We start from the raw sequence: 144,179 nt of genomic DNA, 5'->3' as shown, positions 1-144,179 counted from the left end.
TTGTAGATTAAAGATATTAACATATTGTCTGTAATATACGTTGTAAATATTTCCCAATAGGTTTATTGTTCCATAATTTTATTAGGGAAGAAATTTTATTAATATTTTACTTTGTCTTGCGTATAGTATTCTTGAAAATGTTTATTATAATAAATCAGTTTTCTTTTGTCATTTATTCTACCTTGTGATGATTGTGGCATAAATTTCTATTAACAAATTTAATTAAAATAATATATTACCATATTATATCTGTAGCTAGCATATGAAGTTGGCAAGATCTTTTCACTACTCTGCCAAATTCCTGATCTGTTACATGCCTTCTATTTTATTTATGATAGCTAAAAACAAGAGGTATCATTCTACTACAACTGCATTACCTCTGGAGAACAGATTCTTGACATTCAAATACTTGTCTCTTTAGTCATGTAACTTATCTACTTCTTGCTTTTCTGAGACTACTGAGGTAAGTTATCCAAAGGCTTTCCTTAATTACCCAGAAATACATAGATTAAATATAGAGCACCCAGATAATTTTAAAAGATACCTTAACTACTTTATCTAAAGGTTGCCACCTTTCTTTTTTGCTCCAGATGTTATCTCTGTCCCACCACTTGACTTTTTTTGTTGGAAGATCATTTCTGACCACTTTTGATACTTTCAACTTCTCATGAATCTGTAGACTCTTTTCTCTACCTCATATCGCATACTTACATTGTATAATAGATTGCTGGGTCAAACTAGTTTATTGTCATTTAACAGAGGCAACCACAGCTTTAATTTCTACCACCATAGATTGCTTTTACCTGTTTTTTGACTTTGCATAAATGTAATCATAGGGTATGCCCCCTCTTGTGTCTGGTTTATTTTGCTCAAAATAATATTTACTGTATTATTTCATGTTGCTTTGTGTCATTCATTTCTCTTTATTCTTGATGAGTGATCTGTAACAAGAATAAACTGTAATTGTTACACATGTTCCCATATAATTAGATTTTGGTTAGTTTTAGTTTTTGGTTATTATGAATAAGATGCTATGAATATTCTTACATAAACCTTCTATTTTTGTACATATATTTTTTTAGATATAAACCTAAAAGTAGAATTGGTAGTTATATGTTTACCTTATGTAAATTACTAGTTATTTTTCCAAAGTGGTTGTACCATTTTATACACCAACCAGCAATGTCTGACAGTTCCTGTTGCTTTATATCTTACCATTGGTTAGAATCTTATCTTTTCTCACAAAACTTTTTCTAAGCAAATATCTTTCTTTTTAGGAAAAAGAGATGCAAAAGTATAACTAAACAAATTCTATTTATTCTTGTTACCGAAACTTTGAGAGTTGACATGGGTAATTTTTCTCTCTTGTTCTATGGAATTTAAGCATTCCAAGTTAATGTTATGACTTGGTCATTTCTTCTACATTAATACTTTTTTTCTCACTTTTTCATCTTCTTTGTGAGACTATAAAACAAAGAGTATTACATTTAAGCTAATTTTATTCTAAATATGCTTAGATGCAAGATCCATGTATAACTTTAAGCTCAGCTAATGGCATAACATTATACCTATCTTAAGAGAAAGCTATGTGTAAAGTAAAGACTGACCATTGACAATCCATATTTTTTGAAATTTTCTTTTCTTATTTTATTTTATTTTTATTATTATTGTTTTTTACAGAGACAGAGCAAGAGTCAGAGAGAGGGATAGATAGGGACAGACAGACAGGAATGCAGAGAGATAAAAAGCATCAATCATCAGTTTTTCATCGTGGCACTTTCATTGTTCATTGATTGCTTTCTCATATATGCCTTGACTGTGGGGCTACAGCAGACCGAGTAACCCATCTCAAGCCAGCGACCTTGGGTCCAAGCTGGTGAGCTTTGCTCAAACGAGATGAGCCCGCACTCAAGCTGGCAACCTCGGGGTCTCGAACCTGGGTCCTCCGCATCCCAGTCTGACGCTGCACCCGCTGCACCACTACCCGGTGAGGCAGAAACTTTCTTTTCTATTTCCTTGTTTTTCAGAGTTCCTATGGAATAATAAAATATTATTTACTTGGTAATAAATCTAAAGAGGATCATTTGGGTCATTCAACTTTAATGATAATATAAATATTTGTTGGCCATCTATGCTCTAGTTATAAGAAAATAGTAACCTTAATGTTCACTAAAAACTATGATGATTATTTCAACAAAAGAAATTAATGGATGAATAAGCATGTTAGATTTGGAACCTTTGGGTGGGAAAAAGAAAGTTTCTTCTGGGGTTAAATATATTATACACATATCCAAGAGTTTTTGCTATAATGCTTCTTTGGAAATATTATCCCAATTCATGTGTTCATAAAAATAATGGTACTATACAAATCATGCACTAAAAGTACAGGGCTTATGGGAAAATAAGAATACTCACACAGAAGTTAAGAACTTTATGGTAATCCTATTTTTCCAATGAGCCTTGCAGTTTTAATTGCAAAATTTATGTAATACAGTGATTTTTAGGAACCACACACCATGTCATAACATTATAGCAGAACTGAGATTACATAGACTATAGATTATATATATAACATTTATATGTAATATTTATATTAGTTTAAGGAAAATCAATGCTTTTAAATCAACAGAACAAATCTGGATTAAAAAAAACAGCAAAACTATAACAGTAGAAATATTGACAATTGACTATAAGTTTTTGACTTGTCCCTATTAATTTATCAAAAATATATTGAAGTAGAAAAGATTTGAATAACACTTTTCAAACAAAATATACCTTGGGTTGCATTTGATAATAAGTATAGAATTGGTTTTCAACATTTTTACTCTTGGTATCCAGAGAAAATAGAATTTTTGGGGAGACTATTAAAGCAAAAATCACCCAGAGCATAAGCAAATTTATCAAAGATCATTAGGTCTATGATCTTCATATAATATCAAAATGGTTGATAACTTCTTCCCAAAACAGCACAAAAAATTTGACCAACTGATCTGTGGAACTGGCAATTGAAAAACACTGGTTTAGAGATTCCAAGATGGCAACAGAGTAGGTGGATGTTGTAAATGCCAACTCCGAAGACCAAATTGGATTACAACTTAATTTAAGAACAATCATCTTAAAAACCCAACTTTGGACTAAACAAAGAGGAGTCTATAACCAAGGATCATAGTAGAAGCCACAATGAGACTGTTAGGAAGGGCAGAGATGTGAAAGAGCTGCTTGCTCCCAGGAGCAAGCACTGGCTGATGGTCTGGAAAGACTCTCACTGTGGGGAGAGTCGCCCTGAGTGGTGTGGATCCTCACCTCTGGGCCTTGTCCCCAGCCTACAGCCCCAGAACCTAGAAGAGGTACCTACACAGCATTTTTAGGTAAAAAGAGCCAGGTTCCTGTCTGCAAGAAAGAGATGGAGCTCTCGGAGATGCAGGTTCAGTCTTGAAGGACCCTCGCAGAAAATGTTGTTCATAGCAACTTACCTGGGGCTCTGGTGGAGGGAGAGTTCAGAGGACTAAAGTTACATGAGGAGAGTGTAAAGTTGGAGGACCAGAGAGACACTGTGAGGGACAGCCACTGGAACCCCTGTGCTGAATCATTCTCTAATACTGCAGTCGCCATATTTCTTGGGTGGAGCAGTCCCCCTCTGAGTGGCACTATCATGGCAAAAAGCAACTGCTCTTTCCTTGGGAGTCTCTCCTGCCCCAATCATGGTGACTGTGTCATTCAGAGAGGCCAGGATGCAGGGAATACATCAGTGACTTAGTTTCATGGTGTTGAAGATGAAGCTTTCCACCACACACTCCTGAGTCTAAGACTGATAATTCTGCCTCATAAGAGACTCAGTAGAAACTGTCCAGAGTGAAGGCAGATCACACCTCTGAGTCTCAGAGGCCACACCCTACTGAGGTCTGTGAAAAAAGTATACTGACTGACAGCTGGGGCTGAGGAGCTGAGCCACACCCACCACCCTTCTTAATCCCTTAATTGCCGCATACTTTACACTCTAACAGAAGATGTTTCAGTGGCCAAGACCAACGAGCAGCCAGCAGACAGAGGATACAGGAGCCAGAATTTAGGGAACCTTGGCTTTTTAAGCGGACCTTCCCTGAGGCTCAGAGTGAGTAAAAGCCAGCCTAAGTGTGCAGTTTGATAATCCATGGGCACCTGGTCCAATCAGAGGCAGCCACAAACTCTGGATTGCTTGTAGCACCAAGAAGGTTGCTGATGGCCAGTAATGGGCAGTGTCTCCCACTGGTCTGCTCTGGGTTTCTGACAAAAAGGCCCAGGGCTGGCACATCCAGTGGCCAGCTGTGGAGAGCATCAGTTATGGACATAACAACCCTTACTAGAGTGGCATCCTAAGGAAGGGCTCCTCACAACTGACCCAGCTGAGGTGATTTCTGCTCTCTGTGATCAGCATTGGCACAATGGCTCATGTGCATTGGATAAGCTGGAGTTTCATTGTCAGCCACCTTGGGTGCTGGATATCCTGCCCTGCTGGGCTGCATTTCCCAGGAAAAGGCAGAGAGACTTGGAACATGAATATTTAATGTGTGGGTCCCTGTGAACTTATTGTTACATCTGATTGAGGGGCTTATCCACCTTCTGGCAGGGCACAGTTGACCCAGAAGAGGACTCTCTCAGTCTTCATCCCTGAGACCAGCCTTCATTCGGTGTAAGAACTTCATGACCACACTGAGTCTGAACTTGCTGCTCATCTTGTTGGGGAGAAATAAAATTTGAGTATCCAGAAGTAGCTAAGAGATTATACTCTGGAGTAGAGGCCACATTCCCCAAACTAAGCACCTGACCAAGAGACCCCTGAAGTAAGGGGTCCCATTAATATTATATTCTCAACCTCAGCTGCCCTAAACCACCAAGCATGCAACCTGTAGAAGGGTTGGTTGTGTGAGGCCAGTTTGAGCCCATGCTACAGTCTTTCTACCGAAGACTCTGTGAGAAGACCAGGCAACTACAAGAGGAGGAGGAGCAGCTGAAAAGTGAATAAAAATCTTACAGGGCTTGGGGATTTTACGGAGCTGCTTTTATCTTTAAGCAAGAGGAAGCTCATCCTTATACATAGGTTGGCAACTTCCACACTACCCAGGCACAGAAAAGACAGACACAAACAGCAAACAGAGCAGTACCTGCAGACAGGTAGCCAACAGCAGGTTACAAACAACAGCTGACACCAACCCAAGAAGATCTAGAGCCAACAAAACTGGTAGTGGGTGGCAGATAGCACCAACCTTAGCTTAGCTAGCTACACAAGCAGCATGCCCAAAGAAGGGGTCTAGCAGACACCAGACACAATGGAGAATAAATGCACCCAACAAGACAGACATTTCACTATGTGTAATCTATATGATCAAGGTTACCTACAGAGGATCCCCCATAAGTATGACATTTGACTTCTCAACAGAAACACTTAAGGCCAGAAGAGATTGGCAAGAAATATTCAGTGATACAAAACAAGAACCTACAATGAAGACTACTTTATTCAGCAAGTTTATTGTTTAAAATTGAAGGAGAAATAAAAAGCTTCCCAGACCAAAAAAAAAAAAAAAAAAAAAAGACTCAAGAAATTCATTACAGCTAAACCAGTACTACAAGAAATGTTAAGGGGCATAACCAGGCAGTGGCACAATGGATAAAGCATCGGACTGGGATGAGGAGGACCCAGGTTTGAGATCCCAAGGTTGCCAGCTTGAATGTGGGCTCATCTGGTTTGAGCAAAGCTCACCAGTTTGGACCCAAGGTCACTGGCTCGAGCAAGGGGTTACTCGATGTGCTTAGCCCCATGGTCAAGGCACATATGAGAAAGCAATCAATGAACAACTAAGGTGTCACAATGAAAAACTAATGATTTATGCTTTTCATCTCTCTCTGTTCCTGTCTGTTTGTCCCTATCTATCCCTCTCTCTGACTCTCTCTCTCTGTCTCTGTTTAAAAAAGAAGAAAGAAATGTTAAGGGGCCTGCTGTAAAAAGAGCAAAGAAAAAAATAAGAAAGAGAGAAAAAGAGGAATGTAGATGTAAAGAATAAAATGGCGATAAATAAGTACATGTTGAAACTAACCTTAAATGCAAATGGATTAAACGATCCAATCAAAAGACATAAAGTAGCTGCATGAATAAGAAAACAAGACCTGTTCATATGCTGTCTACAAAAGACCAACCTCAGAACTAAAGATACACATAGACTGAAAGTGAAGTGATGGAAAAAAGTATTTCATGCAAATAGAAATTTTAAAAAAAAGCTTGGGTAGCAATACTTATATTTGACAAAATAGCCTTTAAAACAAAAGCTATAGTAAGAGATAAAGAAGGTCACCACACAATGATAAAGGGAGCAAGCCAACAGGAGAATATAACCATTGTAAATATTTATGCATCTAATATAAGAGCACTTAAATATATAACAGATTTTGATGAACATAAAGGGTGAAATCTACATCAATACTATAATAGTAGGGGATTTTAATATTCCACTTACATCAATGAATAGATTCTCCAGACAGAAAAATTAACAAAGAAACAACAGCCTTAAATGACACACTAGATCAACTATATTTAATAGATATTTTCAGAACCTTTCACCCCAAAGCAGCAGGATATACATTTCTTTTTCAAGTGCTCATGGTACATTCTCTAGGATAATCCACATGTTAGGGCACAAAACAAGTCTCAATAAATTTAAAAAGACTGAAATCACATCAAGCGTCTGCTCTGATCACAATGGCATGAAACTAGAAATGAAATACAATAGAAATTCTGAAAAACATTCAAACACTTGGAGGCTAAACACTTGGAGGATAAACAAGATGTTATTAAATAACAAATGTTGTTAAAAACAAGATCAAGGAAGAAATCAAAAACTTTCTTAAGTCTGATCAGGTGGTGGCACAGTGGATAGAGCATCAGACTGGGATGTGGAAGACCCATGTTCGAAACCCCGAGATCAGTGGCTTGAGTGTGAGCTCATCTGGTTTTAGTAAGGCTCAAAAGCTTGAGCCCAAGGTTGATGGTTTGAACAAGGGGTCACTCTGTCTGTTATAGCTCCCCAATCAAGGCACATATGAGAAAGCAATCAATGAAAACTAGGGTACCACAAAAAAATAATTGATGTTTGTCATCGCTCTCCCTTCATATTTGTCTGTCTCTATCTGTCTCTCTCTATGTCTCTCTCTGGCACAGTCACACAAAAAAATAATTTCCTTGAAACAAATGAAAATGAACATACAACACCTCAAAATTTATGGGATGCAGCAAAAGCAATCTTGAGAGGGAAATTCATAGCATTACAGGCATACCTTAAGAAGCAAGAAAAGCTTAAATAAACTATTTAACCTTACATTTAAAAGAAATAGGAAAAGGACAACAAATAAAACCCAAAGGAAGTAGACAGGAGGAAATAATAAAGATGAGAATGGAAATAAATTGCATACATCCTAAAAAAAAAAATACAAAAGATCAATGAAGCCAAGAGGTGGTTCTTTGAAAAAGTAAACAAGTTTGGAAACCTTTAACCCAACTCATCAAGACAAAAAAAAAGAGAATTTAAATAAACAAAATTAGAAATGAAAGTGTAGAAGTAACAACTGACATAGCAGAAATACTATGAAGATCTATATGCTGCCGCGGACCAGCACAGCTCCAAATAACGGTGCGGAATTAAGGAAACACACTTTGTCAGAACAAAACCGATGGGACCAGGAGGACTCCTCAAACTGCCTGGCAGCATCTGAGTGTCTCACAGCCCCAGTTTGCTTTATTATATAGACCTATGCAAATCAAGGACCCTGATACAAAGTTGCACATCAAAGGCTAAGACAGATACTCTCCCAAGGCAAAAACAGGATACATTAGTGAAATTTACAAACATCTGAAACAAACAAAGAGTCAGAGGAAGGGCATGTATATTGCTTCCTGCAACCCAAGGAAGGAAGTGGAGTGGGTGCAAACACTCAGCATCAAAGCCAAAAATGGAGATGGAGGGGGTAGAACTTAGCCCCCTGCCAAGCCTCGAATCTATAATGGCTTTTTGCCATTAACGGTCCACAACATATCCCCCTTTTCTTTTTAATTTGTGTGCTGAGATTTGCACTGATCTGATTTTCTAATTTGGAGGGAGATGGAAAAAATACAGAACAAACACAAAATTAGTATAGCCAATGCTAACAGATACACAAAACAAGTATACTAATACATCACAGTGATTAAAGCCTTTAAGCAAACTCCTTAAGCTAATAATACAACAAGAATCTATAAAAGAGTAATATCCTTAAAGTGTTCACCAAGTCCAAGTTGGCACCAACACCATTCCAAATCTCTGCAAATGCAACCCAACCCCAGTTCAGTCCATCAAAAACTGTCACAGGAGCAGGAGTCCAGGAAAAGTCCACATTCAGGAGAAGTCCACATGGCACTGGAATTGCTGTCACACTTCCACATTCTGCAGTTAGCATCAAAGTCCCAATGACCGCTGCTCCCAGCTGGCAATGATCCAGGTAGACTGGAAAAGCCATCTGCAGCACGCATGAAGACGGAGCTTCCGTTTTCTTTAAACTGGAAAGATGAACCCAGGGGTCCTATACTGGAGCTTTACAGCCATGGGGTGGTGAGGAGAACCTTGGGATACACTAAGCTGGGTGGCAGAGGTAAATTTGTAAGTTGGCAAAAAAGGAAAAAAGGAGCTCTGAATTAGGAGTAGGTCCTAGCCTAAAATATGAGTGGGGCATTAAGGCAGGAGGAATAAAGGAAAGACTATATATTAATCAAAGCAGCAGAAAACAGGACTATCAATACCCACAACAGAGATCTTCGAGGGAAGAATAAAAAACCTGAATATTCAGGCAAGACATAGTTAAGTGGTTCTTGTGTAAATGAGACCAGTCTACCGGCTACTTGGAAGAAATACCCCAGGCTCTTCCACAATGTTGTAGATGGGGCCAATGGCCCTGGGCACCTTTTAGCCTTCAGTGGCAAATCCCAGTATTCTGGGCAAGGTTAGGTCACAGGTGGCTGGAGCAGGGCTGGAAGAGACTGAACCCTCCCTTAGAGGAGTGAGGGGGAAGCCTACCTTCCAGTGTGTCCCTTCTTTCTCACAGCAAAGGCATGTAAGCCTGGCAGGCTTTGGCTCAAATGACCATCCTTTCTACTATTGAAGCAGGACCCTGATGAAGTTCCAGTTGGAGCATTGGAGCCTCTGAGGGCGTATGCCAAGAGCTAGTATTTTACCTGATCTCCTTTGGGCTTTTTTGGCCTCTTGGTACCTTAAAAGTCATGCTCAGAAGATCTCGCTGAGGGGCTTGAGAGTCCCTATCTGCCTATATCTGGAGCTATTCAGAAAAGGACAAAACACTGTTAGCAGCTGGAATCAAATAAAAATAAAAAAGGGGTAGTAGTTTGCAGGACAAAAATTTTGGCATCTCTTGTATATCAGCATTCAAAAGAAACTGTTTGAAGTAAAAAGCATGACAGGGTAGACCTGCAGGGGCTCCAGGACATAACTCCCCCCCCTTTCTTATTATTTACAATTGAATCTTCAAGCAAATGTTAAGCACACTTTACAATATTTTGACTTCAAATATTGCAAGAAATTCTTGACTTTGTTAACTTTTAACAAAAATAGAGTAAATGCACCTTCAAGCAACATTCCCACACTTATCAAAACACCCCCTTAATATTAATTAACAGGCACCTTAAAGAGTACATATCAAAACTGAAAAATCCCAGTGTGATCTTCATTATTCTCCTATAGTAACAAAAAATCTTTACACTTTTATTATGTAAATTTATGCTGCCCCAAGCCTTCAACTTGCGGCCTGGAGCAGCCTGGCCAAACCAGCAAGTCTTTTGGATCCAAAATGAGCGTGCTTTATTTATTCCAAACAAAATTATATTTATATAGGGAAAGGAAATTATCCCCATTTTGTTTTCAATACTAGAGCCGGCACTTCCAAAACTATTATCATCATTACTTTTCATGTAAGGACTTAATTCAGGCCTTATAAACAAAAACACTTAGACATTATACAAAGACTTCACATACAATTACACAAATCAAGAGTGAAACCCGGGGTTTTAGAGATTAAACTATGGCCTGCTTGATCTTAAGTAGGGCTACCTTAATAGGAACGTAATAAGGATATATACTAAACAGAGATCTCTCTCAAAAAATCTCAAGATGGCCGTATGAGATTTCTGTTCAGCAATACCCAAATCAGGCCCCCCTTTCACCCTCATTTCAGGCAATGGAGCAGGAAAGAAATAAAATGATCTAAAACATTAAAAAAATTAGATAATAATAATTGAGAAAGGGAAGAGAGCATAGTAAGTCTTATGCAATTGCTCTTGTGAAGTGAGTCTCTCATCTAGAATCATGGTGTCTCACCAGTCATTCAGGGATCCACTGAGGAGCTTCAGCAGACCTAGAAAAAACACACACATATCCTCGACCCCATAAGAGAACAGGGTCTGGCCCTTGCCAGATTCCTGTGAGCGGGTCCCTCCATCACACTTCAGGGAAGGCTTTCCTTGCAGGGTTCCAGAGTCTCTCTGCTGCTGAATGACCCTGTAAATCAGTATTCAAAAAATTTAAAGTAAAAAGAGCATGACAAAGAAGATTTACAGGAGTTTCCTAATACTTAAGTTGCTATTTGGCTCCTAACTCTGAACACACCTCACAATGCACTAACCAAATCAGTAAGTCTTAAGGATATACATTCTATTCTATTTAAATTTAAATGAGCGCTCCTTACAAGTTCTAAAAACACCCCATTTTTTCTAAATATTAGAGCCAGCATTTCCAATTTTTGCATGCAAAAAAACCTTAATTCTGGCCTTAAAAACAGACACATTTTGACAACATTAAACAAAGACTAAACAGAAACAAGAATCAGATGAACCAGACAAACCAAAGAGAAACCCGGGATTTCAGAGCACATCCAGATTAGAAAGATGCCTGCCTGATATTAGTCAGGGCATTTTCAGACACAGGGACTGAAGGGTGTGACTAAACAAAACCTCCCCGAGAAAATTTGCTCTCGGCAGCTGCTGGGATATTTTCCATAGTCAGATCCAACACAGGTCCCCTGCCTCAACCTCCAGGCAAAGAACAAGAAAGAAACAAAATGATAGCTCAGAAGATTGTAGCCAAAACATTAAAGAAAATCAGACCATGACAGGAAAAGCTGTAACTTTCCTAATACCTGAATCTCCTATCCATTCTCAAATTCTATAGTTGCTGTAACTGGTGGCTCAGGTTGACTATGCTGAGATTTTTCTCCTACCTCAACAGCCCCTTCATGAAAGTCCAACTTCCACAGCAAATAATTACCCCCAGAGAGCCAAGCACAAGCAATCACCTTCCAGTCATTTGGGGGAAGAGCCTTTGCCCTAATAGTATCTAATAAACCAAGTGAAAAGGGGGCAGTAGGCCCATACTGAACACAAGCAAGTTTAAGCTCTTTCAGAGTTCTAAAAGGTACAGGTTCATGTTCTCGCACTAGTCTCCCTGTATCATCCTGTCTTTCTACAACAGGAAAATGGGTAAAGCCATCATTTATTGTTTCCCCTACATTTCGAGCCTGGTAATCAGCCTGATAAGGGAACGAAGGAGCAGAGGGTTGAATTTAGGAAGGAGCTGAGGGCAGCGGAGGCCCCGCAGCTAAGGCAGCCATAGCCACGGATTTTTCATCCCCCCTGTAATCCTCAGACTCCAAGTTATCCTTGTATTCACATCCCTCTGTTTCCAGCTCACCCTGATACTCTTCAGACAATGATTTGTCTTCATACGGAAACATTTCTACATAAAGGTCCCTTACTTTTGACCTTATCTGTCCCATAATCTTTTACTCCCAACTACACTTTCCCCAAAAACTTTCTTTACTCACTGTGTGCACTCACTTTGGGGAGTTCCATCACCTTTCTTCAGTTTTAGTTTCCTCCTACTCATACTCAAGTCCCTGTTCAGGCGCCACTTGCCGCGGACCAGCACAGCTCCAAATAACGGTGCGGAATTAAGGAAACACACTTTGTCAGAACAAAACCGATGGGACCAGGAGGACTCCTCAAACTGCCTGGCAGCATCTGAGTGTCTCACAGCCCCAGTTCACTTTATTATATAGACTTATGCAAATCAAGGACCCTGATACAAAGTTGCACATCAAAGGCTAAGACAGGAACTCTCCCAAGGCAAAAACAGGATACATTAGTGAAATTTATAAACATCTGAAACAAAGAAAGAGTCAGAGGAAGGGCATATATATTGCTTCCTGCAACCCAAGGAAGGAAGTGGAGTGGGTGCAAACACTCAGCATCAAAGCTAAATATGGAGATGGAGGGAGTAGAACTTAGCCCCCTGCCAAGCCTCGAATCTATAATGGCTTTTTGCCATTAACAGTCCACAACAATATGCCAAAAAATTAGAAAACTTAGGTGAACTAGATGAATTTCTATAAGCATACTATCTTCCAAAACTCAATCTGGAAGAAAGAGAAAACCTAAACAGACCAATTAAAACATATGAAATTGAAACAGTTATCAAAAATCTCCCAGCAAACAAAAGTCTTGGACCAGATGACTTCACAGACAAATTTTACCAAACATTCCAAGAAGAACTAAAACCTTCCCTTCTCAAGCTATTTCAAAAAATTCAAAAGGAGAAATCTTCCAAGCTCCTTTTATGAGGCAAGAATTATCCTCATTCCAAAACCAGGTAAAGACAATACAAAGAAAGAAAACTAAAGGCCAATATCTCTGATGAACATTGATGCTAAAATTTACAACAAAAGTTTAGCAAACCAGATCTAGAAATACATCAAAAAAATCATTCATCATGATCAAGTAGGATTTATGCCAGAGAGGCAAGGCTGGTATAATATTTGCAAATCAATCAAAGTGAATCATTACATAAACAAAAAGAAGGATAAAAATCATATGATTATATCAATAGATGCAGAAAAAGCATTTGATAAAATCTAGCAGCCATTTATGATCAAAACCCTCAGCAAAGTGGGAATACAGGGAACATACCTCAACATGATAAAGGCCATCTATGACAAACTTACAGCCAAAGTCATACTCAACGGACAAAAATTAAAAGCAATCCCTTTAAGATCAGGAACAAGGCAGAGGTGCCCCCTTATACCACTCTATTCAACACAGTTCTGGAAGTCCTAGCTATAGCAATCAGACAAGAAGAAATAAAAGGCATACAAATTGGAAAAGAAGAAGTAAAATTATCATTATTTTCTGATGACATGATACTGTACATAGAAAACCCTAAAGTCATGGTTTAAAAAGTACTAGACCTGATAAATGAATTTGGCAAGGTGGCAGGATATAAAATTAATATTCAGAAATCAGTGGCATTTTTATATACCAACAATAAACTGTCTGAAAGAGAAACAAGGAAACAGTCCCTTTCAATATTGCAACAACAATAAAAATAATGTACCTTGGAATAATTTTAAAAAGGACGTAAAACACTTGTACTTGGAAAATTAGAAAACATTGAAAAAAGAAATCAAGGAAGAAACAAGTGGAAGCATATACTGTGTTCATGAATGGGAAGAATAAACAACATTAAAATGTCTATATTACCCAAAGCAATCTATAAATTCAATGCAATTCTTATTAAATTAGCAATGGTATACTTCAAAGATATAGAGCAAATATTCCAAAAAAATTAATATGGAACCAAAAAAGAACAGAAATAGCCTTAGCAATCTGAAATAAAGAACAAAGTGGAAGGTATCACACTTACTGATATTAAGTTATACTCCAAGGCTACCATAATCAAAACAGCTGATACTGGCATAAGAACAGATATACAGATCAATGGAACAGAACAGAGAACCCAGAAATAAACCCACACCTTTATGTCAATTGATATTTAACAAAGGAGGTAAGAGCATACAATGGAGAAAAGACAGTCTCTTTAATAAATGCTGTTGGGAAAATTGGACAAGTACATGCAAAAAAAGGGGGGGACTTAATCACCAACTTACACTATTCACAAAAATAAACTCAAAATGGATAAAAAAACTTAAATGTAAGTTGCAAAACCGTAAACCTCTTGGAAGAAAATATAAGCAGTAAACTCTGCAATATTTCTCATAGCAATATTTTTGCTGATTTATCTCTACAGGCAAGTGAAATAAAGGACAAAATAAACAAATGGGACTATATCAAACTGAAAAACTTTTCCACAGCAAAAGACACAATTAACAAAATAAAAAGACAACCCACACAATGGGAGAACATATTTGCCTATACATCTGATAAGGGGTTAATAACCAAAATTTATAAAGAACTTTTGAAACTCAAAACCAGGAAGGTAAAAAATCCAACTAAAAAATGGGCAAAAGGACTGAATAGACACTTCTCCAAAGAGGACATACAGATGGCCAATAGGCATATGAAAAAATGATCAATGTCATTAATCATCAGAGAAATGCAAATTAAAACCACATGAGATATCACCTCACACCTGTCAGAATGGCACTCATAAACAAATCAAAACACAATAAGTGCTGGCGAGGGTGTGGAGAAAAGGGAACCTTCCTGCACTGCTGGTGGGAATGCAGACTGGTGCAGCCACTGTGGAAAACAGTATGGAGTTTCTTCAAAAGAATTAAAAATGGAAGTGCCTTTTGACCCAGCTATCCCACTTTTAGGAATATATTGTAAGAATACCAAATCACTGATTCAAAAGAATATATGCATTCCCATATTTTTTGAAAGATCTGGAAACAGCTTAAGTGTCCATCAGTGGACTAGTGAAATAGAAAGCAGTGGTACACACAATGGAATACTATGTGGCCATGAAAAAGAAGAAAATCTTACCTTTTGCCGTGGTATGGATGGACGTGGAGATTATTATGCTAAGTGAAATAAACCATGCAGGAAAGCCAAATATCATATGGCTTCACGTATATGTGGAATCTAACGAACAAAGTGTACTGAGGTACAGTATAGAGGCAGAGGCGAGGTCACAGGGAGCAGAGGGACAGCAGTCAGAGAGAACAGGGCTGAGGGGATGGAATCAGAGAAGGTAAAGGGATTAGTGAAATTATATATACATAACACATAGATACAGATAACAGGACAGCAAATCCCAGAGAGAAGTGAGAGGGTGTTAGTGGGAGAGGGACAAAGGGAGTATAATTGGGGACACAGGGGTGAGGGTGAGGGTGTTATATCCAGTGGGGCACTTGAATCCATGTTAATATAATAAATTAAAAATTAATAAATATTAAAAAAATAAAAAAAAATGTTTCAAAAAAAAAAAAAAAGCACTGGTTTAGAAGGTACAAAGCCTGAAATCAGATGACTGAAAAGATTATTGCAGCAGTGCAGACGAGAAACAGCGAATACCAACACTAGGGCAGCCACAGGGAGGATGCTCCAGGCAGAGTCAGCATACACTTGGAATACAACAGATATGGGGGGTGAGGAAGAAGAAGATACCAAGTCATGCCTTAACCAAAACAGAATATGAGAGGAAGTTGGGAAAAGATGTAATGATTCTACTATGAATATGCTGAGCTTGAGACAGTTGTAAGAAATCTAGTTTGAGGAATCCAACAAACAATAAACTTGACTCTAGCGCTGAAGAATAAAATCACAGCTCAGGAAAAAATAGACATGTAGGACCAAGGGTAGACCCTTGGTTATGTTCACATTAAAGATAGAAGAATCAGATCCAAGGAAACAGACTGAAGAGAGATTTCTACAGAAAATAAAAACCCAGAGATCCTGACCCCATTATGACAAAGGACTGTTCTACTGATGGGTCTTTGTGTATCACACTATAGGCAGACTGGGGGGAAATCTGGAATATAAAGCATCTATTGTGTTCCTAATATACAGGCACTGCATGTCTTTCTCTCCGGGGATGTATGACTGAGATCAGGACTCTAGGCTGAGCACCACGAGGCTTTCTTGCACTGAGGCTTGGCTCCATCCCTGCAGCCTTCCAACCCAACATGTTAAAAGAGTGCACTGTGTCTGCTTCAGGGACAATGTAAAAAGAAGGGTATGTCACATTGAAAGAAAGGGGAAATCGGCCCTGGCCAGTTGGCTCAGTGGTAGAGCATTGACCTGGCATGTGGGAGTCCCAGGTTTGATTCCCGGCCAGGGAACACAGGAGAAGCACCCATCTGCTTCTCCACCCCTCCCACTCTCCTTCCTCTCTGTCTCTCTCTTCCCCTCCCACAGCCGAGGCTCCATTGGAGTAAAGTTTGCCCAGGTGCTGAGGATGGCTCTGTGGCCTCCGCCTCAGGCACTAGAATGGCTCTGGTTGCGGCAGAGTGATGCCCCAGATGGGCAGAGCATCGCCCCCTGGTGGGCATGCCAGGTGGATCCCGGTCGGGCACATGCAGGTGTCTCTGTGACTGCCTCCCCGTTTCCAACTTAAGCAAAATACAAAAAATTAAAAAAAAAAAAAAAGAAAGAAAGAAAGGGGAAATCAACAGCCAAGATGACATTGCATCTCTCCCAATGAAACTCTAAATCCCCATCATCTCAAATGCTATACTGTCTTTAAAAAAGTACTGCATCTGACAATTAAAAAGCAAGGGAATACATTTGTCTTTTGTGATCTCCCAGGAGAATTTCTGTTTGCAACCCTTGCACGCATGCTCTATGTTAAAGGTCTGCAAGGTCTTCTCTCACTGTAAAGGGCCAGATAGCAAATATTTTAGTCTGTGTGTCATATGGACTCTGTCTCAGCGACTCAGCACCGCTATTTCAGTGTGGAAGCAGCACAGACAATACATAAATAGTGGGCAGCTCTGTGTGCCAATACAGCTTCTTTACAAAGGCAGAGGGAAGGCTGGGTCTGGCCCTGGGTCAAGATGGCTGATCTCTGACCTTTACCACGGGGAGGCCATGACCAGAGGACACCCATCTGAAAAGCACAGATCATAAAGCTGGATTGTGAGACCACAATAGTCAGGTCAAGTTGTGGAATGACCTTGATGGGAAAATAGAAGATCCTAGACCAGGAAGACTGGGCAGCAACGCACATGCTGCTCTTCCGGAGGCACAAGACAGGCTGCCTCAGCAGAGGGGAACCCTTTCTGACAACCTGAACCCTATTCTCCTCTACTTTCCAAACAGAGAGAAGCTGATGCCCTACACCGTTCACTCCTCCACACGTGACCAGAGACCAAAGATGAACTAACTACCTTTGTGACATCACATGACAGTGATGTAAGCTGCTGGTTGCCCCCCGACTGAGATTCTTGAATTTTGAGGACAGTATATATATATAGGGCACCTGCTGTGACTGAAGGCATTTCTGAGCCTAGCCAACGCTACTCAGTGTACCTGTGAGATGGACGAAGACGTGCTGCACCCATCAGGGCATGGAGAGCCAACAAGAGGGCTCCCATCTGTGAAATACCTGGATGCAGCTGTGTATCCATGGACGCTGTTTGGGGGACGTGAAGACCCAGATGGCCGCGGCCGCGGAGGTGTGCGCCCCAGAGACAACCCACAAGCGCAGCTGCCAACCAGAGGCTCCAGCGAAATGGGAAGAAAGATCTTGGCCGCCATTCTTTCCCGAGAAAGCTTTGGAAGACAGTGGAGGACGACACCTTTACCTCCGTACACTGGAGTGACAACGGAGACTCGGTGATCATAGATCAAGATCTCTTCCAGAGGGAGGTGCTTTGCCGGAAGGGCGCTCAGACGGGGTCATCCTGGCTGACCACTTTCACCCGTTGGCTGAGCCTCTACAGCTTCAAGAAAATACACCCAACTGACGCTTCAGGTTATTTTTCAGAGAAAAAGAGGATCCTGGTAAAGTAGAAAGTCCCCCTGTTTCCCATCTTCTCTTTCACTTGGCCGTCTTTTTAGTGGAACAAGAGAATGATATACTAAAAGGGTTTCATTTCAGGGGGAACTCTATATCACATGGGGCAGTATTTATGGAAAGATGGGGGGTATAGATTTTATATGAAACTAAAACCCCTTAGAACACTGTAGGGATGGCTACAGACTCCAAGAGGTCAGGTAATGTCAAATAGATGTATTTTCTCTCAGAATGACTAACATGATTAATTTTTTTCCAGATGTATCGTAATTCTAACTTCCGAAAAGAAAAGCCGTTGCTCATGGAGAACATGACGAGGCAAGACAACCAGATGACTCCTGTAAGCACAGCATCTCCAGAGAGAGGGGAGCCTGCATCCCCACAAATTCACTGCGTGGACGCCACCGAAGCTGCCAATCAAAAGGCCCAGGAGAGCACCTCTGATGCTCAGGGACCCAGTGCCACAGGGTCATTCCAGCTTACAGGTCTGGGGTCCCCCAGCCATGCCACGGGAGTCCATGTTCCAATTGACCTAGGTGTCCCAAATAAGGAGGTCACATCTGGGAATGGCTCTCTTGTTCCCATCTTCACTGCTGAGACCAACAGCACAGGGGAGGGGCCCAGCAGTGCCCTTGATTACACAGTCCCTGGTTCCCTGATGCTTTACTTCTACATCTATCAACCTATCCGCATTGCTGCCATTCCTGTTGTGATCCCACTCAAGGCCTGTCCAGCACACTGACCAGGAGGAGTAGGAGGGTTCCTCAGAGTTCAGTTCTGCTCTCTGAGCAGTACAGGGACAATGTGGTACCTAAGATCACTTATAACAGAAAAATATCACCACTCTGCAACCACAAACCTATTTTGGCTTTAATAAAGAAAAGCAAAAATGTAATAGTAAATAAAGAATTCAATGAAAAAAAAGAGAGAGAGAGAATGGATGGTTTTCCCCCGAAATATTCCCTCTACCAGCTAGCCATGTGGCAAGAAGTTCCTATCAGTAGTAGCATTGCTTTGCTGGAGTAAGGCATCGTCCTGAATTTAAAGGGCATGTACCTAGAACAGAATGAGTGACACATTAGTACTGATTCGTTTATCAGATCAACTAGATCAGTAGTTTTCAATATTTTTATACTTGGGGAAAAGCGAAAATAAGAGAATTATTTCAGGAGACTGCTAAGGCATAAGCAAATTTCACTAACGTCATTGGGTCTATAATCTTCATAGAACATTCGAATGGTTAAGTCTTTGTGGACCAGCATGAAATTTCTAGGAACTGGTCTGTGAACCAATGGCTGAAAAGCACTGGGTTAGAGGGTTCAAAGCCTGAAGTAAGAGGATTAAAGAGATTATTGCAGCAGTGCAGGCGAGAATCAGCAAATACCACCACTAAGGCAGCTACAGAGAGGATGTTTCAGGCAGAGTCAGCATACACTTGGAATGGAACAGATGTGAAGGCTGAGGAAGAGGAAGATACTAAGTCATGCTATTAACCAGAACAGAATATAGGAAGAAGTTGGGAAAATATGTAATGATTCCATTTGGAGTATGGTGAGCTTGAGACAGATGTGGGAAATACAGTTAGAGGCATTCCACAAACAACAAACTTGAGTCTAGAACTGAAGAATAAAATCACAACTAAGGAAAGAGTAAATATGTAGGACCAAGGGTAAACCTTGGTTATGTTCACATTAAAGATAGAATAATCAGATCCAAGGAAACAGACTGAGGAGAGATTTCTACAGAAAATAAAAACCCAGAAATCCTGGCCTCCTTATGACAAAGGACTGTTCTACTGATGGGTCTCTGTGTATATCACACTATAGGTAGAGTGGGGGAAAATTTGGAATATGAATCATCTACTGTGTTCCTAATATAATACAGGCACTGCATGTCTTTCCTCTCCAGGGATGTATGTGTGAGATTAGGACTCTGGGCTGAGCACCACGAGGCTTTCTTGCACTGAGGCTGGGCTCCATCCCTGCAGCCTTCCAGCCCAGCACACAGAGGAGTGTTCTGTGTCTGCCTTAGGGACAATGTATACAGAAGGGAATGTCATCTGTAAAGGAAGAGGTAAGTCAACAGCCAATATGATACCACATCTCTCACAATGAAACTCCAAATTCCCAACTTCTCTAAAGCTATACCATCTTAGGAAAGGACTGCATTTGACAGTTAAAAAGCAAGGGACTGTTCTGTCTTCTATCATCTCTCAGAGAGATCTGTTTTTACTACCCTTGTCTGCATGCTCTATGTTAAAGTTCCACAAGCTCTTTTTATACAGAGATAGACAACATATATTTTTAACCTGTGGGTCATATGGACTCTGTCTCAATGACTCACCACCGCTATTGCAGTGTGAAAGCAATCACAGATAATAAACAAATATTCAGCAAAGGTGTGTGTCAATATAGTTTCTTTACAAAGGCAGAGGGCGGGCTGGATCTGGCCCCTGGGGTCAAGATAGCTGATCCTTCACCTTTACCATGGGGAAGGCCATTACCAGAGGATACCTATCTAAGAAGCAAAAATCATAAATATTGATTATGAGACCACAACTACAGGTCAGTTGTAGAATGGCCTTGATGGGAAAATAGAAGATCCTAGACCAGAAAGACTGGGCAGCCACGTACATGCTGCTCTTCTGGAGGCACAAGACAGGTTGTCTCAGCAGAGAGGAGTTCTTCCTGGCAACCTGAAACTTATTTTCCTATACCCTCCAGAAAGAGATAATTTGGGGTCCTACACCTGTCTACTTCCCCATAATTGACCAGGACTCACTCCAGAGCAATTGTGAGTCACCTCTGTGACATCACATGAAAAATAAAGAGGATAGTAATTTATGGAGCTGGTTGCTTCTCAAAGAAGACTCTAAAATTTTAAGGACAGTACATAGTGAGCACCCCTGCTGTGCCCAAAGGCATTTCTGACTCTAGCATTCTCTGATATGATCTTTGGTACCAAATGGTTTTGATCTAGAGCTGTTCCTTGTCTAGACAAAGTACTGATGATGAGATAGATGACAAACTGGCTCCATCACAGGATAGAGAGCCAACATTAAGGTCCAGTCTGTTTCATTCCTGGATCCAGATGTAGATCCAAGAGAAAATTTGGAAAGGCATGGGGACCAAGCTGGCAGCCAATATCCAAATCCCCATGAGCGTCCGTAACCACCAGACCCAAACCAAGGTGTGAAGAATGTGAAAAGAACCAAAGGTCTTCACAGGCTTTTCTTCTCAAGAAAGCTTTGGGGGATAGTGGAGGATGACGCCTTCACATCCGTGCAGTGGAATCACGACAGAGTCTTTTTGATTATTGACAAAGATCTTTTCCAGATTCAGGTTCTTTGTTAGAGGGGCACAGACAGACTCTTTGAATCGGACAGCCTGAAGAATTTCATCCTCCAACTGAACGTCTATGGATTTAGCAAAAAATGCCTAAGCAACTCTTCAGATTGCACTCTAGGTAACAACAGGATGATGGTAAAGTAAAACAATGGTAAAGTAAAAAGTCCTCTGGTTTCCCACCTTCTCTGTCAGTTGAAATCTTTTTAGCAGAGCAAGGAGAATGATATACTGAAAGAATTTCATTTCAGGGGGTAACTCTATTTCACAGAAGACAGTATTTATGGAAAAAAATTGAAAGTATAGATTTTTAGACTCTGAGAAGTCAGTTAATGTCAAATAGATATATTTTCTCTCAGAATGACTAAAATGATTCATTTTGTTTCAAATATACCACAACTTCAACTTTCAAAGAAACAAGCCTTGGTTCATTGAGAACAGTAAAAGAAATGGCAACTAGATAACTTCTGGTTGGCCAAGGTCCAGTGCAACACCCCCAAAGAGGTGGAAGCTAGTAGCTCCACAAGAACTTCCCTACAAATTCACCAGAGAAAATACCAAAGAAGCCACCCAAAAGGCCCAGGATAAAGCCCCAAATCCTCATGAACTTAATGGCATCCAGTCATCCACTTCTCGGGTCTGTGGTCCAAGAGCAATCCCAGGGAAGTCTATGACTCAAATGAGCCAGGTGGCATAAGTGGGATGGGCACATCCAGGAATGTCATGTTTGCACCCATGCTTACTTCTTTTCTTATTTCCGCTCTCTCTTCTTTTCAAATTTTCTCCTTCCCTCCCTCTCTTTCCTTCTTTCTCTCTTTCTGTCTGTTTATTCCTTCATCTTTCTTTCTTCCTTCCATCATTCCTTCATTTAAAAATTTGCAACTTGCATTTTTCTATTTATTGCTTTATAAGATATTTTATAACTTTGATTGTAACTTTTAAATTCAGTCTGTATCTAATAAGTAGGCAGTTGTAATCAATTTTAGAATGTTAGCAGTACAACTTGAGATGATCTCTTTCCAATTTTTGGAATACCACAATTCAAATAATCTTGTTCCCCACAGGAGACAGTTTATTGTCAAATGTATAGTGAGTAGGGGGTGTTTATGATTTTAAACATGTTTCCATCATGGCTCCTTCCCTGCTGTTTTTCTGACAGCCTCGGTTGTTGATTCTATCTTTCTTGTGCAGATAATAAACCTTGCATGGTGAGAAATCTGTGCCGCTTTGGTAGCCCACTGAGGAGTAGGGATTACTTTAGCTATAACCCCAGATTTCTTCCAGTAAAAGAAATATTTTCCAAAATTTGCAGACTGGACCAAAGTTGTAAACAAACCATTTGTAGCTTGTCATTGGAAACATCAATTTATCAGAATATTTGGCTTCATTCCACTAAAATCTATCCATCTACAAGATATATTGTTTAGAACTAAATCTTCTATATAATAACTTTATATATCTTAGTTTTCTTCCATCAAAGCACATGATATATTATTATGTCGTTGTACTATCAACAGATGAAGGTGTTTGCAGTAACTCCCTATAGCGATAATGATATTGAGAGCTGTAAACTGAAAGCTCTTCTTTATGAATAACAGCTTAACTTCCACGCATAAATATATGTTCTTTTATATTTTACCTAAGACTCAAATACCCTTATGAGTCATGCAGATAATATCAAGCAGACTATTGCTCAGGAAACAGACAGAGGGGAAGATTAATGTCTAATCCCTTTCAAAATCACTAATGAGATCTGGGTATTGTTACTGAATCTGTTTATCTTACCAGATGTGCAAGAGAGTAGTCTGAAATGGCTCATTGACTACCTTTAGGCTTTTGAAACAATCTCTCTTTCCTGAATTCTTCTCTATTGTTTCCTTGCCTTGTGACAGACAGAACAACAAACAATCCATTTCTATCTCTGTCTCTGTGTCTCTTACCATCTGGCATTTATACCTGGATATATCTTAATTGATACTAATGTCAGGAGTATAAATTACCCCTGTTGTTATTTACAATAATTTATGTGTTATACTCAACTAGTTATTAAATAAATCTCATTTTGATTTTAGATTTATTTTTTCTGTTTAAATTTGTATTCTTTTTGTCCATCGTTCATATTTTGATATCACTTTTTATTCTATAACATTAACCTGTTATTTATATTTTAAAGATGTCATTTTATGTAGCTATTTATATTTAAAACCACTCCCGCATTCAACAGGAACTGAATTGTATAGTTGCTTTCCCACAGATATTATCCTTTTTAGAAGACATTCTTTTTAGAGCAGTTTTAGGTTTCCAATACAATTGAGAGGGAAGGACAGAGCTTTATAATCACTAAAGTCTATAGTTTACATTAAGGTTCACTTTTGGTAACGTACATTCTTGGAAGCAGCTAAGATGTCCTTCAGTAGGTAAATGGACAAAAAATCTGTGATACATCCAGACAGAAGAATATTATTCAACACACACACACACACACACACACACACACTCACACACACACAAAGAGCTATCAAATTGTGGGGAAAAAATGTGCATTACTAAGAGAAGGAAGCCAATCTAAAAACAATATACACTTTATGATTCCAACAATATAACATCATAGAAAAGGCAAACAAGTCAGAGTTCAGAGAATTTTTATAGCTGTTAAAACATTCTGTATGATATAATAATAATAAATATATATAATAATACTTTTTAAAGCCTATAACATATTATCATTTTTTATATTCTCTAGATGTACTTTTTATTAAGAAAAAAAGGGTCAAAGTGCATTATACGTCCATAGTAGAAAAAGTGGATGATGTGATAGTTTGGATGTAAAGGTTTGCTATTAGAGTCGTAATCAGCATAAAGATTCTTAGATTTAATTTGGCCTTTGAAAAGTTTATAACTATGTTTGGATTCATTTTTTTTAACTCAAACAAAAAAAAGCCACATTTTTTTTCCAGGAAAAATAATATTTATATAAAGTGTTTTGTGTTCTGTGGATTTTTTTATTGTTTTTTGTTTTGTTTTGTTTTGTTTTTGAGGAGATGAGAGAGGGGTGGGGAACACACATAAACACACACTCCTATATATGTAGACTCTATATAGCCTGTCTTATTGACTTATAATTAGTTTTGGAAAAAAAACTTATAAATAATGGATTGAGAGCACAATTCTGATTCCAAAACCAGGCAAAGACAACACAAAAAAAGAAAATTATAGGCCAATATCCCTGATGAGTATATATGCTAAAATCCTCAACAAAATATTAGCAAACTGGATCCAAAAATATATGGAAAAAATCTTACATCATGATGAAGTGGGATTTATTCTGGGGAGGCAAGGCTGGTACAATATTTGCAAATCAATCAATGTGATCCATCACATAAAAAAAAAGAAGGAGAAAAACCACATGATAATTTCAATAGATGCAGAAAAAGCTTTTGATAAAATCCAGCACCCATTCATGATAAAAACTCTCAGCAAAGTGGGAATACAGGGAACATACCTCAACATGATAAAAGCCATCTATGACAAACCCACAGCCAACATCATACTCAATGGGTAAAATTTAAAAGCAATCCCCTTAAGATCAGGAATAAGGCAGGGGTGCCCCCTTTCACCACTCTTATTCAACATAGTCCTGGAAGTCCTAGCCACAGCATTCAGACAAGAAAAAGAAATAAAAGGCATTCAAGTTGGAAAAGAAGAAGTAAAACTATCATTATTTGCAGATGATATGATATTGTATATAGAAAACCCCCAAGTCTCAGTCAAAAACCTACTGGACCTGATAAATGAATTCAGCAAAGTGGCAGGATATAAAATTAATACTCAGAAATCAGAGGCATTTTTATATAACAACAATGAACAGTCAGAAAGAGAAATTAAGAAAACAATCCCCTTCACTATTACAACCAAAAAAATAAAGTATCTAGGAGTAAATTTAACCAAGGAGACTAAAGATTTGTACTCGGAAAATTATAAAACATTAATAAAAGAAATCAAGAAAGATACAAACAAGTGGAAGCATATACCATGCTCATGGCTAGGAAGAATAAATATCATTAAAATGTCTATATTACCCAAAGCAATCTATAAATTCAATGCAATACCAATTAAAATACCAATGACATACTTTAAAGATATAAATCACATATTCCAAAAATTTATATGGAACCAAAAAAGAAAACGAATACTCTCAGCAATCTTAAAAAAGAAGAATAAAGTGGGAGGTATTACACTTCCTGATATCAGGTTATACTACATGGTCATTGTACTCAAAACAGCCTGGTACTGGTATAAGAACAGGTATATAGATCACTGAAACAGAACAGAGAACCCAGAAATAAACCCACAGCTCTATGGACAACTGATATTTGACAAAGGAGATAAGAGCTTACATTGGAGTAAAGACAGCCTCTTTTACAAATGGTGTTGGGAAAATTGGACAGCTTCCTGCAAAAAAATGAAACTGGACCACCAACTTTCACCATTCACAAAAATAAACTCAAAATGTATAAAAGACTTAAATTAAGCCGTGAAACCATAAGCATATTAGAAGAAAACATAGGCAGTAAGCTCTCCAACGTCTCTCGCAGTGATATATTTGCTGATTTATCTCCACGGGCAAGTGAAATAAAAGACAGGATAAACAAATGGGACTATATCAAACTAAAAAGGTTTTGCACAGCTAAGGACAATAAGAACAGAATAAAAAGACAAACTACACAATGAGAGAACATATTTGACAATCTGACAAGGGGTTAATAACCAAAATTTATAAAGAACTTTTAAATCTCAACACCAGAAAGACAAAAAATCCAATCAAAAAATGGGCAAAAGAAATGAATAGACACTTCTCCAAAGAGGACATACAGATGGCCAATAGGCATATGAAAAAATGCTCAATATCACTAATCATTAGAGAAATGCAAATTAAAAGCACAATGAGATGTCACCTCACACCAGTCAGAATGGTGCTCATCAACAAAACAACACAGAATAAGTGCTGGTGAGGATGTTGAGAAAAGGGAACGCTTCTGCGCTGCTGGTGGGAATGCAGACTGGTGCAGCCTCTGTGGAAAACAGTATGAAGATTCCTCAAAAAATTGAAAATCGAACTGCCTTTTTTTTTTTTTTTTTCTGGTATTTTTCTGAAGCTAGAAACGGGGAGGCAGTCAGTCAGACTCCCGCATGTGAACGACCGGGATCCACCCGGCATGCCCACCAGCGGGCAATGCTCTGCCCATCTGGGGCATCGCTCTGTTGCGACCAGAACCAGTCTAGCACCTGAGGCAGAGGCATAGAGCCATCCTCAGCGCTTGGGCCATCTTTGCTCCAATGGAGCCTTGGCTGCGGGAGGGGAAGAGAGAGACAGAGGGGAAGGAGAGGGGGAAGGATGGAGAAGCAGATGGGAGCTTCTCCTGTGTGCCCTGGCCGGGAATCGAACCCAGGACTTCTGCACGCCAGGCCAACACTCTACCACTGAGCCAACTGGCTAGGGCCTTGAACTGCCTTTTGACTCAGCTATCCCACTTTTAGGAATATACCCCATGCCTGACCTGTGGTGGCACAGTGGATAAAGCATTGACCTGGAACACTGAGGTCGCCGGTTCGAAACCCTGGGCTTGCCCAGTCAAGGCACATATGGAAATTGATGCTTCCTGCTCCTCCCCTCCCTCTCTCCCCCCTTCTCTAAAATTAATAAATAAAATCTTAAAAAAAAAAGAAATATACCCCAGGAACACCATAGAACTGCTCCAAAAGGAGAAATGCACCCATGTTTCTGGCAGCATTGTTCATAATAGCGAAGATCTGGAAAAAGCCCAAGTGTCCATCAGAGGACGAGTGGATTAAAAAGCTTTGGTACATATATACTATGGAATACTACTCAGCCATAAGAAATGATGACATCGGATCATTTACAATAACATGGATGGACCTTGATAACATTACACGGAGTGAAATAAGTAAATCAGAAAAAACTAAGAACTATATGAACCCATACATAGATGGGACATAAAAATGAGACTCAGAGACATGGACAAGAATGTGATGGTAACGGGGGTGGGGGTGGGGGTGAGGGGTGAGGAGGGGATGAGGAAGGAGAAAGAGGGAGTGGGGGGAGGGGAGAGGCACAAAGAATACCAGTTAGAATGTGATGGAAGACAATTTGACTTTGGGTGAGGGGTATGCAGCATAATCAAATGTCAAAATAATCTGGAGATGTTTTCTCTCAACATATGTACCCTGATTTATCAATGTCACTGCATTAAATTTAATAATAATAATAAAAATAATGGATTAAAGCTGAAAACAAAATTTTGATTAGAAAAAGAGCTATTTCAGTAAGAAAATACCAACAGTTGATCAGTTTGAGGCATTTTAAGTATTTCTGTTTGTGTGTGTATGTGAGGAAAACTAACTAAAATGTCAATGGGTCTGCAATGTACTCTGAGATCTCAGCCATATTTTTCAAATTTCTCTATATCACCATTACTCATTCAAATGAAAATAGTACAGCCAATAATTGAATTATGGTTCTGCTCCTTATTAGGGTACAGGACTTTGCACAAGTTTTTTAACTTCCAGAGACTTCAGCTTTGACTTCTGTAGAATAGTAATAAAAATTAAATATTCAAAGTATCTATCTAACAGTGTTTTTCTTCTTATAATACAAAAATAAACAGCCAATAACATTATTATGACTTTAGTTGAATCTCAAAAGCAGAAGATTTTCAAGGACCAAAAGAGGTTAAGTTGAAGGGACTGTTCTTATTTTTCCATTTTTTTCTCAATATTCCCAGAAAGTAGTCGTCAGTGAGAAAGAAACAAGTGAAAAATCAAAATCTGTAAGTGTTCCTCTAATATTTGTAGGTAGCTGGTTTTGACCTTCCCCTTTATCTTAAATGGTCCTTCACAACCAAAGTAGAAGAGCATTGATCTTCTTAAGATAATATATTAAGAACTTCTCTGCTTTTCTGAACATCTCATTTCTAAATTTTCTGTCATGCAGATTATATTTTCTTGGTATTTTTGACAGTGAGACTAAATTTTGACAGCTGTTAATGGATAAATACCAAAAAAACTAAATGTCAGAACAAAATCGTGGGTGTTAGAATAAAAGGCAAATTCATGGCTATGAAAAGAGAAATAGCAATAAAAATGATCCGGAAGCTTGCAAGAGAAGATAAGCAATGAAAATGATAATTGAGTAAGTAGCATTCTTGCTAGCAAATTAAACAGATAACACTGTTTTCAAAAAGAAAATTTAAGGAAATTTTACTCCTCAAATAAAAATAAAGATACCTCCCACTTTATTCTTCATTTTCAAGATTGTTGAGGCTATTCATGTTCTTTTTCTGTTCCATATAAATATTTGTTCTATATGTTTGCAGTATGCCATTGGTATTTTATTAGGAATTGCATTGAGTTTATAAATTGCTTTGGGTAATATAGACATTTTAATGTTTTTTCTTCCTATCTATGAACACAGTATATGTTTCCACTTGTTTGTATCTTTCTTGATTTCTTTTTTAATTATCTTATAATTTTCTGAGTACAAGTCTTTTACCTCCTTGGTTAAATTTAGTCCAAAGCACTTTATTTTTTTTGTTGCAATAGTGAAGAAAATTGTTTCCTTAATTTCTCTTTCAGACAGTTATTGTTGGTGTATAAAAATGCCACTGATTTCTGAATAATAATTTTATATCCTGCCAACTTGCCAAACTCATTTATCAGGTCTAGTAGTTTTTTGACTGAGATTTTAGGGTTTTCTATGTACAGTATCATGTCATCAGCAAATAATGATAGTTTTACTTCTTCCTTTCCAATTTGGATGCCTTTTATTTCTTCTTATTGACTGATTACTGTGACTAGGACATCCAGAACTATGTTGTATAAGAGTGGTTAAAGGGGGCACCCTTGCCTTGTTCCTGATCTTAAAGGAATTGCTTTTAATTTTTACCCATTGAGTATGATGTTGGCTGTAGGATTGTCATAGATGGCCTTTATCATGTTGAGGTATGTTTCCTATATTCTCACTTTGCTGAGAGTTTTGAACATAAATGGGTGCTGGATTTTATCAAATGCTTTTTCTGCATCTATTGAAATTATCATGTGGTTTTTCTCCTTTCTTTTGTTTGTGTGATAAATCACATTGATTGATTTAGTGTGGACAAGTCCTGCCGGGGGTGAGGATCCCAGAGATTCAGAGACCCGACTCTGGGGACCAGGTTCAATGATGCAGATCCACTTTATTCAGGAAGTAAGCTAGCTTATATACACAGGTTCAGCCTATAGGGTGTTACAGAGTGTTCTTCAAAGCCAATGGCTGAAAAGATCAGGGAGCTGTGTGGTTGGCGCTGAGTCACTTCCTTATTGTTGGCAAGCTCTCTTCCTAGGTGTTCCTAGGAGGGTTTCAGGTGCTGGAGTGTTCTCACAGCATTGCATCAGCCACAGCTGTTAGGAATGTGCTCTGAGCTCCACCCCCATCTCCCCCTTCTCTTTTAATTAAAGCTAATTGGACTTGATGAATGACAGCTTGCTGTTGTTGTAGCTTCTGACAAAGGTAGTAACATCATACAGTGGAATAAAGACAGTCTCTTTAATAAATGGTGTTGGGAAAATTGGACAGGTACATGCAAAAAAATGAAACTAGACCATCAACTTATACCATTCACAAAAATAAACTCAAAATGAATAAAAGACTTAAATGTGACTCGTGAATCCATAAAAATCCTGGAAGAAAACATAGGCAATAACCTCTCTAATATCTCTTCATGGCAATATTTTTGCTGATTTATCTCTATGGGCAAGTGACATAAAGGACAAAATAAAACTATATCAAATTAAAAAGCTTTTGCAAAGCAAAAGATACCATGAACAAAATAAAAAGATAACCCACACAATGGGAGAAATTATGCACCAATACATCTAATAAGGGGTTAATAACCAAAATTTATAAAGAACTTTTGAAACTCAAGACCAGGAAGGTAAATAATCCAATCAAAAATGGTCAAAAGGACTCAACAGACACTTCTCCAAAGAAGACATACAGATGGCCAATAGGCATATGAAACAATGATTGTCATTAATCATCAGAGAAATGCAAAATTTTTTTTATTCTTTTTTTTTTACAGAGAGAGAGAGAGAGTCAGAGAGAGGGATAGACAGGGACAGACAGACAGGAACGGAGAGAGATGAGAAGCATCAATCATTAGTTTTTCATTGTGCTTTGCGACACCTTAGTTGTTCATTGATTGCTTTCTTATATGTGCCTTGACTGCGGGCCTTCAGCAGACCGAGTAACCCCTTGCTCGAGCCAGTGACCTTGGGTCCAAGCTGGTGAGCTTTTGCTCAAACCAGATGAGCCCGTGCTCAAGCTGGTGACCTTGGGGTCTTGAACCTGGGTCCTTCCGCATCCCAGTCCGATGCTCTATCCACTGTGCCACTGCCTGGTCAGGTGAGAAATGCAAATTTAAACCACAATGAGATACCACCTCACACCTGTTAGAACGGCGCTCATTAACAAATCAAAACACAATAAGTGCTGGAGAGGATGTGGAGAAAAGAGAACCCTTCTGCACTGCTGGTGGGAATGCCGACTTGTGCAGCCACTGTGGAAAACAGTATGGAGTTCCCTCAAAAAATTAAAAATCTAACTGCCTTTTGACCCAAATATTTTATTTTTAAGAATATATCTTAAGAATACCAAGTCATTGAATCAAAAGAAGATATACACTCCCATGTTTACTGCAGCATTGTTTACAATAGCCAAGATCTGGAAACAGCCCAAGTGTCCATCTGTGGACGAGTGGATTAAAAAGTGGTACATATATACAATGTAATACTACACAGCCATGAAAAAGAAGGAAATCTCACCTTTTGCAACAGCATGAATGGAGCTGGAATTTATTTTGCTAAATGAAATAAGCCAGGGAGAGAAAGACAAATATCATATAATCTCACTTATATGTGGAATCTAATGATCAAATTGAACTGAGGAACAAAATAGAGGCAGAGGTGGGGTTACAGGGACCAGAAGGACAGCTGTCAGAGGTAAGGGAGATGAGGGAATAGGATCAGAGAAGGTGAAGGAATTAGTGAAATTATATATACATAACACAGAGGTACAGATAATAGTATATTAAATCCCAAAAGGAATGAGGGAGCGAGTTAAGGAGAGGGGGACAAAGGAGGGTCAGTAGGGGACAAGGGAGTTGGGTTGAGGGAGTGATATTGAGTGGGACACCTGAATCCACGTTAACACACTAAATTAAAATTAATTAAAAAATAGATTAAAGAACAAACTCCCAGACCTTGTTGTTCATTCTGACTTATAAATAAATCAAATAACAAAACAAACAAACAAAAAACCCCCACAAAAACACAAACTATCAAAATTATAAAAAAAAACAAACACATCTAACATGATTCTGTTCTAGATACTCCTGAACTCGAGAATTCAGTGTTTCTTTAAGAAAATTCCAGGAACTAAGAGTGTAATTTAGAGAGTATACCCAGTGACAATACTTAAAATAGCACTTATTCTGTGCAATATTATGCTAAAAAGCTTTATGCTTACTGACTCATTTAGTCTTCATTTAACAACCAAAGAAACAGGTAAGATTATTAACTTTATTTTAAAGATGTGTATATTGAAGAAAGAAAGAGTTAAATAACTTCTTCGAGGTCAGACATCGAAGCAGCAAATCTGTGATTCAATCCCAGGTAATCTGGCTTCAATACCCATTCTCTTAACTTTTAGAAGAGGATGACTCTTTTGTAAACTGAAAAAGTTATAGGTTTCATAATTTGAGATTCAATAGACTGTGAAAAGCACAGTTCAACCTGAGCTAACTTTTATAAATACCTTTCTGAATTAAAAACATGAAATATACATATTGAGAATATAGCTAATCATATTCCTTGGATCAGTGAAAATCTGTAGGATGAAGTTTTTAACTGTCCTTTCTACAAAATAAATTACTTTAGCATACAAGATTTTTAGGCCTTGCAGGTATGTTTAAATCTTGCTTCACAACAATGGAGTGATAGATAATTCATCATTACAAATTATCTAAATTCTATCAAATTATCCATCTAATCACAAATAATGTTAAACATTTGTTACTTTAAGCTACCATCAGGCACCCAAACTTTATTTCTGAACAAGATTATCTGAATTGAATAGAACATATCATAGTTGAGAAAGTTTAAGAGTAAATTCACTCATTAGATTCTTTGTCTTCTTTGAAAACTTTAAATAAAAAGAAGAAACAGGCTGTTTAATCTTTGAATGCTGAAGTTAAGGGTAAAATCATTCTTTTTTCCTATTCTTGTAAGTCTAATGATGCTTTTTTTAAAAAAAAAAATTGGTTAATAAGGAAGTAATACTTTCTTATTTAAAAATCTTCACATCTTATGACATCTTTTTCAGTTATTTCAAATGGACCCAACAATGCTCAGGATGCTTCTGTGAGAATGATCAGCCTGATCAGTACTTCTTCTATTACTTGATATGAGAAGCCAGGTACATATAGGTATGGTGTGAGAGAGATGATGCTGTGTGTGAGAAAAAAAATCTCAACAAGAATTGAGTGTGTGTCTTGGCCAGATAGATGGCTCAGTTCATTAGAGCATTGTCCCAAAGTACAGAGGTTGCTGGTTTGGTCCCCAGTCAGGGCACATACAGGAACAGATAGATTTTCCTTCCCTTTCTCCCCCCTGCGTTTCTCTCTAAGAATCCATAAAATAAACATTTTTAAAAAAGAATTGAGTGTGCTATTGGGCCTTGAAACTAACATCATATTTAATGGTTATACAGTATTTCATCACATGGAAGCACTGCTTCTTATTTAACAAATCTCCCATTGTAGTCTATTTCACTTTTCTGAATTTTAAGCAACACTATATGAAGGTTGAAACTATACCTTAGAATATTTCTTAAATCTTTCCTATGTCAAGGTAGTATGAATAAAATTACCATGTCAAAGGATTTAGTCAGCATTGAGGTATTCATATCTTTCAGGCTTTGCCAACTTGACAGGTGAACAATCTTGTTTTAATTTGCATTTCTTTGGTACTAGTCCTTGAGCTTGATCAGAATGCAAAGAGGAATTAGACATTGTCTCTGTTTGGGAGGAGCTTACCCAGATAACTCGGATGCAAGTTAGGAATGTTCAGATAAACATAGAACTTCAATATAGAAAGGGTCTCAAAAATGCAGTAAGACAGACCCACCCCAATCTGACAGTGAAACAGTAATTGAAAATCCATTTACTAAAGAATTGCAAGAGATGTGCAAATATTAAACAGGGCCCATTAACATTTCAAAATGCCTTTGTTTCACTGTTTGTTTGTTTTTAATTCCCTTGGTTGTTGTTTTTCTGATGCATCCTTATCAACCCCTGGGGAAAGGTGGTTTGTGGGGGGACTGTGAATAGCAGTTGGGTGGGAAACACCAGAGAGTGAGAGTAAGGCTTGGGATCAGGCATTAACCACCCTGGACTGGACAAGGGAACAAGCAATGGGCAGTGACAGGGGCAGTTTCAGCAGCTATAGGCTTAACAGACTTTTGAAATGTTGGTCACTAGAACAGTCTCTAATACCAGCTGCTTTGTATTGAACAACCTATGATAGCATTGTCTCTATACTCATTGCCACATTTCACTCACACAGCTCTGTGATGTGGTGTGTATCCCCATTATTAGACATGAGAAAATAAAAGCTCAGAGGGCTTACGTATTTTGCCTATGCTGCCAAGTAAGCGATTTATAAAGTGAAGATTTTAAAGGACATTTGTCTGACTACAAAACCTCTTCTTGCCATGTAGTATGCACTAGTAGTACAATAGATAACCTAAGTAAATCAAACTGTCATCTTAGCCCAAACTATAGAAATAGAATTTTCCTTCCTGTCAGATCTGATTTTTGAATTTCGTTTTTAATGGCTTTAAAGATTCATACCTTAAGTTTTCACAAGATTTTCTGACTTACTCTGACTTCCAAAGTGTTTTATTTTTGTGGTGTCCATGAAGTTAAAACTGAAGTGATAAGATCTGAGTTCATCACAGTAGGTCTCTCCTTATTAACTCAATCATTGTTCATAGAATCTGCATTTCTCCTTCTTACATTAAAGCCATGCCTGTTTATCTTTTTCACCCAGCCCCTGATATCCTTTTCTTCTGACAGCTATCAGTCTGTTCTCTTTATCCATGAGTCTGTTTCTATTTTGCTCATTAGTTTTAGATTCCACATATGAGTAAAATCATATAGTACTTCTCTTTCTCTGACTGTCTTATTGTATTTAGCATAATACTGTCAAAGTCCACTCATGCTGTAAGGTAAGGGATTAAGAAGAAAAAGAAACTTTATAGATACAGACAATAGTATGGTGATGACCACAGGGGAAATGGGGAAGGGGGCAGTTAAGGAAGGTAGAGGAGGGGATAAATGGTGATAGAAAAAGACATGGGGTGGTGAACACACAGCACAGTGCAATGTACAGGCGATGTGTTTTAGAATTGTACACCTGAAACCTATATAATTTTATTACCCAATGTCACCCCAATAAATTCAATTAAAAATAAAAGCAATTAAGGTTTATTGTAAAGAAAAAAAAAAGCCCTGTCTGTGTCATTGAGCTGAAGTGACAGTTTGCAACTGGACTCTGCTACAGGTTGCCTAGCAATAATTCATTAGAGATAATAATAAAACAGCATTGTCCCTTTAAAAAATATTCAAGTTTCCAAATAAGAATAAACATAATGAAAGGTAGGCTGATATAGGCAGCTTAATCTCAAATATTGGGCTGACTAAAATGAAGAGTAATAGAAAGATGATTTAAGCAGCTCCCTCAATATAAGGTTTCCTGAAACGATTTCATCAGGGATGATAAAATAACGATTTATCTCACTCATACAAATGTGAAATCCTCAAACGCCTAAGCACAGTTTTCTAATATCCTGAGGCTGCGTTGCATGGTGTTTTACCCATGACAGCCTCACTGAGGGAGATTCTAAAATATATTCATTCTGGCCCCATCCTAAAACAATCTCTGGGCATCATTATTTGTTTTTTGGGTGTTTTTTTTAAATCACCCTAGGTGATGTCAATGCAGAGTCAGAGTTGAGAACTGCTGCAACAACGCACATGGCATTATGCAAGTTTTAGACGTCAGCAAATGGTGCCTAATTTCTGGGCTGTAGGACCGTGCAGACTCACTTGCAATGCGGAAAAATCTGAGCTGTTGCCTGAAAAAACCTTCACTTTCTGAGGCTTTGAATGGGAAAGAAGACGCAGTGAGGACTGGACATAGTGCCCCCTCGTGGTAAATATTAAAGTAACAGCAGAAAGTGGTACAGCTGGTCTAATCATTTTGGGGGAAGATTTAGTTTTAAAAGAATACCACTTTTTAAATAATTTTTTACGGTGACATTGGTTCACAAAAGCATACAGGTTTCAAGTGTACAACCCAATAAGACATTTACACAGTGCCATTATCAAGTGTTCGTTACCCCTAAGCAAAGTCCCTTTCCATCCATATTCCCCTCTCTTTGCTCCCCACCTCTACCTACCCCTACCTCTCCCTTTCACTCTATCACCACACTGTTGTCTATGATATATATATATATATATATGTTTGGGTTTATTTTTTTCTGCTTAATTCCTTCACCTTCTTTCATTCAGTTCCCCTACCTCTCTGGCTTTCAATAGCTGTGAATGTGTTCCATGTATCCATGCCTCTGATTTTATTGTTTGTCCATTTATTTTGTTCATTAGACTCCACATATGAGTAGAGTCATATGGTACCTATATTTTTCTGACTGGCTAATTTCACTTAGTATAATAACCTTCAAGTCCTTCCATTCTGTCACAAAAGATAGGATTTCTTTCTTTTTATGGCTGCATAGTATTCCATTATGTAAATATACCACAACTCTTTTATCCATTCATCTACTGACAGGCACTAGGGCGGTTTTCGGTTTTTGTTTATTATAAATAATGCTGCAAGGATCATAGGGGTGCATATATATATTTTTTCAAATTAGTGTTTTGGGTTTCTTTGAATAGATTCCCAGAAGTGAGATTGCTAGGTTAAAAGGCATTTCAGCCTGACCAGGCAGTAATGCAGTGGATAGAACGTTGGACTCGGACATGGAGGACCTAGGTTCAAAACCTTGAGGTCACCAACTTGAGCGTGGGCTCATCCAGCTTGAGTACAGCCTCACCAACTTGAGCGCAGGGTCACCGGCTTGAGCATTGGATTGCTGGCTTGAGTGTGAGATAATAGACACGATCCCATGGTCTCTGGCTTGAGACCAAGGTGACTGACTGTCTTGAACAAGGTTTCACTCACTCTGCTGTAGCCCCCTGGTCAATGCACATATGAGAAAGCAATCAATGAACAATTAAGGTGCCACAATGAAGGACTGATGCTTCTCATCTTTCTCCCTTCCTGTCTGTCTATCCCTATCTGTCCCTCTCTCTGACTCTCTCTCTGTCAAAATAAAAAGTAGTGAACTTTTTCTGTTTAACTATTTTGTCACATAGACCTGGCCAGTATCTCAATTTCCAAAATTTCCAAACAGAAACAGATACATACAAGTGCAGGTTTCTGGTTCATTACATTTTCTGCAGATTCAAGATAATGAAACAATTACAAACATTCTTATTTGATGGTGATATTACTGTTCTCAACATAATCTAAGGACATAGCTGAAATAGACATTTCAGTTACTTTGAAATTACTTTTCTAGTGAGTGAACATCTGGCAGATTTCTCCTCTTATTCAGGCTACTGTGGACCAACATAGACAAAGGTGGAAAATATGCATTGGGATCCAAAAGTTACCTCATTTTTATTATTTTGTTAATATAGTTTATCTGCCTTGACTTTTCCATTGCTTCAGCTAAAATCTTTACACACTTCATATTCATTTCTTTTATCCTTAAAATTTGTGATATTGATAGATATTGTTGATCAACTGCTGTATTCTGCATTTGAGATGAGGTTGTTTAAAAGCACGTGTTAACCACAGATTCAACATACAAAAAGATGTCTACAGTATCGGTAGGGTGATGGAAACAGAGTTAGCTATACAGCAGGCCCAGGGAACAACCAAAATTCCTGGAGGAGATCATAAGGTCTAGTAGAGAAGCCTTTGAGATAGTGATAATAAAATATAAAATGTATTGAAATGTGTTGAGGCAATATTTATATGATCAAGAAAGGAGCTGGTAAAGCTAAAGAAAAGTGTGATATGTAGAAATCAATACAATCAATATCTCAAAAAAAAAAAGCCCTAATCAGGGAAGAACGAATAAACCATAAAGTTAGGTTGAAACTAGCTTTTAGTATAGTCACAATAATAAACATTAGACCAATGTATGATGCAGTTGTGATAGAATGTATTTAATGTTGTGGTATAAGGAGGATTAGATGTGTGTGTAAGAGATATGGCACAAAGTTGGTGAAATAAATTTGAATCCTCATAATTGAATGGAAAAAGTCATTAGATAATATTGTCATCAGTCAGGGTCCAGTCAAAAGAGAAACACCATTTATTTGAACAGAGAAAATTTAAAATAATTATTTTTAAAATTAGGTATAAATTTGTTAACCAGGTAATTGACTTTAAGCATCAAAAGAGAATTCTGAGGTATCATGGAAATAGCAAATAAGGGAAGGAGCTCCACCCTTAGGGATGGGAAGGAAAGAGGCCAAATGATTAAAACTTAAAGCTTAGAACAGGCTTACCCATCCCCACTTCAAACTAAAACTCAGACCTTTGAGGAAGAGGTATTTTTCTGCTAGTGGTGGTGTCTCTAAACTTTAAGTTGTAGTCTTCATGGGACCTGTGTAAGTGGACTAATCAAATGTCCCTTTATGAGGAAACTTGCTTTATGAACACATCTGACTGACAAGCTGCCTTCAATAGAAAGTGGCCTTAGACTGGAGTGCAGCTCTGAGAAAGTTCTCGGCCAACCTCAAGGGGAGCTCTAGTGCAGAGGTTGCCCACAGGGGGGACTTGCACTGTCAGAAATGATGAGTTTCTTGTACCACTTTCATGTTCCATCATTGTCTGGGCCTGTATGGAAAGCCCATATGCTATAGCACTACATTATGATGCCCTTCCAGGTAGTCAATAGGCAAGTAGATTTATGAATAAGGTGTTCGTATAAAGTTGCATTGGAGATACAAATTTGGAGTTGTTAAGATGCTGATGATGTTTAGCATCATGGAAGTACAATTAGCTATACAGAAAGAATATTGAGCTCTGAAATAAAACAAGCATTTAAATAGGAGGAAAATAAGGACAGTGTGATGTCAGAAAGCCAGGGAAGGATGGAATCAGTTCAGAAGAGATTGGAGGAAAATATAGTCTGCTCTTTAAAGAAACTTTTCTGTAAAGATAATTGGGAGGTATCTGGAGAAGAATTTAGGCCAAAGTGTTTTTATTTTTTTAATTTAAGAAGAAATATCCTACAACATGAGAACAAGTTTGTTGATGAGAATTGTTCAGTAGGAGGGAGAAATAAGTAATATAGGAAAAAAAAGGATAACTATATTACCAGAGCCTTTCAGAAACCACCAGAGGCTCAGGATCCAGAGCACAAATGGAATGGTTGATCTTATTTTGGACTTATATATTTCACTATAATAAGAAAGAAGTCAGAGTGTATGAACACAGATGAAGGCAGAAGAGATGTGGTTTTGGAAGCTTGTGGATGTTTTCTTATAATTGTTGTTGTCTTCTTAGTAAAATGAGAAGTAAAGAAGAGGTGTTAGAGATTTGAGTAGAAAGGAGAGAGGAATAATGACTTGGCAGAGCCATTCAGATGCACCTATTTTATACTCAAATATTTCATAGTCTTTGGAGAATCATTTTAATAATTGAAATTAAAGCTTGAAAGATCAAATGACTTATTCAGTTTTAAACATCTAGGTAGTTGCTGTGTTTGAACTCAGTTCAGGTCCCTTGACTCTTATTCTAGTACTCTTTGGATCAAACATTTCTGTGTGTTTCATTTGGTGTGTTCATAATGGTATTTCCTTTCCAGATGCCCAAGTATTCTGCTTAGAATATAACTTTTGACATAGAAGAAGCCTACTCCCCATGCACTGGTTTGAAACACAGGCAGTTTGGCAATAAAACAAAAAGCTTCCTCAAGGGGTGGCTCAATAAGCAGAAACTCCACAATAACTTACTCCTCAAATGCATTACAAGCACCAAGTAAGCAATAGACATCAGAATTGGACAGAGTTTGTTTAGGGGTGGTCAATTTGACAGTTACTGACTAAGTATCAAATTATGTATGAGGTCAACAGGATGCAAGATAAAAGGTTAAATACATAAGAGAATATAAACATTCACAGTCTCAGAGTTATTTTGTGTTTTGGAAGGACGTGTTCTAAAAATGCCAGCTAATGCATACAATATAGTTTATTGTGGACTGATTAACAAGAGTAGAGAAACTGAAAGTATTAGGGTGACAAGAGAGCTAGAACTCACATCACACCACACTCTTATTTAATAGATGAGAAATATCAAGCCCAGAAAATTTAGGAATGTTCACAAAGGTCACAAAATCTAATTAGGAGGAGAACTAGAGTTAAAAACCTGAGTCTAGAACTCATTTCAGTGTTCTATCCACTACAATATATGCTATTTGGGAAAAATATAAAAACATGTTTAGTAGTGTTTGCATCCATGTGTATGTACTTCAGCAGCTACAACTACCAGGATGTTGTCCTGTATCTAGGTCAATGACAACAATGTTTGATTCTCTGCTCTGCTTTTCATTAACTATGCTATTATGAGTTGATCCCTTCTTCCCTTTGAGCATTGATTTCTTCACCCATAAATTGGGGTTGCTCATATTTATTTTGTAGGCTTCTTAAAATTTCAAATGATATTATGCAAAAGAGTCTAGTTCATAATATAAAAAAACCAGTTCTTCATGTGAATTTTGTGGTTTCCAAATTAATTTTCTGTTGTGCAAACAAGATAGAGATTTGTATATTGGATGTTTAGTCACCAAGAATCTTCCCTTACCCTCATCGCAATATCTTGGTCATGCCAAATTGCTCAGAGAGATGACACAACCAGTATTTAGCAGAGAGAATCTCATGAGGTATTTACTGGAAGTTATATTTCCTTCCATTTTTGGAAGTACATTTAGAAGTACAGTACATGATTTTCAGTAATTCTGAAGGAAGTCTGCCTTTTATGCAGCAAATAAGCATGCAAATATGCTTATTGAAAGTCAACTGTGGTTGAGTAAGGACTGTTGAATTCAATTGTTTTCACAAGCTGTAGGGTTTTCAGAATTATGGAGAGCAAATTAGAAATCCTTTGTCTTCTTTCTCATGTTCAGACCAAAGTACTTTATCAAATGGCACACTGTTATTTTTTCTTATTTTCAAGAAAGCACAGTGTGTTCTTTTCAAGGCAAACTACTGACTAATTAACATGTTCCCTAAAAATTGCATTCAGATGAATGACATTTTCATCATAATATGCTATCTTGAATACATTTAGTAAGTCATTAATTCTTCAAGTGTAATGTGTATCTTTTAAAAAAAATCTTTTTTTTTTTTAGGAATTCTTGTACAGTGTCAAACACATACATTAAATTAACCGCTGTTTCTGCAATTAAAGTAATAGTTAATAAATAATGAACAGTTTAGATTTAGAAGGAAGGTTTGTTTATTTTTTCACCAGCATTTGTATTCAGGACGTGTCTGAAAAGTCAAGGTACATGTTTATTAGTCTAGTTCCTTAATTCTTTTCCCCTTCCCCAATTTTAGTCTAGTGTATCAGCCAATCAATGGCTTCATTTCTATCTGGACCGCTTGTATGACTGCTCTACAAATATCCTCTGAAACTCCTTTAATTTCTTATCTTTTTGCCCTGTTGTTCACCTTCTGGAAGAGTCCAAGATGTTGATTAAATAAATTCGACTACTTATTCACCAAACCTGATTAAATGTGTTCAGGTATTTTTATCTCTTTTTTTTTTGAAACTCATATATCCATGAATTATTCGATAATTTCTATATTAAAAAGCACCCTTAAATTTAATGTCTTGCAACAATGACCTTTTATTTAGTTCATGAGTCTGAGGGTTGGTAATTAATCCAGGCTCAGCTGAGAGCTTCTTCTGTCCCTGTCTGAATTTTCTCATGCATCTATATTCAGCTTCAGGTCAGTGAAATGCTCCTACTTTGGGGAATTGGCTGGCTCTCAGCTGAAGTAATGAAGGGTCAAGGACAACTAGACCTCAATCTCTCATTATCTATCAGAATAGCTCGGCAGCAAGAGGAAGAGTTGAAGTCTTCAAGGTCTCTTCAAGTAGAGAAATAGACTCAACCAAGGGGAGTGGATATAGACAAGAGTGGAGCAGTGGTGGGATTCAAATAATTTAACAACCAGTTCTCTGCCCTAATGACCTTTTACAAGTATAAAAAACAATATACCGAAAGGTAGTTTATTATTTCATTCATTTTATATTTTAAAAAAAAACTATATGTTATACGAGTTTTATATATTTAACGTTATTATTTTTTTATTAAAGATTTGTCTGCAAGCCAGATGCGTCCATCAAAAGAGCCACATCTGGCTCTTGAGCCATAGGTTTCCAACCCCTGCTTTAGCTTATTCATAGATGTAAGGCCAGGGTCCACCGCCAAGCACAGGCAAGTTCTCATTGGATTCAGACAGATGGTAAAGGAACTGTGGAGCTGGAAAATGGTGGATTGTTGGGTAGATAAAATACATTATGCTCACTTTGTTAAAGATGGCGCTGTCCACATGAAAGCCTATTGCTCAGGTGATTATATTAGTTGCCCTTCTTGCTTGGGATGGGCATGATTATATTAATGTATGTTGGGGCGGACTATGGGCAGGCAGGATCTTTGTAGCCTGGGGCTTGGTTTTAGGACTAAGCTTTTCCCACCCTTTTTGAGGTGGGGTGGTGCACTCTCATGAGGAATCCCATTATGCCTCAGATAAGTGACTTTGTATCAGAGACTTCCTTGTTTGTATATTGGATTAAAGGTTTTGAATCTACACTGTAAAGTGGGGCAGACCTGGAGCTTGCTCTCTTGGTTCCTGAGATTAGCATTAGAGAAGAGAGCAGAGAATGGAGAGCAGAGAAAGGCCATGCAGAGGAGACCAGAAGAAGCAGCCAAGATGGTGGAGTGCTGAGGGAGAAGCCAGTTTGTGCAGAGTTTGTGCAGGGAGAAGGAAGGAGATGGGGAACAGAGGTGAATAAGGCTGGTGAGCTAGAAACCTTTGATTATAGGAAACTTGAATAAGTCAGTAGCTTTGTGAGCATTGAATGAGTAGGTTTTGGAGCCCAGTGTGTGGTTTTACTTGCCTGCCGGGTGCAAGCTAGGATTAAAGTTAGTGGCCCACCAGTTCTTGGCTCCGTTGTTTCATTACCAACTGTTTGAATCCAATGCGAACCTGCGACGGTGATGATGGCCGCAGTTACTGGCTTTACATTTGGCATAGTCTGTGGCAGGATTCAACACAGATCAGTATGCAGCTGCCATCACTTTTGAGCAGTGGATTAGAGGACTGGCTGCTGTTATGGTTCCCCATGGCTGTCTTTTTGGGGGCTGTAGGCTGGCTGGCTTTTACAGCCATGCGTGAGGAAACCAAGAGCTCTGTGGACGAGGCTTCCCAGGACCTGCAAACCGAGCAGTGGAAGGAGCTGGAGCCAATGTGGGAGAAACAGATGCTGACCGTGGAGCTAGAGGAAGCGCTGGAGGAGGAGGCCAACCAGGTTTGCGAGATTTGCCTGGAAATGGAGCAGCTGCTGGAGGAGGATTCACAGGTTCATGAATTGCAGATTGCCCTGGACGTTGTGGAGAGCCAGCAGCGGCAGGATGCCAGGGCTGAGGCCAGGGCCACAGCTGCAAGGCCCGTGGTGCAGAAGGCAGAAGCGACCCAGAGCTCAAGCCCGGCAGTGCTAGCTGGTGTTTTCAGTTCCTCCTTGGAGGATGAGGAGAATCGGGCTGGAGTTGCAATCCACAGTCTCCAGAAGATGAGAGACCACCTGGAAAGAGTAACTGCTACACTCCTGGTAGGTCTGCAGTTTTGGGACATAGGGGTGAGTGACATCATGCTCTCTGGAACAGAGATGGAAATACTAATTGCCATTGCCATATGCTCTTCCTTGGGACAGTGTAAGACCTGTTAGGATGGCAGGGATGAGGGGGGAGGCTGAGGCCCCATGTGCGCAGACTGATTCCTGGACTACGACCAGAGTGGGCACTGGCTCCTTTGTTGGATGGACTTAAGGATTTTGGACAATGTGAATACTCTGATAGGAGTGGGGGGCAGTGTTGGGCAGATAAAATATATTATGCTCACTTTGTTAAAGATGGTGCAGCCCACTTGGAAGCTCATCGCCCAGGTGATATTAATGTGTGTTGGAGGCGGGCTGTGGGCAGGCAGGATCCTTGTAGCCTGGGGCTTGGTGTTAGGACTAAGCCTTTCCCACCCTTTTTCATGTGGGGTGATGCAATCCCTTCATGCCCCAGATAAGTGACTTTGTATTAGAGACTTCCCTATTTTGTATATTGAATTAAAGGTTTTGATTTCTGCACTATAAAGTGGGGCAGCCATAAACGATTTGACTTTGAGTGAGGGGTATGCAACATAATCAAATGTCAAAATAATCTGGAGATGTTTTCTCTGAACATATGTACCCTGATTTATCAATGTCACCACATTAAAATTAATTTTTTAAAAAAAGTAGGGCAGATCGGGAGCTTGCTCTCTTGGTTCCTGAGATTAGCATTAGAGAGCACAGAGCAGAGAGAGGCCACATGGAGGAGAGGAGAGGCAGCCAAGATGGCAGAGTGCTGAAGAAAAAGACAGTTTGTGCAGAGTTTGTGCAGGGAGAGGAAGGAGTTGGGGAACAGAGATGAATAAGGCTGGTGAGGCTAGAAACATTTAGTTCTAGGAAACTCGGATAAGTCAGTAGCTTTGTGAGCACTGAATGGGTGGGTTTTGTAGCTTAGTTGTGTTTTTACTTGCCCGCCAGGAGCAAGCTAGGATTAAAGATGATGGCCCATCAGCTTTTGTTTCTGTTGTTTCTTTACAAACTGTCCGAATCCAATGAGAACCTGCAAAGGTCAGGTGGCTGTGATGGTGACCATGGATACTGGCTTTACAGGTGGCTTTGATAGAGGCCCTTCCCCTGCCCTGGGAAGCTTTTCCTATGGCTAGAAAGAAGGCCAAGGACATTTAACTGTTTTGGCAAAGTGCTCAGAAACTGGTGAAGTGTACCTTTGTAATTGCTGAAATTGTATAATTTGTCATGTTGTTATAATTTGTGTAATGTGCCTAATTTCCTTGCATAGGGATGCTGGTGGTGTAGAATGTGGGTAGTAAAGTGAGCATAGGGCTGGATTGTTGGGCAGATAAAATATATTATGCTCACTTTGTTAAAGATGGCGCTGCCCACGTGGAAGCCCATCGCCCAGGTGATTATATTATTTGCCCTTCTTGCTTGGGATGGGCATGATTATATTAATGTGTTTTGGGGGCAGGCTGTGGGCAGGCAGGATCCATGTAGCCTGGGGCTTGGTTTTAGGACTAAGCCTTTTCCACCCTTTTTGATATGGGGTGGACTTTGTATCAGAGACTTCCCTATTTTGATGTAGGTTAGTGCACTCTCATGAGGAGTCCCATTATGCCTCAGATAAGTGACTTTGTATCAGAGACTTCCTTGTTTGTATATTGGATTAAAGGTTTTGAATCTACACTATAAAGTGGGGCAGACCTGGAGCTTGCTCTCTTGGTTCCTGAGATTAGCATTAGAGTAGAGAGCAGAGAAAGGAGAGCAGAGAAAGGCCAGCTGGAAGAGGCCAGGAGAAGCAGCCAAGATGGTGGAGTGCTGAGGGAGAAGCCAGTTTGTGCAGGGAGAAGGAAGGAGATGAGGAACAGAGATGAATAAGGCTGGTGAGCTAGAAACCTTTGATTCTAGGAAACTCAGATAATTCAGTAGCTTTGTGAGCACTGAATGAGTAGGTTTTGGAGCCCAGTGTGTGTTTTCACTTGCCCGCCGGGTGCAAGCTAGGATTAAAGCTAATAGCCCACCAGTTCTTGGCTCCATTGTTTCATTTCCGACTGTCTGAATCAAATGCAAACCTGAATGGGGCAGGCAGCTATGATGGTGGCCGTGGCTACTGGCTTTACATGGACCATTCTGTTTAGTAGTATCTCGTAATGGCAGATGAGCAAACAGGCAGGAAAGACCACTTTCTTTTCTCTCTCTGGACTCTCCTGGACTCATAGGCCACCCCAACAGCCTCAGCACTCCCCAGCCAAATATCCGTGCCAAAACCTCAGGGCTCCCAAGCACCTCAGCACTCCTTCTCTCTTTCTAGACTCTTCAGCCCAAACAGGCTGGGGGGAAAAAACCCTTCTACAGCAAATAATGACCCCTCCCAAGCAGGAAGGCAATTCACAGTTTGCAATCTGTTTCCTTGAGGACAAGCACTGCAGTCTTTCACAGACTATACACACACATGATGCTGCCCCAACACAGGCAAGGAAACTTAAAAAGCACTTCTTTACCCAACAATAGACAGCTTCCAACCTCCTTTCCCATGGCCTAACGGCCTAGTGTTCAAAGCTTTATCATTCTCCCTTAAAGTCTATGTGTTTCAAGGAGTCTGTAGAAGCAAACACCCTATATCAGAGAGATAGTAAAGGTGGGTGGGCAGTTGTGAATCCTATCAACTTCCTTCTAAATTTAATTATAATACAGTCACACTATTTAATTATGATATAGTCATTTCTCTCTGGCCTCATAGAAAAAGAATGTATTCTTTTGTCTGAAAATAAGTCAGATTGTGACCTATATCACAAAGCTTCCTGCATTCTCCATCAATAATCTTATTCCTGGCCTGGCCTGTGGTGGCGCAGTGGATAAAGCCTCAACCTGAAAAACTGAAGCTGCCAGTTTGAATCCCTGGGCTTCCCTGGTCAAGGCATATATGGGAGTTGATGATTCCTTCTTCTCTCTCTCTCTCTCTCTCTCTCTCTCTTTCTCTCTCTCTCTCTCTCTCCCTCTAAAACAAATAAATAAAATCTTTTTTAAAAATCTTATTCTTCTGTATTCAGTTAGATCCACTGTTTCTTTCTCCCTAATTTACCAATATGCTTAATTTCCTTCATCTTTTTTTTTTTTTTTTTTTGTACTTTTCTGACGTTGCAAATAGGGAGGCAGTCAGACAGACTCTGGCATGCGCCCGACCAGGATCCACCCAGCACGCCCACCAGGGGGCGATGCTCTGCCCATCTGGGGTGTCACTCTGTTGCAACCAGAGCCATTCTAGCGCCTAAGGCAGAGGCCACAGAACCATCCTCAGTGCCCGGTCCAACTTTGCTCCAATGGAGCCTTGGCTGTGGGAGGGGAAGAGAGAGACAGAGAAGAAGGAGAGGGGGAGGGGTAGAGAAGCAGATGGGTGCTACTCCTGTGAGCCCTGGCCCGGAATTGAACCTGGGACTCCTGCACGCCAGGCCAATGCTCTACCACTGAGCCAACCAGCCAGGGTCAATTTCCTTCATCTTAAACTTTCCCATCAGCTAATATTTCTTTCAAACTATTACTTTTCCCATCTCAGCGCCAGTACAAAAGATATTGAAAAAGTCATTTACCAGAAACACAATGTGCCAAAATAGAAAGAGAATAATTTTTTATACCAGTAAGAGAAAATGGGAGAGAAATTATGTATTTATTCCTTATACCTCTACCAGAACCGTAGAAATAGACTGATGTTTGAGAATGCAAGCAAGGCTTTCTTTCCTTTTTTTTTTTTTTCATTAGTTACTCATATTGCATTTTGTTAGTTTAATTGAAGTACAGTTAATTTTTTTTAATTTTAGTGAGAGATGGGTTGTGTACAGTCAGTGACAGACATACAGGAAAGGAGAGAGATGAGAAGCATCAATTCTTCATTGCAGCACCTTAGTTGTTCATTGACTGCTTTTTCCTTTGTTCTTTGACCCTTTGCTCAAGCCAGCAACCTTGGGCTCCAGCCAGTGACCTTGGGCTTCTAGCCAGGGACCTTTGGGGTCATGTCTATGATCCCACACAAGCCAGCAACCCCATGCTCAAGATGGTGAACCTGCGCACAAGTCAGGCCAAAGGTTCCCAAACTGAATGGTTTCTTGTGCCTTTTTTAAGCTCTCTGGGACTGATTTTCGATATCTGTGATGTGCTGTTAGTAATATAACACACGTATCTGTTATGAACAGTTGTAGGGTTAAGCTGGTTCGTAGCGGTTCAGCAGAACTAATACCTAACTTTTTGCTGAGTTCCGCAAGCCAGCTGTTAAAATGACACTTGTCATCAGGGTTCTTTCTAAGGTGGGTACGTGGGCAGCTGCCCAATGTGGAAATCACAAATTTATATTCCTTACCTTTTTTTTTTAACATTCATTTGCACAACAATGTATTCTAAGCACCCATAATAATGTTTATTACATCCATAGGTGAAAAAAAAATGCAAGGATGCCAATCAAGAAGCAATGTGAAAATATCTTTTTTTTTTAATATATTTTTCCAAAGTTAGAAGTGGGGAGGAAGTCAGACAGACTCCTGCATGCGCCCAACTGGGTTCCACTCGGCATGCCCACTAGAGGGCAATGCTCTGCCCATCTGGGGCATTGCTCTGTGACAACAAGAACCATTCTAGCACCTGAGGCAGATGCCATGGAGCAATCCTCAGCACCCGGGCCAACTTTTGCTCCAATGGAGCCTTGGCTGCAGGAGGGGAAGAGAGAGATAGAGAGAAAGGAGGGGAGAAGGGTGGAAAAGCAGATGGGCGCTTATCCTGTGTGCCCTGACCAGGAATCAAACCCAGGCCTTTTACACACTGGGCTGATGCTCTACCACTAAGCCAACTGGCCAGGTTCATGAAAATATCTTAAATAATAGTTTTATTCTTTTTTTCTCAGCTTTATTTAATATTTTTTCATTAATATTTTAAAACTTTTTATAGCATAATGTGGTTTTGTGTACCTGTTTTATTGTTCTTTTTTTTTTAAGTATTAAATGCATTAAATAATAACCTACCTTTTGGTATATCATTTTTTCATACTTAAAATGGTCATTAGGGCAGAGAACCAATTGTTAAGTTATTTAAATCCCGCCACTGGTATGAATGTATATTTCATATACATGTCAGGCACATGATACATAAGACTTAACAGTATTAACATCTGCATGATGATTAGATTTTTGCTTCTTTTTAAACTACTGTATGTAAACTGTGCTTAAAAAAAACATTGATACCTATAAGTTGTCAAAGCTAGTGATTCATTTTTATTTCTCATTCAACTTGACCTCTGTACAACATTTGACACTGTTTGATTCCCTTTATATTGAAGAAATTATACCGTTCTTTTTCATATATGGTGCTATTTTTTTTTTCTTTTAATCATTCTAACCATATATTTGAATTAACTTTGCTTGTTACTTTTCATTGCTAATTCCTAAATTTTTAGAGTTCTCAAGATTCATAACTGGGTTCTCTGATCACACATAATATAGACTCCAGCCAGAGTATCCAAATTGTTCTCATGGCTTTAGCTATCATCAATAAGTTGACAACTCTCCAAACGCCAGCTCACTCCTTACACCAAGTTCTATACTCATATCCAATTGCCTACTTTGCATGTCCAACTAAATATTTTAAGAGACACTTTCACTTACCATGTATAAAAAAAGAAGACATTATCTTCTATTTTTAACATGAACTTCTTCTCATAATATCAAATGATTAATAGTGTCATCCGCCCTGACCAGGCGGTGGCGCAGTGGGTAAAGCGTTGGACTGGGATGCGGAAGACCCAGGTTCGAGACCCTGAGGTCGCCAGCTTGAGCGTGGGCTCATCTGGTTTGAGCAGAAAGCTCACCAGCTTGAGCCCAATGTAGCTGGCTCAAGCAAGGGGTTACTTGGTCTGCTGAAGGCCCGCGGTCAAGGCATGTATGAGAAAGCAATCAATGAACAACTAAGGTGTTGCAACGCGCAATGAAAAACTAATGATTAATGCTTCTCATCTCTCCGTTCCTGTCTGTCTGTCCCTGTCTATCCCTCTCTCTGACTCTCTCTCTCTCTCTGTCTCTGTAAAAAGAAAAAAAAATAGTGTCATCCATCCATTCAGTCTCAGTCATAAACCTTAGACTAAGCTCCACTTTGCTTTCATTCATTCTACCTCTTATCACCAGTTCCTGTGTATTCTACGTGAAATGTTACACATATATGACCTTCCATTTTCCTCCTCATTTCCAATGATATATTCATGTAGACCTGCACAATATATAACTTTATTTTTCCCAAATATTCTTGTTATTGCCTAACTTTATTTTTCTAGTTGAATATTAGTACTATTTTACAAAGTTTCTTCCACTACTTTTCCCACCACTACCACCATCAAATGTTGTTGGCACTTTGATTAGGATTAATTCTAATGAATTACTGATTAAAATAGGCAAGTTTTCAATATTCATTCTTTAGATCCAGCGGATTATCTTTTCTTAAAATTCAATAATCCTTTTGTTTCCATCTGTTTAAATATTGTCTACTGAACTTCCTATTATGTTATATTGGATCTTCTGTAGCAATATTTCATGCCTCTACATCTTGTTCATCATATACAGTTCTTTATCCATTTTGTCTGAATTAATAGGAAAGAACTTAGGACAGGTTTCCAATTTGAAGTATAATTTTTTGCAACATCTAATTTGCTGTTCACTGCATCAACCACTGTTTAAATTTGTAGAATTACAAAGTACATTGTGATCATTCCCTCAGATAGAAACTGGTCTAATGACTCTATGAATGTTAAGTATATGTTAATCTTCCTGAAGCTGCTCTTTTGTAGCTGTAGCAATCCATTAATCCATCCCCATGGATGTGTCCCAGTTTAGGAAATTTAGGAACCTTTTCCAAATCCCACTTTTCACTTTCGGATATCTACCTTCATTCACCAAAGATAATATATTAAGCCACTTATGTAAAAATTGTATATAATGTTTTTCCAACTTAGAATATACAATAATTGATATATATATATAGTGATGAACATAACAAACAATCAGCCATCAGTGCTGAAAAAAAGTTTAGATAGCAATTTAAATCAGTAGGGAAAAGAAATGGCAAAATTAAAAAATGGTTAAATACAGTAGAAATAGTATAGTTATAATTATATTGTATGTTTCAAATGTATTATACATAGATTAAAATTTTACATCTAACAAAATGAGTCCATAAAAGAACAATGACAGTTCGATTTTTAATTTTTTGAGGAATCTCCATACTGTCTTAACTGCCTTTTAACCCATCTATCCCACTTTTAGGAATATACCCTAAGAACACCATAGAACTGTTCCAAAAGGAGAAATGCACCCCCATGTTTATAGCAGCATTGTTCACAATAGCAAAGATCTGGAAACAGCCCAAGTGTCCGTCAGTGGACAAGTGGATTAAAAAGCTTTGGTATATATATACTATGGAATACTACTCAGCCATAAGAAATGATGACATCGGATCATTTACAATAACATGGATGAACCTTGATAACATTATACGGAGTGAAATAAGTAAATCAGAAAAAAACTAAGAACTATATGAATCCATACATAGATGGGACATAAAAATGAGACTCAGAGACATGGACAAGAATGTGATGGTAATGGGGGGTGGGGAGGGGGTGGGGAGGGATGAGGAAAGAGAGAGAGAGGGGGTTGGGGGAGGAAAGGGGCACAAAGAAAACCACAGAGAAGGTGACAGAAGACAATTTGACTTTGAGTGAGGGGTATAGAGCATAATCAAATGTCAAAATAATCTGGAGATGTTTTCTCTCAACATATGTACCCTGATTTATCAATGTCATTGCATTAAAATTAATAAAAAAATAAAAATTAAAAAATTAAAGAACAATGACAATATATGGGTGCATATTATCTAGTCTTGGGATCGACTTGGGATTACTGAGTATAAAACCAAAGCAAAATATTGTTAGAATTGTAATTTAAACATTTAAAGCTATTATTTGTGAAAATCACTAAAAAAAATTAATATTACAAGTGCAAATACTTGCTACGTATAAGACCCATAGATTGTTGATATTTCAACCTGTAACTAAAAGATGCATACATTATTTAAAAACATGAGACAAAGATCATTAACAGAATAAGACATCTAAGTAAGGAACAAACAAAGGAAAATTCTTTATTTCATTAGTTATGGAATATTTCGCTAGCTGCTTACCAGCTTTCTTTCTTTCTTTCTTTCTTTCTTTCTTTCTTTCTTTCTTTCTTTCTTTCTTTCTTTCTCTCTCTCTCTCTCTCTCTCTCCCCCCCTCTCTCTTTCTTTCTTTCTTTCTTTCTATTTTTTTTTTCTCCCAGCATTCTCTGAAGTTCAGCATGGTCATGTAACTAAGTTCTCCTATGGACTGTGAATAGAAATGATATTTGACTTTAAATCCAAACCTATGATAGATAGTAGCAGTTCTATATTAGTATCAACATCCAGTTTATTTGCATATATTCAGTTTTGCTTAAAATTTTCTTAGCCCATAAACAATTGTTCTTCCTTAATATTTTTCTCTTTTGGCTGATAGAATGGCAATGCTCAGGGTAAGCTTAGAAGCTGTGTATTAAAGATGGCAAAACCAAAAAATGGTAGGAGCCTGAGTCCCTGAAACCATTCATAAGGAGGACCTATCCATTAACTAGGAATACCTACCTTGTATTTTTTGGAAGTAAAAAATAAATCTCTTTTATTTTGATACTTTATATATTGTGAGTTCTATACTGCTCACAAAAATTAGAGGATTAGGGTACGTGCAGATACTCCAATAGTTTCAGCCTTTTGTATAGTGCATTTTCACCAATGAAATAAAAGTTGGTTTTGCACCTCATGTGCATAAACAAACAGCTTTCTTTGACTCATTTGCTTTTTTGATGTTCTTGTTTAATAAAAAAAAAATCAAATGCTTCTTTTTTATTGCTTCATATTCATTTTAAAATATCCCCTAATTTTTGTGAGCAATATATATTTTTTCCTTGAGTCTAAGTGATAGAATTATATCCAATCTTTACATAAGGTTTTTATTAATATGAATATACTAATTAATATAACAATGCATAAATAATCTTAAATTCTAAAGTTCTATGCACAATTCAAAATTAATCTCAAACTTGTAGAAATAGACATTAGAAGAAATTGTACCAAAATATAAATAATGCTTATCATTAGGTGGTGGGATTCGGTGATTTTATTCTTCTATTCTTCTGCATTTTATAAATGGTTTATAATAAGCATGTTACCAAAATTAATGCAAATATGTACAAACCATATGCTTTAATTCATTAAAATTTCAAAACAGCATATTAAGGAAGAGAGATAGATAATTAAATTTGTTAACATAGCATACCATATTTCTTCACTCAAGGGAAAATTTGAGGTCCTGGCAGGTAGCTTAGTTATTTAGAGCATTTTTTTGGCAAGCTACAGTTGCGGGCTCCATCCCTGGAGAGAGCACATGTGAGAATCAAACAATGAATGCATCAATAAGTGGAACAGCAAATTGATGTTTCTCTTTCTACTTCTTTTTCCTTTTTTTTCTTTAAAATCAATAAATGAAACAAGATTAAAAAATTAAGTAGAAAGCCAAAAATATTGACGCAATCTTTGGTATTTGCAGAAATAAATACTGAGTGGTGATTAGTGATTATACTATATTTGTGCAAACATTTCATCTTTAGGGCTCCTGTTTGAAAATCTCCCAGTGTTTTGTTTATAGACATACTAGGAAATTTATTAATGTTTTCCATTGGTAAACTAAATGTTTAATAAATTTTGACTTCATGGAATTCAAAATGAGAGAAAGCTTTTCTGAAAATGAATGTGTAGGAAGAAAAGATAGGAAGCATAGTATAAAAGCCACATAACTGAATTATAATGACAAAATACAGCATTAGTTTAAAACTATTTGCATGCTCTTATCCTGATAATTTATGAGACCTAAGCATGTGTCAAAATAATGTCATTTCAGCACATCTACTTCATCTAAGATTAGAGTGTATAATGGACTTATCAACATTTTTGTATGTTCGTTTCTTATGTTTAGCACTAAGAAGTATTGTACTGAAATTTACAATGGCCTATGAAAATAACCTAACCAGAGACACTGTATCATTAGAATAAAGGAACAAAAGTTTCTGTATCCATTCACCTGTTATCTATTAAGGTAGAGACCACTTTGCTATCAAGGGCAACATTATATAGGAAACATTCCAGAGAGGCTAAAGCATATTCACCCAGTGGTCAGACAGAGAAATTTATGTTTATGTCTGATCTACAGATTCAGAGATGTGATATACTGATTCTGCAAAAGAATGTCTTACCGAATGATGAGATTCAAATTATGTTAGAAGGAAATCCAGAAACTCTTATAAACACTCTTATTACTTGTTATCAAGTAACTTGATTTTTCATACAATGGTGTAAAACCAAAATTTGTATCATTCATTATTGTATTCGACACAATTATTTTGGTTGTGCTATATGCATCCACTGAGCTAAGTACTGAAGATGCAAAAAATGGCACTTTAAAACTAAAACAACCTTTAAAAAGTAAAATATTAAACCAATACATAAAAATGCACAAAGTGGACCTTTAATTTATTATACTTTTAAGAATCAAACTGACAATAAATACTTATTAAATTCAATCCATAACAACATTGATGCTATCATCATGCACAACAAAATTTTCAATCTAAACCTACAGGTGATGGTAGCAGTTTTATATGAGTCAACTTTCAGTTTGTGCATATTTTGTTTTTCTTGTTATTTACAAAATCCTCATTGACACATAAGTGGATACAATTGTTAACTGTGTTAACAATTCTTTTTGCAATCATTTGAAAGGATCTGGAAACTTAAAGGTCTCAAAGTCAAATCACTAATTATTTAAAGTTAAGATATTGTAGTTGTTAAGAGCATAGGCATTTTAGCAGAGTGATTGATTCAAATCCGTCAGACTCTGTTACTTGCCATCCTTACAATCAAAGAAGACTTAATTAACTTTCACAAGTCAGTCTCAGGTTTTTTTCAACTGCAACATAGAAATGAAAACAGTATTCTTTTGAATTAGTGTTTTGTATTTTTTTTTAATATAGACCCAGAGGTGGAATTGCTGGGTCATGAGGCAGTTCCTTTTTTTTTTTTTTTTTTTAGAGAGAGGGGGGGGGGGAGGGAGACAGAGAGAGATGACAAGTATCAAACTTGTAGTTGCAGCACTTCAATTGTTAAAAGAACACTTTTAATTGTTCTTTGATTGCATGTCATAAGTACCTTGATGAGTGGGGGCAGGGAGTGCCTCCAGCCAAGCCAGGGACCCCTTGCTCAAACCAGCTACCATGGGATTATGTTGATGATTCCATGCTTAAACCAGTGACTCTGCGTTCAAGCTGGTTATGCTGTGCTCAAACAAGCAACCGCGAGGTTTCAAACCTGGGTCCTTAGCATCCCAGGTTGATGCTCTATCCACTGCACCACCTCCAGTCAGGCAGAGGAAGTTTCATTTTTAAGTTTTTGAGGAATCTCCATACTGTTTTCCACAGTGGCTGTACCAAGCTTTATTCCCACCAGCAATGCAGGAGGGTTCCCTTTTCTTCACCTCCTTGCCAATGCTTGTTTGTTGACTTATTGATAACAGCTATTTCTAACAGATGTGAAACTATATCTCAATTATGGTTTTAATTTGTATTTCTCTGATGATTAGTGACATTTAGAATCTTTTCATATGTATATTGGCCATCTTTATGTCTTCTTTAGAAAATTGTCTCTGCAGGACCTTTGTCCATTTTTTAATTGGTTTGTTTGTTTTTTAGTGTTGAGTTTTATAAATTCCTTAAAATTTTTTGGATATTAATTCTTATCAGATGTATTGGCAAATATTTTTGAGGAGCCACTGAGCCACTTCACCCGCAGGTGTTGTAAAGTACCAAAAGCTACAGAATTAATATTAATATTTTGGGAGGCTTGAGAAACATTTTGTTGATTTGGGTTAAGATGTGGAGAGAAATTGTGAGAATAGTCTCTGTACTGTGTGATTGGCATAGCCAGGATGGCCCTTGGCATTGTGTTGCAAATGCAGAGGGAAGGAAAACATAGATCCCCAGACATTCCACCACACCTGTGGGGAAAAGGGTGAATGGCTAGCCAGGTACAGGGAGAGAAAAACCAAAATAAACCTTTTCTCATAGCAATGAGCCATTTGCGGGCATTTGTCCCCACCGAAACTACCTCTCCTATGTAAATGCGTGTGGTTAACACGTGTGACTTTGGACAGAGAGATAGCAGATGAACACTAGATAATATAAGAATGCCTTTTAATATGTAAAAAGACCTCTTTCTACCATTGTGTTGACTTATAAACTTTGTTTTCCCCAAAAGGATGTATGGCTTGCAAATTGAACATGGTCCTATCATGTTAAAGGACATATGACTATAACCAATAGTGGTAAGGGGCTCCTAATTGCAATTTTTGCTTCTGTACTTCCCACTTACAAAACTATAAAAACTAAGTAGAACAAAGGGCCGGCGCGCTCTCTGTCAGATTTCTGTCGGAGCTGCCGCTGCTTGGCCAAGCTAGACAACAAAGCTTTGATGTGTAAACGATGGACCTTGTTCCTGTCTTTCATGTTTTGGGTCCCTCCGAATTTGGCTTAACATTTTCTCCCATTCAGTAGGTTGTCTTTTCATTTTGTTGATGGTTTTCTTTGCTGTGCAAAAACTCTAGTATGATGTAGTCCCATTTTTTTTGTTGTTGTTGTTGTTTCCCTTCCTCAAGGTGATGGATTAGAAAAAAAAATATTGCTATGAGAAATATTCAAGAGACTGACCAGGTGCTCGTGTGGTGGATAGAACATTGGACTGGGATGTAGCAGACCCAGGTTCAAAATCCTGAGGTTGCTAGTTTGAGTGGGGGTTCATCTGGCCTTGAGCACAGGCTCACCAACTTGAGTGAGGGGTCACTGGCTTGAGTATGTAATCATAGACATGATCTCATGGTGGCTGGCTTGAGTCCGAAGGTCACTGGCTTAAAGCCCAAAGTTGCTGGCTTGAGTCCAAGGTCACTGGCTTGAGCAAGAGGTCACTCATTCTGCTAGAGCCCACCACTCATGGTCAAGGCACATATGAGAAAGCAATCAATGAACAACTAAGGTGTTGCAACAAAGAATTAATGCATCTCATCTCTCTCCCTTCCTGTTTGTCTGTCCTTATCTGTCCTTTCTCTCTGTCCATCACAAAAAAAATGTTTGAGATATTACTGCCTATGCTTTCTTTTAGGAATTTAACGGTTTCAAGGCTAATACTTAAGTCTTTAATAAATTTAGGTTAATTCTTGCAGTTATATTTATTTTTTGTACACATTTGATTTTTCCAACACCATATGTTGAATCTTCATTCCAATTGTATGTTCTTACCTGTTTGTCAAATATTAAATTGACTGCAAAAGTATGGGTTTATTTCTGGGCTTTTTCTTCTCTATCATCTTCCTGTCTGTCTGTCCTGATCTATCCTTCTCTCTGTCTTTCTCTCCGTCCCTATCACACACACACACACACACATACACACACACACACACACAAAAGACATTTGGAAGCAGCCCAACTGTCCATTGATGAGTGGATAAAAAGGTGTGGTACATTTACACAATGGATTACTACTACTCAGCAGTAAAAAAGAAAGAAGTCTTACCCTTTGTGACAGCATGGCTGGACCTAGAAATTATTACGTCAAGTGAAATAATGCAGTGAGAGAAAGACAAGTACCATATGATTTAACTTACATGTAGAATCTAATTAAAAAACCAAAGTAACAAAATAGAAACTGACTCACAGATACAGAGAATAGACTTACAACTATCAGAGTGGTAGGAGTTGGGGGATGGGTGTAAGGTAAAGGGTTTAAGCAAAGAAAAAAAAAACCTCATAGATACAAACAACAGTATGGGAATTACAAGAGAATAAGGGAGGTGGTAGGAGATAGAAGAGGGTAAAGGAGGGATAAATGGCGAAAAAAAAATATGTGGCCACTGGCTGCCACCATCATGGCCATGCAAGTTTTCATTGGATTCAGGTGGATGGTAAAGTAACAGTGGAGTCAAAAACTGGTGGGCCATTCCATTTATTAAAGTCTCGTACTGGCAGATGAGAAAACACACAGGGCAAACACTTTCCTCTCATTCAGAACTCCCAAATCCCTGACGCATTCTTCGGTTTCACAACTCTGAAAATCTTCTCTGGTTTCACCTGGAATTAAAGGCCCCCACCAACCTTAGCAGAACTCACAAAGCCCCTCAGCTCTGGTTCCAGATCTGGACTCCTTAGTCACTTCCTGCAAAACCCAGGTTGGGGAAAAAAATCCCTTCTCCAGCAAATATTGGCAATACAATAGCCCCTCCTAAGCAAGAAGGTAATTGGCAACTTGCAATCTGCTGCCCTGATAGCAAGCACCAGCACCATAGCCTTTCACAGACTACAGACACATGGTGCTATCCAGGCCAATGCAAAATATAAGTGAGCAAACCTAAAAAAACACATTTTACAAACTTATTTGCACAACAGAAGGAGACTTGATTTAGGTTAGTAAACACACAATACAATATACTGATGATGTATTCGATTGGGGAATAAGTTCATAGCGTTTTTATATTTTATTTTACGATGATTTGTTTGCTGTTTGGCAAAGGGTAAGTATTCATTCGATAAAACTCTTTCTGCTCTACAAAACTATGTTAATTGTATTTTTGAGTTATTTAATTTTTTATTAGTTTTGAGGCTTAGAAATGGAATACCCAGAAGGCAAAAATCAACATTTTCGACACCTGCTCTTCTTTGCTTTTCATCGAGGTCAAAAAGCTGCCGAAGCAGCCTGGGATATTTGCGATGTGTATGGAGAAGGTGTCATAGGCGAGTCTACAGCACGGAAATGGTTTGCAAAGTTCAAAAATGGTGACTTTGACGTCGATGACACATGCCGCAGCGGAAGGCCTTCTGAATTCGATGAAGAACTGGGAAATGCTCGAAAAGAATGCCACGGTCAACAAGGATCTCTACATTGCCCAGCTACACCGCGTGAATGAGGCTATTCGACTGAAAAGACCTGATCGACATGGTCAAACCATACTCCTTCACGACAACGCCAGGCCCCATGTTGCACAAGTCGTCAAAGCCGCACTCCAAGAGCTCGAATGGGAGGTCCTTCAGCATCGCCGTATTCTCCGGACCTTGCACCGATTACCATCTTTTCCGCTCCCTGTCAAACCATATGAAGGGCGTAACCTTCAATAACAAAGAGGTCCTTAAAAACTGGCTCAACAACTTCTTTGACACCAGACCAGTCGATTTTTGGCGGAACAGCATCAACAAATTGGTCGAGAGGTGGGAAGAGGTTGTAAACAGCAACGGCGAATATATAATTGATTAACTTATTGATAAAATTATTGTTTTTTGTTTAAATAAAGGTCTTTGGTAAAAACGCTACGAACTTGTTCCCCAACCCAATATTATAGAATTGTGCACCTGAAAACTATATAATTTTATTAAACAGTGTCACCCCAATAAAGTCAATAAAATTTTTTAAAAGAATTAAAAATAGTATGTGCCTCATGATATTGTAAATATAGAATGATTATCTATGTAAAATACTGAGGACAGTGGCTGATACATAATAAACACTGGATAAATATTATCAATGTCATTATTTGAAATAATACCTTGCACTGTTTTTCATCCTTATTTCAGCTACAAGCCACCTCAAAATAGCTTGTCAACTAAAACCAAATGACCTTATTTGATCTCTTACCATTGAGCTGAATTACCCTCAACATGAGACTAAGAATGGTTCACTCTCTTAAGGGTGCCCTGAGGCACACTGTGTGAGTAGATTGTTCAAAAACATTTGCTAGCTTTTCCAGAGGTGAGAACATCATTCCAATTTTAAGTGATGGGTGTCAATCTTATTGAATTACTGAAGTGGAGCTGTTTGAAGACTTTTTTAAACCATCTACATCCAAATTCAAATTGAGGTGAACAATATAATCAATAATGCATTCTACATATTGCCTTATCTACATTTTTACATTTTTCCTCATTTCTTAAATCACACGTTATGTTTCCCTAAATCTTGCCATAATTGGGATTATAATGCTTATGATTTACAATCACCATAGTGCAAATATGAACATGTGGTGGGGAATTTCTTTCAGGTATGACTTGACCATAGCAAGTTAATTAGGAACTTCACATAGAGATCTATCTAAGTTTTTAATTTCCACTCTTGAAATGGAACTTATTATCAGTGATCCTGGTTTTGTCCTTAGGTTAAGAATATTCTCCAGATAAGTGATGCATGCATCAGAATCACCTGAGGACTTGTAAAACACATATGTATTTATCTGGACCCAATTCCCAGAGATCCTTTCAGTAAGCATGGGGTAAGGCCCAGGAATCCTCATGTTTTTACAAGTACCTCAAGTGATTGTAATAATTAACTGGAAGAATACTGCCCTGGAAATATTTGATGCTTACTTCTTGGCTAAATCTTCACAAGCAATAGTTTTGCACTGACCACAGCCATTATAGAAGAGGAGTTACTTAGTGTTCCTGCTCTCTTGAGCATAAGAGAGAATTTTATGGGTATGCACTTGCTAGTTAAACAAGCATTTTGATTAATAGTGAATCAGTGGCAAAAAAAATATGAAAGGTCCTGGACTCAGCAGGAGTAGCATCAACAAAGCAGAGCCCAAAGTGTAGAAAAGAGAATTTATTTTAAATGCCTGGGTGCAGGCAGACTGAGTGCAGTAATAGAGTCAGCCTCTGAGAAGGGGTGATAGGATTAGTTTTATACTCTGCTACCCCCTTTTTGCAGTTTCTGTTGATGCTGGTTACCAGGCATCCAGCCTGGGCTTGTGATGTTCTGTTTCAGTTCCTGCCTCCATTGGTAACTGGCTCCTTCTGCTGGTTTGCCTCCTGACTCTGTCGGTAACTGGCTATTTGATCAACTTGAAGATTAAGTCTAGTTCATCATGTACTGACTGAGGAAGGGTTGGGAAGGGGCATTTCTGAGACCTGAGGATACATTTTGCCCTAACAGAATAATGTTAGTAATACAATGTTTTGTTAAGGTGTAACCTTGGCAAATTATATGTTTAGAGTTCCTGTTGTTTGATGTTACACAAATTTTGGATAAGATTATTCCCTAATAAATTAGGCTTGAATACATTTGTTTCCTAGGAAGCATGCTAGGTGTTAAGCCAAATTCGGAGGGACCCAAAACATGAAAGACAGGAACAAGGTCCATCGTTTACACATCAAAGCTTTATTGTCTAGCTTAGCCAAGCAGCGGCAGCTCCGACAGAAATCTGACAGAGAGCGTGCTGGCCCTTTGTTCTACTTAGTTTTTATAGTTTTGTAAGTGGGAAGTACAGAAGCAAAAATTGCAATTAGGAGCCCCTTACCACTATTGGTTATAGTCATATGTCCGTTAACATGATAGGACCACATTCAATTTGCAAGCCATACATCCTTTTGGGGAAAACAAAGTTTATAAGCCAACACAATGGTAGAAAGATGTCTCTTTACATATTAAAAGGCATTCCTATATTATCTAGTGTTCATCTGCTATCTCTCTGTCCAGAGTCACACGTGTTAACCACACGCATTTACATAGGAGAGGTAGTTTCGGTGGGGACAAATGCCCGCAAATGGCTCATTGCTATGAGAAAAGGTTTATTTTGGTTTTTCTCTCCCTGTACCTGGCTAGCCATTCATCCTTTTCCCCACAGGCATGGTGGAATGTCTGGGGATCTATGTTTCCCTCCCCTTTGCATTTACAATACAATGCCAGGGCCATCCTGACTATACCAATCACACAGTACAGAGACTATTCTCACAATTTCTCTGCACACCTTAACCCAAATTAATAAAATGTTCTTCAAGCCTCTTAAAATATTAATATTAATATTAATTCTGTATCCTTTGGTACTTTACAACACCTACGGGTGAAATGGCTCAGTGGCTCCTCACTAGGTGCTTTTAGATTTATGTTATGTCACAAAATCTCTGGGAATTAGAAATTATTATTATGCCCATTTTACAGATGAGGAAAATGAGGCACAGTACAGTCAAATAATTTGCCTGAGGTCCTACAGCCTATGTTGATAGTACACTAGAGAGTTCTTTGATGTGCAACATGCTTTAGGTTCCCAGAAGGAAAAAAAAGGTAACTAGGGCTGACATTGAGTACAAGCTGAAATAGCAATACCAATGACTAATTCTTGGTGGTCATAAATTATCTCTAGTTTGATCCAGCATTAATATCTAAAGACTGTCCTGAGCCAATATAAAGAGAGATCACCTTAGTAATTACTAACTTTAGCATTTGGTATACATTAGGGAGGTTCTTTAGAAGTTAAATTTTGTTGGGTGTAATGCCAGTGACCGAGGCCAGGCAGGTCCACATTGTATTCAGGCAGATGGTATAGGAACTGTGGAGCCAAAAAGCATTGGTTCATTCCTGGTTAATAGAGTTTCACAATGGCAGATGAGCAAACAGGCAGGGGAAGACCATTTCTCAGGCAAATGAATAGCAGAATGGCCCTTCACAGTGGCAGAGAGGCAATCTGCCATCCATCATCCACTGTGAGGGTAAGCAACCATAGCTATACTTAGACTATACACATGTGGCATTGCCATGTGCTCACATACTAATCAGGCAAAGTACTAGTGAGCAAGCCTAACACACCTGTTTTCCCAATATGGGGTAACATAGGCTAAGGATTGTAAAACTTACTGAAGTTAAATTCAAAACCGCTTTGCCTTTAAATAATTATGAAGATGAAAACCAAAGAAAGTCTGCCTTAAGTCAAACCACTGCCATATAAAATAGCAATGTTTTTTCCATTGTTTTCTTTGTTTGTTTATTTTAGGGTTATAGTTATCACTTTATTTTTTCTGGTAGATCTAGGAGAGTACAGTTGGCTTGACAAAGTTGAGATTATGTGCTATAATGAAATACTAATTTTAATAATTTGATTTGTAATCAAGCTTCTCCCAGTTTTTTGTTTTTAGAAACCTAAAGAAACAAACTTTTTTTTACACATCTATGACTGTTCTCAAACTAAGTTTTTACACACCAAATTTAAGAAATATTCTGATACAGCTGGTTTTGTCTCACTATTTTGTTTTCCCTTTCCTGTTCTGAAATCCTTGGTTCTAAACTGATGAGCTTTGCTCAAACCGGATGAGCCAACACTCAAGCTGGTGACCTTGGGGTCTCGAACCTGGGTCCTCTGCATCCCAGTCCGATGCTCTCTCCACTGTGTCACTGCCTGGTCGGGCGAGGAAGAGATATTTTCATAAATACTTTGTAACAGGTTAATTAAATTCTAAGTCTGGGCCCTAGCCAGGTAGCTCAGTTGTTTAGATCATCATCCTGATATGCCAAGGTTGTAGGTTTGATCCTCAGCCAGGGAACATACAAGAATCAACCATTGAATACATGAATAGTGGAACAACAAATCAATGTTTCTCTCTTTAAAAATCAGTAAATAAATAAATTTAAAATTCTAAGCCTAGACATTTTTTATTTTAAATATTTAATGATTATTTCTACTTATAAGGTACCATGTTAGGCCTTTGACTCAATACATTGATTTAAGGTAGAAGAATACTGGGATAAAAGACATATTTTAGATAATATCATCACATGTGTTCTATGCAGTATGTACTGTTATTAATCCCATTCTATATGAGTACTGTGTTAAGCTTGTTTTAATGTTTGTGAACATCCCAAATACCTAAAACTAAACAAGGCTTATAATAATAATAGCACACAATGCCTAAGACAGTTGTGAAGATTGAATATGATAATGTATGTTGTCAATGACCTAGCATGATGCCTTGCAAATAATAAGTAACCATCAAATATTAACCAAACAAAAAATCTGAAGCCCAGACCAAAATGGTGCCAGGTGGGCACTTGAATTATCAGAGGGACCACTCTGTTACCTATATGATGGTTTGACCTCTGTGTTATATACCTAAAGCTAAACAAACTAGTGTTGAATGCAAACTCTAATCTAAAACTAAAACACACAAACAAAAAAGGAAAATCAGGGCAATGGAGGAAAAATGTATTCCTTCACACACAAAACTGAATTCTAAGGAACTGTAATGTAAGCAAAAGCATTGAACGGCTTATAAGAGAGAGAGAGAGAGAGAGAGAGAGAGAGAGAGAGTGTGTGTGTGTGTGTTTACTTTCTTGAAATTGGCATGTTTTAAGAGATAATACTTTTTAAAGTATGGTTTTTCAGGATGGCCAGAAGGTGGGGAAAGGAGGCCAAATACACAGTGACAGAAGATTGTTTGACTTTGGGTTATAGGCACACAATGCAGTATATAGATCATGTATCATGGGGATATACACCTGCAACCTGTATGATCTTATTAGCCAATGTCATTCCATTAAATTTAATTAAAAATAATATATGTTTTCTCAAAATATTTTTCCGTGTATTAATTTCTTTCTTGTATTAAAGTCAATTGAGGGCATTAGAATGCAGATTTCTGGGACTGATCCTAAGCTTGAGTCAAAATCTTTGAAGGTAGTTCAAATGCAGGTAGTTTACATGTACAGTAAAACATGAGATCATTGCATTAGTAATTTATGTTTGGGTTCATAAGGATCTTCTCAACAATTCATAAAGTTGAAGAAATGGATTAAAAATTGCTTATTAAATGTGTAGCAGCTGTCAGATTTGCCTGGTAGCCAAAAATCTGAATATAAAATAATCTTCAAAAATATGTTGATTCTGTCAAAAGCAAAGAAAATATGAATGAAATCCAGTAAGTTTTAGGTAATAGAAGATAAAAATAAAGCAAGGTGTAAGAAACTCGCTAGTAGATGCTTAAAGAAACAGCAAAACAAAGGTGTAGGGAAAAGATGAGATATTTGAATTTAAAAAAAGAGAATATTAAATGATACATTTCTGTCTTCAACTATGGAGTTTAACAAAACAGAAAAATCATCTTGACTGGCAGGAAGCTTAAACACTGAAAAAACTTGTAAGCTTGTAAATGAGGCTGTCAGATCCATCACATGGGAAATGTTTACAGTAAGATGGGTATGCTTGCAAGTTGCAGGATTACAAAAGATCTTGTTTTAGGCTGGGAAGTTTTACTCTTTAGAATCTAAGTCAGCAGGTTATCACCTATACACTAATACCTGGTTGTGATGCCTCTATTGTGTGCCTAGTATGTTTCTTTAAATGCTTCTTACAGAGTGAAAAAGAGAATACATAAATCAATCAAGTAGAGAACAATATAAGTAGGTGAATAATCAGGTATTGGGTTGTATGGTTCAGGATTTATAACATTAACTCAGAGAATTCTTTCAGATATATTTATTTCAAAGTGAAGCTATTTATACTGCTAACCAGTCAGAATCCTGATTTGATTACATTAGTTTGAAACATATTATATCCATGTTACTCTTCATTTAATAATAATAATAACAATGAGTAAGCAATACCTTTTGTCAGGCGTTATGCTTTGTACGTTGTATTAGATGCATTGTCCCATTTAAACCTAACAATAAACATCAGAGATGGGTCCCATTACTACATGAATAACAGATATAAAAGCTTAGGTGTATTTTTTAGATAAATGATGTGTCAAAGGTCAGATAGTTAGAAGGTGGTGAAGCCTTTACTATTTTGACTCAAAGTCCATGATCCTAACCACAATCCTACAATATTTCATGAGTTGTGCATTTCATTGAGGATTCTACTCAGATTTGTCTTTACCCAATTCATACAAACACTCTAAACTCAAACATCCTGGTGTGTTCCTTTCTGTTGTTTGTCACTGGCACATTCAGAGCTTTCAATAAATACAATATGTGATGATGTGATGCCCCATTACCTTGAGACCTCTATTAAACTAAGTTATATTCTTCTATATAATGAATATAATTGACTACTATCCAATAGGCAATAGAATTAAATATAACATGAAGAAGATCAAACTGTTCAGTCATTTTAGATATTGTATCCCCATTGAGAAAGGAGAGTAAGGACTCAATTAAAAACAATTACTCCCTGCCTTTCATAATTACTGTGTTCCCATTTGTAATTAGGCAAAACAGCATGATCTAATTATGGCATAACTAAAAGTACAGTCAACTCTCTGTCATAAACTAGAAAAACCAAGCCTGGCTTAGGGATCAGGACTATTCTACAATATAATAAAGTAAATGAAAAATTCCAGCTTTCCTATTTAAAAAAATCTACAATGGCCCTGGCCGGTTGGCTCAGTGGTAGAGCGTCAGCCTGGCGTGCAGAATTCCTGGGTTCGATTCTCAGCTAGGGCACACAGGAGAAGCGCCCATCTGCTTCTCCACCCCTCCCCCTCTCCTTCCTCTCTGTCTCTCTCTTCCCCTCCCGCAGTGAGGCTCCATTGGAGCAAAGATGGCCCGGGCACTGGGGATGGCTCCTTGGCCTCTGCCCCAGGCGCTAGAGTGGCTCTGGTCACAACAGAGCGACGCCCTGGAGGGGCAGAGCATCGCCCCCTGGTGGGCAAAGCGTCGCCCCCTGGTGGGCGTGGCAAGTGGATCCCAGTCGGGCGCATGCGGGAGTCTGTCTGACTGTCTCTCCCCGTTTCCAGCTTCAGAAAAATAAATTAAAAAAAAAAAAAAACTACAATACCTGACCCTGACTGAAGTAATTAAAACACTTGTCTTTCTGCCTTGCTTTTCTCGATTAGTGCTTATGGAGTATTCCACAAATAGAAAAAAAAAAGTGAATCATCTGGAAAGTAGCACATGATGAAGAGTGTGAAGTCACTACACAATGCATGATAGATACTATTGAATAAGACCATCTGATCTAATTGTGTCCACACTGGCTTAGAGTGAGAAAAAAACAAAACAAAACAAAACAGATGAAAGAACTCATCACAAAATTACTGCTCCATCAACACCAAAATTGAAATTTATAGATCATGTTTTAGACACAGTATAGTACTGTCCAATAGAAACAATACAAATCACATATGTTATTTTACATTTTCTAGTAGATACTTTAAAAGATATGAACGGTCTGACCAGGCAGTGGCACAGTGGATAGAGCATCAGCCTGGGACACTGAGGACCCAGGTTCAAAACCCCAAGGTCACCAGCTTGAGTACAGGCTCACCAGCTTGAGCGCAGGCTTGCTGGCTTGAGTGTGAGATCATAGACATGACCCCATGGTTGCTGGCTTGAGCTCAAAAGTCACTGGCTTGAAGCCCATGGTGGCTGCCTTGAGCAAGGGTTCACCGGCTTGGCTATAGCCCCCAGGTCAAGGCACATATGAAAAAGTAATCAGTAAAAAACTAAAGTGCCACAACTATGAGTTAATGCTTCCCATCTCTCTCCCTTCCTGTCTTTCTGTCCCTGTCTGTCTCTCATTAAAATAAAATAAAATAAAATAAAACAAAATGTGTGAACAGAAACTGATAAAATTAATTTTAGGAATATACTTTATTTAACCGAATATATTCAAAATACTATTATTTCAATTGTGGCACCAACTACATTTCAAGTGCTCACTAACCAAATATTCCTAGTGGCTACAATATTAGATAGCTTGATTTTAGTGCCTTAAAAGAAAGCAGATATTTGAGAAATATTTCGAAGGGTTTTCACTCAGTGAAACTGGTTGAATTTATACAAATAGGTACAAACTGTGTATATACTTACCTTATTGATAATAGGACTGTGAATAAAATGAGTACTCAGTACATTGTTTTGTCTGTATGATAAAAACTATTTCGGACCTCAAAGATATCAGACACACTAACTTGAAACTTGTGTATAAAAAGAACCCCAATAAGGACAATCAGGACATATTAAAAATAAAAGACATGCTCTGACTTGCTTTTTTATTTCATCTTTAATTTTATCCTAACTTCGTGTAAGAGTTGGGAGTGGTTGTCACTTTAGGTTAAAAAAGAAAATATCAGACATGATTTGAGAAAGGTGGCTATGGTTGTTAAACTTCTTCTTGCGTTTGCTTGATTCAGAGGCCATATGGGCAGGAGTTCATGTTACATATTCAGCCAGGAAATCCAACTGTGTGATGTTGGGCATGCTATTAAAGTTCTTTGTGCTTCATTTACTTTATCCAACATGGCATCATGACCTCACTGAATTTTGTTGTATTAAAAGACTTAATGTATGTGTCTTACTCAATTTTGGCTGCTATAACAGAATCACCATACTGTGTGTCGCCTAAGCAACAAATATTCATTACTCATATTTCTGGAATTTGAAAAGTCCAAAGTCAAGGCACCAGCAAATCCTGTATCTGGTGAAATCTCTCTTCTTTGTTGGCTATCTCCTTTTCGTTTCCTCACATGATGGAGAGCAGAAAGGAAGCAACCTCTCTTTCTTCCTGTAAATGCACTAATTCCATCATGAGGGCTCTACCCTCATGACCTAATTACCTCCCATAGGCCACATCTCCAAATACTTTCACATTGAGGATTAGAGTTTCAATATGTAAATTTAAGGGGGAACACAAACATTCATTACTGTATATAGAAGTTTGGGAAGGGCTTATTCTGATGCTGGACAGAGTAAGTAAATGGTATTGCTTTGTTTTCTCTCCTACTCCAATTTAAAACACCACTTCTAGATATATTTAGAGAAATGATATATTGAGGATCAACAACATGGTAATGTTACAAGTCATTTACTTTCTATATAAATCATATAGAAAGACGTACATCTAAGGCTGTATATGATATAATATAGGTAAAATTTATTGATTACTTACTATGTATCAGACATTATAATCAAAGCTACATATTTGTATATGTTTCACATTTCAATGAGCAAATTGGGCAATGTAATGAAGAGAGTTGAAATAAGTATTGGACAATGCCTACATGAGACATAAATTGATAGTGGCCTATACGCCAAAATTGGAGTTAGTAAAATAAAATTTTCAATGTTTTGTTCTGAGCTGAATCTTTCAAAGTCTCTCCTTAAGACTTTGTGAATGTATAAGTGCTAATCTAATTTTCTATTATAACCTTAACACATATCTGTAGTAAAAATGGAGAAGTAACTACATAAATCCACATACAACTGTATTGGAAAAATCACAGATAACCAAATGTAAATCATTAAACCATAGAATTTCAGGACTTCCCGTAGTATAATTTATCTTTCTTATAAAGCAGAAAATATGAAGGGGAAATGACTATCAACTTATTTTTAATGACTATATCACATTGAAACTATCAAAATGAAGTATACTCGGGCAATAATGTCAGTCTTTTAGTGTGTCTTTTTTAAAAGGTTCTAATATGAGGGTAATTGGTAATTGGTCAACTGCTGGTGAAGTAAGTTGGCAGGCAGTGAGTGCCATTTGAGAGCTACAGATTTATTTCCTAAAATGGAGGTTATCTTATAAATTTTTGGCCCTTAGCCTTAAACCTATTTCTGAGCTAACACCAATGATTACAGAAATGATTTGATTCAGTGAAAACTTGTTCCAGAGAGGTTAAAAGTTGATCACTCAAATGTCCTTAACAAACCTAGTAATATCTCTAGAAGGTCGCTCTGACAGAATGGATGACACCAAGGTCATGCTGTCTAGCCAAAGTAAGAACAACTTACTCCTAACATAATTGTTCCAAGATAGAAATACCGAATTACATAAAGTCACAGTCTCCTGAAGCAGTTATTGTTGAAATGCTTTTATTTCCATTTGAAACAGTCTTAGATATTCATTGGCTCTGACAGTAAGATAAAAACTAGCTTAGGTTTTATGTCCAACATCAATTTCATTAGATAATGAAGTGTGCATATTTTCTTCCAACATGTTCTTAATCATTGAATTCAGTGTATGTAAACAGAGGTAGGTATTAAAAAATCTGTCAACTTATGTGCTGTTGAGTATTCTCTGCTATCAAAAAAAAAGACCTAGGCCCTGGCCTGTTGGCTCAGCGGTAGAGCATCGGCCTGGCGTGCAGGAGTCCTGAGTTCGATTCCTGGCCAGGGCACACAGGAGAAGCGCCCATCTGCTTTTCCACCCCCCCTCTCCTTCCTCTCTGTCTCTCTCTTCCCCTCCCACAGCCGAGGCTCCATTGGAGCAAAGATGGCCCGGGTGCTGAGGATGGCTCTGTGGCCTCTGCCTCAGGCACTAGAATGGCTCTGGATGCAACAGAGCGATGCCCCAGAGGGGCAGAGCATCGCCCCCTGGTGGGCATGCCGGGAGGATCCCAGTCGGGCGCATGCGGGAGTCTGTCTGACTGCCTCCCCGTTTCCAACTTTGGAAAAATGAAAAAAAAAAAATATATATATATATATATATATATAAAAAGATCTAGCCATTAAGTGCCCTACATATGAATGTAAATAATGTCATAAACCTTTATGAACATTATGCCTCTTAACTAATTTGAATGTATTAAGAGATTTCTGATGATGCATACTGAATAAACTTCTGACACTAATACCATATGATAGATATGTATATTCCAAACTGCCCTCTTGATGTTCCACTTATCTGTCAAGACCTCACCTTTACTGGACTATTGCCCCTGAGACAGGAATTCCAAAAAGCTGACAAGCCACCCCAAGGAGGGGCTCCGGACACACCAGGACTTTTGATTCAACACCCACATGCTCGAAGCCCCCCAAGGAGGAGCATTCCGGACATACCAGGACTTTTGTCTCAGTATCCCCTCAGGCTCTCCCAAACACTATATAACTCACCCCTAGTCTGTAACCGGCACTCTTCTCCCCAAGAGAAGTGCCCAGCAGGGTTCCTTTCTTCCTTTCAATAAAGCCTGTTACTCTGGTCTTTCGGACTCCCATGGATTCCAACATCATAATTATGATTTTGCTTATATCTCTACTGATGATAAGTTTATTTTGAGTTTAAATTATGAAAGTACCTCTTTGTTTTTTTTCAAACAACCATTTTTATTTCATAAGGCTCAACATGGTTTCAAAAAACTACATGAAAACTCTTTTCAGTGATTGCTCCCTATGGAGCAAAGTAAAAATGTGATCCCTAAAAGACTGAATTGTTCTTTCAGACAAAAATATGGTTAAATGGTAAAAACTAGCACTTCATCCATTTTGCAGTGTCTCTTTCAATAACAGAGAAATTAGCATCTAAGAATCTTTCTCTCTCTTTGACCTAGACAATTTATTTTTAGTCTTGTAACTTTTGTACTAAGATCACTCAATAACTTAGCAATAATGACCGTCTTGAGGAATCTGGTGTTGGATTATCTGATGTGTGAGAAGGAGAAAACTGTATACAGACCCAGAAACTGGTAGAAGAAATTTCACACCACACAGACATTTCTTTTCCTCTCTGATATTTTTATTATGTTTATAGATGTCACTCAGTAAAAGATGAGTTTCTCTCCATAGTGAAAGCACCTTTGTAATATTTTCAGGTCCACAGAGACCAATAGACCACAAAGAGATGTTAACAGGTTTATTTCCAGAAATATAGAGCAACCCAGGGGATTTTTCAGGTTGTATCAACCTCCCAATGTGATTAACTTAGACAAATCTATATGAAAGAGATAGAGAAAAAATTATAACAGCAGTAGCAAATTTTAGAATAAAATAGAGAATCAAGTTCAAAAAATTAAAGACAGTTTCTAACTACAGCATAATATAAAGACATCTGCACTATTCACTCATTGGGACTTAATGAGTATGTTACAGTGTGTATTTCTCTTTGAAAAAGAGTTGATTAGATTTATGATCGAGGAGTTAATCAGATCAAGAATGATAGTGTTTGACTATAATATCAAAACAGCCAATTAAGTTTGAACTTTCTGAGTTTAGACTGCTTTTCTTGTATACTCAGGGATAAATGCTGAATCTTCTAATATTTTACTTTTCTGTAAATATTGTTGTAGGCAGAATAATGGCCCCTCCAAAGATGTGCATGTTCTAATCCCCTGAACCTATGAATATGTGACCTTACATGGCAAAGGGGAATTAGGGATCATCTCTACGGGCCCAACTTAATAACAAGTAGGAAAGGAAGGCAGAAGAAGTGGTCAGCGTGATGCTCTGTGAGAAGAACTTGACTTGCTTTGCTAGCTTAGGAAATGGAAAAAGGGGTCCATGACCCAAGTTATGTGGGTGCTCTTCTCTCTCTTTCCCTCTCTCTCTCTCTCTCTCTCTCTCTCCCCTCTCTAAAATGAATAAATAAAATAAAAATAAAAATTTAGCCTGACCAGGCAGTGGTGCAGTGGATAGAGCATCAGACTGGGATGGAGAGGACCCAGGTTAGAAAAACAAGGTCACCGGCTTGAGCGCAGGCTCACCAGCTTGAATGTGGGGTCGCTGGCTTGAGCCCAAAAGATCACTGGTTTGAAGCCCAAGGTCACTGACTTGAGCAAGGGGACACTCTCTGCTCTAGCCTCCTGGTCAAAGCATATATGAGAAAGCAGTCAATGAACAACTAAAGGAGCCACAATGAGGAACTGATGCTTCTCATCTCCCTCCCTTCCTGTCTGGATGTCCCTATCTGTCCCTCTCTCTGTCTCTGTCACAAAGAAAAAAAAATAGAAGTGTAGTGGTATTGCTTATACTTTTACTGTTTTTTTTTTTTTCTGGATAGCCACAATTAGTTTTGAGTGTGAAAAATATTTTTTTTCCATGAACATATAAAAGGTTTTTCTTGTTTGATAGTGAGATGGGAATGGCAGTAAAGCATTTGAACCAAAAATGAATGGTGAAAGCTACTGAAATCATTTTCCAGCACACTTCTGGCTGTTGGAGGAATACGAGGAAGTCATTAGTTTCACTCTCTCTCACTGTACCATCTCAAGATTATATAATATATCTTCTTCTTCAAAGTATAATTTCTAACTGACATATTTTAATGATAGTGCATTGGTTTCTGAGAAATCAATAAATAATACATGATAATTACTGGAAATCCAAAGTAGACTATTGGAATAATTGTAAAGTAGCAAGGCCTGAGGTTTAATGAGAAATTACACATAAGAATGGTTATACCATTTTACTTTCTTAAGATTTTAAAAAATTTACAATTTTAATATTTTAATTTTACCTGAGACTGTTTTAACAGCACTCATAGAACTCTCATTAACAGAGTACTGAATCTGAAATTAGACTATAGACTTTAACTCATAATACAGTGTGACCTCAAACTCATCTTTTTTTCTCCTTAGTCGTTAAAACAAAAATATGTATATGGCCATTTGTTTCTAGGTATGGCCATTGATTTATATCTCCTTCAAAAGGAGTATCTCACCTCAAGGTGTGTGTCAGTTATTTACTGATATATAATAGATTACTCCTAAATTTAGAAGTGTAAAACAATGAAAATATTGTTGCACACAGTTTCTAGGAGTCAGGAATTTGGAAGTGGCTTACTTGGGTCTTTCTAGATCACTCATGAAGTTCAGTCAAGATGTCAGCTGGGGATGTAGTCATCTGAGACTTGAAAGGATTGGAGGGTCCTATTCTAAGATTGCTTACTCACATGGCTAGGAAATCATTGCTACCTAAGCACAACAGTTTTTAATTTTCCGCACAAGAATCTTTTGGAAGGTTGTTAGGATATTGTCATGATATGGCAACTGAAGTCTTTAAAAGGAATGATACAAGACAGAGCAAGGTAGAAGCCACAATGCCTGTTATATCTAGTTTCAGATGTCACGCTTCATCATTTCTGCAATATTCTATTTCATAGTCTGTTACTCCTGGTCCTGCAAGAAATTGACAATAAGATGAAATCAGTAATGCAAGAAACTTATCAGGCTAAATACCTCTTATCAAAAAGTAAAGGGAGTCGGTAGAGGCTGAGAGAATTGAAAGATTATGCAAGTCTATGAGTAAATGAAAGAGGGAAGAAAGGAAGAGAAATTAAGTGGAAGCACTTCAACTCCAGTACATTTCTAAGAAAAGTTGGCAAAGTTGTCAAGAAATCCTGATGCCAAAGCAACCCATTATATAAAGCCTACATCTCTCAGGAACAGGCCTGCTTTAGTATTTCAGCTACATTCATTCATTGGATTTTAGGGCACTATCAGTGGAGCTCTCAATCAATAATGTACCCTGTTGTAAGAGGTCTACAAGATGTGTTTCCATGGCTACTGCAATCAACACCTTGTCCCTCACAGCTTTACTTCTCTACACAATAAAGGGAAGTAGCTTGTCTATGGTTCCTACAGGTCTTTATTTCTGAAAGAAAACAGAATAAAGAAGTTAGTGAGATAAATTATAGCACTAGACTCTGCAGTTGATCTTGGAGCCACAACTGAAACTCATTGTCTCCCTTCTCCACTATCCTAAATTCCTTTCATCCTCGGCTATCACTTTGGCCGGTTTTAGTAACGGAATAGAAACCTTCATTCTCAAGCGGTCTAAGTTCTTGATGATCATGCTTTCCTCAGTCTTCAGTTTCTGTACTTGTCTGTTCACAGTTACAATGGGTCAAGGATGTATAAGTAGGCATTTACTGGGTCACCTGTAATCTATTTTGTAAAACCCATAAACTAAGAATAAATTATATATTTTTAAATTTTAATGTTTAAAAAATAAAACTAAAATATTTAGTGACAGATGTAAAATTATATAAAATTCAAATTTCAGTGTCTATTAATAAAGTTTTATTGGAAAACTGCTACTGTCATTCATTTTCATATTATCTATGGCTGCTTTCATGCTGCAGTGGCAGACTGGAGTAGCACCACATACTGTATGGTCACAAGCCTAAAATATTTAGCCCTTTATTTTATTTTATTTTTTTTTTAATGGGGTGACATCAGTAAATCAAGATACATATATTCAAAGACAACATGTCCAGGTTATCTTAAAGTTCAATTATGTTGCATACCCATCACCCAAAGTCAGATTGACCTGTCACCCTCTATCTAGTTCTCTCTGTGCCCCTCCCCCTCCCCCTTCCCTCTCCCTCTCTTCCCTCCCCCCCGTAACCACCACACTCTTATCAATGTCTCTTGGTTTCACTTTTATGTCCCATCTATGTATGGAAAAATGCAGTTCCTGGTTTTTTCTGATTTACTTATTTCACTCCGTATAATGTTGTCAAGGTCCCACCATTTTGCTATAAATGATCCGATGTCATCATTTCTTATGGCTGAGTAGTATTCCAAGGTGTATATGTGCCACATCTTCTTTATCCAGTCATCAATTGATGGGCTTTTTGGTTGTTTCAATGTCCTGGCCACTGTGAACAATGCTGCAATGAACATGGGGCTGCATGTGTCTTTACAAGTCAATGTTTCTGAGTTTTGGGGGTATATACCCAGTAGAGGGATTGCTGGGTCATAAGGTAGATCTATTTTCAGTTTTTTGAGGAACCACCATACTTTCTTCCATAATGGTTGTACTACTTTACATTCCCACCAACAGTGGATGAGGGTTCCTTTTTCTCCACAACCTCTCCAACATTTGCTATTACCTGTCTTGTTAATAATAGCTAATCTAACAGGTGTGAGGTGGTATCTCATTGCAGTTTTGATTTGCATTTCTCTAATAACTAAAGAAGATGAGCATCTTTTCATATATCTGTTGGCCATCTGTATTTCTTCCTGGGAGAAGTGTCTGTTCATATCCTCTTCCCATTTTTTTATTGGATTGTTTGTTTGTTTGTCGTTGAGTTTTATGAGTTCTTTGTATATTTTGGATATTAGGCCCTTATCTGAGCAGGTGCTTAAAAATATCATTTCCCAATTAGTTGGCTGTCTGTTTATCTTGTTATCAATTTCTCTTGCTGAGCAAAAACTTCTTAGTCTGATGTAGTCCCATTCATTAATTTTTGCTTTCACTTCTCTTGCCTGTGGAGTCAAATTCATAAAATGCTCTTTAAAGCCCAGGTCCATGAGTTTGGTACCTATGTCTTCTATGTACTTTATTGTTTCAGGTCTTATGTTTAGATCTTTGATCCATTTTGAGTTAATTTTAGTACAGGGGGACAAACTGTAGTCCAGCTTCATTCTTTTGCATGTGGCTTTCCAGTTTTCCCAGCACCATTTGTTGAAGAGGCTTTCTTTTCTCCATTGTGTGTTGTTGGCCCCTTTGTCAAAAATTATTTGACTATATATATGTGATTTTATTTCTGGGCTTTCTATTCTGTTCCATTGGTCCGAGTGTCTATTTTTATGCCAATACCATGCTGTTTTGATTGTCGTGGCCCTATAATAGAGTTTGAAGTCAGGTATTGTAATGCCCCCAGCTTCGTTCTTTTTCTTTAGGATTGCTTTGGCTATTCGGGGCTTTTTATAGTTCCATATAAATCTGATAATTTTTTGCTCCATTTCTTTAAAAAATGTCATTGGAATTTTGATGGGAATTGCATTAAATTTGTATATAGCTTTGGGTAATATGGCCATCTTAGTTATATTTATTCTACCTAACCAAGAACAAGGAATATTCTTCCATCTCATAATGTCTTTTTCGATTTCCCTTAACAATGGTTTATAGTTTTCATTGTATAAGTCTTTTACATTCTTTGTTATGTTTATTCCTAAGTATTTTATTTTTTTTGTTGCAATCGTGAAGGGGATTATTCTTTCGAGTTCATTCTCAAATGTTTCATTGTTGGCATATAGAAAGGCTGTTGACTTCTGTATGTTGATTTTGTATCCTGCGACCTTACTGTATTGGCTTATTTTTTCTAGAAGTATTTTTGTGGATTCTTTGGGGTTTTCGATGTATAGGATCATATCATCTGCAAAAAGTGATAACTTTACTTCTTCTTTTCCGATATAGATGCCTTTTATTTCTTTGTCTTGTCTGATTGCTGTGGCAAGAACCTCTAGTACCACATTAAATAAGAGTGGAGAGAGTGGACAACCCTGTCTTGTTCCTGATTTAAGGGGGAAAGCCTTCAGTTTTGTGCCATTTAGTATGATGTTAGCTGATGGTTTATCATATATGGCCTTTATCATGTTGAGATATTTTCCTTCTATACCCATTTTGTTGAGAGTCTTAAACATAAAATTGTGTTGTATTTTATCAAAAGCCTTTTCTGCATCTATTGATAATATCATGTGATTCTTGTTCTTTGCTTTGTTGATATGGTGTATTATGTTGACCGTTTTACGTATGTTGAACCATCCTTGAGATTCTGGGATGAATCCCACTTGATCATGATGTATTATTTTTTTAATATGTTGTTGTATTCGATTTGCTAGTATTTTGTTTAGTATTTTAGCATCTGTATTCATTAGAGATATTGGTCTGTAGTTTTCTTTTTTTGTGCCATCCTTGCCTGGTTTTGGTATAAGGGTTATGTTTGCCTCATAAAATGTGTTTGGAAGTATTGCTTCTTCTTCAATTTTTTGGAAGACTTTCTGTAGAATAGGAACCAAGTCTTCTTTGAAGGTTTGATAAAATTCGCTGGTATAGCCGTCTGGGCCTGGACTTTTATTTTTGGGGAGGTTTTTAATGGTTTTTTCTATTTCTTCTCTACTAATAGGTCTGTTTAGGCTTTCTGCTTCTTCATGACTCAGTCTAGGAAGGTTTTATTGTTCTAGGAATTTATCCATTTCTTCTAGGTTGTTGAATTTGGTGGCATAAAGTTTTTCATAGTATTCTACAATAATTCTTTGTATATCTACGATGTCTGTGGTGATTTCTCCTCTTTCATTTTGGATTTTGTTTATATGAGTTCTTTCTCTTTTTTCCTTGGTAAGTCTTGCCAAGGGTTTGTCAATTTTGTTGATTTTTTCAAAGAACCAGCTCCTTGTTCTATTAATTTTTTCAATAGTTTTCCTGTTCTCTATTTCATTTATTTCTGCTCTGATTTTTATTATCTCCTTTCTTCGGCTGGTTTTGGGTTGTCTTTGTTCTTCATTTTCTAGTTCCTTAAGGTGTGAAGTTAAGTGGTTTACTTTGGCTCTCTCTTGTTTGTTCATATATGCCTGAAGTGATATGAACTTCCCTCTTATCACAGCTTTTGCTGCATCCCATAGATTCTGATAAGTCGTATTATCATTTTCATTAGTCTTTATATATCTTTTGATCTCTGCACTAATTTCTTCTTTGACCCATTCATTCTTTAAAAGTATGTTGTTTAGTTTCCACATTTTTGTGGGATTTTTTCCCTCTTTTTTGCTGTTGAATTCTAGTTTCAAGGCTTTATGATCAGAAAATATGCTTGGTACAACTTCAATTTTTCTGAATTTGCTGATGTTGTTTTTGTGGCCCAACATATGGTCAATTCTTGAGAATGATCCATGTACACTGGAGAAAAATGTATACTCAGTCACTTTGGGATGAAATGTCCATGTCCTGTAGATGTCTATCATATCCAGGTGCTCTAGTGTTTTGTTTAAGGCCACTATGTCTTTGTTGATTCTCTGTTTGGATGACCGATCTAGAGCCGTCAGCGGTGTATTGAGGTCTCCAAGTATGATTGTATTTTTGTCAGTTTTTGTTTTAAGGTCAATAAGTAGCTGTCTTATATATTTTGGTGCTCCTTGGTTTGGTGCATATATATTAAGAATTGTTATGTCTTCTTGATTCAGTGTCCCCTTAGCCATTATGAAATGGCCATTTTTGTCTCTGAGTACTTTTGCTGTCTTGTAGTCAGCTTTATCAGATATGAGTATTGCTACGCCTGCTTTTTTGTGGATGTTATTTGCTTGGAGTATTGTTTTCCAGCCTTTCACTTTGAATTTGTTTTTATCCTTGTTACTTAGATGAGTTTCTTGTAGGCAGCATACAGTTGGATTTTCTTTTTTGATCCATTCGGCTACTCTGTGCCTTTTTATTGGTGAGTTTAATCCGTTTACATTTAGTGTAATTATTGACACTTGTGAGTTCCTCATTGCCATTTTATAGATTGCTTTCTATTAGTTTTGTGCCTTGTTTGATTCTTCTCTTTCGTTTTTTTATCTTTTGTTTTTATTTGGTTGTGTTCCATACATCTTTCCTCTGTTGCTATCTTTTTTAAATCGTGCTTCTGTGGTGGTTTTTTCAATGATGGTTACCATTAAGTACTGAAAAGGGTTCCTACCCTGTTCATTGTAGTGCACTATTTTGTGAGTACTTTTGCGCTCCATCGCCCTTTGCTACTGTTAATCTTCATCCTCTCCCCCCTTTCTTATTGTTGTCACAGTTTAAAGTTGGTTTTGTTATGTTCTTCTTGGAGCTTTTACTTGTGGCTTTGTTGTTGTTGTTTTTTTATTCTTTGTATCTGATTGGAGAACCCCCTTTAGTATTTCCTGGAGTGGGGGTTTTCTGGTGATAAATTCTCTCATCTTTTCTATATCTGTGAATGTTTTTATTTCTCCTTCATATTTGAAGGATAACTTTGATGGGTATAGTATTCGTGGCTGAAAGTTCCTCTCTTTCAAGACTTTAAATATTGGGGTCCACTCTCTTCTAGCTTGTAGAGTTTCTGTTGAGAAATCTGATGATAATCTAATGGGCCTTCCTTTATATGTTGTATTCTTCTTTTCCCTGGCTGCCTTGAGAATTTTTTCTTTGCAGTTGGTTTGTGCCAATTTTATTATGATGTGTCTTGAAGTAGGTTTGTTGGGGTTAAGAAAACTTGGAGTTCTGTTTGCTTCTAGAATTTGAGGTTTTAGTTCTTTCCACAGGCTTGGGAAGTTCTCATCTATTATTTGTTTGAGTATGTTCTCCATTCCATTTTCTCTCTCTTCTCCCTCTGATATACCTATTCTTCTTATGTTATTCTTTTTGATGGAGTCAGATAATTCCTGTAGGGCTATCTCATTTTTTTTAATTTTTAAATCTCTTTCTTCTTCTCTTTGTTGAGCCTCAAGTTGCTTGTCTTCTATTTCGCTAATCCTCTCTTCTATCTGGCCTGTTCTATTAGCTAAGCTTGTTACCTCATTTTTCAGCTCATGAATTGAGTTTTTCATCTCTGATTGATTTGTTTTTATAGTTTCAATTTCCTTGGAGATATACTCTTTGTGTTCATCGAGTTGTTTTCTGAGCTCCCTAAATTGCCTTTCTGTGTTTTCTTGTATATCTCTGAGTATTTTTAGGATTTCTATTTTAAATTCTCTGTCGTTTAACTCCAAGGTTTCCAATATCTTAAATTTTTTCTCCATAGATTTTTCCTCATCTCTCTGTGTTACCTCTCTTTCTTTTGTATCCATGATAATCAATTTTCTCTTCTTTAATGGCATCTGAGGGTGGTTTTCTTGATAGTATTAATGAGAATTTAAAAGGAATAAAAGGATAAAAAAATAAAAATAAGAATAAAAAATTGCGTGTTTTTTTAAATTAATCATTAAATAAAGAAAAATAAAATAAGATAAAAATTTGAGGAAAAAAAAGGAATAATTCCTTCCCCTCCTTTTTTTCCTCTCCTCTCCTCTCCCCTCTTTTTTGAGAAAATCTTGTGATGAACTGTGAATTATATTGTACTAGATAGAACAAACAATACCTGTGGCGGAGGGCCTGAATTGGGGAGAAGTAATATAGGGGTAAAGGAAAAAGACAAAAAAGAAAAAAAATAAAATAAAAGAAAAAAATATTTATATATAAAAAAGGGGGGGAGCAGTATAGACCCACAAAAAGCAAATTAGGAAAAAATTTGGGTCAAGAATAAAATGCTTTGCTTTTAGGTGTTGGCTGACTCAGAGTTATGATGAGAGGAATAAGAGGGAAACAGGAAAAAGGGGTGGAAAATTAAAAAATTACTATTGTATTTAGTGGAACAAGAACTAGATAAAATGGAGAGCCAGGGATGGGAGCACTTCTAATGTGTTAAAAAGGTGAAGTAAAAACCATCCAAAATGTCACAAACTTAAGTTTGAGTCCCAGATAAGATAATTTGTTCGTTATTGAGGTTTGAATGAGAGAAGATGTAAAGGAGAGAGGAAGAGGCTAATATAGAGGGAGAAAAGAGAGAGAGAGAGAGAGAGAGAGAGAGAGAGAAAAGATGGAACCACTTAAAGAAGAAAAAAGAAAAAGGAGGAGAGAGAAAGAGAGAGAGTTAGGGGTTTTGGATTGCAACCCTCATAGAGAGGAAGGAGAAGGAAAGAAAAGATAATGGGAGATGTAACACTTATGGGTAGTGTAGTTCAAAGAGAGGCGAGAGTAAGACTGAAAGAGAATTAAATGACCAAATTGGAATAAAAAAAAGAAATCAAGTATAAAGAAAAGAGACACAGACGAACAAATATAATAAAATGGGATAGGTTATAAAGTCTGCAGATTATTCTTGATTTTGAGAGGTTGTCGTCTTGCTTTTTCTTTTCTGTCTTTCTGGTCGGTGACTTTGTACCCCGGGTTCTGCCCCTGTGGCACGCTCTGGAAGAGGTTTGCAGTTGGTAATTCTCTATGGTGATGTCATGTATTGGGCTTCAGTCTCGTTGGCAGTCGAGGCTTATTAGTGTTTATAGGCTCCAACAGTGAGAGGATCTCTCACTGTGAGAGTGTTCCTGGAGCCTCTCTTCTAGTCTTTTCCTTCCACAATTAGAAGCCTGATAATCCAGCTATGGGGTTGCTGCTGCCTCTGCCTGGATAGTAAGAGTCTCAAAGTGCGGGCAACTCCCCACTCTATTCCCACTCAGCACAGGGCTCTGAGTAAGGCTCAGTCAGTCAGAGCTGCTAGCATAATCAGGCGTGGCTTCCTTCCACTCAAAGACCTCTGGTTCTGCCCCTCTGTGGGATAACTCGAGTGCCCACTCCTGAGGCGTTCGGTGGAATCTCTCGCCCACTCTCCGTGCGCACCCACCAGGATGTCAGACCAGACAGGTCATACTTCGAGTGAAATCCCTACCCACACAGAAAAGATCGAGCTTTGGAATTGGCTTTTGCTCTATCCCCGTGCGGCTTTCCCAGGGGGCTAGGGCTGCCTGAGATTCTGTTCCTGGCCCGCTCACAGACCTCTGACTCTGCTCCTCTGAGGGTAAAACACGGGCACCCACCCCTGAGGAGTTCGGAGGAATCTCCTGCACACTCTCCGTGCGTGGGCGCTGACCCTGATTCTGAGTCTCAGACGGGACGTCTTTCACTCTGAGAAAGCCCTCCTCCCACACAGAAAAGTTACTGGGTTGGAATTGGCTTTCGCTCTGTCCCCGTGCGGCTTTCCCAAGGCGCTGGGGCTTCCGCTCCTGGCCCGCTCGCAGACCTCTGATTCTGCTCCTCTGAGGGAAAACACGGGCGCCCACCCCTGAGGAGTTTGGAGTAATCTCCTGCACACTCTCCGTGTGTGGGCGTTGACCCGATTCTGAGTCTCAGCCGGGACGTCTTTCACTCCGAGAAAGCCCTCCTCCCACACAGAAAAGTTACTGGGTTGGAATTGGCTTTCGCTCTGTCCCCGTGCGGCTTTCCCAAGGCGCTGGGGCTTCCGCTCCTGGCCCGCTTACTGGCCTCTGACTCTGCTCCTCTGAGGGAAAACATGGGCGCCCACCCCTGAGGAGTTCGGAGGAATCTCCTGCACACTCTCCGTGCGTGGGCGCTGACCCGATTCTGAGTCTCAGGCGGGACGGAGAAATCCCTCCTCCCTCACAGAAAAGTTTCGCCTTTGGAGTTGGCTCCAGCTCCCTCCCCGTGCCCGGTCCCCTCAGGGTGCTGGGGCTCCTAGGAGATGCTGCTTTTTGCCCTCACAGAGGCCTCTGACTCTGCTTCTCTGTGGGTTAGCATGGGCTGCGCCCACCCCTGAAGTGTTCGTGGGAATCTCTTGCCCACTAACCCCGTGCGCGCCAGCCAGGAGATGTGGAAAATGGCTGTCCCACTTGTCTTTCTTTGTCTGGGTTTGGCGCGCGTGTTAGCTTGAATTGCCCTGGTTTTTCCACGGCTTGGTTCTCCGTGCCACAGCCTGGTTTGGCTGTTTGTACTGCAGTCTGGACCTATTTACTCCCTATGCCCGCCTTAGTTTCTATATTCTCAGTTCTCAGTGAAAGCCATCCTGTTTGGATTAGAGAGGAAGGCGGAGCATTTCTTACTCCTTATTTCCCCCGGGGTTTGACCATATATTTAGCCAATCTTTCGCCCGATCCTACCTTCGGGTGTGTTGTGAAGCATCTGAAGACTCCAAGGATAGGTTTTTCTGTTTCTGGTTGAAGAACTTGTTGAGTTTATGGGGAGATTTTCGGTATCGCTTCCTACCGCGCCATCACTGTGACGTCATCTCCTAGCCCTTTAGAGAAAAAGAAAATGAATTGCTAATCACTAGATTATATATTGTTTTTTATTTTCCTTTTTATATTTCAATTACAGTTGACATACAATATTAATTTCAGTAGTCCATAAGCATGATTAGACATTTATATAGCTTATGAAGTAATCACCTGAATAAATCTAGTACCCACCTGACACCATACATAGGTATTACTACATTATTGACTTTATTCTTTGTGCTGTACTTTACATTCTCATGACTATTCTATAACTACCAATTTGTACTTCTTAATCTCTTTGCCTTCATATCTAGCAAATATTATTTTGTTCTCTGTGTCTATGAGTCTGTTTATTTATGTTTCTTAGAGTTCATTTTGTTCTTTAGATTGCATATATAAGTGAAATCATATGGTATGTGTCTTTCTCTGTCTGACTTATTTCACTTAGCATACTATCCTCTAGGTCCGCCCATATTGCTACAAATGGTAACATTTCATTCTTTTTTATAGCCCTATAATATTCTATTGTATATATGTATGATAGCTTCTTTATCCAATCATATTCTTTTACTGGATTAGTTGGCTCCAGCAACATTAGCTGATCCTCTAAGACTCTGCCTCAGGGCCCTGGACACAGCCATCACTTCTTCTTGAAATGCTTTTTCCTCCAGATATCAGCATGGCTTCCTCTTATATGACATTGCTCAAGTGTCACCTCCTCATTGAGACCTACACCTACAATTTATTTAAAATAAAAATGTAGCCATTCTGCATTCATTGCTAATTCCCCTTACTCTGCTCTATTTTTCCATAGCATTTATCATCATTTAAAATAACAGTAATACCCTATATATTAAGTTTCCTTACCTCTCAGCCCTAGTTTTCTCATCTGTAGAATAGCCATAGAAATATTACCTATATTTATTATTTATTTTAAGGATTAACTAGAATAATGTACTAGAACTTTTAGTATAATTTCTGACATAATAGTACATGCTTGATAAATGTTATTTGGTATTTTATTTAAAAAAGCTCTTATTAGTTTCTTCAATGCATTCTAAGGTCCTTCTTAAGATACTTCTTGTAGTCAATAAACTGTCAAAATAGTCAAACAAGAATAAACTTGTAAAGTTCAAAATCTAGCCTGACCTGTGGTGGTGCAATAGATAAAGCATTGACCTGGAATGCTGAGATCACTGGTTCAAATCTTCAGGCTTGCCCAGTCAAAGCACATATGAGAAGCAACTACTACTACTACCAATTGATACTTCCGGCTACTCCCCTAACCTTTTTTTCTCTCTCTTCTCTCTAAAAATCTATAAATAAAATATATTTTAAAATAAAGTTCAAAATGTAACAGTGAGAATAAAATTAAAATGAGCCTTATGAAACTTTTGTTTAGGCAATAACTTCCTAAATTTGTATTGCAGTCTCAGTTTCCACATAATCTTAATGATGGTGTCAGCTATATAATTATTAAATAAGAAATATACTTTAGCTTCTTTAAAATAGTATTGCACTATGAGTCAGAAACCATGTGCTTGTCCTAGCTTTGTTATTTATTAGTCATGCAATCCTTTACAAGTCATATAACATCTCTGAGCTTGTTTCCTTATTTGTAAAAGAGAAACTAGTTACCTTTTCTTTAAGATTATATAAAGTATTTATAAAAACAATTTGAGAATGCAATGTAATGTTTGAAATATTACTAATGTGTAAAATTTTGAAAAAAACAGGCAAAAAGAACAAAAATAAGATGATTCTGTATGTAAATACAATAAGCAAACTCTAAACACATTTGGGATTCAAATTTTCCAGGTACTAAAGTGCTGAAATTTGAAAATTTTGTTTGCCACTATTTACAAAATTCAGTTCTGGCTTCTGAATTTCATCAAGAAGTAGGTCGTTGCACAATAAAATGGCTTTTCTGGCTACTCTCTACTGTGAGTCACATCTAAATACCAGAGACAAAGGAAAGAAAAAAAAAGCAACACTTGCAGCTTTTCCTGGGGAACTAATGTGTGTGAAAAACAGCTTCTGCATACGATGTGTGGCAAATATGAATTTGAAAAGTCAAGGAAAGAATCAGGATTAGGTGCCGCTGGCTGTTTGCCCTCTTCTCAGGGTGACTGCACCAAGTGAGGTTTATCCTCCATCACCTTGACACCTTTGAGCTTAAACTGGTTTACTGTGAGTTTGTGGCCCACACAAAGTGCCTCTAGGCAGTTTTATTATGCAACACATTGTCTGTATTTCTTTCACCCTTGACCATAAAAATGATTTCCCAAGTGACACTATTACTATAGCCCACTTTTCAAACATATTGAAAACACATTTTTTTTCCTTAGGAACCAAAAGTTGTATGAAATTAAAATATGTTATATAACAGAAAGAGTTGTTTAGCAAGACAATACAGAAACAGGGTATTGAAATTTAGGTTCAGTAATTTGGCCTGCTACCTATAAGATCCATGAACACTGACACCCAGTATTTCTTGCTCAACATTGTTTTGACAACATTTGCATAATGCCTGAAATAAAATAAGCACCTAGTAGATGTACTGAATAAATTCCATATGTTTCTTAAAAATATATCTCAAGCCCAAACTTTATAGTGAGGCTCTAGAACCAGTGTGTGATGCATGTATATTTCTATCTCTCTATCATATATCTATCTATCATCTATCATCTGTCTATTTATTTTATTTTCTAAACAATTCCTTTCTTTAGAGATTTCAGGTCTATGAATTTGAGGGACAGGGCCATGTAACTTGACAGTTTAACTTCAGCTTACTGTTTCACTCTCTTCAAAAGTTTGTTGCTGTGAATGAGATCTGCCTTAACTTACACTGTCCCTAAAACCAAAGCTTGTGTGCCATGGGTTTTTCTCCAGATAGTCTATTTTTGGAAGTGATCCTAAGGATAAGTAGTGTGGTACTGAGACAAGTGAAACAGGGCATCATGTTTGAAAGAAAAGGAAGATAAACAAAAAAATATGCGGAGCAGCATTGACTTATTTTATGTTGTATTTGTATATTGAGGGTAGTGAAATAAATATAACACATGTGAATGAATTATTCAGAGTCACTAAAGTAAAGAATGTATAATGCAAAGAAGTTGGTTTTGCTATTGATAAACATTGTTGGTTATGGGGAAAGTGGTTAAAACATAGACTAAAATGAATTGTGATTTAATTTTCTTGGTTAAACTAATTATTCCCCACTTACTTCAACCATTATTTCATCTCTCCTTCTTCATACAATATTTATTCTATAACACACACACACACACACACACACACACACACACGTGCGCATGCGCATGCACACACTAGTGCAGGTGTTTATGAAAAGTGAATTAAAGTCGGTCCATTTCTCATTAAGGTGTTGCTATTTGATTTCTTTTGAGTCAGCCTGAGTTTTGTTACACCTAAGCACTTGAGACATTACCTTAATTCTGTTGGGTAAATTAGCTCTCAAATTTTAAGACAAATATTTTTAATATGTTTATTTTATTAATTTTAAAGAGTGAGGAAGAGAAGGAAAGAGAGACCGGAACATCAATCTGTTCTTGAATGTGCCCTGACTGGGGATCAAACCAAAAATCTCTGTGTTTCCACATAATGCTCTATCCAACTGAGCCATCCGGCCAAGGCTTAAGGCAAAAATTTTTGCTTTGATTTTTACTCTAGGCCACTAACTTATGGATGCATATTCAAATCTTTTTCAATCTTTAGAGATTCTTTTCTCATTATTTTATGCAGAAACTTGTAAAGATATTTTAAAATTTCACAATTCTGCCAACAAACATTTGATAAAAGCTTATGATTCATGAACTAACCTGGGGGAAAATACAAATAAAATATGGTTTCTGTTTCTTAAAGATCTGAGAAGCTAATAACTATATACCATTGACCTTGACCAGCAGTGGCACAGTGGATGGAGTGTCGACCTAAGAAATTTTAGACCCAGGTTTGAAACCCTGAGGGCACTGGCTTGAGCATGGGAGCATCCAGTTTGAGTGCAGGGTTGCCAGCTTGAGCATGAAATCATAGATGTGACCCCAAGGTCACTGGCTTGAGCAAGGGATCCCTGGCTTGGCTGGAGCCCCCCAGTCAAAGCACATATGAGAAAGCAATCAATGAACAACTAAGATGCTGCAACTATGAGTTGATGCTTCTCAACTCTCTCCCTCTCTGTCTGTCTCTGTCTGTTTGTCACTCTTTCTCTCTCTCTGTCTCTCAAAACAAGAAAACAAGCAAAAAATATATACCAATGAATATATCATGAGGCAAGAAAAGTAAATAACATACGGAGTTGTCCCAGTCTGTTTGGGCTACTATAACAAAACACTAGAGACAGAGTACCTAATAAGCAACATAAGTTTATTTCTCACAGTTCTGGAGGCTGGAAGTCTAAGATCAAGGCACTTACAAATTTAATGTCTGATGAAGACACAATTTCTGGTTTGTAGGCTTTGTCTTCTAGTTGAAACCTTGCATAATGGAAGAAAAAAAGGAGCTTACTATATAGCAGGAATATAAAAGAGAATATTTATTAACAGAAGATAATGTGTTTGGTCTGGGCCTTACTCTGAGATCCCTGTAAAACAGGCAGAAATGTCTATCTTGTTGTTATTGGTAGATGTGGGGCCAGTCTTGAGTTTCACAAATAAACATAGAAATTAGAGATTTAAAAGTCATTGGTATATAGATGACATTTCTAGTTATAGATGTAAGGTATTTTCCCCACCGAGGAAGAAGGAAGGGCAAAGCCACAAAGTGTGGAATAGCAAAAGCTTTATTTAGTAGAGCACTTCCCAGGTGATGTTCTCTGGTCCGCGAGACAGGGGCCAGAGAAGTCGCATGGGGGTATCTGCATGGGGGAAATTTAAAGAGTTGTTAGGGTGGTTGAGTTAATATGACATGGCAAAATTTCACTGGCTGACAGATGGTCGTTCTTTTTGAAAGGACTCCTGGAAAGTTTCTTTTGGTGCACATGGGTGTGGGCGGTTCCAGCCAAAGTTCTTGGGTCTGGTTCCTCACGTGACCTTCCCCCATTGCCAACCGACCTCACATTCTGACCTTTTATGTTAGATAGGGGTGCTACATCGTCTGGCTACATCCTGCTGGTTAGGGACGCCATGGGGAGGGGAAGTCAGAAGGTGGTGGCTTTGAGGAAAGTTGCGTATATGGGTGTAGGAACATCTGTTTGACCATGACTCAAGAAACTTTGTGGATGCGGTCCTGTAAGAATTTTTAAAAAAGGAGTAAATATGAGTAATATGCTGATAATTAGAGGAGGACCTAAGATAGGGGCATCCCAGGTGAGGAGGGGTGGCTGCCATCAAGGGATAAGCAGATTGTAGAAGGAGAGGTCCTTGTGCAGTTTCTCTTGCAGATGGAGGACCCTGATGCTTTTTTCCATTGGGCCAGTCTCATTGACCAGCATTGCTCCCTGCTTTAGCTCACTCTGGTGGCAGGTTCCTGGTGGGAGGGACAGCAGCAACAGGGGGATCTTCAGGGCTCAACCTTTTGGTGAGCCGGAGATGGGTAGGGCCCAGTGGTTCTAACTGCCAGTAGTCCTGCATGGAGGCAAGCTTGAGGCACACCTGCATGTCAGGAGTGGTGTGTGAAGGGGAAAAGAAGGGGTCCCATCCATTCCCATAACCAAGACCTGTGAGGGAACTAGAGATCCAGAGTGTGATGGCAAAACAGAGAAGGTAGCCCCCGTGTCCACAAGAACTGAGATGGACTTACCCATTTCTGCAGCATTACCCTGGGCTTGATGAGTGTGATGGGGGTCTCCGAGTCTGGGCCGTGTCAGTTGTCCATGAGGTCTAGGAGTTTGAGTGGTGGGCCCTCCTGGCTGGCTTGGCCTCCCATTTGGGTGGTTTGTCCTCCTCATAGAGGCGCTGAGGACAAGTCTGTTGCCCAAAAGGGACAATTACTCTGCCAGTGACCAGTCTGCTTGCAGTCAGGGCAGGGCTTAGTGAACGGCCTCAGGTAGGGGCACTGTCAGGCCCAGTGATTCTCCTTGCCACACTTAAAGCAAGCTTCTGGTGGGATTCCTCTTTATGGCCTGGACTTGGGTCGGGAACCTCCTGTACCTTGCCTCTGTTGCTCTACTGGCCTCAGGGCTGCCACAAGAGCCTGGCTTTGGAGCATTGCCTTCTGCTGCTTGCGAGCCTGACGAACAGCCTTGGCCTGTTTCTACTAGCCATGACCATTAAAAACTTTAAATGCCATGTTCACAGGTCTTGCATAGGGGTTTGGGGGTTGAGAATAAGAAAAGGAGGGCTCCTGGGGAGCCTGGCACACAGATCCAGCTGGAAACACTGGAGCTGGAGGCAGGACAGGGCCAGGCCTTCCTGCAAGAAGATTGGGGTTGGATCATGGGGTCAGGGGCCCTGCAAACTGGCATGAGGGCCAATGGCCTGCAGAGGATGGCCTGACAGGGGAGGAGCCTAAGAGCACAGTGAAGAAGGGAGGGGCTCCTGGTGGGCACGGGAAGTAGCTTCCTGGAGGGAGGAAACCCGAGTGGAAAAGGTCCACAGAAGGACCAGAAAGGGGTCCCGAGAAAGAGGAGCGCCCCCAGGGGTCAGGCAGGAGGGGAAGAGAGTTGGGGATCGGCAAAGGAGAAAAGATCAGAAGTGGAGGGTTTAGGTGAGGTTTCTCTGGCCAAAAAGGGACTGTGCTTAGACTAGGCGGCACAGAGATTAGGACAGGAGTGCAAATACTAGAAGCCTTGAATGTAAGGGATCTCCAACCAGTTCCCAATTTTTTTGTGTTTTTTTGGCAATAGTTAAATTGGTGAGGATGTTAAAATAGAAAGTCCCTTCTGAAGGCTGCCTGGTCTGGATATCCAGTGGGTTCTGTGGCCTGGCCACAGTGGAGAAGAAGAACAGTTTCTTCTTCTTTAGGGAGGGAAAGATTCTGGATAAGGCACTCCAGGAGTGTTTTTGAGTCAGGTTTAGATTCCTGTGCCTCTATGGCCTCCCTCATTCCTTGGAGTGGTCAGAGATGAGAATTGGCACCCCGCAACTCAAGCTCTGGCCACCGGATGGTTAGGTAGAGTGGGTGTGTCCAAGACATCTCCACAGGCACACATGCACTTGGAACTGATAAGAGGTCCCTGACAGGGAGTCTCTGCGGAGAAAACTGAGGGCTGGAGGCAGGGGACTTACCGCACCGTGTGCAAAAGTGGGTGGAAAGTGGGAGGTCCTGGTTCTTTCTTGGAAGGAAAGGGGGGAGGATTGGCCCTAGCACGCTTCAAACTCCTCCTGGGTTTTGGCACCAAATGTAAGGTATTTTTCCCTGCTGAGGAAGAAGAAAGGGCATAGCCACAAAGTGTGGAATAGCAAAAGCTTTATTTAGTAGAGCACTTCCCAGGTGATGTTCTTGGTCTGCAAGACAGGGGCCAGAGAAGTCACATGGGGAGATCCACGTGGGGGAAATTTAAAGGGTCATTAGGGTCGTCAAGTTAATATAATGTGGGGAAATTTCATTGGCTGACAGACAGTCGTTCTTTTCCAAAGGACTCCTGGAAAGTTTATTTTGGCATGCATGGGTGTAGACAGTTCCAGACAAAGTTCCCGGGTCTGGATCCTCATGTGACCTTCCCCCCTTGCCAACTGACCTCACAATAGACATGAGTTAAAGGTCCTGGAAATATTTATAAAATTAGGAAAAAAGAGGTCTGAGGATAGACTCTTTGGTGGAACTACAACCCTTAGGAGAAACTAAGAGAAAGAAAAATAAGTGAAAGAGACCAAGGAATCTTTTACAAAAGTATGACTTGATTTGCAACTGAAGTCAAGAAAAGTAAGTTTATTTAAAAGAATAAAGTCAACAGGATCAAATGCCAATGAGGTGATAAAAAAGAAAGAGAACCAAAACAAACAAATAAAAACTATTTAATTTGATTACCAGATCAATGGTTTCTATAAAGTTATGAAGGTGACAGCCAGATCCTGCAGGTTGACAAGAGAGTAAGAGGTTGGCTTGTTTTTCAAAAAGCTTGGTAGTTAAGGTAAGAAGTTTAATGGAAATAAGAGTTGAAGAAAGATTTTGTTATTTGTTTTGTTTTAGGAAAAATATACATAATCACGTTTGAATGCAGAGAGAAAAAGGACAAAAAAAGAGAAAGAAAAAGGAAATTTTGTAGTGTGTGGGAGAAAATGTAATGAGAAGAAGGTGGGGGAGTTTGTTTTGGTAAATCAAGGAGACATTGTCTAATGGGAGAGCAAAGGAGGTAAGGTTTTCAATGAATAGTAATCATAAAAAGAATAGAGAAGAAAAGTTGACACAAAGACATACATGATTATTTTTTCAATAGGAAGCAGGCAAGGATCAATAAAAAGTGAGTCCAGTAAATAGATGTTTCAATTATTTATTTTCTTCTAAAAGTTACAGAGAAAATTCATAATTAAATTTTATTAAGAAAACATAGAAACTGTTGACTCCTATATGCTGGGTTGTTTCATATTTCAGTAGCTCTTTATAATTTTAATTTTTTTTCATTTGTTTGAAAGAGAGAGAGAGAGAGAAAGAGAGAGAAAGAGAGAGAGAGAGAAGCATCAACTTGTTGTTTCACTTAGTTGTTCCATTTAGTTGTGCATTCATTGACTGCTTCCTGTATGTGTCCTGACTGGGAAGTAAACTGCACATCAGGATGACACTTTATCCACCAAGTCACCTGACCAGGGCTCAGTAACTTTTAATTTGTCTTTCCTTCTGAGAAAAAAGTGGCCCTCTTAGCGCAGCAGGCAGCCTGTCAATCTCATACTTCTGAGAAATTGTGAAAGCACAGATTTTTGCAATATTTTCACATAATGTTATTATATCTTAAAGTGATTAAATGGAAATGTACTTTGAGTCTCCTATATTTAAAATCATCATGTCTCTGAAGAAATGATACTAAGCACATAAATTTTTACCATAGTAGAAAAACAAAACATACTGTTGACACTATATGTATGTTCTTCACACTAAAGAAATGTTTTAAAATTTGCATGGGGAATATGTGGTAAAGAATGATTACTATGGCACAAGAAAATCAACATAAGGTTTAAAATAACTATTTTTCAAGCAAATTTGTTTATTTTGAATAAGTCACACAATCAGAATTCTAAAGACAGAATTTCACTAATCTTCCTTCTCAGGTATTTAATGTTTTCTTTTTTTATTTTTTAATTTTATTAATTTTTAATTATTTCTGTTTACATGGATTCAAGTTTCCTACTGAATATAACTCCCTCACCCCCCACCTCAGTATCCTTTCTATACCCCCTTTACAACACTCCCCTTATCTCCCTCCCTTCTTTCCTCTAGGATTTGTTGTCCTGTTATCTATATCTCTGTGTTATGTGTATACAGTTTCACTAATACCTTTTGTGGAATCTAATGAACAGAGTGAACTGAGGATGTGAATAGAAGCAGAGGCAGGGTCACAGGGACCAGAGGGACAGCAGTCAGAGGAAAGGGGGAAGACGGGATGGGATCAGAGAAAGTAAAGGGATTACTGATGCTTTCTTCTTAAGACTATTTTATTTGAAAAGCTGTTTTAATAACTTTCTTGTCACTCATCACATGTTTACACATAATGATTTTCAAACTACGCACAAAACCTTCAAAATATCTTCCTTCATAATATCTGTTCTTTTTTTTTTTTGGTGTTATAGTATTGTTTTGTTTTGTTTTTTAATTTTACTAGGGTGACATCAGTAAATCAGGGTACATACGTTCAAAGAAAACATGTCCAGGTTATCTTTTCATACAATTATGTTGCATACCCATCACCCAAAGTCAGATTGTCCTCCATTACCTTCTATCTAGTTTTTTCTGTGCCCCTCCCCCTACCCCTCTCCTCTCCCCCCCCCCCATAACCAACACACTCTTGTCAATGTCTCTTAGTTTCGTTTTTATGTCCCACCAATGTATGGAATCATGCAGTTCTTGGTTTTATCTGATTTACTTATTTCAATCCGTATAATGTTATCAAAATCCCACCATTTTGTTGTATATAAATGATCTGATGTCATCATTTCTTATGGCTGAATAGTATTCCATAGTGTATATGTGCCACATCTTCTTTATCTAGTCTTCTTTTGAAGGGCTTTTTGGTTGTTTCCATGTCTTGGCCACTGTGAACAATGCTGCAATGATCATAGGGCTGAATGTGTCTTATCACTGTTTCTGAGTTTTGGGGGTATATTCCCAGTAGAGGGATTGCTGGGTCATAAGGTAGTTCTATTTTCAGTTTTTTTTAATTTTTATTTTATTTATTCATTTTAGAGAGGAGAGAAAAAGGCGGAGAGAGGGGGGGGGAGGAGCTGGAAGCATCAACTCCCATATGTGCCTTGACCAAGCAAGCCAAGGGTTTAGAACCCGTGACCTCAGCATTTCCAGGTCAAGGCTTTATCCACTGTGCCACCACAGGTCAGGCCTATTTTCAGTTTTTTGAGGAACCACCATACTTTCTTCCATAATGGTTGTACTACTTTACAGTCCCAACAACAGCAAATGAGGTTCCTTTTTCTCCACAGCCTCTCCAGCATTTGCTATTACCTGTCTTGTTAATAATACCTAATCTAACAGGTGTGAGGTGGTATCTCATTGCAGTTTTGATTTGCATTTCTCTAATAACTAATGAAGATGAGCATCTTTTCATATATCTGTTGGCCATTTGTATTTTTTCCTGGGAGAAGTGTCTGTTCGTGTCCTCTTCCCATTTTTTTTATTGTATTGTTTGCTTGTTTGTTGTTGAGTTTTATGAGTTCTTTGTAAATTTTGGATATTAGGCCCTTATCTGAGCTGATGTTTGAAAATATCATTTCCCATTTAGTTGGCTGTTTGTTTATTTTGTTGTCAGTTTCTCTTGCTGAGCAAAAACTTCTTAGTCTGATATAGTCCCAGTCATTTATTTTTGCCTTCACTTCCTTTGCCTTTGGAGTGAAATTCATAAAATACTCTTTAAAACCAAGATCCATGAATTTAGAACCTATGTCTTCTTCTATATACATTATTGTTTCAGGTCTTATATTTAGGTCTTTGATCCATTTTGAATTAATTTTAGTACAAAGGGACAAACTATAGTCGAGTTTCATTCTTTTGCATGTGGCTTTCCAGTTTTCCCAGCACCATCTGTTGAAGAGGCTTTCTTTTCTCCATTGTATGTTCTTGGCCCCTTTATCAAAAATTATTTGACCATATATATGTGGTTTTATTTCTGAACTTTCGATTCTGTTCCATTGGTCGGAGTGTCTACTTTTCTGCCAATATCACACTGTATTGATTGTTGTGGCCCTATAATTTAGTTTGAAGTCAGGTATTGTAATGCCCCTAGCTTCATTCTTTTTCTTTAGGATTGCTTTGGCTATTCGGGGTTTTTTATAGTTCCATATAGATCTGATGATTTTTTGTTCCATTTCTTTAAAAAATGTCATTAGAATTTTAATGGGAATTGCATTAAATTTGTATACTGCTTTGCATAATATAGCCATCTTGATTATATATATTCTTCCTATCCAAGAACAAGGAATATTCTTTCATCTTATTGTATCTTCTTCAGTTTCTCTTAACATTCTTTGTAGTTTTCACTATATAGGTCCTATACATTCTTTGTTATGTTTATTCCTAGGTATTTTTGTTGTTGTTGTTGCAATCATGAAGGGGATTATTTTTTTGAGTTCGTTCTCAAATGTTTCATTGTTGGCATATAGAAAGGCTATGAACTTTTGCATGTTAATTTTGTATCCTGTGACCTTACTGTATTGGCTTCTTGTTTCTAGTAGTCTTTTTGTAGATTCTTTGGGGTTTTTGATGTATAGGATCATGTCATCTGCAAAAAGTGATACCTTTACTTCAACTTTTCCGATATGGATGCCTTTTATTTCTTTGTCTTGTCTGTTTGCTCTGGCTAGCACCTCTATCACCACATTAAATAAGAATGGAGAGAGTGGACAACCCTGTCTTTTTCCTGATTTAAGGGAAAAAGCCTTCAGTTTTGTGCCATCTAATATGATGTTAGCTGATTGTTTATCATATATGGCCTTTATCATGTTGAGATATTTTTCTTCTATACCCATTTTGTTGAGAGTCTTAAACATAAAATTGTGTTGTATTTTATCAAATGCTTTTTCTGCATCTATTGAGAAGATCATGTGGTTCTATGTTTTGTTGATATGGTGTATTATGTTAACCGTTTTATGTATGTTGAACCATCCTTGAGATTCTGGGATGAATCCCACTTGATCATGATGTATTATTTTTTAAATATGTTGTTGTATTCTATTTGCTAGTATTTTGTTTAGTATTTTAGCATCTGTATTCATTAGAGATATTGGTCTGTAGTTTTCTTTTTTTGTCCTGTTCTTGCCCAGTTTCAGTATGAGGTTTATGTTGGCCTCATAAAATGTGTTTGGAAGTTATGCTTCTTCTTCAATTTTTTGGAAGACTTTGAATAGAACAGTAACCAGATCTTCTTTATCCAGTCATTTATTGATGGGCTTTTTGGTTGTTTCCATGTCCTGGCCACTGTGAACAATGCTGCAGTGAACATGGGGCTGCATGTGTCTTTATGTATCAATGTTTCTGAGTTTTTGGGGTATATACTCAGTAGAGGGATTGCTGTGTCATAAGGTAGTTCTATTTTCAGTTTTTTGAGGAACCACCATACTTTCTTCCATAGTGGTTGTACTACTTTACATTCCCACCAAAAGTGAATGAGGGGCACAAAGAAAACTAGATAGGAGGTGACAAAGGACAATCTGACTTTGGGTGATGAGTATGCAACATAATTGAATGACAAGATAACCTGGATATGTTTTCTTTGAATATATGTATCCTGATTTATTGATGTCACCCCATTAAAAAAATAAAATTATATTAAAAAAAAGAATAGTAACCAGGTCTTCTTTGAATGTTTGATAGAATTCACTAGTATAACTGTCTGGGCCTGGACTTTTATTTTTGGGGAGGTTTTTAATAGTTTTTTCTATTTCTTCCCTACTAATTGGTCTGTTTAGGCTTTCTCCTTCTTCTTGACTCAGTCTAGGAAGGTTGTATTGTTCTAGGAATTTATCCATTTCTTCTAGATTGTTGAATTTAGTGGCATAAAGTTTTTCATAGTATTCTACAATAATTCTTTGTATATGTATGATATCCGTGGTGATTTCTCCTCTTTCATTTTGGATTTTGTTTATATGAGTCCTTTCTCTTTTTTCCTTGGTAAGTCTTGCCAAGGGTTTGTCAATTTTGTTGATCTTTTCAAAGAACCAGCTCCTTGTTCTATTAATTTTTTCTATAGTTTTTCTGTTCTCTATTTCATTTATTTCTGCTCTTATTTTTATTATCTCCTTTCTTTGGCTGGTTTTTGGTTGTCTTTGTTCTTCTTTTTCCTGTTCCTTAAGGTGTGAAGTTAAGTGGTTCACTTGAGATCTCTCTTGTTTGTTCATATAGGCCTGAAGTGATATGAACTTCCCTCTTATCACTGCCTTTGCTGCATCCCAGAGATTCTGATATGTTTTATTGTCCATTTTATTTGTCTGTAAAAATCTTTTGAGATCTGCACATATTTCTTCTTTGACCCATTCATTTTTTAAAAGTATCTTGTTTAGTTTCTACATTTTTGTGGGGTTTTTTTCCTCTTTTTTGCAGTTGAATTCTAGTTTCAAGGCTTTATGATCAGAAAATATGCTTGGTACAATTTTGATTTTTCTGAATTTGCTGATGTTATTTTTGTGGCCCAACATATGGTCAATTTTTGAGAATGTTCCATGTACACTAGAGAAAAATGTATACTCTGTCGCTCTGGGATGAAGTATCCCGTAGATGTCTATCATAACCAGGTGCTCTAGTGTTTCGTTTAAGGCCAATATATCTTTATTGATTCTCTGTTTGGATGACCAATCTAGAGCCTTCAGTGGTGTACTGAGATCTCCAAGTATGACCGTATTTTTGTCAGTTTTTGTTTTAAGGTCAATAAGTAGCTGTCTTATATATTTTGGTGTTCCTTGCTTTGGTGCATATATATTAAGGATTGTTATGTCTTCTTGATTCAGTGTCCCCTTAGCCATTATGAAATGGCCATTTTTTGTCTCTGAGTACTTTTGCTGTCTTGTAGTCAACATTATTAGATATGACTATTGCTACAGCTGCTTTTTTTTGGATGTTCTTTGCTTGGAGTATTGTTTTCCAGCCTTTCACTTTGAATTTGTTTTTATCCTTGTTGCTTAGATGAGTTTCTTGTAGGCAGCATACAGTTGGATTTTCTTTTTTAATCAATTCTGCTACTCTGTGATTTTTTATTGTTGAGTATAATCTGTTTACATTTAGTGTAATTATTGACACTTGTGGGTTCCCTATTGCCATTTTATATCTTGCTTTCTGTTAGTTTTGTGTCTTGTTTGATTCTTCTCTTTAATTTTTCTATTCTTTGTTTTTGTTTGGCTGTATTCCATACATCTCTCCTCTGTTGCTATCTTTTTTAAATCATGTGCTTCTTGTGAGTACTTTTGCACTCCATCGTCTTTTGCTACTGTTAATCTCCATCCTCTCCCCTTTTTTTGTTGTTGTCACAGTTTAAATTTGGTTTTATTGTGTTCTTGGTGGAGCTTTACCTTGTGGTTTTGTTTTGTTTTGTTCTTTGTATCTGGTTGGAAAACCCCCTTTAGTAATTTCTGGATTGGGGTTTTTCTAATGATAAATTCCCTCATCATTTCTGTATCTGTGAATGTTTTTATTTCTCCTTCGTATTTGAAGGATAGCTTTGATCTGTATAGTATTCTTGGCTGAAAGTTCTTCTCTTTCAGGACTTTAAATATTAGAGTCCACTCTCTTCTAGCTTGTAGAGTTTCTGTTGAGAAATCTGATGGTAATCTAATGGTCCTTCCTTTATATGTTTTATTCTTCTTTTCCCTGGCTGCCTTGAGAATTTTTTCTTTGTTCTTGGTTTGTGCCAATTTCATTATGATGTGCCTTGGAGTAGGTTCGTTGGGGTTAAGGAAACCCGGAGTTCTGTTTGCTTCTTGAATTTGAGGCTTTAGTTCTTTCCACAGGCTTGGGAAGTTCTCATCTATTATTTGTTTGCATATGTTCTCCATTCCATTTTCTCTCTCTTCTCCCTCTGATATACCTATTATTCTTATGTTATTCCTTTTGATGGAGTCAGTCAATTCTTGTAGGGCTTCCTCATTGTTTTTAATTTTTGAGTCTCTTTCTTATTCTCTCTGTTGTGCCTCAAGTTGCTTGTCTTCTGTTTCACTAATCTTACCTTCTATCTGGCCTGCTCTATTAGCTAAGCTTATTACCTCGTTTTTCAGCTCGTGGATTGAGTTTTTCATCTCTGTTTGATTTGTTTCTATAGTTTTAATTTCCTTGTTGATATATTCTTTGTGTTCATTGAGTTGTTTTCTGAGCTCCCTAAATTGTCTTTCTGTGTTTTCTTGTATATCTCTGAGTATTTCTAGGATTTCTATTTTAAATTCTCTGTCATTTAGCTCCAAGGTTTCCAATATATTAATTTTTTTTCCATAGATTTTTTCTCATCTATCTGTGCTACCTCTTTGTCTTTTGTATCCATGACATTCGATTTCCTTTTCCTTAATTGCATCTGAGGGTGGTTTTGTTGATAGTACTAATGAGAATTAATATAGAATAAAAAGTAAAAAAATAAAATTAAAAAATAAAAAATATATATTTTCCCTTTTTCTTTTATCCTCTCCTCTCTGCTCCCCTCCTTTTTGAGAAAATCTTGTGGTAAAGTGTGAATTATATTGTGCTAAATAGAACAAAAACTACCTATAATGGAGGGCCTGCATTGGGGAGAAGTGATAAAGGGGCAAATAAAAGGTTGTATGGACCCACAAAATGCACAAAAGGAAAAAATTTGGGTCAAGAATAAAATGATTTGCTTTTAGGTGATGGTTGACTAGGAAATATAATAAGAGGAATAAGAGGGAAACAGGAAAAATGGAAAAAAATTTAAAAATTACTATTGTATTTAATGGAGCAAAAACTATATAGAATGGAGAGTCAGGGTTGGAAGCACTGCTAGTGAGTTAAAAAAGCAAAGTAAAAAAACCCCAAAGTGCCACAAAGAAAAATTTGAGTCCCAAATAAAATAATTTGTTCGTGATTGAGCATTGAATGAGAAGAAAAGTAAAGGAGAAAAGAAGAAACTAATAGAGAGGGAGAAAAAAAGAAATAGGAAAACACAAAATGAAGAAAAAAGAAAAGAGAACAAAAGGAGAGAGAGAGAGAGAGAGAGAGAGAGAGTTAAGGGTTTTGGAGTGCAACCCTCATAGAGAGAAGGGAAGAAGAAAGGAAAGATAATGGGAGATGTAACACTTATGTTTAGTGTAGTTCAAGGAGAGGAAAGAGTAAGACTGGCAGAGAATTAAATGACCAAATTGCAAGAGGAAGAAAATAATCAAGACAGGAAGATAAGAGAAACAAATGAACAAGTATACTAAAATGGGATAGGTTATAAAGTCTGTGGATTATTCTTGATTTTGAGAGGTTATCTTCTTGCTTTTTTTTCTCTCCGTCTTCCTGGTCGGTGACTCTGTACCCCAGGTTCTGCCCCTGTGGCACGCTCAGGTAGAGGTTTGCAGTTGATAAGTCCCTATGGTGAAGTCATATATTGGGCTTCAGTCTCATTGGCAGTCGAGGCTCATTAGCATTTGCAGGCTCTGACAATGAGAGAGTCCGTCTTCCCGGAGCCTCTCTCCTAGTCTTTCCTTCCTGAATTAGCAGCCTGATCCAGGTAGGGGTTTCTGCTGCCTCTGCCTGGAGAGTAAGAGGCTCAAAGAGCTGCCAAATCCCCACTCTATTCCCACTCAGCGCAGGACTCTGGGTAAGGCTCAATCATTCAGAGCCACTAGCATAATCAGGCGGAGCTGGGAGCCAATTGTTTTCAAGGTTCCTTTCTATGCACCTCTAGGCGTGTCCTGAATACCTCAGCACTCTGTGGGACCACTATCCCCAGGCTTTTGGCACTTTGTAACCTGTTTTGGCTGGGCAGAAGATGCCCTAGTCGCTGTATGCAAAGCAGGAGGACTTACAAGCTGCCAAATCCCTCTTTTTAACATATAGCCCTGAGTATGCAAGCTCTGCCAATCAGAGGTTGCCCCCACCTCTATGTGCATAGCATAACAAGAAGTACCAAAAATTATCTCCCCTCTTGTCTTAGATCGCTGACCTGAGAGAGATCTTGTCAGTTAGGGTCGTATATGTCAGTTGGGAGGAAAGCAGACTGTTGGTTAAGCTAATCCTTCATGGGTCTGTTAGCTTGTATGTCTGGGTGAGGCACCCCACACGCCCAGAGAAGTTTGAGCGTAGGAAATCTCACTTTCACACGCCGCTCCTCAGGATGCAGGGGCAACCCTGAGACTCTGGTTTTGGCCCACACAGAGGTCTCTGACTCTGCCACTCTGTCTGGGAACACAGGTGCCCACTCCTGGGGCAATCTCTTGCCCACTATCTGCACTCGCCAACCAGGATATCAGGCCGGCTGCCTCTTACTCTGGGTGAGGCACCCCACCCGCACAAGTAGTTGGATTGTAGGGAATTTCACTCCCACTCACTCCCCGTGTGCTGCTTCTCCAGGCGCAGGGGCGACCCCAAGACTCAGGTTTCAGCCCACACAAAGGCCTCTGACTCTGCCCCTCTGTCTGGTAACATGGGCGCCCACTCCCGCAGCTCTAGGAGGAATCTCTTGCCTACTATCTGAGCTTGCTGACCAGGAGATCAGGGTGATGGCTGCCCCATTTGCCTTCCTTTGTCTGGATTTGGTGTGAGCATTAGCTTGTGTTGACTGGGTTGCCACAAGCACAGTTTTTCCTCAGCTTGGATGTCTGTGCCACAGCCTGGTTTGGACGTTTGTGCCGCAGTCTGGTTCTATTCACACCCTATGTCCACCTTAGTTCCTATACTCTCAGTTCCCAGTGAAAGCAGCCCTTATTTAGGTTAGTGAGGAAGGTGGAGTGTTTCTTCCTCCATCTTATTTCCTTCGGGGTTGATTATATATTTAGTCAATTTTTCACTTGATCGTACCTTCGCATTTAGTGTGAAACTTCTGGACGCTCTAAAGATAGATTTTTCTGTCTCTGGTTGAAGATCTTGTTGAATTTTGGGGGAGATTTATCGGTGTCACTCCTTATGGCGCCACTTCTCTGACATGGTGTTCATAATATTTGTTCTTGACAACATCTTTCCAACCAATAAATGATTTCTACCATTTCTAGACTTTCACATAAATGAAATTTCAGGTGAGGCCTTTGATTTTAACAGGAAAAAAATAGATGAAAAACTTTCATCAAAATACTATGAATTTTTAGAAAGGAACATTATTACATCAAAGTGAATGTCTGTTTATACATGGATTTAACTAGTTTCTTCTCCAAATTAATTATATACTTGTTTATTATGTAGAAATTTATTACAGCACATGTTTTTCAATTCCAGCATTCATGAAATAATAAAAATTGATTATACATGAATAAAAACAATCAATTTTATTTATTAAAAGGAAGTTTTAAAAAATTATACATATTTCAATTTAGAAACATCAACAAAATACAGCTTTTTGGGAAAATTTGGTATTAGAGGATACTATTGCATAAATTGCTTATTTTAAATAACGTATGCTGTTGTTATTTGAAATTTACCTAAAATCATTATATGTAAAATGAATTGATTACACTTTAGATTAATAGACAAGTACTGATAACTTGGGCCTTCTTTCACAAATATTTATTATAATAATTAGTTTTAGAGAAAAAAAGAAACAAAATAAATAGATAAAATAACTCAGTTGGGAATTTGGTTCACAAAAATTCCCTTTCATTTTCATTTTTTATTAAAATTATGTTAATTTAATACTGTGTATTTAGTACTTAATACTGCTCTGACAATACTACAAATATTTATTATATGATTTTTACGGTAAACTTAATGAGGCAAGTAATGTTACCACCCCAATTTTACCAACAAGGAAAATGATGCACAAAGAAGCTGTGTAATTTGCACAAGATTTAAAAGCTAGTTAGTATTAAAGTTGAGGTGTGGACTCAGGCCACCTGGCTTCAGAGTCTGTGATCTTAACCACTATGTTACAATACCTTTGAGTTGAAAAGCATCCCATCTGATTAAATAAACTATATTTTTATGTTATAAAAGGTACTTAAACTGACTTTCTTTTATTCCCAAAATTTATTTCTACATGAAAGTATGCAGGCAAGTTTTAATAAGCTTAGCAGAACTCATGTTCATACTTTCTAATACTAATGTAATTAACAAAAAGTTTAGACTGTAATAAAGAATAACAAGCATTCATTTGAGGAAATGAAAGATAGCAATCAGGGATACCAATTCAGGTAGCAACTTAAATTTTGTTCCTATTTCCTCCCTGCTAATTGGTCTGTTTAGGCTTTCTGCTTCTTCATGACTCAGTCTAGGAAGGTTGTATTGTTCTAGGAATTTATCCATTTCTTCTAGATTGTTGATACTAAACTCATGGACCTGGGTTTTAAAGAGCATTTTATAAATTTGTCTCCAAAGGCAAGAGAAGTGAAGGCAAAGATAAATGAATGGGACTACATTAGACTAAGAAGTTTTTTCTCAGCAAGAGAAACTGACAACAAAATAAACAGACAGCCAACTAAATGGGAAATGATATTTTCAAACAACAGCTCAGATAAGGGCCTAATATCCAAAATTTACAAAGAACTCATAAAACTCAACAACAAACAATCCAATAAAAAAAATGGGAAGAGGACATGAACAGACACTTCTCCCAGGAAGAAATACAGATGGCCAACAGATATATGAAAAGATGCTGATCTTCATTAGTTATTAGAGAAATGCAAATCAAAATTGCAATGAGATACCACCTCACACCTGTTAGATTAGCTATTATCAACAAGACAGGTAATAGCAAATGCTGGAGAGGCTATGGAGAAAAAGGAACCCTCATTCACTGTTGTTGGGACTGTAAAGTAGTACAACCATTATGGAAGAAAGTATGGTGGTTCCTCAAAAAACTGAAAATAGAACTACCTTATGACCCAGCAATTCCTCTACTAAGTATATACCCCAAAAACTCAGAAACATTGACACGTAAAGACACATGTAGCCCCATGTTCATTGCAGCATTGTTCACAGTGGCCAAGACATGGAAACAACCAAAAAACCCTTCAATAGAAGACTGGTTAAAAAAGATGTGGCACATATACACTATGGAATACTACTCAGCCATAAGAAATGATAACATTGGATCATTTACAACAAAATGGTGAGATATTGATAACATTATGCAGAGTGAAATAAGTAAATCAGAAAAAAACAAGAACTACATGATTCCATACATTGGTGGGACATAAAAGGAGAATAAGAGACATTGACAAGAGTGTGGTGGTTTCTCGGGGTGAGGGGGAGGGAGGAGCACAGGAGAGAAGGAGGGAGAGGGGAAGGGGGGGAGGGGCACAAAGAAAACTAGATAGAGGGTGACGAAAGAAAATCTGACTTTGGGTGATGGGTATGCAACACAATTGAATGACAAAATAACCTGGACATGTTTTCTTTGAATATATGTACTCTGATTTATTCATGTCACCTCATTAACATTAATAAAAATTTATAAAAAAAATAAATTTTGTTCCAAAGGGAACAAAGAAGGACACAGTTTATAAAGGGCAAAACCATAAGCTGTTCTTGTTAAGGTCCTCCATGTAAATGAAGGATGTTGACTAGGTCAGTAGGGATTGCTTAAGCTTATTATATAAATGAAGGATGCCAGTTGCTGAAATAATTGTTTTTTTCCAAGGTGAAGAATGCAGATAGTCTGGTCACCATGATGAGAAGGAAGTAAAATCTATATATGTTCATATAACACTAATTGATCCAGGATGTTTGTTGTTTGCCTTGAGCTGAATTGAGCAACATGTCAGTAATTTAACAATTGTCCCAAGAAATGAGACAAGAGATATACATAGGCCTCACTTACCCAGCAGCTTCTTTCTGACTCCGTTTTAAGTGACACTCTTTACAGTGCTTATTCCATTTCATTCTTTCCATTTTCAGTGTTTTATACTTTATACTTTCTTCTCTTCTTATACTTTCTTCCTGGGTAACCACCTCCATGTTCATCACTTCATCTACCATTTGTGCATTGATGACTCTTTTCAAATATCAGACTAGCAGGATGGGTTAATCAGTGCAAACCCACCAGAACAACAAAAAGTAGCTCCTTTCACACAAGGAGAAGTAGGTTTTCAGAAGCAAAAAAGTGAGTGTCATAAAAAAAAGATAGTCATTATACACTTCAAGATCAACCTTTCAACCACAGCATTTGGTGAATGTAATTCATTTATTCATTTATATTTATTGAGTAGCTAGAGGAGATATCATTTTAAAACAAGGCTTAATGTGTTTTTGTTGTTGTTCCTCTTACAGTTAGTATGGTTTTTTATTAGAAACACAAGCTGTACCTTATTCTGTATTTCCATTTCTAAAAACATAGTTTCTTTAGAAAATATCTTTTAGTGTTTCCTTAGTTTTGCCCAAAACAAAGAGCAACATTTTTAATAGTTTCTACTTTGCTCTAGAAAACAAGTCTTGATTCTTTTATTGCAGGTCCCCACTATGGCAATTTCACTAATATATAATGACAAAATTACTTAAATATAATATTTTAAAAGACACAGTCTCAACAACATCAGTAAAATTTTATTTTGCTACATTGTAAATCTCCACACTTCTTTTGAATTTGTTTTACCTATGAAAATTCCACTCAAATGCCAATGAGGGAATAAAGAAGGAGATTAAAGCAATGAAAGTGAAGCCTATTAAGTGCAGATAAAACTGTACTGGTTAGCCCATGTTGATGGACTAGGTTATATTTAGCCTAAGATAAAGACATGTCTAGGCCGTTCACAACCAATCAGATCAGATTATCACTATGGACTTATTTGTATGAAGTATAAGGAGGAGAACTTTCTAAGAAAGAACTCATCTCCCCAAAAGCAAAGCTTTGAAAACATTACCAAGTGTTCAAGAAGCATTGCTCATTGTGAAAGAGGAAGAAGATTTTGAGTGAAGCATGACATCTACATTCAGGTTGTCCTACAGCCCAGTTCTCACAAATTCATGTCCAGTTTTCACAGAGAAGGCCTCCTATAAAAAGGGAGCTGATTCTAAATGTTTGCTTTACTAACTTTTTTGTAGGTAGTAAGCACAGAACCTACAGTATAATATTAAGAGAAGCACAAGTGAGAACTAAGGGTAGAATACTCTCTCGGGGTGACTGAACTTGGAGGCATAGGATAGACTTATTAGCCTGAGTAAGGAGTTGGACCAAAGAACAATTAGGATAATTAATTGTGCTGCAGTGTCTGCAGCCATAGCATTGAAAGTTGACAGCCAATGAAGACAGGAAGAAAGTGCATAGTAACAATTGATAGATAGAGAACTATTTCATAAATGCATATGAGATGCCCTGTGAGAAGTCATATTTAGCTAGGAAGAACTTCAAAAGCTTAGAGCTTTCACAAGAGATGGGAATGTGGATCAGTGTATTTATTATTTTTATTGGGTTTTGTAAAAACCTAAAGATAATTACTTTTGTTTGTTCATTTTTTATATCTTACAAAAAGTATGTTAAAAGTCACATATTTGTTTATTTTCAAAGACCATACTTTATTTTAAGATTTTATTTATTCATTTTTATTGGAGAGGGAGGAGAGAGAGAGAGAGGAAAGAGATAGAGAGAACAGGGGGAGGAACAGGAAGCATCAACTCCCATATGTGCCTTGACTGGACAAGTGCAGGGTTTTGAACCAGTGACCTCAGCATTCCAGGCTGAAACTTTATCCACTGCACCACCACAGCTCAGGCCCATAGAACACACTTTTATAATAGATACACAACAATAATAGAAATTAATAGAAATATTAAGACTCACTTTAACCACATACTTATTTTTTTACAATATATACACACAAATAAGTGTGTGGACTTGAACAACCTTGGTGCTGCATATAAGAGACAACTGAAGAGTATCAGAAGAAGCTAGAGAGAATTGTTATGAGCTTTTAGTACAATGGGCTACTTACTGTGTTTTTAAATGAATATGTGCAAACCTACATCCAATTTCTCTTATTTTAATTAAAATTCTTATAGTTTTTTATGATATTAAGAAAAAATATCATAAAATTCTATTCTTTCTAACCTTTCTCTTTGAACAAAAAGTCTTCCCTCTCATTAGTTGTAAGGAAGGGCATATATAATAACTTGTTCAATTTTTCCTTCACTGTACACCACTTCAGAACATCTAATTGTTTTTAGTTGTCTAAATCAAATTCTAAAACAAAGAAAAACAGAAAACAAACAATATATCCACAAAAAAGAAAAACAGTAAAAAACAAATTATATCAGCTCCCTGCTGTGTGGCTCTTCTTTTCACAAACCCTTAAAATCTGCTCTAAATCCTCTACATTTTACTAAAGATCATACTGCAGCCAGTTGTGCTTTTTTCTTTGTCTTTTTTCCCCAAGGTTTATATATATTTATATATGTGTGTGTTTATTTTTTATTTAAATTGAATTTATTGAGATGATATTGGAAAATTGTATAGGTATATAATTCTATAGTATATCAGCTGTATATTGTATTGTGTTCACTACTCCAAGTCAATTCTCTTTCCATCACCATTTATCCTCCCATACCATCTTCTACCTTCTCCCACCCATTTTCCCTCTTGTAATCCTCCTACTGTTTATTTCTATGAGGTTTTGTTTGTTTCTTTCCTTTTGCTTAATGCTTCTTGATCTCTGTTTATATGCTTTTCACACACCTTAAAAAAATTCTTTCTATCTTTTGCTTCTAAGATATTGCTGTCTTGTTCTTCTTCTCAGTCTGGTGCATTCTTGATGTCTGCTAAGCTCTTTTCTTTATTTTTTGCTTTAATTCTGAAGGTTCTTCAAAGTTCTATCTTTGATCTTTTTAAATATTTTTAATTTATTGTGTTGACATGGTTTCAAGTGTCCCACTCAATATAACACCCTGTATCCCTCACATCTTGCCCCCTGCACCATGCAAAGTCTCTTTCCATTCCCATTTCACCCCCTTGGTCCACCCTCCCCCTACCTCTAGTCCTCCTTTACCTCTGGGAATTCCTACTGTGTCGTCTTTATCTATGTGTTATGTATATATAATTTGGCTAAATGATCTTTTAACACCTAAGCAACTTCATCTCTCAAAAGGGTTTAAACTACCACCTGTCAAACAAAATCTAAACTTTGGCTTTAAATCACTGACTCTTATCTCAAATAGCTGGTGTAATCTAAATATTTTGCAACTCCTCAGCATGGCATATTTACTTGTATCACATCAGTTTGTACCTGGGTTGTTTTTTGTACCTTTCCTTTAGTAAGGCTGTATGTTAAAACCAATGTCATCTCTAGAACAGAGATAGTTTACCATTTCTTTTGCATCTTTCAAAAGATCTTAGTAAAAAAATCTTTAAAACTAATAAGAATTTAATAATGATGTTAAAATGTAACCAAGTTGCTTGAGCTTAATTTCACTCCATCATACTTTCGTTTCAATCATGTGTTTGGCACCATTAACACAGAGATGGATAAGACACTATTTTTCCTAGAACTCACAGTTTGGTGGTTTGGGAGACAGATACATAAAGAAACCCACTCAACATTTTAAGGGGCATAATAGACATACAAGGTACAGAAATATGTCAGGGGAAGCAGTGATTGATTAAAAGGAAGTAGGAAGGTGAGTCTTAAGTATCATTGCATATTTTAGTAGCTAAAAAAAGTAAAATATTCATTTGATAGGCAGAAAGATGGTCAAGAAGTCCAGAGAAATGGCCTGGATAATATATTTCTGAATAATTGAGAGCTTACTATAATATGTTTTTTGACATGAAGTAGTACTGAACCCTAATGGCAAAGTTCTTCTCTCAGATGGATAGGAAATATATATATTAGGGTCTTTGGAAAGTAATATTTTTCCCCTTGCAAGTGTGTTTCAGCTGAGACTTATTGAGTATAATAAACTGAGATGAAAACTAAAAATGGATAATGGAAATTATTTTTTAGTAATTTTTATTTTAAGAAGTTCATCTTTGAGTATATTAAAAATATCAGTAATCATTTTTTGCCTGAAGTCAGATAGTCTAGCATTACAGCTTAATATGAACTGCCTGGAAATATAGTACTATTTAGCTTTAAGAAAACAAATTGAAAACTGACTCCCATTACCATAGCATTCTTTGTAGTTTTTACTTAAATGAAAATACGAGGTTTACTGAAATCTTGCATATTTGGGTTCTCATTTCAATTGGCAAATAAAAAGTTTATGGATATGTTCATAAATTTTGGTAAATTGGATATAAATGCACAAGAATAAAATTATAGCTATGAAACCAAAGCTGGGCTTGATGTTTTAGGAGCAAAGAGACTTTTTATTATTAATTTGTTCCTGAAAAAAGACTAAAGATTTTTTTTAAAGTTGCTAGGCTTAAAAATGACAGCTCTACCTTTTGGCATTTAATTGCTTCTTCGGGATAATTACTTGAGCAAATAAAATTTCTGTGACTGTCTGAAAGTCTTTGCTGCCATCTCTTGGCTATCTGAGAAATCTGTAAACTGTCTTATAATGATAAAGGCAAAATACAGTTTCACTAGAATGGAGTAGAATTTTAGGAGTCATCCAGTACAACGTCTGGCCTCTCTTTTCCAATTACTTACAATATAAATTACTTTTAGGCATAAAAAAAGGAAATCTTACTTTTTGCAACAGCATGAATTGACCTGGAGATCATTATGTTAAGTGTAATAATACAGTCAGAGAAAGACAAGTACCATATAATTTCACTCATATGTGGAATCTAATGAACAAAATGAACTAACAAGCAAAATAGAGACAGACTCATGCACAAAGAGCAGGCTGACAGCTGTCACAGAGAGAAAGGGTTGTGTGAAGAGGTGGACGGATACAGCAAAAAAGAACGAAAAAAATATTCATGGACGTGGACAACAGTGGGGTGATTGTTAGATGGGGTGAGAAGGTAGAAGAGAGTATGGGGGATAAATGGTGATGAATGAAAAATTGACTTTGGGAGAGTGATCACGCAGGTGGTATACAGAGATGTGCTGTGGAATTGGGCACCTGAAACCTGTATAATTATGTTAACCAGTGTCACCCTAATAAATTCCATTTTAAAAAGCTACCAGAAGCACAGTTGTATGCGTGTAGGGAATTTCTGCATTTTTAGAATGTTGGTGGTCTTGATATCCATTTTAAGGCAAGAAAACGTACTGACAAATAATAGAAAAAAATCAGAATGTATTATTTTTTTCAAAGTTTAATTGCTCTAAGATACATGTAAATCATCCCTGAACATATGTACAACATCTAACTCATACTTTTGTTTTTTTAATTTTTTATTAATTTTAGAAAGGAGAGAGAGAGGGAGAGAGAGGGAGAGAAGGGGGGAGGAGCAGGAAGCATCAACTCCCATATGTGCCTTGACCAGGCAAGCCCAGGGTTTCGAACCGGCGACCTCAGCATTTCCAGGTCAATGCTTTATCCACTGCGCCACCACAGGTCAGGCCTCTAACTCATACTTTTAAAGAATTGGTCTATTGTTGCTGAAGAAGTGGGAGTAAAACAAAGGAAATCAGCATTCCTTTCCTATTTGGCATATAGTAAGTGAAGTGCAGAATTGTTTTGTTCAAAAATTGGTCTTTGTGCTCATTTTCTTCTCTTCCTATGCTCTGCTTGCTTGTATTATTACCATGAGCAAGATAAGGAAATCTGCTTTGTGCATTATAGGGATGTTGACTATGCTCAGCAGAAAAGGAGAGACCAGAAAGCCAGCAGCAGGGACATGTCAGATGGCCTCATCATTTCCTGTTTCTGTTTGGTATTTGAAGCACAAACAAGCGGCTCTTCACCTACTTTTGCCGCTCCACCCCCAGCTCGCCTCATCTGAACACTGTGATTTTTAATTAAATCCATGGCTTTGGCTTTCTGATCACTTGCCTTTTCTGAAAGTGTCCACTCAACGAGTGAATTCATAAAGTAAAAGTTATTCCTTTATATATCTCTTTCAGAAATAAAAATACTTTGAAAATCCTATACAAAATGAAAAATCTGAACTACCTCCAATAAATGTGTAAATGTAACTAGAAAAATTCATGCTCTTCTATGTCATTATTCCTGTTTTAGAGTCTCTGAACAAAATGAAACCATGTGCAGATACATGGTTTTCAGACCAGATATTCTGTCCCACCTCTGTACTGTTATATGGCTCTTTCATAGTTTAGAATACATTTTAGAAATTCATATTAGTAAACTCTTGAGATGTTTACACCATGATTGTACTAAGAAAAGGCGATGATAAAATATTCACATGCAGATAGACCAATTGGTATGCCAAAATTTTGCTGAGAATTCAACAACCATGATTTATTTCTACTCCTATTTTAACCTTAAATAAGAGAAATAGAAAAAAAATGGTGATGCTCTGTATATTGAAGACTGCCTATTTCTATACTGTAAGATATATTAGTTAACTATTTTTATTCCATAAAAGCAGTATTCGCTTTATTGATACTACTTCCCTGTTGAATTTAAATATAACTTCATTTTTATGTATAGTGATTTCCAAAGTTAAGCAAAGTGAGATACATAAAGGAAGAAAAGCTAAATAGCTGAAAAAGCTCCAAAATGGCAGCAATTTTGTAGTACAGGAGGGAAACTCAAAAATACCCTGATGACTAGAAGCCTTGAATAAAAATGTGTTGAAATCATGGCGTTTTAAAACCATGAATTTTAGAAATACATTCAGATAAGTTTCTGAGAGAGAAAGTAAGAGAAAAAAGAATGAAATCTTACTTCCCCTTAGAACATTTTGTTTTAATCAGTGTCTGATGATACAACCACTGAGAATACATAATAACACAGAATATTACTCGCCCACTAATAAAATGTATAGTCAAATGATTCAACTTGATCTCAGTTAGGCCTACAACCTGGGAGAGAACCAATAATTGCAAAGACATTTGTTCAACAGATTTATAACTATGTGAGACATATAATAAGAAGTTTTTATTCTTAAAAAAGTAAAACATTTATGATAGAAAATAATTTTATGTGCCATTTTGCTTAAAAGGGTAATAAACACTGTAAGTTTCAGAAACAAAATAAGTGTATAAGTGTATCTTCATCAATAACTTAAAATGCTCCATTGAAAATTTAAGAAAATACTTCCTAAACAAAAAACAAATAAAAAACTTATTGTTTGATAGAATATTCCAGTATTTTAGATTTATTGAGTTTAAATTATATGTAAAACATGCATACAGTATATGTAAACATATATAAAGCTATATACACTTGTGGACATGCAATCCCTTAGAGAACAATGGAAAACTACATAAAAAGGAATTATTTATCGGGATATTTACATATAAATTATGCTAAATAAATTTAGTTACAAAATGATGCATAAGTGTTTCCAAATAATTCAGACAACAAACTTATAAAATAAAAAATGTAAAAAATTATGTGTCACCCCCATTCTACTTTCCTTTCTAGAAGTAGTTACTATTTGTAATTTGGTGTGTATCTTTTCAGATCTTTCCCTCTCTCTCCATCTCCTTTCCTCTCATCCACCTGACTTAACATAAGAGAGAATGAGCGTGAAAGAGAATATTTTTTGAAATTTTGTTTTTATACTTAGTAATTTACTTTGTGTGTCTTATTAATTTAGAAATGTAGATCTATTGAATTATTAAAAGTCTGCATATTATACAAAAGTATGGAGAGACCATAATATATTTAACCATTTTTATCTTATTTTTATTAATTTTAATGCAGTGACATTGATAAATCAGGGTACATATGTTCCGCGAAAACATCTCCAGATTACTTTGACATTTGATTATGTTGCATACCCCTCACCCAAAGTCAAATTGTCTTCCGTCATCTTCTATCTGGTTTTCTTTGTGCCCCTCCCCTCCCCCATTTCCCTCTCTCTCCTTTCTCGCCCCCTCGGCACCCCCCACCCCACCTCCCGTTACCATCACATTCTTGTCCATGTCTCTGAGTCTCATTTTTATGTCCCATCTATGTATGGATTTATATAGTTCTTAGTTTTTTCTGATTTATTATTTCACTCCGTGTAATGTTATCAAGGTCCATCCATGTTATTGTAAATGATCTGATGTCATCATTTCTTATGGCTGAGTAGTATTCCATAGTATATATGTACCAAAGCTTTTTAATCCACTTGTCCTCTGATGGACACTTGGGCTGTTTCTAGATCTTCGCTATTGTGAACAATGCTGCCATAAACATGGGGGTGCATTTCTCCTTTTGGAACAGTGCTAGGGTGTTCTTGGGGTATATTCTTAAAAGTGGGAAAGCTGGGTCAAAAGGCAGTTTGATTTTCAGTTTTTTGAGGAATCTCCATACTGTTTTCCACAGTGGCTGCACCAGTCTGCATTCCCACCAGCAGTACAGGAGGGTTCCCTTTTCTCCACATCCTCGCCAGCACTTATTCTGTGTTGTTTTGTTGATGAGTGCCATTCTGACTGGTGTGAGGTGATATCTCATTGTGGTTTTAATTTGCAATTCTCTAATAATTAGTGATGTTGAGCATTTTTTTCATATGCCTATTGGCCATCTGTATGTCCTCTTTGGAGAAGTGTCTATTAATTTCTTTTTCCCATTTTTTTATTAGATTGTTTGTCTTCCTGGTGTTGAGTTTTACAAGTTCTTTATAAATTTTGGTTATTAACCCCTTATCAGACCTATTGTCAAATATGTTCCCATTGTGTAGTTTTTATTTTATTCTGTTCTTGTTGTCTTTCACTGTGCAAAAGCTTTTTAGTTTGATATAGTCCCATTTGTTTATCCTGTCTTCTATTTCACTTGCCCGTGGAGATAAATCAGCAAATATATCAGTGTGAGAGATGTCGGAGAGCTTACTGCCTATGTTTTCTTCTAAGATGCTTATGGTTTCATGGCTTACATTTAAGTCTTTTATCCATTTTGAGTTTATTTTTATGAATGGTGTAAGTTGGTGTCTTACTTTTTTTTTTTTACTAGTTTCATTTTTTTGCAGGTAGCTGTCCAGTTTTCCCAACACCATTCATTAAAGAGGCTGTCTTTACTCCATTGTATGCTTTTACCTCCTTTGTCAAGTATCAGTTGTCCATAGAGCTGTGGGTTTATTTATGGGTTCTGTGCTCTGTTCCCTTGATCTATATGCCTGTTCTTATACCAGTACCAGGCTGTTTTGAGTACAATAGGTTGTAGTATAACTTGATTTCAGAAAGTGTGATACCTTCCACTTTATTTTTCTTTTTTAAGATTGCTGAGGCTATTTGTGTTCTTTTTTGGTTCCATATAAATTTTTGGAATATATGATCTATATCTTTAAAGTATGCGATTGGTATTTTAATTGGCATTGCGTTGAATTTATAAATTGCTTTGTGTAATATAGACATTTTAATGATGTTTATTCTTCCTAACCATGAGCACGGTATATGCTTCCACTTGTTTGTATCTTCCTTGATTTGTTTTATCAATGTTTTATAATTTTCCGAGTACAAGTCTTTAGTCACCTTGGTTGAATTTACTCCTAGGTACTTTATTTTTTTGGTTGTAATAGTGAAGGGATTGTTTTCTTAATTTCTCTTTCTGATTCTTCATTGTTGGTATATATAAATGCCTCTGATTTCTGAGTATTAATTTTATACCCTGCCACTTTGCTGAATTCATTTATCAGGTACAGTAGTTTTTTGACTGAGACTTTGGGGTTTTCTATATACAATATCATATCATCTGCAAATAATGATAGTTTTACTTCTTCTTTTCCAACTTGAATGCCTTTTATTTCTTTTTCTTGTCTGATTGCTGTGGCTAGGACTTCCAGGACTATGCTAAATAAGAGTGGTGAAAGGGGGCACCCCTGCCTTGTTCCTGATCTTAAGGGGATGCTTTTAATTTTTGCCCATTGAATATGATGTTGGCTGTGGGTTTGTCATAGATGGCTTTTATCATATTGAGTATGTTCCCTGTATTCCTACTTTGTTGAGAGTTTTGATCATGAATGGGTGCTGGATATTATCAAAAGCTTTTTCTGCATCTATTGAAATGATTGTGTGGTTTTCCTCCTTCCTTTTGTTTATGTGATGAATTGCATTGATTGATTTGCAAATATTGTACCAGCCTTGCCTCCCCAGAATAAATCCCACTTGATAATGGTGTATGATTTTTTCCATATATTGTTGGATCCAGTTTGCTAATATTTTGTTGAGGATTTTAGCATGTATATCATCAGGGACATTGGCCTATAATTTTTTTTCTTTGTGTTGTCTTTACCTGATTTTAGAATCAGAATTATGCTCACCTCATAAAAGGAGCTTGGAAGTCTTCCTTCCTCTTGAATTTCTTGAAATAGCTTGAGAAGGATAGGAGTTAGTTCTTTGAATATTTGTTAGAATTCACTTGTGAAGCCATCAGGCCCAGGACTTTTCTTTGTTGGGAGTTTTTTTGATAACTGTTTCATTCTCATTTGGTGTAATTGGTCTGTTTAGGTTTTCTCCTTCTTCCACATTGATTTTTGGAACATTGTATGTTTCAAGGAACTTGTTCATTTCATCTAGGTTGTCTAGATTTTTGGCATACTGTTTTTGATAGTATTTTCTTACAATATTTTGTATTTCTGTTGTATCAGTTGTTATTTCTCCACTCTCATTTCTAATTTTATTTACTTGAGACCTCTCTTTTTTTCTTGGTAAGTCTATTAAAGGTTCATCAATCTTGTTTACCTTTTCAAAGAACCAGCTCCTAGTTTCATTGATCCTCTGTATTGTTTCTTTAGCCTCTATGTCATTTTTTTCTGCTCTGATCTTTATTATTTCCTTCCTTCTACTACATTTGGGCTTTACTTGCTGTTCTTTTTCTAGTTCTTTTAGATGCAGGGTAAAGTTGTTTATTTGAACTTTTTCTAGCTTCTGAAAGTGTGCCTGTAGTGCTATGAACTTCCCTGTCATTACTGCTTTCACTGTGTTCCATAAATTTTGAGATGTTGTATGCTCATTATCATTCATTTCTAGGATTTTTTTTATTTCTTCTTTGATCTGATTCTTAATCCACTTGTTGTTTTAAAACCTGCTATTTAGTTTACATGTGTTTGAGAATTTTTGAGTTTTTCTGTTGTGATTGATTTCTAGTTTCATGCCACTGTGATCAGAGAAAGTGTTTGATATGATTTTAACTTTCTTAAATTTGTTGAGACCACTTTTGTGTCCTAACATGTGATCTATCCTAGAGAATGTACCATGAGCACTGGAAAAGAATGTATATTCTCCTGCTTTAGGGTGAAAGGTTCTGAAGATAGCAATTAAATCGAGTTGATCTAGTGTGTCCTTTAAGTCTGCTGTTTCTTTGATAATTTTCATTCTTGATGATCCATCTAGTGATGTTATTGGAGTATTAAAATCCCCTACTATTATAGTATTGCTATTGATCTTACCCTTTATATCCATCAAAGTCTGCTTTATATATTTAGGTGCTCCTATATTAGGTGCATAGATATTTATAATAGTTATATCTTCTTGTTGGATTGCTCCCTTTATCATTATGTAGTGGCCTTCTTTATCTCTTACTATATCCTTTGTTTTAAAGTCCACTTTTTCTGATATAAGTATTGCTACCCCAGTTTTTTTTTTCATTTTCATTTGCATAAATTTTTTTCCATCCTTTTACCTTCAGTCTATGTGCATCTTTTGTTTTAAGGTGTCTCTCTTATAAGCAGCATTTGTACGGGTTTTGTTTTCTTATCCATGCTGCTACCCTATGTCTTTTCATTGGATCATTTAATCCATTTACATTTAAGGTTCCTAGTGATATGTAGTTGTTTATTGTCATTTTATTCTTTAAAGCTGTATTCCTCTTTTGCTACATTCTTTTCCCACATTGATCTGTTTACAACAGGCCCCTTAACATTTCCTACAGCATTGGTTTGGTTGTAATGAATTTCTTGAGTTTTTTTTGTCTGGGAAGCTTTTTATTTCTCCTTCAATTTCAAATGATAGCCTTGCTGGATAAAGTAGTCTTGGTTGTAGGTTCTTATTGAATATTTCTTGTCATTCCCTTCTGGCCTCAAGTGTTTCTGTTGAGAAGTTTGAAATCATCCTTTTGGGGGCTCCTTTGTAGGTGATAGCTTTTTCTCTCGTAGCTTTTCATATTTTCTCTTATCACTTAGCTTTGGTATTTTAATTATGATGTGTCTTGGTGTAGGTTTCTTTGGGTTTCTTTTTAATGGAGTTCTCTGTGTTTCTTGAACTTGTGAGAGTTTCTCCTTCATTAATTTAGGGAAGTTTTCAGCTATGATATGATTGAACAAAGTCTCTATCCCTTGTTCTTTCTCTTCTTCTTCAGGAACTCGTATGATGCAGATATTATTTCTCTTCATGTTGTCACAGAGCTCTCTAAGTGTTTTCCTCAGACTTTTTGAGTCTCTTTTCTTTTCTTTTCTGCTTTCATGCCTTCATTCCACTTGTCCTCCAACTCACTGATTCAATCCTCAGCTCCATCCATCCTGTTTTTAATTCCTTCCATTGTGGTCTTCATTTCTGATATTGTATTTGTCATCTCCGACTGATTCTTTTTTTAATATTTCAATATCCTTTTTTTATACTTGCTATTTATTTAGGTGTTCATAATGACAATCCATTGTTGTTCTAAGATCCCTAAGCATTCTTACTATCATTATATTGTACTCCACATCCAGAAGTTTGGTTATTTTCATATCACTCAGTTCATTTTCTGGATGTTTCTTTTGTGGGTTCATTTGGATTGCACTTCTCTGTCATCTCACCTTCTACACAGGTGTTTTGGTGTTTTGTTTGTAAAGCTGGTTGAGTCTAGGCTTGGTATTGTCTTCCTCCAGTTTTCAGTTGTGTTATTTCTAGGTCTTCTTGGGTTGGCATCAGCTATTATTTATAATCCACCTTCGTATTTGGGCCACTTTGAAGTCTTGATTTGTTTGTTTTCTTAACAGGTGATAGTCTTGTTTACTGATCTCAGCAGGGGGCTTATTTGAAACTGTATCCAGGAATGTGGTGGTTTTAACCTGAGACTCTGAAGGCCTCTTCTGCTAGTTACTCCCTCTGAGGGCAGGGTGTTTTCTCAGCTTCAGTAGAGGGAGGTGTAACTCAGATCTCCATGGAGACATGAGTTACTGCCCCTCCTCCCCACTTCTTGTTTTCAGCTGTGTCTTGTTGCACTGATTGGAGCTGGAGAGATGTCTGGAGATCTGTGACCCACGAGCACTTCAGTCTTTTGTTTTGTGGAAGGATTTATAAGCCCCTCCCCCAGCTATGGCCACTTCCAGCACTGGAATGGTCAGCTTCTCAAGTCATCCCCTGCATTCCTCTGCCCCTCACCATCTGTCTCTCTTTCTCTCCCCTTTCTTTTTGGAAGACAAGGCAGCTCTTTCAACACACCTCATTCCCTGGTCGCCAGGCAAGTGGCTGTGAGCAGTATTTTCTGTTCTTTTCCTTGGAATGAGAGCCCTTCTGGGCTCTCAGCCTCAGCCCCCCTCTGTTCCTGCAAGCAGGGGAGATTCAGACACTCCCTACCAGGTTTGCTGTGGCTTCTTCTTTGCTCCTTGATTTTTAAGAGCTGTTCTTGTAGTCCAGAGTTGGTTTTTCACGCTGATTGTTCATAAATTAGTTTGTAATTTAGTTCAGTGGTGTGAGCTGAGAGTCTGTGCATCTGCCTACTCCGCTGCCATCTTTCTATTTAACCATTTCTTATTTATATGTATTCAAGTTGTTGCCAATCTATTCTTATTACAAACAATGCTAAAAAATAAATTAAATAAAAAGCACAACTTCATATGTATATGTAATTCTGCACATATGTAAGCTTGTCTATAAGATACATTCTTAGAAGTATACTGCTGAGTCAAACAGAAGGCACAAAAAGTTTACAAATATATTTTTTTAGATCTTAGTCTAACTTCTAGCATACTTATACAAAAATCAGACCTGTGATGGCAAGATCTGTAAGAGCTATGTTTTACACTGTTTTGCTAGTCCTGGGGATGAGAACCTTGTCTGTGATAGGATGGTTCAACCTAGCCTATGACATTATGCACAGCAAAAATACATATGACATTTTTTGAAGAGAAAATAATGGTTTAGTTGAGTTCAGCTGTCTCTATGGATACTATATAGTACCTGTTATGCATACCAATAATATATATGTGTTTTTTGAAGACAAAAGAATTGTTGAGTTTGATTGTCCCTATACATATTGTATAGTTCTTTACACTAAGTCTTTGTTTGAGATGTCTTAAGCATATGATGATAACAGCCCCTCACATGTTTCTTTAATAAATGAATGAATCAATCAACCCTACCGACAGATTATTTTACAATAAACTTTGTCAAAAGGCTGAAGTCTACCATTTTGTCATTTCACTTTGAAGAATTTGGAGTCACTTGATACAAATCAAAATGCTCTCTCTAATCTTAGTATACTATAAATCTGCCACATAATAGTACTTTTCTTCCACAGGTATGCAATACTGGAGGAAATTTTAGGCCATTAAGATACCATTAAGAACACTGCTGCTATTGTTTTGCATTGTGCCCTTGATGTGTCCTTAATGCTTTGCTGTCGGCAAAATGAATTGCTGATATTTTAACAGAGTGGTCATAATCATTATTATTAGGTATTTAGCTCAAATCACTTTAAGTATTCTATCACCCATTTAAAATATGTCAGAATCATATTCTGTAAAAAATATCAACAACTAAAACATTGACCTTTTCAATTTTTCTGATATAGCACTTCCATTCCAGTTTTCCCTGAATGCCTATACTAAGGAACCTATGGGGAGCAGGTAAAATAGCCAGTCATTCTAAATGCAAAATATTTGAAAGGTCAACTATAAAAATATTGAATTAATGATGGGCCATAAATTGTAATAAGCAGAGAGCACTAGTTATCAAGAAAGAATCCATCCTTGGTCACTTTAATAGGAACAGAAAATGGCAGGGATGTAACCCCTTCTGCTTTTATGTAGTGCCTATAGATTTGTGGATTGCCTTAGGTTGCATTGGAGCTATAAATTTTGCAGGATCTCTGTGTGGCATTACTAGTTTCTTTCTTCTCTATCATATCACTCTGTTTAAAGCCATAGCATTATTTGGTAAGAATTCTTAGAATCCCACATATGTTGATATAAAATTGGCTAATATTACATTTGACAAATTGTCATAGATGAAATGAAGGATTAAAAAAATATGTAACCAGAAATCTAAAGCCTTCTATAAGTGTGAATTATTTATTTATTTATTTATTTATGTATTTCCGTTTTTGTGTGTCAAAGACAGAGAGAGAGAAAGAGAGAGGACAGATAGACAGGAAGGGAGAGAGATGAGAAGCATTAATTCTGTGTTGCAACACCTTAGTTGTTCATTGATTGCTTTCTCATATGTGCCTTCACTGTGGGGCAACAGCAGACCAAATGACCCCTTGCTCATTCCAGCGACCTCATGGTTTTGAACCTGTGTCCTTCGCATCCCAGTCTGACACTCTATCTACTGCCCTATTGCTTAGTCAGGCTGTAAGTGTGAAGAATTTAAAAAGCTGTTTCTTACACTTAAAACATCTGTTCTTTTCCTACCATGACCTTATTTATCTTTAAGGTCCAGTATGAGGTTTCCCTCTTCCATGTTGCTAATGGCTGGTCATGGCCAAATTAGAGAATTTTAAAGAAAATATTCATATTCTTTACACATTTTTCATAATTTGAAATAAGCAACATAATAATCAGAAAATTGAGAAGTGTGTTATTTCTCTCTACTGTTAGATATGTTAAAAATAGCTTAAAGGAGATATCCAAATCCTTACATTTTAAATATTTGCATCCATGGTTGCTATCTAATTCACTAAATAGTTCATAATATTATATACCAAGAGTACCATAGTCCAATGGTTAAGCCTCTGAATCTCAATCTTGTTTTCTTTGATGAGTTCTCATTTATTTGTTTAGCACAGACCTAATGTGAGGTCTGCCTCCTTTTTCCCATGGTATCTACTTGAGTATCACTTGATTCTCCAATGGTAGGATTAAGAAAGTCAATAACATATGTCTTCTTCACTAATTATCTAAAATAAACTACTCATTTCATGCTTCCTTTCACTGGATTTCACTTTGGTCTGTTAATTTAATCAAGGCAGGGCCAATCTCATCTCCTAATCAGTATATGACTACATGATTTACTTTAAAATGAAGAGAGAAAAAGAAGAAAATGATAAGAGAAGGATAACCAAGAGAGGAAAACTTTCCCAATCTGTTGACAATACATGTTCCATTCCCAATGAAACTTATATTACATCTTTGAAGAACTTCCTGTGTGTTTTAGAAATCTGGACTATTTTTTTTACCTTTGTGTATAATGTCACTAATTGCCTACCTATTATCTATTGTCCAACAGAGCCTTAATTTTGGAGGGAAATGGCATTGTGCCTTTTCCATTTTCATGAGGGAAAGCTACATTTATCAGACCCTCTTACTACTAGGCATGCCATGTAACTTTGTTTTGGCCAGTGAGATAGAATTCGAATTTTACTGTATGAGGTTTCCAGGATAGCTGTTGTATTCCTAATTTAAAAGAGAGAGAGAGAGAGAGAGAGAGAGACTCAGCTACAATGAGTATTTTGCCCTCTTCCTTTATCTGCCTATAGTTAACACAGGAAAAAGGGGGGGGCTTGGCATAAAGGAGCCATTTTGCCAGCCTTGGATTGCTTACTTAAGAATATTTTTTATGTAAGAAAAATAAATTTTTTACATATCTGAAGCATTGTTAGATTTTCTGTCAGTATCACTTGTAAAAATTCTTACCAAGACAACCTATAAGAGAACTTATTCTTTTTTTTTATTATTGTATTTATTTTTAATGGGGTGACATCAGTAAACGAAGATACATATATTCAAAGATAACATGTCCAGGTTATCTTAAAGTTCAATTATGTTGCATACCCATCACCCAAAGTCAGATTGTCCTGTCACCCTCTATCTAGTTCTCTTTGTGCCCCTCCCCCTCCCCCTTCCCTCTCCCTCTCCTCCCTCCCCCCGTAACCATCACACTCTTATCAATGTCTCTTGGTCTCACTTTTATGTCCCATCTATGTATGGAAAAATGCAGTTCCTGGTTTTTTCTGATTTACTTATTTCACTCCGTATAATGTTGTCAAGGTCCCACCATTTTGCTATAAATGATCCGATGTCATCATTTCTTATGGCTGAGTAGTATTCCATGGTGTATATGTGCCACATCTTCTTTATCCAGTCATCTATTGATGGGCTTTTTGGTTGTTTCCATGTCCTGGCCACTGTGAACAATGCTGCAATGAACATGGGGCTGCATGTGTCTTTACAAGTCAATGTTTCTGAGTTTTGGGGGTATATACCCAGTAGAGGGATTGCTGGGTCATAAGATAGTTCTATTTTCAGTTTTTTGAGGAACCACCATACTTTCTTCCATAATGGTTGTACTACTTTACATTCCCACCAACAGTGGATGAGGGTTCCTTTTTCTCCACAACCTCTCCAACATTTGCTATTTACCTGTCTTGTTAATAATAGCTAATCTAACAGGTGTGAGGTGGTATCTCGTTGCGTTTTGATTTGCATTTCTCTAATAACTAAAGAAGATGAGCATCTTTTCATATATCTGTTGGCCATCTGTATTTCTTTCTGGGAGAAGTGTCTGTTCATATCCTCTTCCCATTTTTTTATTGGATTGTTTGTTTGTTTGTCGTTGAGTTTTATGAGTTCTTTGAATATTTTGGATATTAGGCCCTTATCTGAGCTGCTGTTTGAAAATATCATTTCCCATTTAGTTGGCTGTCTGTTTATTTTGTTATCAGTTTCTCTTGCTGAGCAAAAACTTCTTAGTCTGATGTAGTCCCATTCATTAATTTTTGCTTTCACTTCTCTTGCCTGTGGAGTCAAATTCATAAAATGCTCTTTAAAGCCCAGGTCCATGAGTTTGGTAGCTATGTCTTCTTCTATGTACTTTATTGTTTCAGGTCTTATGTTTAGATCTTTGATCCATTTTGAGTAAATTTTAGTACAGGGGGACAAACTGTAGTCCAGCTTCATTCTTTTGCATGTGGCTTTCCAGTTTTCCCAGCACCATTTGTTGAAGAGGCTTTCTTTTCTCCATTGTGTGTTGTTGGCCCCTTTATCAAAAATTATTTGACTATATATATGTGATTTTATTTCTGGGCTTTCTATTCTGTTCCATTGGTCTGAGTGTCTATTTTTCTGCCAATACCATGTTGTTTTGATTGTCGTGGCCCTATAATAGAGTTTGAAGTCAGGTATTGTAATGCCCCCAGCTTCATTCCTTTTCTTTAGGATTGCTTTGGCTATTCGGGGCTTTTTATAGTTCCATATAAATCTGATGATTTTTTGCTCCATTTCTTTAAAAAATGTCATTGGAATTTTGATGGGAATTGCATGAAATTTGTATATAGCTTTGGGTAATATGGCCATCTTGATTATATTTATTCTACCTAACCAAGAACAAGGAATATTCTTCCATCTCATAATGTCTTTTTCGATTTCCCTTAACAATTGTTTATAGTTTTCATTGTATAAGTTCTTTACATTCTTTGTTATGTTTATTCCTAGGTATTTTATTTTTTTTGTTGCAATCGTGAAGGGGATTATTCTTTTGAGTTCATTCTCAAATGTTTCATTGTTGGCATATAGAAAGGCTATTGACTTCTGTATGTTAATTTTGTATCCTGCGACCTTACTGTATTGGCTTATTTTTTGTAGAAGTCTTTTTGTGGATTCTTTGGGGTTTTCGATGTATAGGATCATATCATCTGCAAAAAGTGATACCTTTACTTCTTCTTTTCCGATATGGATGTCTTTTATTTCTTTGTCTTGTCTGATTGCTGTGGCAAGAACCTCTAGTACCAGATTAAATAAGAGTGGAGAGAGTGGACAACCCTGTCTTGTTCCTGATTTAAGGGGGAAAGCCTTCAGTTTTGTGCCATTTAGTATGATGTTAGCTGATGGTTTATCATATATGGCCTTTATCATGTTGAGATATTTTCCTTCTATACCCATTTTGTTGAGAGTCTTAAACATAAAATTGTGTTGTATTTTATCAAAAGCCTTTTCTCCATCTATTGATAATATCATGTGATTCTTGTTCTTTGTTTTGTTATATGGTGTATTATGTTGACCGTTTTGCGTATGTTGAACCATCCTTGAGATTCTGGGATGAATCCCACTTGATTATGATGTATTATTTTTTTTTATATGTTGTTGTATTCGATTTGCTAGTATTTTGTTTAGTATTTTAGCATCTGTATTCATTAGAGATATTGGTCTGTAGTTTTCTTTTTTTGTGCCATCCTTGCCTGGTTTTGGTATAAGGGTTATGTTTGCCTCATAAAATGTGTTTGGAAGTATTGCTTCTTCTTCAATTTTTTGGAAGACTTTCTGTAGAATAGAAACCAAGTCTTCTTTGAAGGTTTGATAAAATTCGCTGGTATAGCCGTCTGGGCCTGGACTTTTATTTTTGGGGAGGTTTTTAATGGTTTTTTCTATTTCTTCTCTACTGATAGGTCTTTTTAGGCTTTCTGCTTCTTCTTGACTCAGTCTAGGAAGGTTGTATTGTTCTAGGAATATACCCATTTCTTCTAGGTTGTTGAATTTAGTGGCATAAAGTTTTTCATAGTATTCTACAATAATTCTTTGTATATCTACGATGTCTGTGGTGATTTCTCCTCTTTCATTTTGGATTTTGTTTATATGAGTTCTTTCTCTTTTTTCCTTGGTAAGTCTTGCCAAGGGTTTGTCAATTTTGTTGATTTTTTCAAAGAACCAACTCCTTGTTCTATTAATTTTTTTCTATAGTTTTTCTGTTCTCTATTTCATTTATTTCTGCTCTGATTTTTATTATCTCCTTTCTTCGGCTGGTTTTGGGTTGTCTTTGTTCTTCATTTTCTAGTTCCTTAAGGTGTGAAGTTAAGTGGTTCACTTGGGCTCTCTCTCGTTTGTTCATATATGCCTGAAGTGATATGAACTTCCCTCTTATCACAGCTTTTGCTGCATCCCATAGATTCTGATATGTCATATTATCATTTTCATTTGTCTGTATATATCTTTTGATCTCTGCACTTATTTCTTCTTTGACCCATTCATTCTTTAAAAGTATGTTGTTTAGTTTCCACATTTTTGTGGGATTTTTTCCCTCTTTTTTGCTGTTGAATTCTAGTTTCAAGGCTTTATGATCAGAAAATATGCTTGGTACAACTTCAATTTTTCTGAATTTGCTGATGTTGTTTTTGTGGCCCAACATATGGTCAATTCTTGAGAATGATCCATGTACACTGGAGAAAAATGTATACTCTGTCACTTTGGGATGAAATGTCCTGTAGATGTCTATCATATCCAGGTGTTCTAGTGTTTTGTTTAAGGCCACTATGTCTTTGTTGATTCTCTGTTTGGATGACCGATCTAGAGCCGTCAATGGTGTATTGAGATGTCCAAGTATGATTGTATTTTTGTCAGTTTTTGTTTTAAGGTCAATAAGTAGCTGTCTTATATATTTTGGTGCTCCTTGATTTGGTGCATATATATTAAGAATTGTTATGTCTTCTTGATTCAGTGTCCCCTTAGCCATTATGAAATGGCCATTTTTGTCTCTGAGTAGTTTTGCTGTCTTGTAGTCAGCATCATCAGATATGAGTATTGCTACACCTGCTTTTTTGTGGATGTTATTTGCTTGGAGTATTGTTTTCCAGCCTTTCACTTTGAATTTGTTTTTATCCTTGTTACCTAGATGAGTTTCTTGTAGGCAACATACAGTTGGATTTTCTTTTTTGATCCATTCGGCTACTCTGTGCCTTTTTATTGGTGAGTTTAATCCGTTTACATTTAGTGTAATTATTGACACTTGTGAGTTCCTCATTGCCATTTTATAGATTGCTTTCTGTTAGTTTTATGCCTTGTTTGATTCTTCTCTTTCATTTTTTTATCTTTTGTTTTTATTTGGTTGTGTTCCATACATCTTTCCTCTGGTGCTATCTTTTTTAAATCATGTGCTTCTGTGGTGGTTTTTTCAATGATGGTTACCATTAAGTACTGAAAAGGGTTCCTACCCTGTTCATTGTAGTGCACTATTTTGTGAGTACTTTTGCCCTCCATCGCCCTTTGCTACTGTTAATCTTCATCCTCTCCCCCGTTTCTTATTGTTGTCACAGTTTAAAGTTGGTTTTGTTATGTTCTTCTTGGAGCTTTTACTTGTGGCTTTGTTGTTGTTGTTTTTTTATTCTTTGTATCTGATTGGAGAACCCCCTTTAGTATTTCCTGGAGTGGGGGGTTTTCTGGTGATAAATTCTCTCATCTTTTCTGTATCTGTGAATGTTTTTATTTCTCCTTCATATTTGAAGGATAGCTTTGATGGGTATAGTATTCGTGGCTGAAAGTTCCTCTCTTTCAAGACTTTAAATATTGGGGTCCACTCTCTTCTAGCTTGTAGAGTTTCTGTTGAGAAATCTGATGATAATCTAATGGGCCTTCCTTTATATGCTGTATTCTTCTTTTCCCTGGCTGCCTTGAGAATTTTTTCTTTGCAGTTGGTTTGTGCCAATTTTATTATGATGTGCCTTGAAGTAGGTTTGTTGGGGTTAAGAAAACTTGGAGTTCTGTTTGCTTCTATTATTTGAGGTTTTAGTTCTTTCCACAGTCTTGGGAAGTTCTCATCTATTATTTGTTTGAGTATGTTCTCCATTCCATTTTCTCTCTCTTCTCCCTCTGATATACCTATTATTCTTATGTTATTCTTTTTGATAGAGTCAGATAATTCCTGTAGGGCTATCTCATTTTTTTTAATTTTTGAATCTTTTTCTTCTTCTCTTTGTTGAGCCTCAAGTTGCTTGTCTTCTATTTCGCTAATCCTCTCTTCTATCTGGCCTGTTCTATTAGCTAAGCTTGTTACCTCATTTTTCAGCTCATGAATTGAGTATTTCATCTCTGATTGATTTGTTTTTATAGTTTCAATTTCCTTGGAGATATACTCTTTTTGTTCATCGAGTTGTTTTCTGAGCTCCCTAAATTGCCTTTCTGTGTTTTCTTGTATATCTCTGAGTATTTTTAGGATTTCTATTTTAAATTCTCTGTCGTTTAACTCCAAGGTTTCCAATATCTTAAATTTTTTCTCCATAGCTTTTTCCTCATCTCCCTCTGTTACCTCTCTTTCTTTTGTATCCATGATATTCGATTTTCTCTTCTTTAATGGCATCTGAGGGTGGTTTTCTTGATAGTATTAATGAGATTTTATAAGGAATAAAAAGATAAAAAAATAAAAATAAAAATAAAAAATTGCATTTTTTTAATTAATCATTAAATAAAGAAAAATAAAATAAGATAAAAATTTGAGGAAAAAAAAGGAATAATTCCTTCCCCTCCTTTTTTCCTCTCCTCTCCTCTCCCCTCTTTTTTGAGAAAATCTTGTGATGAACTGTGAATTATATTGTACTAAATAGAACAAACAATACCTATAGCGGAGGGCCTGAATTGGGGAGAAGTAATATAGGGGTAAAGGAAAAAGACAAAAAAGAAAAAAAATAAAAGAAAAAAATATTTATATATAAAAAAGGGGGGGAGCAGTATAGACCCACAAAAAGCAAATTAGGAAAAAATTTGGGTCAAGAATAAAATGATTTGCTTTTAGGTGTTGGCTGACTCAGAGTTATGATGAGAGGAATAAGAGGGAAACAGGAAAAAGGGGTGGAAAATTAAAAAATTACTATTGTATTTAGTGGAACAAGAACTAGATAAAATGGAGAGCCAGGGATGGGAGCACTGCTAATGTGTTAAAAAGGTGAAGTAAAAACCCTCCAAAATGCCACAAACTTAAGTTTGAGTCCCAGATAAGATAATTTGTTCGTTATTGAGGTTTGAATGAGAGAAGACGTAAAGGAGAGAGGAAGAGAATAATATAGAGGGAGAAGAGAGAGAGAGAGAGAGAGAGAGAGAGAAAAGATGGAACCACTTAAAGAAGAAAAAAGAAAAAGGAGGAGAGAGAAAGAGAGAGTTAGGGGTTTTGGATTGCAACCCTCATAGAGAGAAAGGAGGAGGAAAGAAAAGATAATGGAAGATATAACACTTATGGGTAGTGTAGTTCAAAGAGAGGCAAGAGTAAGACTGAGAGAGAATTAAATGACCAAATTGGAGTAGAAATAAAAAATCAAGAATGAAGAAAATAGACACAGATGAACAAATATAATAAAATGTGATAGGTTATAAAGTCTGCAGATTATTCTTGATTTTGAGAGGTTGTCGTCTTGCTTTTTCTTTTCTGTCTTTCTGGTAGGTGACTTTGTACCCCGGGTTCTGCCCCTGTGGCACGCTCTGGAAGAGGTTTGCAGTTGATAATTCTCTATGGCGATGTCATGTATTGGGCTTCAGTCTCGTTGGCAGTCGAGGCTCACTAGTGTTTATAGGCTCCAACAGTGAGAGGATCTCTCACTGTGAGAGTGTTCCTGGAGCCTCTCTCCTAGTCTTTCCTTCCACAATTAGAAGCCTGATAATCCAGCTATGGGGTTGCTGCTGCCTCTGCCTGGATAGTAAGAGTGTCAAAGAGCTGGCAACTCCCCACTCTATTCCCACTCAGCACAGGGTTCTGAGTAAGGCTCAGTCAGTCAGAGCTGCTAGCATAATCAGGCGTGGCTTCCTCCCACTCAAAGACCTCTGGCTCTGCCCCTCTGTGGGATAACTCGAGTGCCCACTCCTGAGGCGTTTGGTGGAATCTCTTGCCCACTCTCCGTGCGCACCCACCAGGATTGCAGACCATACAGGTCATACTTCGAGTGAAACCCCTACCCACACGGAGAAGATCGAGCTTTGGAATTGGCTTTCGCTCTATCCCCGTGCGGCTTTCCCAAGGGGCTAGGGCTGCCTGAGATTCCGTTCCTGGCCCGCTCACAGACCTCTGACTCTGCTCCTCTGTGGGAAAACACGGGCGCCCACCCCTGAGGAGTTCAGAGGAATCTCCTGCACACTCTCCGTGCGTGCACGCTGACCAGATTCTGAGTCTCAGGCGGGACGCCTCTCACTCCGAGAAAGCCCTCTGCCCACATGGAAAAGTTACTGGGTTGGAATTGGCTTTCGCTCTGTCCCCGTGCGGCTTTCCCAAGGCACTGGGGCTTCCGCTCCTGGCCCGCTCACAGGCCTCTGACTCTGCTCCTCTGAGGGAAAACACGGGTGCCCACCCCTGAGGAGTTCGGAGGAATCTCCTGCACACTCTCCGTGCGTGGGTGCTGACCAGATTATGATTCTCAGGCGGGACACCTATCGCTCTGAGAAAGCCCTCCTCCCACACAGAAAAGTTCCGCTGTTGGAGTTGGCTCCAGCTCCCTCCCCGTGCCCAGTCCCCTCAGGGCACTGGGGCTCCTAGGAGATGCTGCTTTTTGCCCTCACAGAGGCCTCTGACTCTGCTTCTCTGTGGGTTAGCACGGGCTGCACCCACCCCTGAAGTGTTCGTAGGAATCTCTTGCCCACTAACCACGCACGCGCCAGCCAGGAGATGCGGAAAATGGCTGCCCCACTTGTCTTTCTTTGTCTGGGTTTGGCACGCGTGTTAGCTTGAATTGCCCAGGTTTTTCCACGGCTTGGATCTCCGTGCCACAGCCTGGTTTGGCTGTTTGTACCGCGGCCTGGATCTATTCACTCCCTATGCCCGCCTTAGTTTCTATATTCTCAGTTCTCAGTGAAAGCCATCCTGTTTGGATTAGAGAGGAAGGCGGAGCATTTCTTACTCCTTATTTCCCCCGGGGTTTGACCATATATTTAGCCAATCTTTCGCTCGATCCTACCTTCGGGTGTGTTGTGAAGCATCTGAAGACTCCAAGGATAAGTTTTTCTGTTTCTGGTTGAAGAACTTGTTGAGTTTATGGGGAGATTTTCGGTATCGCTTCCTACCGCGCCATCACTGTGACGTCATCCTGAACTTATTCTTGAGGAGAACAAAACAGTTGGAGAGAAGAAACCTTTGATTCTCCCAAGGAAAATAGAATGCTGTATGATTAAAAAACACATTATGATGCTATGATGAGTGGGTGGTATTTTAAATAAGCAATTTAATTATAATAGTTAAGGTGACTATTAGCTACTGAGATAATTCCTTTCCTAATAAGTATAAGATGCTGATTAAAGATTTAGACAAAGAGAATGGGAGAATAGTAATATAGTTGGTTGGGAAAGAAAAAAGGAAAAAGAAATATAGATTGAATAAAGTGAAGAAAGCTTTAAGCATGACACTTAAAGTTCAAACTATAATAAAGTTCAAACTGATTCAAAATTGTTTCAAATGAATGAAACATTTTGTACATGGAAATACTTCCAAGTTATCATTTATGCCAATATGACATTCATCCCCAGGAGAGAAATTTTTTGAGACTATGTGGCTTAGACTAAAGGAAATAGGCATCAGTCATATTGGTAAAATTTGAATCTTGACATGCACGTGTCATTTACTTACTGTTCTTCTTTGTTCTGTGGATAAAAAAGAAAAATTGAAGCTTTGGAAGACCTGTTATTTGTACCGCATTTGGGAAAAGCATTTGTGATTTTTCTTGGCTTTGACCATTACAATAATCTTCTAGATAAGGTTTTCTCTGGTATGTGACTTATTGTTTCCTCATTTCTGCTAAATGAACCAGATTAGCTGAGACAGAATCTTGCCATTTTATATATAAAGATATAATATAACTTATAAAGTAAACTCATGTTGTCACAGGGGACAGATGTTTTTGTATTGTTAAATTCTGAGCCTATTAGTTTATGTTTGAATGAGCTTAGAAATTTAAAACTGTCATGTTTAGACAGCCTATATTCAGCTCTGAACACCTTAGACTGGAAACTTGACCAACTAGCAATAGTTTAAAGAAGGGTTATAATTTCTACTTCTCTGGGGATCTTGATGACAAGGATTAAGCACTGTCTTCCTTAGATTGTCAGAGTGTGATGCTGACTCAAGTCAGCTAAAATAACTAAATTATCTGTTTTAGGAAACTTTCTAAATTAACATGGTTTTGTGATTATGAGAAAGATAATTATGTCATATGCTTTGTTCCTCATAACATAGAAAAATAAAAATTTTACCAAAAGTAACTTATTTAGACCAGAGAAAGAACAAAGGACTAAATAGAGAGAATACTGTATATTAGCCAAGGTGCTTTAGATGTCATGCAACAGCTCAAACTAGAAAAAAAAAAACAAACAGAAAGAAGAATACATTCATTTGTAACCATAAAATTTCAGGGGTTAATTGATGTCAGGCATATTAAAAACCAGGGTTTCAATCAATGTCATCAGAAATCTGTTCTTTTTATTTTCATCATATGGCAGCTTTATTCTCAGCCAGATACTTTTTTGATGTAAGCAAAGATATTCACATTCTTTATGTTGTCTATACTGCTGGAAAATCAAGTAAAAGAAAATTCCTCTTCCCTAATAATTCCAGCAGAATTCTCAATGAGGGCTTTCATTGATCCATCTTGGTTCATGGACCTATCACTGAACCAATTGCTGTGCCTGAGTGCATGTGCTACCCTAATCATTTAGGTCTTGACTATCCCATTAATTTGGATTTGAATGAGGCTTGAAACTCTGAAAAAAATAATGTGAACCCACTCAACCTATATGAATTTTGATAGTTAACAGAAGGTTGCTTCTTCAAAGGAAAACCAAGTACTATTACTAACAAGAGAAAGAGGAAATGTTAAGCAAGCAAATTCAACACATGCTCATGATTTGCTAAAATGCAAAACAGTAAGTGTAAGTAAAAAGGAAAAATCATTACAGGTGAAAAATATAAAACTATATACAATCTTGTCCAACTGGCGCTAGATACTTTACACATCATAATAAATTAAAAGATAATTTCTTATGTGGTATGTGTGGGGATATTCCAGATATGTTTAATATAGTAAGTTCAGACTTCAAACTTATTCTATTTGATAATATATTGTTTAGTCTAGCACTAAAGAATTTATAGATGGGTGAGGAACAAACTGCAGTCATTATAGACTCAGGATTGATCATGTAGCTTTCTTTTACATTATATTAAATGTGTTTTATCTCATTTTCAAATGCTGCTTCTTTTTGAAATTTTGGAGTCAGACTTTTAGAAAGGATTAAATATTGAAGCTTAAGGAAAAATCAAGATAAAGTTTTACCAAAACAAACAAACAAACAAAAAAAACAACAACAAGACATTATATACCCACTGAGTGCAACTTGTAAGCATCAGTAAACTAGATGCCTATCATTTATAAACCATGATATGGAAAACTTAAAACCATAACTGTTTGTACAAGACATAGATTATGGGTGTTTTCTGAAAACACAAAAATATAGTGGAAGATTAATTGTGTTTTTTTCCACACAAAAAAATGCTCTGAGAAGTTATCAGTTTTAGAACACTAGATACACTAGCGAAGTGATTGTAATTTACCAAAAAGTGGCTTGGTGATCTGAACACTATAACAATTCTAAATAAAATCAGTTCTACTGTGATTACTCATCTATGAGATCTTAAATATATTTTTCTAAATCATTGCAGAAAATATCCATGAGAATTTTTTATTTTTTATTTTTCTGAAGTTAGAAGCAGGGAGGCAGTCAGACAGACTCCTGCATGTATCCGACCGGGATCCACCCGGCATGCCCACCAGGGTAATGCTCTGCCCATCTGGGCTGTTGCTCCATTGCGCCAGAGCCATTATAGCACTTAAAGTGGAGGCCATAGGGCCGGCCTCAGCGCCCAGGCCAACTTTGCGCCAATGGAGCCTTGGCTCTGGGAGGGGAAGAGACAGAAAGGAAAGGGAGGGGAAAGGATGGAGAAGCAGATGGGTGCTTCTCCTGTGTGCCCTGGCTGGGAATCAAACCCAGGACTTCCACATGACGGGCTGGTGCTCTATCGCTGAGGCAACCTGCCAAGGCCTCCATGAGAATTTTGACAAAAATTTTATTGCTTTTCTATCTTTCATTAAAACAGGGGTCCTCGGGTTACAACACAGTTTCATTCCTAGGACAGTGACATAATCTAAATTTTGGTGTGAGTAGAAACACACCATAGCCCAAGTCACTTACCTATCCTAATACAATTGTAAAAATCATAATCTAGAGCAGGGGTCTCAAACTCAACTCAGCATGTGGGCCTCAGAGCAAGATCACAGCCGTTCGGCGGGCCGCACTAGGTCTACAAAAGGCAACTGTTATGCAACACTTTTCTCACTGCAGTTGAAAACAAAAAAAAATCAGTACAACAAGCACAATCGTACATGCAGTTTACTCAGTGTCACAAAACGACCAGAAACTGTAGTTCACATCACAACTGCTGTTAAATAAGCTAATATCTAGCTAGGATGCTAGAGAAATGAAAAATACAAGTAGGCCCCTAGGCTTACTTAATTTTATCCAAAATATTTTGAACTTCATGGATTAGTCTGCAGGCCATACAAAATTGTTCAGTGGGCCGCATGCGGCCTGTGGGCCTTGAGTTTGAGACCCCTGATCTAGAGTGTAAAAACACAACTCAGCCACAGAAAAAGGAAAAGGACATAAATATACTGTACTGTACACTGTACTATAGTAACAGAAAAAAAATGAGAGCCAAAAAAAATTCCTTGCCTTTATTCCTGTGGTTGGCTTGCACACAGCAATGGGCATTGCAAGGTGGGAGAGAGTGAGCTATTGGAAGAAGGAAGCTGGAGAGGCAGAATAACTTGCAGAAGGTGCTGTAGATACTGCGTCAGGTGAGTCAGGATTGCCTAAGGAACATGCAGGAGACACTGGAGATGATCCTACCTGTACTACAGGTGTTTCATCTTGAGAAGCAGCTGATGTAGAGGGTACAGGATTGGTTGCAGGCCTCTCTACCTTCTTAAAGAATTGTTCCAGTTTAGTCTGGAAGGTTGATGATTTCTTTTCTTCTAAAATCTGCCTATAGCATTACAAGGCATCCATAACAGCCAAAACATTCACTTCTCAATTTTTTTAAGTTTTTATAAGAGTGAGTATCATAAACTCTGACCCTGTCATAACTCAGGGACTCTCTGAAGTCAGATATTAATCACTTTTCCACTTACAATACAGGAATTAACTTTATCTCAATTAGAAAGGATTCTGAATCTTGATCCATAGGTCTATCCTCAATTTTAAAAAAACCTTTAATAAAGACCATTGGATAGTGTGGATAGTGAATTATTATCAAATATAATTACTATGGCAAAAAATTTAAAAGCATCTTAATTTTGACATAATTCTGAAGACATTAGATCAGTGCTGTTGTATTTAAATCAATATTTTAAGACATATATATGTATGTATATATAATACATACATATTACTTAAGCCATCATGTTGTAATCATTAGGCAACATGATCATATATATATCCCAGAACCATTTTGGTTTATTACAATTCTGTGTGTTTAGTATCCAAATTTTTTAGAAATCTTGGATAGAAATAATTTTATACCAACAAATGTAAAAATTTTTCTTAGTGACTTGGTTCATGGCAGGGTCAAAACAAGATTGATTCAGCAAAAATGAATAAATATGCAAATCAGTAAACTAGCTACACACCTCAAAGTATATATAACAACAGGCAATAGCTTTTTATATTTTGTCAATGCATAGAGATATTTACTCTAAGGACAAAAACCAATGTTGATATTAGGATGGCAGTAGAATATTAAAAAGATAAGAGTATGGTATTTGGAGTCTAGTGAAGTTATGTTCAAATACAAATTCTGCCACTAAGCATTGTATTGCTTTGAACATGTTACTATAAAATAAAGATAACTGTAGGTTGGGTAAAGATTAAATGACACAATGTTTATATAGCTTTATCAGAATGTCAGGATATATATTAGTTTAAAAACATAGAGTTTGAAGAATAAAGTATTAGCCAGGGTGTAAAAAGGGACATAATTTTTCTCTAACTTACAGTTTTTTTTTGTTTTTTTTTGTTTTTTTTGTTTTTATATAATTTTATTTTTTTAATGGGGTGACATCAATAAATCAGGATACATATATTCAAAGATAACAAGTCCAGGTTATCTTGTCGTTCAATTATGTTGCATACCCACCACCCAAAGTCAGATTGTCCTCTGTCACCTTCTATCTTGTTTTCTTTGTGCCCCTCCCCACCCCCTATCCCTCTCCCATTCCCCCCTCCCCCCCGTAACCACCACACTCTTATAAATGTCTCTTAGTTTCACTATTATGTCCCACCTACGTATGGAATAATACAGTTCCTGTTTTTTTCTGATTTACTTATTTCGCTTCGTATCATGTTATCAAGATCCCACCATTTTGCTGTAAATGTTCCGATGTCATCATTTCTTATGGCTGAGTAGTATTCCATAGTGTATATGTGCCACATCTTCTTTATCCAGTCATCTATTGATGGGCTTTTTGGTTGTTTCCATGTCCTGGCCACTGTGAACAATGCTGCAATAAACATGGGGCTGCATGTGTCTTTACGTATCAATGTTTCTGAGTTTTTGGGATATATACCCAGTAGAGGGATTGCTGGGTCATAAGGTAGTTCTATTTTCAGTTTTTTGAGGAACCACCATACTTTCTTCCATAATGGTTGTACTACTTTACATTCCCACCAACAGTGTATGAGGGTTCCTTTTTCTCCACAGCCTCTCCAACATTTGCTGTTACCTGACTTGCTAATAACAGCTAATCGAACAGGTGTGAGGTGATATCACATTGCCGTTTTGATTTGCATTTCTCTAATAGCTAAAGAAGATGACCATCTTTTCATATATCTGTTGGCCATTTGTATTTCTTCCTGGGAGAAGTGTCTATTCATATCCTCTTCCCATTTTTTTATTGGATTGTTTGTTTGTTTGTTGTTGAGTTTTATGAGTTCTTTGTATATTTTGGATATTAGGCCCTTATCTGAGCTGTCGTTTGAAAAAATCATTTCCCATTTAGTTGGCTTTCTGTTTATTTTGTTATCAGTTTCTCTTGCTGAGCAAAAACTTCTTAGTCTGATGTAGTCCCATTCATTAATTTTTGCCTTCACTTCTCTTGCCATTGGAGTCAAATTCATAAAATGCTCTTTAAAACCCAGGTCCCTGAGTTGAGTACCTATGTCTTCTTCTATGTACTTAATTGTTTCAGGTCTTATGTTTAGATCTTTGATCCATTTTGAGTTAATTTTTGTACAGGGGGAGAGACTGTAGTCCAGTTTCATTCTTTTGCATGTGGCTTTCCAGTTTTCCCAGCACCATTTATTGAAGAGGCTTTCTTTTCTCCATTGTGTGTTGTTGGCCCCTTTATCAAAAATTATTTGACTATATATATGTGGTTTTATTTCTGGACTTTCTATTCTGTTCCATTTGTCTGAGTGTCTACTTTTCTGCCAATACCATGCTGTTTTGATTGTCGTGGCCCTATAATAGAGTTTGAAGTCAGGTATTGAAATGCCCCCAGCTTCATTCTTTTTCTTTAGGATTGCTTTGGCTATTCGGGGTTTTTTATAGTTCCATATAAATCTGATGATTTTTTGCTCTATTTCTTTAAAAAATGTCATAGGAAGTTTGATGGGAATTGCATTAAATTTATATATTGCTTTGGGTAATATAGCCATCTTGATTATATTTATTCTTCCTAGCCAAGAACAAGGTATATTCTTCCATCTCATTATATCTTTTTCGATTTCCCTTAACAATGGTTTATAGTTTTCATTATATAAGTCCTTTACATTCTTTGTTATGTTTATTCCTAAGTATTTTATTTTTTTTGTTGCAATCGTGAAGGGGATTATTCTTTTGAGTTCCTTCTCAGTTGTTTCATTGTTGGCATATAGAAAGGCTATTGACTTCTGTATGTTAATTTTGTATCCTGCGACCTTACTGTATTGGCTTATTGTTTCTAGTAGTCTTTTTGTGGATTCTTTGGGGTTTTCGATGTATAGTATCATATCATCTGCAAAAAGTGATACCTTTACTTCTTTTTTTCCGATATGGATGCCTTTTATTTCTTTGTCTTGTCTGATTGCTCTGGCTAGAACCTCTAGTACCACATTAAGAGTGGAGAGAGTGGACAACCCTCTCTTGTTCCTGATTTAAGGGGGAAAGCCTTCAGTTTAGTGCCATTTAATATGATGTTAGCTGATGGTTTATCATATATGGCCTTTATCATGTTGAGATATTTTCCTTCTATACCCATTTTGTTGAGAGTCTTAAACATAAAATTGTGTTGTATTTTATCGAAAGCCTTTTCTGCGTCTATTGATAAGATCATGTGGTTTTTGTTCTTTGTTTTGTTGATATGGTGTATTACATTAACCGTTTTACGTATGTTGAACCATCCTTGAGATTCTGGGATGAATCCCACTTGATCATGATGTATTATTTTTTTAATATGTTGTTGTATTCGATTTGCTAGTATTTTGTTTAGTATTTTAGCATCTGTATTCATTAGAGATATTGGTCTGTAGTTTTCTTTTTTTGTGCCATCCTTGCCTGGTTTTGGTATGAGGGTTATGTTGGCTTCGTAAAATGTGTTTGGAATTATTGCTTCTTCTTCAATTTTTTGGAAGACTTTGAGTAGAATAGGAACCAAGTCTTCTTTGAATGTTTGATAAAATTCGCTGGTATAGCCGTGAGGGCCTGGACTTTTATTTTTGGGGAGGTTTTTAATGGTTTTTTCTATTTCTTCTCTACTGATAGGTCTGTTTAGGCTTTCTGCTTCTTCTTGACTCAGTCTAGGAAGGTTGTATTGTTCTAGGAATTTATCCATTTCTTCTAGGTTGTTGAATTTAGTGGCATAAAGTTTTGCATAGTATTCTACAATAATTCTTTGTATATCTATGGTGTCCGTGGTGATTTCTCCTCTTTCATTTTGGATTTTGTTTATATGAGTTCTTTCTCTTTTTTCCTTGGTAAGTCTTGCCAAGGGTTTGTCAATTTTGTTGATCTTTTCAAAGAATCAGCTCCTTGTTCTATTAATTTTTTCTATAGTTTTTCTGTTCTCTAATTCATTTATTTCTTCTCTGATTTTTATTATCTCCTTTCTTCGGCTGGTTTTGGGTTGTCTTTGTTCTTCTTTTTCTAGTTCCTTAAGGTGGGAAGTTAAGTGGTTCACTTGGGCTCTCTCTTGTTTGTTCATATATGCCTGAAGTGATATGAACTTCCCTCTTATCACTGCTTTTGCTGCATCCCATAGATTCTGATATGTCGTATTGTCATTTTCATTAGTCTGTATATATCTTTTGATCTCTGCACTTATTTCTTCTTTGACCCATTCATTTTTTAAAAGTATGTTGTTTAGTTTCCACATTTTTGTGGGTTTTTCGCCCTCTTTTTTGCAGTTGAATTCTAGTTTCAAGGCTTTATGATCAGAAAATATGCTTGGTACAACTTCAATTTTTCTGAATTTGCTGATGTTATTTTTGTGGCCCAACATATGGTCAATTCTTGAGAATGAACCATGTACACTGGAGAAAAATGTATACTCAGTCACTTTGGGATGAAATGTCCTGTAGATGTTTATCATATCCAGGTGCTCTAGTGTTTTGTTTAAGGCCACTATGTCTTTGTTGATTCTCTGTTTGGATGACCGATCTAGAGCCGTCAGCGGTGTATTGAGGTCTCCAAGTGTGATTGTATTTTTGTCAGTTTTTGGTTTAAGATCAATAAGTAGCTGTCTTATATATTTTGGTCCTCCTTGGTTTGGTGCATATATATTAAGAATTGTTATGTCTTCTTGATTCAGTGTCCCCTTAGCCATTATGAAATGGCCATTTTTGTCTCTGAGTACTTTTCCTGTCTTGTAGTCAGCATTATCCGATATGAGTATTGCTACACCTGCTTTTTTTTGGATGTTATTTGCTTGGAGTATTGTTTTCCAGCCTTTCACTTTGAATTTGTTTTTATCCTTGTTACTTAGATGAGTTTCCTGTAGGCAGCATACAGTTGGATTTTCTTTTTTAATCCATTCTGCTACTCTGTGCCTTTTTATTGGTGAGTTTAATCCGTTTACATTTAGTGTAATTATTGATACTTGTGAGTTCCCTATTGCCATTTTATATCTTGCTTTCTGTTAGTTTTGTGTCTTGTTTGATCCTTCTCTTTTGTTTTTCTATCTTTTGTTTTTATTTGGTTGTATTCCATACATCTTTCCACTGTTGCTATCTTTTTTATCTCATGTGCTTCTGTGGTGGTGTTTTCAATGGTGGTTACCTTTGAATAATGAAAAGGGTCCCTACCCTGTTCATTGTAGCGAACTATTTTGTGAGTACTTTTGCACTCCATTGTCCTTTGCTACTGTTAATCTCCACCTTCTCCCCCTCTTTCTTTTTGTTGTTGTCACAGTTTAAATTTGGTTTTATTGTGTTCTTCTTGGAGCTTTTACTTGTGGCTCTGTTTTTTTTTTGTTCTTTGTATCTGATTGGAGAACCCCCTTTAGTAATTCCTGGAGTGGGGGTTTTCTGATGATAAATTCCCTCATCTTTTCTGTATCTGTGAATGTTTTTATTTCTCCTTCATATTTGAAGGATAGCTTTGATGGGTATAGTATTCGTGGCTGAAAGTTCCTCTCTTTCAGGACTTTAAATATTGGGGTCCACTCTCTTCTAGCTTGTAGAGTTTCTGCTGAGAAATCTGATGATAATCTAATGGGCCTTCCTTTATATGTTGTATTCTTCTTTTCCCTGGCTGCCTTGAGAATTTTTTCTTTGCTGTTGGTTTGTGTCAATTTCATTATGATATGCCTTGGAGTAGGTTTGTTGGGGTTAAGAAAACTTGGAGTTCTGTTTGCTTCTTGAACTTGAGGCCTTAGTTCTTTCCACAGGCTTGGGAAGTTCTCATCTATTATTTGTTTGAGTATGTTCTCCATTCCATTTTCTCTCTCTTCTCCCTCTGATATACCTATTATTCTTATGTTATTCTTTTTGATGGAGTCAGATAATTCTTGTAGGGCTATCTCATTTTTTTTAATTTTTGAGTCTCTTTCTTCTTCTCTCTGTTGTGCCTCAAGTTGCTTGTCTTCTATTTCACTAATCCTCTCTTCTATCTGACCTGTTCTATTAGCTAAGCTTGTTACTTCGTTTTTCAGCTCGTGAATTGAGTTTTTCATCTCTGTTTGATTTGTTTTTATAGTTTCAAGTTCCTTGGACATATATTCTTTGTGTTCATTGAGTTGTTTTCTGAGCTCCCTAAATTGCCTTTCTGTGTTTTCTTGTATATCTCGGAGGATTTTTAGGATTTCTATCTTGAATTCTCTGTCATTTAGCTCCAAGGTTTCCAATATATTAAATTTTTTCTCCATAGATTTTTCCTCATCTAGCTGTGTTACCTCTCTTTCTTTTGTATCCATGATATTCGATTTTCTCTTCCTTAATGGCATCTGAGGGTGGTTTTGTTGATAGTATTAATGAGATTTAATAAAGAATAAAAAGTTTAAAAAAATAATAAAAAAAATCGAAAAGAGCTGTTTTTTTAAAAAAAATTAATAATGAAATAAAGAAAAATAAAATAAAATAAAAATTAAAAAAAAAAAAAAAAAAGGAAATTATTCCCTCCCTCCTTTTTTCCTCTCCTCCCCTCTCTCCTCTTTCTTGATAAAATCTTGTGGTGGACTGTGAATTATAACAAACAATGCCTGTGATGGAGGGCCTGAATTGGGGAAACGTAATAAAGGGCCAAAAAAAAAAAAAAAGAAAGAAGAAAGAAAAAAAAAAAGAGCGTATGGACCCACAAAAAGCAAATAAGGAAAAAATTTGGGTCAAGAATAAAATGATTTGCTTTTAGGTGTTGGTTGTCTAAGAGTTATGATGAGAGGATTAAGAGGAAAATGGAAAAATGGGGGGACAAATTAAAAAATTACTATTGTATTTAGTGGAACAAGAACTAGATAATATGGAGAGCCAGGGATGGGAGCACTGCTAGTGAGTTAAAAAGGTGAAGTAAAAACCCCCCAAAATGCCACAAACATAAGTTTGAGTCCCAGATAAGATAATTTGTTTGTTATTGAGGTTTGAATGAGAGGAGATGTAAAGGAGAAAGGAAGAAACTAATATAGAGGGAGAAAAGAAAGAGAGAGAGAGAAAAAAAAAGAGGGAACCACTAAAAGAAGAAAAAAGAAAGGAGAGAGAGAGAGAGAGAGTTAAGGGTTTTGGAGTGCAACCCTCATAGAGAGAAAGGAAGAGAAGAGAAAAGATAATGGGAGATGTAACACTTATGGGTAGTGTAGTTCAAGGAGAGGAGAGAGTAAGACCGGTAGAGAGTTAATCGGCCAAATTGGAGGAGGAAAAAAAAAGTATCAAGAATGAAGATAAGAGAAACAAACGAACAAATATAATAAAATGGGATAGGTTATAAAGTCTGCAGATTATTCTTGATTTTGAGAGGTTATCTTCTTGCTTTTTCTTTTCTCTCCCTCTTCCTGGTCGGTGACTCTGTACCCCGGGTTTTGCCCCTTTGCCACGCTCAGGTGGAAGTTTGCAGTTGATAAGTCTTTATGGCAATGTCATGTATTGTGCTTTAGTCTCGTTGGCAGTCGAGGCTATTAGCATTTATAGGCTCCGACAGTGAGAGAGTCCGTATTCCTGGAGCCTTTCTCCTAGTCTTTCCTTCCTCAATTAGTAGCCTGATAATCCAGCTATGGGGTTGCTGCTGCCTCTGCCTGGATAGTAAGAGGCTCAAAGAGCTGGCAACTCCCCACTCTATTTCCACTCAGCACAGGGCTCTGGGTAAGGCTCAATCAGTCAGAGCTGCTAGCATAATCAGGCGGGCTTTCCGGCCATTCAAAGACCTCTGGCTCTGCCACTCTGTCTGGTAACACAAGCGGGCGCTCACTTCCGGGGCGCTTGGAGGAAACTCTCACTCACTGGCTGCGCGCGCAGACCAGGATATCCGGCCAGCAGTCTCACGCTCTGAGTGAAACCCCCAACCGCAGGGAAAAGTTGCAGCGTTGGAATTGAGTCTCGCTCCGTCCCCGTGCGCGGCTTTTGCAAGGCGCTGGGGCGGCCCGAGATTCCGCTTTGGCCCACACAAAGGCCCCTGACTCTGCCCCTCTGTGCGATAACACGGGCGTGCACTGCCGAGGCACTCGGAGGAATCGCTCACTCCTTATCTGCGCACGCAAACCAGGATATGAGGCCAGCCGCTTTCCCTCTGAGTGAAACACCCTCCAGTACGGAAAATCTCCACCGTTGGAATTAGTTCTCACTCCCTCCCGTGCATGGCTTTCCCAGGGCGCTGGGGCTGCCCAGAGACTCTGCCCTTGGCCCACAGAAAGGCCTATGACCCTGCCTCTCCGTGGGGCAACACGGGCACCCACTTCCGGGGCTTAGGAAGAAATCTCTCGCCCACTAACTGCGCACCAACCAGGAGACCGGGTAAAATGTCCGCGCCGCTTGTCTTTCTTTGTTTGGGTTTGGCGCGAGTGTTAGCTTGTATTGCCCGGGTTGCCACAGGATCAGATTTTCCTTGGCTTGGATCTCCGTGCCACAGCCTGGTTCAGCCGTTTGTGTCGCGGCCTGGATGTATTCACCCCCTTTGCCCGCCTCAGTTTCTATATTCACAGTTACCAGAGAAAGCCGCCCTGTTTAGGTTAGTGAGGAAGGCGGAGCATTTCTTACTCCCTATTTCCTTCGGGGTTTGGTTATATATTTAGCCAATTTTTCACTCAATCATACCTTTGGGTGTATTGCGAAGCATCTGGAAGCTCCAAGTATAGGTTTTTCTGTTTCTGGTTGAAGATCTTGTTGAGTTTTGGGGGAGATTTATCGGTATCGCTTCCTACCCCGCCATTACTCTGACGTCATCCCTCTAACTTACAGTTTTTTGCAAGAATTAGAAAATGTGTTCTCTCTGGGTGTCTACAACCTGAAGAGTATAGGCTTGGTAACTGGTAGGCACCTTTTGTAAAAGCAAAGACACCTATTCTTCCAGGTTGTAGTACTCTTGCACTGGAATGCAAAGGTTGGCAAGCCAAGTACAGACTGAATTCCAGTCGTCCTTTGTGCTATGTCACAGATGTCCTTACAGTTAACTACTTATATAACATCAAACTCTGCCTCAACTTATCTTCAAATTGGTTTGTCAATGAATTTATTCTGGATAACTATAGTCCTTTTCCTAATAAGGGTTCCATTGTCTGTACTTTTTTCATCTCATTATAAAATTTTAGTTGAAGAAAACTTGTCCTAAGTAAAGAGAAAATAATTTTCCAACAATTCTATATTTTGTCAATCCTTAGCAATGTGTTCTACTATAATGTCTTAGTAAATAAAAGAAATATCATCCAAAATTTTGGTGTTATTTATAGCAGACAAACTTTAAAAAGCATGTCTATTAAAGGGTTAGACTATATATACCAAGTTGTGATCACAATCTCCTCTGCAAATATAATTAAACGTGCTTTCAATATTAAGAGGTGGAGTCATTCTTCAACTTGGCAGAACCCAGACAAGCAAGTAGTAGAGTATACTAGTAAGGAGTGTCGGTTTGGGATCTAATAAGGTTGGATTCTAGTATCAATTACAGTCTGTTATTTGTTATTTGGCTCTGTTCAAGTTCCTTGATCTTTTTGAGCCTTACAGCTTCACAAGGAAAGGAAGATAATACTAACTTTGCAGAGTAGTTGTGAGGATTATCTAAAGTGTAAAAAATTGGCATACTGCAGTCACTCAATAAAAGGCAGTTATTTTTATTGACTACTGAAGCATGTTCCTAAATGCCCAGTATTATGTTCTGCAATGCCCAGCATGAGTCAGATCAGGTCAACTTAGGGATGAATAGGGGGTTTTGGGTTTTTTTTTTTGTTGTTGTTGTTGTTTGTTGTTGTTGTTTACTGTATCAGGACCCTGGAAGAAAGTTTAGGCTTTTCTGCACATGATTGGATAAAGCTTTTTCATGTTCTTGAGTGAGATGCTGACAGAAGCAAATGTCAATTTCCTTGAAGAGAAGTAGGTAAGTGATTTAGTTTAGGCAGCATGATATCAATTTGAAGGGTAAGATGTGTAATTTTGTATCAAACTGCAAATACAATGCTCTCATGTAGACACTGACAATCTACAAAATTGCAGCTAAATTTTTAAATGTCTCATATCACCACAAATACACTGTGGCATAATGCTTCCAGGAGTCCTAAGTGTTGCATAAACATTAGTCTGTGTCTTTGCTTCATTCACTTCACAGGAACTCAAGCACACAGGGAGGTTAAGTGATTTGCCCAAGGCAGAGTGTTGTGTCATAACAGAACTGGGAATTGAACCAGAAGTCAGGCTCCCAGGTAATGTAAAACTTAGAAGAGAAAGTTCTTTTGTTGTTGTTGGTTCTGTTGCTTATCTTGTTTCTTTTATACTAACACATCACCTATATTCCCTCCCTTTATAATCTTGCTTAGTGTTTGTTTTGGTGTAGTAAATTACCAGTGCCTGTTTTAGATTAAAAACTATTAAAAGGTAGCGACCACAGTTATATAACAAAGACAAATGAAATTAATAGTCAATTTTCTAATAAATCTAGAATTCTTTTATAATCTGACAAAGCCTGCAGTAAATGTAACTAGAAAATCACTATATGAGGGAGGACTATAGCTTTTTTCCAACATGTAATTGCCTTTGAAATTTCCTTTACAAAACTATTATTTTGAGAAGGTGTTAGACATCTCATGATAGAACAATGGTTGCTCTCCAACAGCATCAGAAAAGAGAGAGATCTTGAGATTTTTGTTTCTCACTGATTAAAAAAAATTAACATAGATTGAGTATAGTTTATTTTTCTAATGCCAATAATTATTGAAAAATTTCATTAGTCATTGTCAACTTTACCAGCCTGCCCCTAGTGAGACAGAAATTCATTGGGCAGACAATTAATCTGGTAGTATCTGGTAGTAAAATGAATCGAAGATCATATAATCATAGCCTAGTTATCATATTAGCAATGTAAATAACACACTAGGGTTTACAGAAATATTTTAATGCATCATTATATTTGATACTCACATAAATTTGTATCCCATTTTATTTGATAATTTATCTTGACACCTGACTAATAAATAACAGTTTTAAAAACTAGAGAGGGATACCTTTCTATATTTAGTCCAAAGTACTGTTCTTTATACTGTGTTTCCAGAAAGGTCTTCAAAAGGCTGAGATCTAGACACTGACATTAGTAAATAAAGAAAGTATTTTCACTTACTAGATGGGATACCTCAGGACCAAATGCCATATCACTTCTCAACATCTGGTTCTAAATCTCATAGCTATCTCTTAATGAGGAGTTATAGTCACCATACCACACTGCTTTATCTTTAAACAATTTCTTATCCTTTCCAGTTAATTTGTCTGGCAGAAATATTTTTTAAACATTTTTTAAATATTTTTTTAGTTCAAATATATTCAAATTATAGTCAACAGTTTTCACACCTAAAAGCTCTTATGATTTTATGGACGTCTAACGTATACTCTATTTGTCACAAGTTATATAAATTCCAGTCATTATAAATTCTGCTGTGTTTCCTATCCACTGTCATATTGCTGTTTGTAAGTCAGGTGGGAGAGTGGTGTGCTAACAGACTGATTTGGGAAGAGAATAAGAAAACCTGATTTGCAGCACTTAATGATTTCCATTGTGTAAATGCTCCTAATATTGCTG

The sequence above is a fragment of the Saccopteryx leptura genome, chromosome X, assembly GCF_036850995.1.
Source record: "Saccopteryx leptura isolate mSacLep1 chromosome X, mSacLep1_pri_phased_curated, whole genome shotgun sequence".
NCBI lineage: Eukaryota > Metazoa > Chordata > Mammalia > Chiroptera > Emballonuridae > Saccopteryx > Saccopteryx leptura.
The sequence above is the reverse complement of the archived record's forward strand: the minus strand, read 5'-3'. Positions refer to the sequence as shown.